Raw genomic sequence first — 144179 nt, 5'->3', positions numbered from 1 at the left:
TATAATCACTGTATTAAGGAGTTGCACTATAAGGGCAAGAATGGGCCTAGCGATCTGGCTCAGCTCGGCCTTAAAAAACTAGGGCTTAAATTACAAAATATAGCCCGTGAACCAGGGCCACAACAAAGCTGAGCACGCCTTAGCCTTTTTTTTTATTACTTTTTTTTATCTTTTCATTTAGTCTATTACTGAGCTCACACCAAGCATCTTCGGTGCGGTTCAAGTAAAACAGGGCTCGAACTAGGCTAGCGGCATGGCAGGCCTGGCCTATTTCTAAACATGCACTAACTTGTATACTTAAAAATGAGTTGCTTTAGCATGGGGAATGAAAGCTCTCATTGTTTGAGACAAAGTACTGAAGGTTGTCCATATATATATATATATATATATATATATATAGGGAAAAAGTCTTTTTAATGCCTATAGGTGAAAATGAATAGTGATTTCGGCTACCTTCATCACCGTCCAAATTTCATCGCGTGGTCACGATTATATGTTAATGTTTTATTTTTTATTTTATTTTCTACAAATTAGAATGACTTGAAATTTGAAAGATCTGTACATCTTACTGAGGAGCATATAATAAAAATATAAAACAAAATTATCCGTAAAAATAAATTGACCAAAATACCCTTGAAACTTTTCAGGGGTATTTTGATCAATTGTTTTCATGTAAAATATTTTTTTTATAATTTTCAAAGATTCTCCTATTTTTTATGAATACACATTCCAAATTTCAGGTCATACTGATTCGTAAAAATAAAATAAAAAATAAAACACTACCTGACAATTGTGATCACGCAATGAACATTGGACGGTGATGAGAGTAGGCGAAATTACTATTCATTTTCGCCTATAGGCATTGCGTAGTGTTTTTCATATATATATATATATATATATATATATATATATATATATATATATATATATATATATATATATAATTCCCATAAAATAAGATGGCCGCCCATTAGAAAATGGGTGCGGTTTGTATAGAGCCTAGGTTCTAGACAATCAAATTAGAGCCTACCTTCAAATAGTGATGAGAAATGTGGTTTTAATATTGGAAATCTTTGTGATAGCCTTAAAATATATTTTTATATTTATTTATAAAGTTTAAAGGTTTTTAAATAGTGTAGATCGACAGATCTATGAAAACTTGAAAATCTTGAAAATTGACGGTTCAAAAATATGTTTCAAAATACACTATGTCCAGAACTTGAAATCCATTTTTTTCTCATGTCCATGCTTCTTGATGCCAAGACGATCAATTTGAAGATATTTTGGCATCAAAACAACTTCTAATAAAAATTTTGAGGTAAGCTCAAATTTAATTGTTTAGAGCCTCGGTTCTATAAAAGGCCAAACAAGTACATTGACATTTAAGGGATGCTTGCTTTTGTTAGGCTTATGTTTGACCACAGATTTTTCCAACCTTGTTTTTCTTTTGGGTTCTTTTACCTCATTTTTAACATTTCCAATGCTTTTGGTATGATTAACCGATGTCCAAACCTTTGAAACCTCAACGGGTCAAATGTCCTTGAATTTGCCGACTGCTGATGTTGAATATTTGAAAAAGCATTAGTGGTTGAGTCCTTGTATATTTACTAGCATGTTAAAGTAAGCATTCCTGATGGAATTCCATTATTCAGAATTCTAGCTTTCACATTTAAGGGCGTCATTAAAACCTAACAAATGGTTGCTTTCAACTTAGTCTACAGCATAGTTAGCAAGTCTTCCATTAAAACATGATTTTTTTCAAACAATCTCTAATTTTTTGAAATCCATGATTTTTTTTCAAACAATCTCTAATTTTTTTAAATTCGTTAAGAATTTTGAGTTTTTTAAAAAAATCTTTAAAAAAATCACTTTTTTTTATAGAACCGACATAAATTTGTCTTTTATCTTTTAAAAAAAAAAAATTAAAAAAAATTATTCCTTATAACTTTATTTCTTCATTTACTTAATATTATTAAATTTTGGTTTAAAGATAAGCACATTAATAGTGTGGTGGAGGGCAAAATTTTTAAGGAAAAATTACAAATAAGCCCGAATAATAGACTTCTTATGCAACTTACCCCCAACCAAACTTTTTTCTCACGTTTTACCCTCAATTTAATTTTCCTATCAAAATACCCTCCAAGTAATAAAAAAGGTAAAATGAAGACCAAAATACCCTTTGAAAAGCACATGGTCCAGCACAAAATGGGGGCGGTCCGGTACTCCGCTTCTGAAAAGCATGCAGCCTGGCACAAAATGGGGGCAGTCCGGTACTTTGTTTCTGGAAAGCATGCGATCCGACACAAAATAGGGGCGGTCCGGCACTTTGGGCATGCAGTCCAATACAAAATGGGGGCCATGCGGCACTATGGCCATTTTCGTCCAAAAACATATGCCTTTTTGGACTGGTATTTGCTAGAAAAATTCAATTTGGGATACAAGTTGCTAAAAAAAACTTTATTGAAGGTAGGTCGTCTATAAAGTCTCCTGTCGGGTTTTTTTTTTTATATAAATTTCCCTATTTTTAATTTCTATTCAGTTTTAAATGATGAAGATTTGATTTTATTTTTATGATTTATTTTTTGGATTTTTATGTTTTTATTTTTTATTCTACGGTTTTCTTATATTTTTTTATTTGCTATTCACGAATATTATTCATGGTTTTGTTCACATGTACCGTTCACGAGTAACTGTTCACAGGGGTATTTTTGGAATTGAAGTATTATTTTTAAAATTTTACTTGGATCTTAAGTTAACTTAGGGTTTCATAGGCTATAAAAGGTTAGATGTCATATTTTAGAGGCATATGTTTTAGGAATGAATTTTGTTTTATGAAAGAAGAAAGAAGTAATTTTCGTAAGTTGTTTTATAGTCATGTTCTTTCTCCATTGTTGCTAAGTTTACTTTTTTTAAGTTCAGAAAAAGAGTGGATTCAATTTCCCATATTTCCTTCCTGCATCAAGTGGTATCAGAGCTTGGTTCGAGGATTGCAATGGCTTGTCGTGGAGGTGTTAGTCGTTGGGATGCCGATTAGATCCATTCGCACAAGGAAATCAACAACTTGACAAAGAGGATTACAAAGCTATTGCTGCGCAAGCGGAACTAGCAGCAATGTGCCATAAAAGAATAGGAATCCATGGGGATAAATCCAAATCATGAGGGTTTTTATAGAGAATGGTGCAAATCAGAGTATGATTCAAAGTTAGAGTGGATTATAAAGTTGCTTTTGACCACCTGTTCTATGCACATGCTCCATGTTGGGAGCCTCATGTTTGGAAGAATAAATCATGGAATTTAGTTGATCTACATGATTTGAAAGAGAACGGGATTATTTTTGGTATAATTCGTATTGAAAATCAACAGGTTGTAGATTGAGATTTGCCACCAATTTTCGATATATACTTAAATGATAAACGAGAATTTGTAAGAGATCTAGCCTATGATAATGATCAAGATTTTGTGGATGAACTGATCTTTGACGAAAAAAAAGATGAAGGTCTTAAGGATATCAAAGAGGTGGAACATTTAGGAGATTTAGAGCTTTGGAATCAGAGTAGTGCAATAGAAGTATGGTCGATTCAAAATTTGTAAATTGTAGCGTTGGTTTCAAAGATTAATGAGATAGATGTCGAGGAAGTCTTTGAAGTATAGAAAATTGGATTTGAAGTTTCTTACATGTTTTTCAATGGGAGCTCAAGAATAGTCAAATTTAATAAATTTGCATCGATTCCTAGTGTAGATATACCAATCTCGACTTGAGAAATTATGGAAAGGTTGAAATGTCTCAGGTAGACCACCTGGATATTGTAAACCATTAACCCCACCAGAGCCCCTTTCCGTAAACCTAGCCTCCACCAAACTTTCATTGCCCCAATAGGATCAAAGGCATCAAGAGCCAAGACAAGGAAAGACAGACTCAGAGCGACCTGACTTCGAAGCAACTTAGAAGGGAAGACTCTAATGTTGCCCCAACTTCCACTAAATCCCTACCAAAAGTCCGAAGGCAGAACATTGAAGGCACCTCAGTCATTGAGAAGCCGGCCTAGAAGACCTGAAGTCTTGCGCCATTTCCAATGGCACCAACGCCATTGCAACAAGCGCCTAACTTCAGGCCTCCCCTTTGAGCCTAAAAAGTGACCAAAAGTCTGGCACCAGCTCCATTCCAACTAGCACCATGCCCGAAGACATCCACCAGGCGAGAAACAGCCTGGCTGATATGACTAAGATCACATGCTGACATGTCAATCTGGACCTACCGACATGGCAGGCCCGTACTGATACGTTAGAAGCAATACGGTCTAAGGTTGTTGAGTTTCTATTGATCAAGGAACTGACGAATGTACAACCAAGGCAGTGTGTCAGCTGGTATCTGTCGCCATTCCAAATGCCGTCAGCAGCAGTCATAATAGCTTCAAGCTGTGATTGGTCCATCAGATCCAGACAAGAGTCACTAGAACATGACACATATCTGAAATGAGATTTGAACCAACACGATTGTCAATGGCGTCAGACACTTACAAAGCCGTATCGGTCGCATTAATGAGTAGTTAATGTTTGTTGACTGTCATTATTACTACATTAATAATATGGCGCCATTCCCACTAGCGCTAGCACCATTTCGAATGTCACCATAGTTCTGATGGTCTAAAAAACACACAAAACTGACCTACAGAATGTCATGGGTCCATTTTGCCAATAATGGCCACCCTTGAATCTATTGTAATACCCGGATCTTCATGGTTTTGAGCTAAAAATTATGCATATGACCCTTGAGCCTAGGATCCCTTGACCTTGAGTTTAACCTTGAGATTGAGAGAAAAGCCCCAAGGTGAGCCAATTTGAGCAATCTCCAGTCCATCCAAACCCTTCAATCCAAAACTAAACTATCAACTCTGTCAAACTACACTATCAAACCAAAGATGGTCCAGATAATCAGACCTTCCGAACCTTCTTTCTCTTATTTCTACTTGCCTTGTTAAAAATAAAAAAGTTCGGGATTGAATGTGCAACAAATCAATCTGAATTAGCAGAGACTCTGGGCTAAACATGTTTTCTGACTTCACTCATTTATTTTCTAGCATTTAGTTCACTTGTTAGTAATAATCTTCTTATTTCTTATTTATTTGGTGATTTAGTTTTCTTTCTTCCCTTCTTGCATCCCTTATATTTATTCCTTTTTTAACTATTTTATCATATTTTCCCTCATTTTTCCTATTTATGATCCTTCTTATATTCCCTTGCTTTTCCATTTAATGTAGTATTTATTATCCTTAGTTGGTTATATTTAATCACTTCTTTCTTCTTTTATTTTCTTTTTGTATGATCATTTTTTTTTGTTAGTTTGTATTTATTCTTGTTCCTTTTGTTTTGTTACATTTATTCTTCTTGCTCATTTCTTTATTTAGTAATGTAGATCTTCTTCTCTCATTTTGTTCATTAAATAGTTATCCTTGTTTTCCTGGTGACATTAATTTCTTATTAGGTCTTGTTCTTTTATAATGTAGATTTCTTCCCCTTTCTCATCTCTTTCATTAAAAACTTGTCTTCTCCTCTTTCTTATGCTTCTTACCTTTAATTAATGGTATCTACTCTTCTTTTATTCTTTCCTCTATCTTGAAAGTTAGATCTTATCTCTTTATGTATTTCCTTCTCATCACCTTCTCTCTCTCATAGCTATTTAGTTCATTTCTTGTATATTTTGTTGAATAGTTTAGTCTATCTTATTCTCTATTGTTTTTTGTATTTTTCTTGTCAGTTTATCATCTTTTATTATTGATTCATGTCTATCTATTCATTTTTCCCCCATTTTCAATGCATCATTCTCTATTTCTCTCTATCTCATCTATTTTAGTACTCTCATTAACACTCTTTCCTTACATCTCTCTTTTATATATATCGATATTACTCTCATTGCATGTTATTTAATAGTATTAGTTCTATTTCCTTTTTCTCTCATTTTGTTCTCTTCCATGTTGTACCATCATTTCTATTCCTACCATATGCTCATATCTTTGTCTCGTTGATAGAGATTTTTTTCTCCTTTCTCCATCATATTCACTCTCTCTTTTCTTTAATATTCTCCCTCTCTTTCATTTTACATTATGCATGTTTAGTTTAGATAGTAGCTTAGTATTTGTGATCTCCATGCTTTTTACTTTCTTATTCTTCTTGCATTTTATAGTTAGATTATTTACTCTTGTATATTTCTATTTCCCTAGTTTAGTCGTTTATTTGTGATTCTCCTCCCTTGTTCTCTTTCCAAATCTATTTTCCTAAAATCTTCTTTTAATCTCACTCCCTTTTCGAAAGCTTTCTTTGTTGAATTCGAAGGTTGAAATATGAGGGAAGCCGACTGTGCCGGTAATCCAAGAGGGACAAGGTCGTAGGACATGATTCTCCTCAGAACATAATTTGATGGGACACATACTCTTCCAACTCTTCGATTTGTTTGCACCCAAAACCAAAGTGGGAGCGAAGTCCCTTACTAGCATTTTCGAGTATAAACACCTCGATATCCATATCAGGATCCATTTTTTGAGGAGTTGTTTTTACCACGAATAATGTTTAAGCCAACAAAGAAAGAGAATGTTAAAGAGTGCAATTTTGATGCTGAATTCATCTTAGCATATTTCAAAACTCGAGGAAGAATTTTTTCCAACCAAGGGAGAATGATAGAGGGAAAATTTATGGTTATTTTTAATTTCTATTTAATTCTAAATAATGTATATTTTGATTTTAGTTTTAATATTTATCTTTAGGATTTTAAGTTTTTTGGGATTCAAGGTTTTCTTATATATTCTTTATTTATTATTCATGAGTACTATCCATGGTATTTTTCACATGCAAGATTTAAAAAATCAGATCGGTGACTCGAATCGACCTCACTCATATCAAAGAATCAGTAGATCGGATCCGAGAATCGACATAATCGGCAATTTTTGTCTCAAAAAATTATCAAAATATCACTATAAATCTCTAAAAAATAGTATTCTTTGAATTTCTAAATGTAATTAGGAGTGATGCATTTTGTAAAAATAGATGAATACTGAGACGTTGTTTTTCTGTCTAGATGTTTGTATAATTATTTACTATAATATAGTATTATAATATTACTTCAAAATAATTTAAAAATATTGGAAAACACTTATATATTATAACATTAAAAAAAATAATTCCCCATATAAAGTGAAATTAGTATCACTTCAAAGTATCAAATATTTAATAATTCACTTTACTCATCCAAAATTATCACAACCTAACTAACTATATAACATTATATATTAAAAATGAAATATGTTGGTTTATATTTTATAATCATTTTACTATACAAATGAGAACAAATCTAAAATTCGCTATAATATCATCTAATTTAAAAATATTATTTACAACTATAAAAATAAATAAATACATTATGTAAACTACAATGTCTTATAAATTAAGTCATAATATTAATTTTCATAAATTTATTTTATGTAATTCATTTTCTTGTAATTGTAGACTTAATTATATGTACTATACTTTTCTATAAATCATAAAAAAAATTAATGTGATTAATTTAAAAATAAATAAATTTTATGTTGTAGACCATTTCATTTTATAGAATATAATTTATATCCTTGTATAAGAGAGAGATTATTGGCAATGGTAGTTATGTGATTTACGTACTTATATATATATATATATATATATATATATATATATATATATATATATATATATATATATATATATATATATATATATATATATATATATATATATATATATATATATATATATGTATATATATATATATATATATGTATATATCTATATATATATATATATATATATATATATATATATATATATATATATATATACATATATATATATATACATATACATATATATATATATATATATATATATATATATATATATATATACATATATATATGTATATATATATATATATATATATACACATATATATATGTATCTATATATATATATATATGCATGTATATATATATACATATATATATATATATACATATATATATATATACATATATATATATATATATATACATGTATATATATATATATACATGTATATATATATATATACATATATATATATACATGTATATATATATATATACATATATATATATACATGTATATATATATATATACATATATATATATATATATATATATATATATACATATATATATATATATATATATATATATATATATATATATATATATATATAGGGAAAACACTACGCAACGCTTATAGGCGAAAATGAACAGTGATTTCGTCTACCCCCATTACCGTCCAAAGTTCATCGCGTGGTCACGATTGTCCGATAGTGTTTCATTTTTCATTTTTTTTTCTACAAACTGGAATGACTTGAAATTTGGAGCGTATATTCATTAAAAACAGAGGAATCTTTAAAAAATATAAAAAAAAAAATTTACATAAAAATAATTGACCAAAATACCTCCAAAAATTTTTGGGGGTATTTAGTCGAGTTTTTTTCACGGATAATTTTTTTTATATTTTTATTAGATGCACCTCAGTAAGATGTATATACCCTCCAAATTTCAGGTCATTCTAATTTTTTTAAAAAATAAAACACTACCTAACAATCGTGACCACACGATAAAACTTAGACGATGATGAGGGTAGGCGAAATCACTATTTATTTTCGCCTCTAAGCGTTAGGAAAACTTTTCCTATATATATATATTCATGGCGATGGTGTTTAGGTGGCGCGGCGTTTTTTAAGAGAGTGAGTGAGAGAGAAAGAGGATACATATATTAATGGCAGGTTGGGGAGAAGATCTAAAAGAGGGATTAAATGGCAGGTCGAGGAGAAGGTCAAAAAGATATAATCCCACCTCGTTGTGTTGTGGGAGGACATGAGCGCTTATAAAGTATTAGAATCCACTATTAAGCACGTACAGACGTGATGGGGTTGATGAGCGTAGCACGCGTCAGGTGGGCGGTTATGGATCCCACACTAGGTAAGTTGCGTCCTTTTCTTCGAACTCTAAAGTGCTCTTCCAAAACACTGAATTTGAATTAAAAACAATTGCATCACGCTTTTAAAACAGAGATTCAAGGTTCGGATTTGTAACAACGATTCAAGGTTCAATGACAAATCCGACATGTGATTCTCGCCGATTCTAAGGTTTGATGACATCATAAACAAAGATTCAAGGTTCGATGATGAATCGGACGTGCGATGTTTGATGACATCATAATCAGTGACGTGTCGTCGCTAAGGTTCGATGATGTCATAATCGGTGACATGTCCCAATTAGTGATGTCATCAATCTGATTCTCTCCTACTCTAAGTCACATATCCCGTTTTATCGTCGAATTCGAAACGGTCTAATCGATATCCAATCTGGATCGTCTGATTCCAGATCGGATCAACAATTTTTTACACTGTTCATAAAGGTGTTTTTGAAATTTTAATATTATTTTTAGCAGTATTTTAGAGTCATAAATATTTATTTGGATATGAAGTTAAATTAGGGTTTCATAGGCTTATGAAAATTAAATTAGGGTTTCATAGAGGTATATGTTATTAGAATGAATTTTGTTTTATGAAATAGGAAAGAAACTCTTCTCGACTTGATTTTCAACCATGTTCTTTCTCCGTTATTGTTGATTTTACTTGTTTAAGGTTTGGGAAACAGGTGGATTGAATTTCCTACCTTTCCTTTCTACATCACAATGGGAGTAAATTAAGAATATTGATTTAACAAAAAACTTCCATCAAAAATTTCACCAATAAGTTCCCCTTTAAAAAAGTGTACAAACAAATACAAGCAATATGTTCTCCAAAAAGAAGACATCAAAATAATCCTATGTCGAAATAATAGGTAAAGTTAGAAGAAGAATAACCCAATGAAAAATCATTGTTTTCTTTAAACCTAGAACATCCTTATAAGGAGCAAGGGAGAGATTTAATGATACTAAAGATTTAGGGAGATAGAAATTTTGTGTATGATTTGATTTTGCTTAAGCATTTTGTCGCATTTAAAAACCAGGGAATAAGATTTAGGGAGATAGAAATTTAGTATGAGATTTGATTTTGCTTAAGCATTTTGTCGCATTTAAAAATCAGGGAGGGTGACCCCATTGGGTATCACTCAGTCCATCCCAAAAAAACAAGATTCGACTGTTTTCATGGATCCAGTGAATTCAACCGTTTTCATGTAGAAAATCGCTAGATTCATAAATCGAACATGAAACCGAATTGCATGGAGGATGAAGCACATCTGAAATTTTTTATTAAACAAGGGGCACGTTGTACTCCCAAAACCAATGGTTTAAAAGCAGATCGGTGACCCGGATTAGGCACCTCAAAAACCGATCCGGATCCGTGAATCGGCGATCCGGATCGGGAATCGGCTGAATCGATCAAATTGAAGCTTAAAAAAAATCCGAAAAAATTATTAAAATTCATTATAAATGTTGTTTTTTAGGAATCCAATAAGAAATGAGGGTACTACACTATTAACTTCCATTTTTTTCATCAATTTGTGAATATTGAGATGTTATTTTCCTGTATAAACTTAAGTATTAAATTTTCATCACATAAACGAAAAATCATAGAATTATCATGGATAAAATATATAATTATACATTGACTAAAATAAAGAGTAGACTAAATCAATGAAAGAATGGCCATTAAAATCTCGTTTTGGCGAAAAACTGTAATCTGCTAAAAAAACCCAAATTATTACAGCCTAACTAACTGTAATCCAAAATTATTACAACCTAACTAATATAATATTATATACTGAAATTATAATTATTAGTTCACATTTTATAATTATTTTAATAGATAAATAATAATAAATTAAAAATATTTTATAATATTATCTAATTTAAAATGTATTATTGACAACCGTAAGAAAAATAGTACATTATATGATTTATAATATAAAAATTAATAAATAAAATAAAAGATTTAGTTATCAATGTAAAAATTAATAAAATACGTACAAATTTTAGAAATAACACTTTAATTTATTATATGCCCAAGGGGGAACAAAAATTAGCTCAAGAAGGGATAAACTATTATATGGCCAAAGGGGGGATTCGAACTTTAGAAGTCAAAACACATAACATTAGGGATAACCATCGTGCCTCCTTAGCATATATGTTTAAAATTGCCTATTAATATCATATATTTACATTCTGTTTTCATTTAATGATATTTGGGAATTATCCCACATCGAAAGATAAGTATTTAAATATGCTATATAAATAACTATGTAATTGGAAGATAAACACAAGTGTAAAAACACTTGGGCATCCGTGCACATGCACGTGTGCATGTGTGTATTGCAAGTGCGGCACATGTGGGAGTGGTGTGTGCCGCACATGTGACACGTACACACGTGTGAAGGTGTTTTTGAGATTAGAACTGGTGCACATGTGCACGCGTGCATGTGCGTGTCGCACGTATGGCACGTGTGGGAGTGTGTGTGGCACGTATGGGAGTGTATACTACTCTTGGGGAGTGTATATTGCTCGTGTCACACATACACACGTGTAAAGGAGCTTTTGAGGCTAGAACCGGGAGGGAACCGAACAGAACCGGGTAGGAACCAGCTGTTCTACTCTAGAACCGAACGGTTCTCGGTTTTGTGCTGAAATCGGCACGGGCTGTGCTGATTCCCGAGTCGAACCGAACGAGTCTTGTTCGACTTGTCGATTTTTAAATCATTGCTCAAAACGAAGTGGGGATCATGTGGGGTCACACCACCCATAGCTCAACACCAACCCCTGTGCATTTCATAAGAGCCTTTCATAGACATTGAACTTACACTACCTCTTCAATGTGGGACAATTGTCCCATTCCTCCCATTCAAATAACGTAATAATATATATATATATATATATATATATATATATATATATATATATATATATATATATATATATATATTTATATATGAAAAAGTCTTTTCAATAGACGAAAATGAATAGTTATTTTGTCTACCTTCAGAATCGGGTGGGCTCTGACAGTTCTGCTCTAGGACCGGACGGTTCCCGGTTTTGTGCTGAAATCGGCACGGACTGTACCGATTCTCGAGTCGAACCGGGCAAGTCCTGTTCGACTTGTCGATTTTTAAATCATTACCCAAAACGAAGTGGGGATCATGTGGGGTCACACCACCCACAGCTCAACACCATCCCCTGTACATTTCATGTTAAGAGCCTTTCATAGACATTGAACTTACACTACCTCTATAATGCGGGACAATTGTCCCATTCCTCCCATTCAAATAACGTAATAATATATACATATATATATATATATATATATATATATATATATATATATATATATATATATATATATATATATATATGGAAAAGTCTTTCCAATAGACGAAAATGAATAGTTATTTTGTCTACCCTCATTATCGTCTAAATTTCAACGCGTGGTCACGATTGTCTGGTAGTATTTTATTTTTCATTTTTTTTCTACAAATCAGAATTACTTGAAATTTAGAGAGTATATACATCTTACTGCGACGCATCTAATAAAAATATAGAAAAAATTATCCATAATAAATTGACCAAAATACCCTCAAAAATTTTCGAGGGTATTTTGATCAACTTTTTTCATGTAAAAATATTTTTGTTATAATTTTTGAAGATTCTCCTATTTTTGATGAATATACGCTCCAAATTTTAGGTCATTCCGATTTGTAGAAAAAAAAATGAAAAATAAAACACTACCGGACAATCGTGACTGTGCGATGAACTTTGGACGGTGATGGGGGTAGGCAAAATCACTCTTCATTTTTGCTAATAGGCGTTGTGTAGTGTTTTCCTATATATATATATATATATATATATCTCTCTCTCTCTCTCTCTCTCTCTCTCTCTCTCTACCCCCCATATATATAAAAATTTTAATTATATGAACATGGTCACATTAAAATTAAATTAATATTATTGTGTTGAATAAATATAATTATGTAAAAATTATTGACTTATTTAGTATAATTATGTTAAAGTTATTATTGCTATATTAAAAATTTTATTGTTATAAATACATTTAAAACATCACATAATTTAATATATTAAATTGTTATATTATTTAAATTATTATTATATAGATTATGTTATTTTCATATTTAGTATATAGTGTATTTTTAAGTAATATATTTTAACTTTTACAAATATTAACAAATAATTTATTTTTAAAGTGTTATTCTTATAATAATTTATTTTATAATAAAATTAAATTTTGATATAACTTTGAATTGTCTCAAGTTGTAATATAGAAATTCTTGAATCATATATATTATAATTAATAATTATATATTGATAACCAAATTTTGTATTTTGCTTAGTAATTATACATCCAAATAGAAAAACTACGCCTCAATATTCACTTATTTTTACGTAGTAACGAAAGTACATAATACACCACTCCCAATTTCTTTTAGAAATTAAAAGAACACTATTTTTAGAGAATTATAGTGATTTTTTTAGAAAAAACATGGGACAAAAATTCCCGAATCGGCCGATTCTCCAAACCGATCCAAGGTATGGATGTGACCGATTCATAGCAACGATTCGCTTTTTTAAACACTGCCTTATACATAGAGAAAATTGATTTCATTTTTTTTTTATTCTTTTATTTATTTGGTGCATATAACATAGCATTTTGAATGGACTATTGTTTTACATATTTGATATGTTTTGTGTTATGACAATAGAATAATCATTTTTGTTGGATTTATTGAAAATTTAAGCAATAAATTATCAAGTATTACTCAAATGACACTAGGTAAGGCCACAAAATTAATTTTCAATGGCTTTAATGTATATATGCAATCACTGCAAATCATAATCCTAGATAATGACATCTTTATATATTTTGATTTTTTCACTTTTTTGAGCCAAATCTGAAATATTCACGATTCTATAGCTTACATTATTTTTTGGCGATCTGTATTTTTACCTAATTTTTTCCTCCTACTATTTGAAATAAAACCGATTTATTATTGATGTTTTGGTTCACGAATATATTATTATTCCCTGATTTGCTAACTATGGTCCACACAAACAAACAACTCGTGAGATGCATTTTGAGAGAGAGAGAGAGAGAGATCTAATGTGATTTCTAAGATTATGTATTTTAGAAGTAGAAGTTATAGTTTTTTAGGAAATTATCTAGTATTTCCCCCTATAGTTCCTTTTATTTCAAAGTTACTTTTATTTTTGTTTAATACATCCCTACCCATTTTCTAACGATTTTTGCATAAAAGATACTTTTACCCTCGCCACAACTCTATTAGATCTGTGGCGGCTCAAAGGGTTCCTGGAACCCTATGGCTAAGCTTCCTGGTGCTCTATAAACCATCACGGACACAGTAAGTTTGTGATAGTCACATCATGGCTCTAATAGATCAGTGACTGCTTGAAGGGTCCTTAGAACCATTCGGCGGGCTTCCTAGTGATCCAAGAAGCCTATAAACCGTCATGGACATAACAAGTCGGTGACAGTCTCATCACGACTCTAATAAGTCTATGGTGACTTGAAGGGTTCCTGGAACCCTCCAGCCAGGACACCTGATGCTCAAGAAGTCTATAAATCTCGTCACAGCTCTAATAATTCCGTAGCGGTTTATTAGAATAAGAGGGCGAGGGTATGTTTAAACAGCACCATGGATGTAATAGATTGGTGGCGAGGGGTAAAAGTAGTTTTTATTAAAAAATCATTAGAAAACGGGTTGGGATGTATTAAACGAAAAAAATGGACAGCCTAAATAATGTGTTGCAAAAACGCACTATTTTTGGGACTCAAAATCTAGTTTTTTTCACATATTCATACGTCTTGATGTTTAGATGATCAATTAGTAGGTTTTCCAACATCAAAATAACCTTATCCAATGGACTTATAAAGTCGCACCTTAATTCTACAATTTAAGGTTGCGACCTTATATAAACTTTTTCCATGATTAAAAGGTATAATTTATATCAGATGTCAACTTTAAATATTAAAGTTGTAGACAAGCATCTTGGCTAAGGAATTCCTAAGGGCTTAAAACCTGAAACTTTGGTCCTAAAACCCTAGAATTGCCCAAGTGGAACCCAACATCACCTAACATTTTAGAATTCAAAACCAGGACGCCCTGTGACATACCTGTTAAGCCTAAAACCCTTTGAAGCCAAATACCTACTATGCCTTTTATATAGAGTTGTTCTCTCTCGTCTCTATAGCACATGCCCAAATTACACAACCTAATTATATTTTTAAATTAGGTAGTATTTTAAAATTGGGAAAATTTGCATGGAATCCTAATCATACCTAATTTGATTTGTTTATATAGGAATGACATATTTCACCAACCAAATGCATTTTATCCTTAAAATTGACTAGCATGAGGCTAGGAATCCTAATTGAAACCTAGGAGTGACAAAACCAGTTTTGAGCAATATTTTGAGAAATGACCTTCAAGTCCTAAAATTAGGGGTTCTCACCTCCAATACATTTTTGCACTTTTATCCTATGCTATATTAATCAAAGTTAGACATGGGTAAGGGCAAAATTTTTTGCTGACTTAAATGCTGCTCTAGGTAAAAGTACATCTATTTCTTCTTTGAACAGAGGACCAAGATCAGTCTAGCTTTGAATGGAGGACAGGTTAGGCCTAGGTAAATCTATGAATACCCTCATTTAGCCCAAAGACTGGATCCTTTTGTGTTCTCTTAGACCTTCAGCTCCTTCTCCACCTTTGCCCCCCAACCTTAAACCATAACTCTGATATTCCAACAACCTTAGGTTGACCTAGATCAGAAAACTTCCATTTACCAGCATCTCGATCCCTAACCAGATCTTAAGGACTCTAGTCATAGTTAGTCTTTAGGTCATCTTTAGCCACCTGGATTAAAAACCTTAACACCTTTCAATCAGCAAACCAAACCTCCAATTCTAGGTCAATTTCCTCCACTCCAGCAGTGTTTCTTTCAAGTCTAAGGGATGATCAATCAACTACATCGTCTGATTAGAGGCCCAACTCTTGGTGCCGGGCCTGTGGGCTTGGCTCAAGTAAGGAATCTCTCTTATTTTTCTTTATTTTAGTCATTTTCTTAGTATTTTAGATTTTATATAGATGTTCCTCGCATTTTCATTGATTTCAAAAGTCTTTTGAGGGAGATTAAGCCAACAATGTCTGATAATCTATAAGAAGAGGACTGTGAGTTTGCTGTCTAGAAGTAGCACATTGTTGAGGCCCATTTACCTGCTGTTATTATAGGCTTTACAAGTTTAAGACTAGAGCTTGTTCACATATAATCTGATTCAGGTTTGTTTATAGAAAAGATTCTCATCAAGCGAACCAGCCTATCCTATGTAGAAGGAATTTACATGGTTGTTGTGAAGTGGTAAATATCTCCATGACCCAATCGATAGTTCAAGTCACACACTCCCTTAATCGATGTTTACTTTTGAGGGTCTACTAGGATCACGATAGGGAGAACCCGAGTTTTCCCTTGCTTATGTATAAACAATGAGCATCTTCAAACCTTGTCGGAAGATGCAATTCTAGTACTGGAAATCCTAAGATGGTCTAAAATCTTTCCACCACTATTATGAAATTTAAAGATCTCTAGGTGCAGATTGAGCATATATGGATACTTGAAAATCTTGAAAACGGATGAACTACATAATATATTATAAGATGCTCTATTCTTAAGACTTCAATATTTTTTTTTTTTTTTCATATCCATATTTCTTGAGGTCAATATGATCCATCATAGGGTTTTCTAGTGCTGGAACAGCCTTTTCTAGTGGGTTTTCAAGTTTAATGCCTTATATAAATATTTTTCTTTACAAAAATATAAATTATCATACAAATCCTACCCTCGGTTAATCTAGAAATTCCCCCCCGTTTCCATTATAAGTTGCCCTATTTCTTGGTATTTAACCTTCCGTAACCCGCCTCCTCACAACTCTCCCACCTGTCCATCTTTTCTCTCCAAATAAGACCTTTACCAATGCCTTATTCCCTCCAAGTCTTAAGCTCCAATTACCCGAGGATCTTGCCGATATGATCCGAGACAATTTGGCGAGAATTTTTGAGCTAAGCAAACGCAAGAAATGAGAGGGTGGCCTTTACACCTACATACATAGATATGGGCAAGCTTTTTATGCTTCCCCTAGACATAAAACTTATATACTTCCCTTTATCCAACCGTCCATTCTGAATGGAGGCTAAAATTGCCCTACTCACAATATCACGTTTCTATACTATTTTATTTTTAATGTTTTTTCTATAAACTATTTGGACATCAAATTGTATACCTCCAATCCTCTATTAAACTCGTACTAGTGAAAAATATAAAAAAAAATATTTTCAATGAAATAAAATGACCAAAATACCCCTAAAATTTTCAAGGGGTATTTTGGTCATTATATTTTATCAGAAAATAATTTTTACTACTGTTTATAGATTCGCCCTGAGAAGATAGCACGTACCAAATTCATATTCATACAATTTGTATAAAAAATATATATATATATACTTTGAGACGTCGGATCTAAGATCAAACTGTGAGTGGCTCTCTTGATCAAAATTGGACAGCTGAATGGTAGGAAAGCATAGATCTTCTATGTTGTAGGGGAAGTATAGAAACCTTCCCCATAGATATACCATGGTTGCATTGTTGGTTCTTTGGTTTATTTAACTCAAATTGATTGTTTTTTCTTGTTTTGATTAAGTTCTTGTCACAAAGAAATTTTTTGAGACTCTAGATATTTTTGAAGTCTCGTCAATTCATTTAGACGAGTTTCTTCTAGTTTTTGTCAAGCTTCTTAAGTCCCTTTAAAATTGAGAAATCAATTATCAAGAAATAAGTTACAATTATTTATAACTATAGACAATGAAACCATTTACAATTTATAGAAGAGGTCACAATTATTTATAATCATTTGATGTAAAATCTGATAACTTGGGTAGGCCACAAAATTCGAAAAAAATTCTTTTGAAGTTTTAGCTTGGTTAATGGAACAAATACAATCATATAATTCCATATCCAATGGTCAAGATTAATTGTGACTACCTCGTACTAAATACAATTGGTCTCATTGTACACTTTTCCTTTTAAAACAGGCAAAATATCTCTGTAGATCCCATTTTCAACTTTCATTTCTCCATTGACCTGAGGTTGCAAAACCTATCTTACTACATAGAGATTCACTCTATAATATCTCCCAACCCCCTGAATATATTTTATTCATTTTTTACTAATTCTTTTTACCCAAACAAATTTAAAAAAGACATTATTTTTTAAACCCCTCTCTCTCATCACAGGATTCCTTTCTCTTTGCCCCGATCAACCTCCCAAACCCCTCTCTCTCTCTATCTCCCCCCTCACCAACTCACCGGAAACTATACTGCCCCAATCACCTGCTCGTTGGAAAACTACAAGAGGCGATGATGGGCTCCAAGAAATGCCGTTGGTTTCCATCTCTTGAGCCATTGTCTTGACCAACTTAGTGAGAGAAAGAATTGCCTCTAATTCGTTCCAAAAACCGATGTCTCCAATTATATCTGCAACTTCTCTGACAAGATGATCCTGTGAGCAAAGAAGCTTAAAGGAGTCGTCCATTATAGCAAATTGTAGAGCTCGAGCAGTGATGATGTCCTCTAAAGTGGGGCAAATCAGAGGGAAGTTTTTGCCAAAAAAACCCATTGGAAAAATGGTTTTTAGGCAAGACTCTGATCAGCCCCACCTGATCAAGCTCTTGCAACTACAACTTCTCAAACCCAGCTCTCAATTGGACTATCAAGTTAAAGAAATTTGTGACTTTTAGGTAATTCTCAGCTACTTTTCGAAACAAAGGTAGTTGTTTGCTGAAATCCTTGATAAGCAATTGAACCCTTGGAATTGGGAAGAAAGGTTCACCATCCAATGGTTTTCAAACTCCAAATTCCTCAAAGCCTTGGCTTTGAACCTATCGGCGACTATACCAACACATCTCTGAACAACTTCACCATTGCAAATTGCATTTACACTGTCCCAAAGTGTTTCCTCTGCAAAATTTGAAGGAACAGAGCTAGTAGTGAAAACTGTCGTTCTAAAACGACTGGTTCCATTAGGGAGGTTAACTGGTGAACCTAGTTTCTCTTTCTAGAGTGGTGAGAAGAGGTAGCACTTGGAGCAGAGAGAGAAGATGGTGAGATGGGGCGAATGGTGGGGAAGCTAAGGAGAGGTTTTAGGAGATTTGCAGTGAAATTGGGGCAAGTTCCTTGCTTTAGGTGCTCAGAAGCTGTTCTCAAAGGGTTGGAAGCAGAGAAGAGAGAGTTGCAAAGAGAGCATTGAACCTTTACAGCATTGGGCACACCAATGTCTTGGTTTTGAACTAGGATGGGCTCGAGATGAGCCCAATACAAGTTCCATTGCCTTTAATGGCCTTCGAATACACAGTTGTCAAGCCTTCATAGCGCTTGAGCATTCCTTCCGCAGAGACATCCTCTTCGAAACCAGGGGTGCTTGCCATAAGAGAGAAAGCTCGTTTCTCACTCCTCCATGGCACTCTCTCTCACATCAGGGGACACAACTGGAGCCCCAAGGTCCCCAGTAGCATTGTTCAACATGAGGGGAGAGAGAGTTAGAAAAAAGAGTCTTTCTTAATTTGTTTGGATTAAAAGTTGGAATAAAAATAGATAAAGTTATTTGGGGGATTAGAAGACAGGTTTTGAAATTTTGAGTTTAAGAAGAGTTGAAAATGGGGTCTATGGAGATATTTTCCCTTAAAAAAAACTAAACAGATTTTTCAGAATGTACACATCAATTTATAAGAAATCCATAGTCTCTTTTCTTTAGTGATGGCGGAGGACGATTTACACGGGTGATCTCCCACAGTTTCTACCTAGTGAAGCGTGCCTCCCACCCACCTCCTTTGTAATTCCTTCATTGTTTCTGGTCATACGCTTGTATCAATAGAATATTTGTATTCTCTGAATGAAAGATAGCAAAACCATTTGAAAAAGAAGAGGCAAATGGAACCCAAAGAAGCTCTCATGGGTAGGAGAGAAAGTAATTAAAGAGAGAGAAGCAACAACAATAAGAAGGAAATGAAGAGATATTGGGAAAGAGCAAAGAGGGAGCCCCCTTTCAAGGTTGGGTTCAAGATGAGACAGTATCTCAACTTCAATGGGTAGTACTGCTTCCATACCATACACCAATGAGTATGGGGTCATACCAGTAAAAGTATTCTCGGTTATCCGGTAGGCCCATGGCACGTCATTTAGCTTGTCGTGTCAATCCTTGCCGCCTTCTATTATTCTGTTGATAATTATGAGAAGTCCTTTGTTTGTGGCATCTGCTTGTCTGTTTCCTTGAGGGTAGTCAGGTATGGAGAATTTTTGCGTTATCTCGAACATTTTACACACCATAGTGACCTTTTAATTTTTGATATTGGATCCATTGTCAGTAATGATTGACTAAGGAACACCGAATCTGAATACAATGTCGTTCTTTATGAAACGGGCAACATGTTGTCCTTCAATTTTGACAAACAATGCAGCCACTACCCATTTTGTGAAGTATTCTGTAGCCGTTAATATAAAATGGTGGTCGTTTGAGGCTTTTTGTGAGATCATTCCGATGATATCAAGACGACACATGAAAAAGGGCCATATGGGCGGTGTTGAGTTGAGTGGTATGGACGGTGCATGAATGAGGTCTCCATAAAGTTGACATTTGAGACACCTCTTAACGAACTTCCAACAATCTTCGGCCATGGTGGTCCACTAGTAGCCTTGGCGCCTGATTTTTTGAGCTAAGGCGGCTGCCCCAGAATGACCTCCTTCATTGTGTAACTTTGTTAGTACTTGGTTGACTTCTAGCTGATCGAGACACCGTAGAATGATGCCGTTGAATGATTTCTTGAACATAAGATCACCTCTTACTAAGAATCCCATAGAAAACCTTCAAATGGCTTCTTTATCCTTTTTGGTGGCTCCTTCGAGGTATAACCCATCTTTCATCAGGGACAGAACATCGTGGAACCATGGTTTTGCCTTAATTAGCACATCTGAAGCCACGAGAGACACTTCCCCATCGTTCGCATTTTCTTGCTTTATTTCTTCTTCGATCTTTGGTGGGGAAGAGTCATGTTTGTTCCTGATGTAGAATGGCAACGTGGTGATTTCTGGAGGAATATCAACCATTGAAGCAAGGGTCGCAAGGGTGTCAGTGAACCGATTAGTTGTCCTAGTTACGTGCTGAAAGGTGCTTTTTTTTAAATGTGGAATCATCTTTTCATCCTTTTCTTGATAGGGTTTGAACTTTTCTTCTTTCACCTTCCAAATCCCTTGAACTTGATTTATGATGAGTAAGGAGTCACCTATCACTCATATTTGCTGGATTAACATTCCCATAACGTTCTGAGCACTAGTGGGGCTCAATGAAGCAATCGTGGGAAGGGTCGGGAATAGAAGTGACTTGGGAGAACTTTCTGGATGTGTTTAATGATAAGTACTTCTTGGACTCTGTATGGGAAGGAAAGGAAGTGGAGTTCATTGAGCTGCAACAAGGGAACCTGTCAGTAGAGCAGTATGCAGCGAAGTTTGCTAAGCTTTCACGATATGCGCCACATATCATCAACACGAAGGTGCAAAAGGTGAATACGTTTGAGAGAGGCCTCAGGCCCGATATAAGGGGAAGGGTGATATCGGCGAACCTCAAGACCTTCTTCCCTTTGGTAGATTTGGCTATGAAGATTGAGAGGGAAGAATGGAGCCGGCCCAGTTTGGGAACCTTGGAAGGAAGACTCGACCACCCCCAAAGGGAAGCTTCAGGGGAAGAGATAACCAAAGGAATAAGAAGATTCAGAAGACCTTTTCGAGCGACATAAGGGAGAACCAGCGCCCGACGTGCCCATACTATGAGAAGGACAATCATTATGCGGCTGAGTGCTGAAGAAGGGCAGAAGCGTGTTTTCGTTGTGGCAAGCCTGGCCACCTGATCAAAGACTATCCGGTGAAGGGACCAAAAAACTAAAGGTCAGGTATTTGCTCTTATAGAACGAGAAGCAAAGGCCTATGCCTCTGTAATCAGAGGTACGCTCTTTGTTTGTGGCATGGAAGCTAAAATTCTTATTGACTCTGGATCTTCTCACTCTTTTGTTGCACCTCACTATGCATGCCACATGAACGTTAGACCTGCACTTCTTGACTGGACTTTGGCAGTATGCACACCTATGGAGGAATCTATAGAAACTGATATCATTTATAAACAATGTGGAGTCTTGCTTGAAGGGTGTGTTCTACCTGTAGACTTGATACTGTTAGACATCCTAGATTTTGATGTTATTTTGGACAGAGATTGGTTGTCCACACATTATGCTATAGTAAATTACTATGATAAAATTGTAACCTTTAGACGCTCAAATCAGTCTGAGTTGAACTTTGTGGGCATTAAGGATGGTTCCCGTCTACACCTTATTTCGGCCCTTCGGGCTTCTCACATGTTGGCCAAAAGATGTGTTGGGTATTTGGCCTATGTAGTACATAATCGGGATGTCCGGTCCAAGTTAGAAGAGATACCAGTGGTGAGGGAATATCCTTGAGTTTGTCCTGAAGAGTTGACCTCTTTAACTTCAGTTAGGGAGGTAGAATTTGAGATAGATGTGATTCCATGTACTGTTCTCATCTCTAAAGCCCCTTATAGGATGGCCCCATCCGAATTAAAGGAGTTGAAGGAACAACTGTAGGAATTGTTGAAAAGGGGTCTATTCGACCTAGTGTGTCACCTTGGGGTGTACTGGTCCTATTTGTGAAAAAGAAAGATGGATCTTTAAGGCTTTGTATACACTATAAGCATTTGAATCAAGTCACTGTAAAGAATAAATATCCCTTGCCTAGAATTGATGACCTTTTTTACCACCTTCACGGGGCCTAAGTAATTTCTTAGATTGATCTTCTGTCAGGCTATCATCAACTGTCGGTCAAGGAAGAAGATGTCCCTAAGACTGCATTCAAGACCCGATATGGCCACTATGAGTTCTTGGTAGGGCCATTCGAGTTGACCAATGCCCCAACTGTCTTTATGGATTTGATGAATAGAGTTTTTAAATTCTTCCTGGATAATTTTGTGGTGGTCTTTATAGATGATATTTTGGTGTATTCAAAGAACCTAGAAGAGCATGAGCAGCACCTAAGAATAGTCCTCCAGACTCTAAAGTCAAGAAAGTTGTATGCTAAGTTTGGAAAGAGCGAGTTTTGGCTTCCTAACGTGGCCTTCTTGGGCACATTGTATCTAAGGATGGGGTCGCAGTTGACCCATGTAAAATTGAAGCCGTACTTAAGTGGGGAAGACCGACAAATGTGACTAAGGTCCGCAGTTTTCTGGGACTGGTAGGATATTATAGGCGCTTCGTATAAGGGTTCTCAAAGATAGCACTCCCCTTGACTCGCCTAACCTAGAAGGCAGTGAAATTTGTGTGGTCAGATAAGTGTGAGAAAAGTTTTCAAGAACTGAAGAAGATACTGACCACGGCCCCAATACTGGCCTTACCCGAAGGGAACGAGGATTTTGTGGTTTATATTGATGCCTCTCATAAAGGGCTTGGACGCGTGCTGGTGCAGTGAGAGAAAGTCATAGCTTATGCCTCCAGACAATTAAAGCCATATGAACAAAACTACCCAACTCATGACTTGGAACTTGCGGCTGTAGTGTTCGCCCTAAAAATATGGAGACATTACCTCTATAGGGCCCAATTTAAGGTATTTACATATCATAAGAGCCCCAAGTATCTATTTTCTCATAAGGATTTAAACATGAGGCAGAGAAGATGGATGGATTTATTAAATGACGATGACTGCACCTTCAACTACCAACTGAGCAAGACCAATGTAGTACCAGATGCTTTGAGCCAGAAGCCCATGGTATCGATGGCACAGCTGATAGTTCGAGAGATAAAACTATTAGAAGATGCAGTGGAGTGGCACCCAACCCTGCCCCTTAGTGATGGGGTAGGAATGACTGCTTGTATGAGGATGGAGCCCCAGCTCTTTCAACAAACCCGAATGGCACAAAAGGAAGATCCCCAACTCATGAAAATTCTATAAGAAATAAAGCTGGGAAGGAAGATGATTTCTTTGTTAACAGTGATGATCTGTTAAGATTTAAGGATCGACTATGCATTCTGAATGATGAAAGTGTGAAGCGGGCTATTTTGGAGGAAGCATACCACTCCTGTTATACTATACACCCAGGAAGTACTAAAATGTATCAGAATCTGAAGAAGACTTTATGGTGGAATGATATGAAAAAGGAAGTGGCACAATTTGTTTCTAAGTGCTTGACATGCCAGCAAGTGAAGGCTAAGCATCAAAAACCACCCGGACTGTTGCAACCCTTGCCCGTGTCAGAATGGAAGTGGGAACACATAACTATGGACTTTGTCTCTTGCTTACCTAGGACAGGTACTGGGCATGATAGCATTTGGGTTATTGTGCACCGACCGACTAAAGCTGCTCACTTCTTACCGGTCTACACAACTTATACTTTGAATAAATTGGCCCAATTATACATTAAAGAAATTGTAAGGTTGCATATAATATTTGTCAGTATCGTGTCCGACAGGGACATTAGATTTACTTCAAAATGTTGGAATAGTCTGCAATCAACTTTGGGGACAAGACTTTTTTAGAACTGCTTTCCACCCCCATACTGGTGAACAGTTAGAAAGGACTATTCAGACCCTGGAGGATATGTTAAGGACTTGTGTTACTGATTTCAAATGAAACTGGGACAACCATCTGCCTCTAATAGAGTTTGCTTATAACAATAACTTCTAAGTCAATATTCAAATGACACCTTTTGAAGCCTTGTATGGGAGGATGTGTATATCACCTATATATTGGGAAGAGGTCGGTGAAAGGAGGTTGTTAGGGCTAGAAATTATTCAAGTGACCTCAGAAAAGATTGCATTGATTAGGAGGAGGCTCAAGACTGCTCAGAGTCAGCAGAAGAGTTACGCTGATAATCAAATGAGAGACCTCGAGTTTGAGGTGGGTAATCGAGTTTTCTTGAAGATATCGCCAACTAAGGGTATTATGAAATTTGGCAAGAAAAGAAAATTGAGTCCACGATTCATTGGACCTTTTGAAATTCTGGAAAGAGTTAGAAGTATGGCTTATCGACTTGCCCTACCACCTGAGTTGACAAATAATCATAACGTATTTCATGTATCACTGTTAAGGAAATAACAGCCATACCCGTCCCATGTTTTGAGATATAAACCAATTCCGATAAGAGAAGACTTAACTTATATTGAACGACTAATTGAAATACTAGACAAGAGGGTACATGTGTTACGCAATAAAGAAATTCCTCTAGTCCGTGTGTTATGGAAGTATCACTCAAACGAAGAATCGACATGGGAACGGGAAGATGAAATCCAGGATAAGTACCCCCAGTTGTTTGACTAACTGAGGCATGATTTTGATGACAAAATCTTATTTAAGTGGGTATGATGTAACGACCCAGACTTTGCGGCCAGATAGAGTACGCAGTGGGATAAGGAGGAAACAGAAGGCACGTGCGGTAGTGAAGAGAGAGCAGAAAGAGAAGTGCGCAGCTGTGGAGCACATGGCAGTAGAAGGCACGTGTCAGTGGAAGGCACGCGGCAATGGGTGTGCACGGCAGTGGGTGTGCACGGCAGTAAGAGAGAAGAAGAAGAGGAGAGGCTCGCGGCAGTGGGCGTGCACGACAGTAAGAGCGAAGAAGAAGAGGAGACGTGCGCGGCAGTGAGCGTGTGCTGCAGTGGGCGTGCACGGCAATAAGAGAGAAGAGAGAGAGAGACGTGCCTGGCAGTGAGAGAAGCAAAAAGAGTGCCGCTGTGCATGAGGTCGCCAAGCTTGTGCATGGCCCATGGTAGCCATCTGTCTGCTGCATGCTGTCACCCTGCCACTTGTCAAGCTGCACAGCACTAAGGTTGCCACATGGAAAGCCCAGGATGCCACCTCCCATGTGGGGGAGTACAAAATCCCCTTCTCTCCCTTTTGTCTCACATTTTGGAACCCATTCCTCTCTCATGGAACACCAAACTCCAGCTCACTTTGAGCCTTGTAGGAAGATTGGAGTGAGAGTGAAGGGTTGGGAAAACACCATTGCACACACACAGTAAGTGGATCAAACCTTGCATTTCTTTAGTTGTGGAAGTATAAAAATTAAGCATGAACTTTTGGGGAACAATGGTTGCATGTGTACCTTATTGTGCCTTGTTTCCCATAAATTTTGGGGAACAATGGTTGCATGTGTACCTTATTGTGCCTTGTTTCCCATAAATTTTGGGGAACAATGGTTGCATGTGTACCTTATTGTGCCGGCTGAAATTACTATTGTTGATCATGAAAATATGTGAATTGGTATTCATGTAAGTTTAATTCAAGATAAAAAAAGGTTTCCTATTAATGTCTAACCAAATTGGGAGTAATTGATTTTTAGTTGAGAGATGCCATGCTGACACTATGAAATTCAAGGAAAGTTCCATGTTCTTGTAGCACTCTGTTGACCTACCAAATGACATCCAAATGATACCAAATTACATCCATTGGAAAGATGCATGTGTCTAATATGATTTTCATGTTTAAACTTTGCACAAATTCTTTATATATAATGAGTTATACTTCAAATTGTACAAGCATATCACTGTTAGCAGATTTCACTGAATTTCAAAATTGTTGCTTATATTGTCTTGAGCTTTTGAATAACCAAATGGAGCCCAATTGCTTTCAAACTACTGCCATTTGAAAGATCTATATGTTTACTTAAAGTTTCATGTTGAAATCATTTTGAAACGATCCCAGGATTCCCTCAAATTTGGGAGGTATGCTTTTGTTGGTGTAAGAAGTCACTGACATAGATTTCTGCAAATTCCAGAAATTGTTGCTCTTGTTATGTTGGGCTTTTAACTAACGAAATGATGCACAAACAACTTCAAATTATTTTTGAACAAAAGATATACATGTTTATTTCAAGTGAAGATTGAAATTACCTGTCATGAGATACTGTGAATGCCTCTGAATTCTTGAGAACAACAAAGCATGAGCCCATAAACGCTTGCGCATACATGTACACAGTGCAGTTAAATGTGATTATATTATATTGAGACTGATTATGTGATACTGACCACTACGCAATGGGTCCTCCATTGGTAGTTGGATATCATTACTCTGTTATATTGAAGCTGATATATGTAACATGACCACTACGCAATGGGTCCTCCATTGGCAGTTGGATATTGTGATTCTGTTATATTGAGACTGATATATGTGATACAGACCACTACGCAATGGGTCCTCCATGGGTAGTTAAATATCGTGATTCTGTTATATTGAAACTGAGAAATGTGACATGACCACTAAACAATGGGTCCTCCATTGGTAGTTGATAGACTGTGCCTCCACTCCAATGATAGGAATGGAGTCAGAAGGTGACTGTAAATTACAATGAGCGTCATGCCCCCCACATTGTTATAGGCACTACTCATTGGGTCCTCCAATAGTAGTGTAACGCCCTCTCGCCTGAAGGCAAAAGGAGAGGGTCGTGTCTTACAAAACCACCGCTTATTGAAAACCCCAAAGCCCGATGGAACTTGTGTGTGACTAATGAAACGAAATGGGGCATCCAATTGTCATTGTCTGTAACAATCCTAAACTTTAAAAAAAAAAGAAAAAAAAAGAAAGAAACTTTTAATAAGTGATGGTCCATATGAGCATGATGGTCCTTAGGGACCATCACTACTTTCAAAAGCTTTTGGTTTAAGTTTTTTTGCTGCCCTGCCACCTCCTTCAGTGGACGTGGGCTTTAAACGTTTAGGTGTAATATAATTGTTACACCTCATGTATGAGATGTAACTTAACAAAATAAAATAATAAGGTGTCTTAAGAATTTAAATAGGAGAGGCGAGGACTCCCACACTAGAAATTTTTGAGATCTTTCTCTGTCTAGTCGAAACGCAGTGAGCTCTTTCTCTCTTTAGCCGAATTTTTACCGGAAGCTCCCTCTCAAATATTTTAGGTAAGTGACTTCATTATCTTGAAAAATAATCTGTTCTTTTTAAAAATGAAATGAAATAATTATTTCTACTTATTATCATGAATTTTAGGCGCGATAAATTTTATGCGCAAGGGACCTCATTATTTTGAAAAATAATATTTTTAATAAAATTATGATATTAGAAATTTTAAATGTTGTAAATTCTTAGAAATAAATTTATTTATTTACTTTTCTTGTCTATTGTTAGAAAATTTTAGAAATAAATGCGATAGTTCTTCTTTTACTAAAATTGTGAGATTTCTTTCTACTGTTTTTTAATATTTAGAGATTGTAAAATTCATGTGCAAATGACTGCCTTATTATCAAAAAACTAATATTTTTGCATTTGATTATAGCATCGTCTGTGAAATTTTTATTTACGAATTGACATCCCATAAATTGTGATAATTCCGTATTCGTGAATTTTTATAAGAGCTTTTCTATACATATTAGATTGGCAATTATGCTAGAATGTCTTTACGAAGTGCTACCTTTCTAAATTTGAGCCCAAAATATTTGACTGGTTATTTTTGAAATGTTATTGAAAGTGACTGTTATTAATGGTTTCAGTGAAATTCATATTAATAATTTCAGTGATATGTTGAGTACATGATATTGCTGCTTTCAAATGTTCAAAGAGATTTAAAAATACTTTAAATATGCAAGTGGACTTATCCGGTTCGCCGGTGAGGTATAAGTGGACCTATCCGGTACGTCGGTAGGGATTAAGTGGACTCATCCAATACGCTGGTGAGGTATAAGTGGACCTACAGGGATTAAGTGGACCTATCGGGGATGCCGATAGGGATTAAGTGGATCCATCAGGATGCTGATGGGATATATACGTGACCTACTTGGGACGCCAGTAGCGTATTTTTTGAAATCCTTTGAATTATGCACTGCCGTTAAAATGTTATATGCATTTCAATTATTCGGATTATACTTAATTATGCATTTTTTAAAGTAAAACTCTTAATGCATTTTTGTTAATAGATCTCCTTTTTTAAAATATTGATATCTTTCAACCATGATTATTTTTAGGATTATGATGATCACTTACTGAGTAGCCAAACTCATCAAATTATGGTAAACATTTTTTTCAGGATAACTGCGATTTCATTTTGAGTGCTCGTCAGGATCAACTTTGGAAGATATTGTAGTTGTGCTTAAACTTTCTTTTGCTACTTTGTAAGAATTCACCTCTGTAAATTCTCAAGAGAAGTATATAGGTTTTGACTGTCACATCTCAAGAATATCAGTATTGTAAATTCTTGGGGCGTGACATTGCCCTCCCCCCTGAATGAGGGTAGTAGTTTCAAGGTCAGGATTAGCTTGGCCTAATCAATGTGATTTCTATTTTGAGAGTAAACAACTCTAGACTTTGCTCATGTGATTTGTGCGTTCTTTCTGGGACTGACATGTTATTGTGATAAGAGGTGAAATAATTATTAGCTCATACAATATGTACTGCCTTGATGTCTGAATCATACTACATTATACACTGCTAATGAATTGTGATGCATGACTTTACTCTGTGACTCGCATTAATTGTGATATTCTGCGAACCACATTATCTTATATGTGTGCATATAGGTGGGAATGCAAGGGCACTGATCTTCTTACTGGGCCTTTAGCTCATTCCTTTTATTTTCTTCCCTGTGTCAAGTGATAGCCTTTAGCTCTTGGGAGTGGGCAGCTGGACAATTGTGGTAGGCGGCTGAAGCTCGGGACTGACAAGGAACTTTTTGAAAGTAGGTGTCAGGTGGTGATGCCACAGTGTTGTTTTGATGTAATGTTGACATTTTTTTATCAGCCCAGTAGTGCCTTGGACAGAATTGTAAAGAACCTTTGGAGATTGCATATCTACATAATGGTTTTAATTTGTTCCGTTTTATGATGCTTGATAATTGAGTTTTATTTTTTTTTCGTGGTTTGCTTTGATTCTGAATTTCTAAACGCATTGATTCACTTCCACCAGAGTGATATTCGCAACCTCTAGTCGCGATCCCGCACTCTATCGCCCTCCAGCAAGCACGGTAGGGATCAGGGGGAGGGGTCGTGACACATAGTTTCATCATGTATGTTTGCATGTTGATTTGGTGTATTTACAATTATTAAATGATTCATGATTGGTTAAATTGAGTATGTTATGTGAATATTGAAATTGTTCTTTAATCTTGCGATATGAACTTTAATGCTATGCATTATCGTTTATGTGAATTGAAACTTATTGGATTATTATGATCAAGTGTATGATGTGTATGAAACATTGTGATATATGATGAGGATGAAGAATGAAGATGAAATTATCATATAATTTTGATATAACGAGGAATTGCGAGTGCAAGTCATGTAATATGTTGTAAAGATGCATATTGTGAATATTTGAATATTGTATTGAGTTTAATTGTATTTTTTAGTAAGGGATTTATAAGGGACATATTAGGGTTGAATTTATAATTCAAAATGTGTATAAACCATGTTTATAGGTTGGAATATATGTATTATGGTTGTTTATTGAGATATTCATGTATTTAAACCCTTGAGTTTTAATGCAACGGATTTTTTTTAAAAGATTACATTTCTAGCCCATTGGTTTTATACCACCAACAGTTCTTACTGATATTTTGATAAATTTCCCTAAAATATCAAACACAAATTCTCCTATTAATATATTTAAATATTTCATAATAATGTGTCATGCTTTAAAAATCAAATTGGTGGGTCCAAGGTATAAATCAAATTGAAAGGCAATATTTGACTACATATACAAGAAATATAAATCAAAATCAAATCAAAAAATTAAAACTAAAAGAGAAAAAAAAAACACCTAATCGATCTTAGGGATTTTTTGTTTTGATTTAGGGATTTTGTAGATTAGTAAATATGAATAAATTTGATAAACAAATGAGAAAAAAAAGAAGAAGATTTTCGGTTTTGGCTTTTAAAAAAACCCAAAAATTTGAACTATGGATTCTTCTATTTCACCTTTAATCCAATAAATTGTTATGCTGTTTTGTTAAAGGGCTCCAATACCAACATTTTAAACCCAATTTAGGTGATTTGGTGAAAAATAAGAGAGAAAATACAAGAAAAGCATATTAGTTTTTAGGCCTAAAATTTGGCGAGATTTTTATGAAAAACTCACCTAAATGCAAATACCCCAATGCAAATTTTGATCAAATTAATACTTTTTGTTGGCTAAGAGGGATTGATTTGTATCGAAATGGATCAAAATCTGGGTTAAATTTGGAGTACTAGTTGAAAAACAAAAACTCCAAAAAAGAAAAAGCTTTTCTTTTTCTTAGCAGTTTTTCACATAAAAAAGGGTACTGGGCAGCTCGTGCAAGTCTTGGCGAAAACCAGCCCAGTACCCAACAGGCGCAAGTCGACTCGGCGATTTCAAGTTGAGTTAGCGATTTTTAAAACATTGGTCATTCCAAAATACCGAATGAAGCATTGCGTTTTAAAGCTTGCCCATCAACCACTTTTGAACTTAGACTAAAATAGCTTCCTAAAATACTTTCAAAACATTTTCGAAGTATTGCACATTAGTTATTAATGTTTCAAAAATAGCTTAGAAAGGTAAAGCTCATTAGCCCAAAATAGCTTGGAGTGACATGCTTCTTTTTCTTTTCCCCTCTTTCTCTCTCTCCCTCTCTCTTTTACGTATGGGAACTGAAGAGAATTACTTGATTGAAAGGGGAGAAGGCAAATGACATTAAATTCTGCTTCGTTTTTTGCAATACTAGCAAGATACACATGCGTTTCATGTGTACTATAGAAGTAAAATGCATAATAAAAAAATATGATTTATATGGCCGGTTGTAAATTTTCCTAAATAAGAACATGCGATGATTTTCTGTAGAGAATGATTCAATAGACTCTCTGAAACATTAGAAAATCACTAAATCTCACATAATGGTAATGCTATCATAAAAGAAATAGTATATTACATTTTGAAAATGTAAGTTGATGAAGTTGCTTGTTTGTAATTCATTTAGAACCATCAAAACCAAACCAAAAAGTGCACTAAAGAATGCTGAAAAGTATGATAGCAAGCAATAGTAGTGTCAATATTGTAAGTGTTTTTCATGACTTGCCCATGACAAAATCTCTGTGCAATAACAAAGTATGACTACAAAAGGAGTGGACAACATCTTGATGTGGTACGAACTTTCCATTTGCCTTTGTAGTACATAACCCTAGAGGTGAGAGATGAAGCGCTATAACCAGTTTTGAGTAATAAAACCTAGGAAAAATATCTCCATACCTTTTATTTTTAGGTTTCATTTCATAATAGACCCAATGTTTTAAAAGATATCTAGAGGCATAAAAAGTATATATTTTATTTTTTCTAATCCATTGAGCCACTTTAAACCTGTTTTTTTAGGCCAAACAAATCTAAAAAGACATGTCTTTTCCAAAAGCCATCCTCCCAAACTTCTATCTCTTTCTCTCTCCCCTTACCCCTTCTCTCTCATTCTTTCCTATTTTTAACCCCTCACTCTCTCTCCTCTCACTCCCTCTTCACAATCTCCATCTCTCTCCCCACTCTCTCTCCTCCCAAATACATTCTCTTCCCACACCGTTCTCTCTATGTCTTTCCTATCTCTAACCCCTTACTCTCTCTCTTCATGTTTCCCATCTCTCCCTTCACTCTCTCTCCTCCCAAATACATAGCAAATATACAGAAAGAGAAAGAGAACAACAGACAGAGAATAAAACAAGCTTGAATCTATCTTTCTGCCCTCACTCTCTCTTCGATGGGTTGGCCAAAAGCTTGAATCCATTGAGCTCTACCTTGAAAGCATCGGCTTCGAGCTTTTCGGTCATAATAGGAAGTAAATCTTTGTACTCCATTGCCTAGTTTTGACCCATTTTTGTCATTTTTGGCTATTTTTTGCCATTATTTTGCTGCAGATAGAATGGGGCTCTTGATGGTGTTGCTTTCTCATCTGATTACAAAGAACTATAAGAAATAGAAGAACTAGACCAAGAAGATGAAGTTTGGATTCCATTGAATTTCCCAATGTTGATGTCAGATCAAAAGCAAGATCTTAGCATCTCATGCTCTTTGCAGTTGTTTTGATTGGGCTTATCGGTGGCCTATTCACGGCATTGGCTTTACTGTGTTCTTCTATTTGCTCTTGAAATTTGCTAGAACATTATATCATTGGAATCTTCATTTTGTCAAAATGGATTGAGTTTCCTTAGATGAATTTATTCCAACTTATCAATAAGCAAGAGAGAATTTGGAAAGGAAAAGTCATCAATGGACCTGATTGCACAGAGTCAAAGTTAAGCATGCTTATGAATGAACATAACAATGGTGGCTTACCTACTCATAAGCCCTTGCCCGTTGAGATGGGCAAATAAAAGCTTTAGTTGTTGTGATATGGGGTGAGCAAGAGACTGTGATTTAGAAAGAGAAGATGGGGAAAATAGAGAGAGACATATTTGGGAAAACATATGAGAGAGAGATTTGAAGAAGCACAAGGGAGAGAGAGATGGATTTAGGGAATCACAGGAGAGAGAGAGAGAAAGAGAGAGAGAGAGAGAGATTTGGAGAAGCACAAGGACAGAGAAAGGATGGGAAAAATGAAGAGATAGAAGGACTTGGGGAAGCACGGGAGAGAGAGGATGAAGAAAAACAGAGAGAGAGAGTGGGGTTTGGGGAAGTAGAGAGAGAGGGGTTTGGGAGATTCACAAGGAGAGAGAAAGTGAAACACATGAGAGAGTGACAGTTAGAAAACAATGTCTTTGTAAATTTGTTTGGCTTAAAATGTTCAAGTAAAAATAGATAAAGTTATCTGGGGGTTAGAAAATAGGTTTCGAAACTTTGGAGTTAGAAGAAACGAAACAAAAAATAGAGTCTGTAGAGATATTTTTCCTAAACCTATGTTTATTCCAATAATGTAAATTGAAGTAACATGTATCCAGTAATTTTTTATAACCAAAAGTAAAAATGTAAGAAGTTTGTCTAGATATACTCTTATAGTAGATCTCTAAACTTTCCATCGAAAAACTAGGGCTTCGTTGTCCTTATATAAAGGGATTAATCATATAATTTTCTTCTATGGGAGCATGTATACCACCTTTGCCACTACACCGAGGAAGTGTTTATGGCATTTATTGTAGTATTGTGTCATGTGTCATGTGTCATGCAATCAACTATTGGGTTTTTCTAAAAATCCCAGTATCTTATAATCAAATGGTTGTTGGGTGTGTGTGGCCATTAAAGACCTTATAAGTGCATGTAAATAAATTTATATAGTGGAAAATAAACTTAGTAGGAGTGTGGTCCCGTGCGGACAATACTAAGCAAACGATGTTTGTTAATACCAGACTGTACTTAACGTGCTAGGCCAATCTGGTTGAGAAAAACCCATGTTATATGGGCATAGAAAAACAAAACCGATGTGGGTTATGATGGGTCATCCTTTGAAGAGCGGATGAATGTGCCAAAGGACTGCGTGACTTTTGTGTATGATGGAGGCTTTGTGTGTGATGGAGGCTTTATGTGTGATGGAGGCTTTTAGAGATGGGGCCAAAGCCTCATCCACGTACCATCACAAGACATGCACATTAATAGCCGTTTTCGGCAACGTGAACCACCTTTCAAGGTGAATCATGCGTATGTGCGAGAGATAACCCCTATGAACTATTGAGCAATGGATTGCATCAAGGTGTGGTTCTTCTCTAGGGAAGAATATAAAATCTATAGACTAGGATTACGATCCCTTGCCCATGACTAGACTTTGGTGACCCATTAATGATCCCCTACATGAACTGTGGGTTATGGGCAGCGATGGGTCGGTTTGATAAAGCATGTGTAGTCTATAGTCCACTGTTGAAGGTAGAGTACCCTAGTGCACATTTATTCTTAGACCATATGGACCGTTTTCCCAATAAAGTATTTAATTATGTTTATTTTAATAATATACAATTTTTATTATTGTTATTTGAATTTTTTCTAAATATTTAGATATTTTATTTATCAAATTTGGATTTATAAAAACAGATATATTGATTTAAATATTCAAATATGATTTTATGAATTTCTAAAAAAATAATATTATTTTAAATATTGCGTGGAAGGCCCAATAGGATTTATGGGCCCACCATGACAATTAGGTGGAGCCCATTATGTGCCACAAAGGGTGCCACGTCCCACCTAGGCGGCTTTCTATTTTGAAGAGCTCAAACTCTAAAGCTTGAGGGAAAAGAAAGTGTTGTTTTAGAAAACTTAAACCTTGAGGAAATTTTGAAATAAATTTTGGTATGTATGAGAAGGCTTATGCATAAAATAAGAAAGGATAATATTATCATATATTAATTTATTATTTAATTAATTGATGATAAAATAGTTTAGGAAGTCGAAGGATAATAGTTCTAATACCTTCCATATGATATTTATGGCATATCTATGAAATGGACGGCTCATATCTCTCACCCCATAAGTCACACGCAATCAATGGTGCATATTCAATTTCACATGACGAGACAAGCTATGGAAAACCCTAAAACCATTGAAGCAATAAAATAGGGATGGACCCCTACCCAAATTCTCTACACTATATATCTTTCACCTAAAATCTCTTTTATCTCTTCCCATATAAAATGGAGGGGCACACCCCTAGTAGAGGAATTTTCTCTCTTTCTCTCTCTCTGTTATGAAAATTAGGGGCCACGTCTCACCTAGAAGGAAACTTCTCTCTCTCTCTCTCTCTCTCTCTCTCTCTCTCTCTTTCTCACTCTCTCATAAACCTTCTCTCTCGCACCCTATGGTAAACTAAGGGGCATGCCCCTCTCATTGCTCTTGAGATCTCTATCTCCCATCTCTCAACTTGGTTCCTTTTGGCTAAGGGGTTTAGGGTGTAGTTAAAAAGTTCTCATCTCTTTGAAATTAGATTATCAAAGGGGGTTCATCTAACTTTTGAGTTGTGATTGAAAGGGGTTTATGTTCCATTGGTTTGGCCTGTCCTAAACTTTCTTTCTCGATTGAGATTGAAGGCTAATCATAGATCTCAACCATCAGAAGGGGGTACTCAGTGTATAAGAAGCCCGATTAAGGTAATCTTTGACACCCTCTTTTGTTTTTTACATATCGATATATTGTGTCTTTTATTCCTAAGCAAAGGTTGTGTCTTTTCTTTGTTATTGAAAGAAAGGTTTTTAATGGCTTCAAGTTCTTGAGATCCTAATTGTATTCTTTCTTTATTTTATTTAAAGTTGTTTTATTGTAAAAAAACTACTTGTAAGTGATCTATGCCAAGAAGAAAAGGAAAACGAATTGTAAAAGAAGAAGAAAAAAGGAATATATACTCTGGCTAGATCACATGAGTAATTCTTTCATTAGTATCAGACCAAGATTAACTCGATGCCATACTTTTTCAATTCACTATTTTTGTGATATAAGAAAACTAATAATCTTTGTAGTCAAGTGATACACCTTCGAAAGAATTATTTGAATGTTCAAACATCGAAAAGATACTATGCAGAATGAGTATTTTGTGTTATTTTGGAGCAATGATATAAAGAAGATAAAGAGGTATTTTTCTGTTGCATACTAATGATATTATGTGTTTTTTATAGCAGAATCTACCTACAAAATTTTAGTAGGAGATCCCAAGGGAATTGAGAGTTATGGACTCATCAATGAAGGGTGTCAGTTCTGACCCTCCAAAATCCAGTAATTATCTATCAAGTTCCATGAATTTTTTCACCAATCATATAATTTTATTTTTAACTAAATTTTGACTGTAACTATCAAATTGAGTCTACTTTCAAACAAAAATAATTTCATAAAAAAGCCCTTTATGGTTTGAAAGATATGATCATTTTATTAAAGAGTATACGTGTGTGCAACGAAAATTGTTTCAATGACTTGGAAGTCATGATTTTATTTTCATTCTTAACATAATGTTTTATAGCATATACTAAGTTTTTAAACTTTTGTTTTGAGTCTAGTTTCTAATAAATTTATTTAAGAGAGAAAATATCTATGGGAAGTAAGGAATACAAATTTTGGATCAAAGAGATGTCATCCTAAATTTTCTGCAGTTTTTTGTGTGTTTTAATTGAGATGTAAATGCCTATATTTATCAAGCTTACTTTATAGCGCAATATGAGGCCTATAAAAATATATTTATTGTCATTTTGTGTCTACTTTCAAACAAAATTAGTTTGAAAAGGAAACTCCTTGTGGGTGGAGAGAAAAGACAATTTTGCTAGACAATGTACATCTTGAAATTCTGTAGTATGATTTATTTTGTGACGTAAATACCACTTATTTATTTCTCTAAAGAAAAGTATTATTTGAGATTCTCACCATAATATTATATTTTGTTTAAAGTCTAGTTTTTAACAAAAAATATTTTAGGAAGAAATCCTTTGTGAATTGAGAGAAATACTTATTTTATTGAGGTGTGCGCAACTTAATTTTCTGCTGAAAAAATTGTATTATGATGAGAATGTCACTGAATAATAGACCCACTAAATGATGTGATTTAGAGATGGGACTAAGTACTATTTTATATTTTTTTAGTCTATTTCAATACTCCAAAGGTTTCAGAGATAAACTCTTTATGAGTTAAGAGATATCATATTTTTATCATAGGTTGCTCATGTTCTATTTTGCAGTAATTAAAAGATGTGGCATGTTAAGATACATCTTTGGATTCTTCATAATAGAGATCTTTTTAGGTTGCATTTAAAATTTTTATAGTATGTCATGAGTATGGTTTATAATAGTAAAATTTTAGATAGAGATAATACAGAGTTGGCGAGATATGACACTCTATATGAAGAATGTTCGATTTGGGAATAACAGAAGAAAAAGAAACACAATACCTATAAACGCATATTGGTTTCTTCGAAATGAAGGGATATATAGAGAGACTTGATGGAATCATACAAATTCTAAAGATCAGTGGGAGAATCGAATTTGAAACTCTAAAGATCAGTGGGAGAATCGGATTTGTGATAGTTAGAATGATGGAGAAGATATTTGAGAAAGGGAAAATCCAAGTGCCGAAGAGATGGATACTTTGTGACATGTGAAATCGATGACCAATAAATTCTCCATCAGTTGCGTCCTCTTCCAATATCACAAAAACTTGTCAACAAGTAAAAGCAAATAATCAAGAAAGCTCAAGTACCACACTTCATGATTTTAAGGTATGAAATCTATTCCACATTACATGATAAATGTCATATAGGGAAAGAGGATTCGATAACCTTTTATTTTATGTTTCACATACATTTTTTTTGTTATATTTTGGTTATTTGTTTTATAAATATGAATGGAATGTGTGGACATTAGGTGATAGGTGCTAACAAATTTGAAAGAGTCGGTTTATGAATACCCTGTATTTTTTGTGCCTCCCTGAGCATGAGTATGAACTACTTAAGGAAATAATACACATGAAGATGTGGTTTGATCAAATATTATGATCCTAAATATAAAACACGATAGATGGGTTTGAATCATTCAAATATGTAAGTACAAGGGAGTATTCTGATGGAACTCGATCTTAGTGACTAACCTCCCAATAATGCCCAGTAATATGATGTGTTGCATGTGATAATGATCCCTTGATAATCTCCATATTTGCTAAAAAGAAGTATTTTGTCAGATTTTGATAAGCATTTTTTAGCAATGTTTTATTTTGGATAGAATTATAAGATGGTCTTTATGATTTGTTTTTTTTGTGGCCATGAACTTGACTTGGTAGGAAATTAAATGTGAATGCAATAAAATGATTTATGAAGCTAAACATGTATTAAATTGGATCATTTGAGAAAAGCCTAAGTTTATGAATATGGTTTTGAGAAAACCCTATAATCTTGCAAGGTCTACTAAAGTCTTTATGGAAAATCATTCTAAACCGTCATACTATTATCTAACTATTGTTTGTTAATGAATTTACACTAAGTCAATATCTTTTCATTAAATAGAAAAACATTGAGTCTTGAAGGCATTTATAAACTTGGGAGGAAACTGTCATTTATTCATGCACTAGTTTTAAAATAGCATGTGTCTTAACCTATGTTTTTAGTTATTTAGAATCTCCGATTACCTTAGACCTTAATCCACCGGGAATGTTGTAGGAATGTCATCTTGCTAGGCATCCTTAACACATGTTGTGTTGATTAGATAACTTGGTTTGTATGGATTTATCGCCAAGAAGGCTACTGTGGTTAACATTTGTGGTTCAAGAGCGTTTTTGCATATTGTGAAATCAACAGGCATTGAATTACTCATTGCACAAGGCTTGTTATACTACCTCATGATATAGGCACAAGAATGCTGAGAATATATATGTTATATGTGCAATAATTGAGTTGGAGCTATCACAGTCCCACGATTCTTTTTTAGCTGCATGGATATTCAGATATATAAGTGCTCTATCATAAAAGATCCAGATAAACTAAAAATTCCAGTGGGAGTACCTGCTAGTGTTTGACAGGTCAATGTTGTTCACCCAGGGAACCTGGATATGTGACGCTGGTTGTATGATTACAAGATGGAGCCGCTTGATTGAAGAACTCTTTTAAGCTCATGCAGATACGACTCCATGATTCGCGATGCGATATGAAAGATGGACTATGACCACATTTGAGATGAGATTTGAGCTGCAAAGAGAAAAAGGTGCTGCCTCCATAAATCTTTTTGTGAAAGGATTGATAGCGAAACCTATGATTAATATATTGAGAGAATAAGTAAAAAATGCTTGAGAGAGGGATTGTAATTGAGAGAAATCGAGATTAGTTATAGACCTACAGAGGTAATGATAGCAGACCCTCTTGCAAAGGGGAATGTACCTAATGATTTTGTGAGACATGAGAGAAAGATAGGGATGAGAAAAAGTGAGGAATAGATAATGTAAGGCATTTAAAAGCCAAGTGGGAGATGTTGGGTGTGTGTGTCCATTAAAAGCCTTATGAGTTCTTCTAAATAGATTTATGTAGTGAAACATGAACTCAGTATGAGTGTGGTCATGTGTGGACAATACTAAGTAAACGATGTTTGTTAGTACCAAATTGTACTTAAGGTGCTAGGTCAGTCTGGTTGGCAAAAACCCATGTTATATGGGCATAGAAAAACAAAACCGATATGGGTTATGATGAGTCATCCTTTGATGAGCGGATGAGTGAGCCAAGGGACTGTATGATCCTTGTGTGTGATGGAGGTCTCTGTAGATGGGGTCAAAGTCTCATCTGTATACCATCACATGGCATACACACTGATAGTCGTTTTTATGAAAGCAAACCATATTTCAAGGTTAAACGTGTGCATGTACGAGAGATAATTGCGATGCACCATTGAGCAATGGATTGCATTAATGTTTGGGTGATCTTTATTCGTCTATATAGGAAAACCTGAAATCCATAGACTAAGACTACGACTCCTTGCCCATTGGCTAGATTTTGGTGACCCATTAATGATCCCCTACATGAACTGTGGGTCATGGGCAACGTTGAGTCTGTTTGAGAAAACATGTGTGGTATGTAGGTCAAAGTTGAAGGTAGAGTGCCCCAATGCACATTTATTCCTAGAACATATGGATTTTTTTAAAAAATATAATTTATTATTAACAAAAGTTATAATTCCACCTTAAGTAAAAAAATGAGCTCGAATTTATGAATGTAATCAAATTATACTTAAGGCCAATTTTAGTGATGATCGAGTTAATTAACATTTTTAAACTCAACTATGGAGGGCTTTAATTTATAATTATTTTTAATCAAAGTAAAATACATAGAATATGCACGTTTTTAATTATCTATGCATCACTTTAGGTAATCAAATTACGAGGTATGCCCAAAATTATAAATAAAAAATATTTTGCGTTAAACTATATGATTCGTGAAATGATTTGAGCATAAAGACTTGATATATTATACTCGCAGAATGTAAGAAATCTCATAATTCTTTTAATTATTATATGACTTAGAGTCCTCATATCATCATAGACTTCATATATTTGATTGTATTAATTTTCTTTCTCTTAATAAAATAAAGTTTTCTTTACGTGTAAACTTGATATAATTTAGTTTTATACGAACTAATATTTTTATTAATTAATTTTCAACTAGATAGGCAGATGCGTGCATATGGCACACGTGCTTGTGTGTGGAGAGAGAGAAATTTTTAAGATAAGTAATAAATCCTCTTCAGAGTATACCAGTTTTTGTCGAAAAAGTAATTTCATTTACGGGGATGCTCAGAGAGAGAGAGAGAGAGAGAGAGAGAGAGGATATATTTGTTTAAGGAGGGAAAACAAAGAGAGAAGGGGTTTCAAGAAAGCATTAAAGTGTGTTCCTTTTATAAAGAGAGAGAGAGTCTAAGATAGATATCATCATCGTCATCATTTTAGCCTTTTCTCAATTAATTGGGGTCGGCTACATGAGTCTTGGTTATCCATTTTGCTCTATTAAAGGTCATAGCCTCAGTGAGGTCATAAGTCTCCATATCTTTTCGGATTACTTTCAACCATGTCTTTTTGGGCCTACCCCTTGCCCTTTTCAATTCTTCTACTTGAACTAACTCGCACCTCCTAACCGGTACTGTACTTGAATGGCTTCACATATGGCCAGCCTACCTAAGTCTACTCTCCCACATTTTATTGTCTATTGGTGCTACGCCTAATTCTTTCAAATAGATTAATTTCAAATTTTATCCCTTCTTATCTTACCACTCATTTCATCTCAACATCCTCATATCCGCTATACTAATTCTATGGGTATATTGATTTTTATCTGCCCAACATTTTGCCCCATAGAGTAAAGCTGATATCACTGTTGTCTTATAGAACTTGCCCTTCAGCCTCATTGGTATACGTCGATCACATAAAATTCCAGTTGCACATCTCCACTTTGCCCACTCAAAGTCTAAGATAAACATATAAGTGAGAAATTGAATAATGACTTTTCCAACTGATTCTATTTTCTTAGTATCATAAATTACTTGTCTTTAACACTGTACAACCATATTTGGAGTAGGTTATTGTGTTATATACAAGTGGGACAAGCCAAAAATATTGTTTTTTCTTAGCTATATAGCTATATGTAATATCAACTTGCATGTACATTTATATAGTTATTTATTTAAATCACGTTTTCTCAAGAAATTGTGCAACTTTAAGCTATACGATGAAACAATGTATTCAGTTTAAACAAATCCTACACTTACATTAATTTCTTTAAAATATATTTGAAACAAGTTGAGTGGCAGTAAAGTAAAATGTCAACGCGATACATTACACTCCTCTAAGATTGATTATAAACAAACCTACAATGTAGTCTAAAATGACCACAATAAAGAATTTATGTTTTTCAACTTTTAACCAATGAAAACCACATGCCCTTTTAAACACCAAAATCAAACAACATGTGCAATTTAAATAAATTCTATATTCATGTTAACATCTTTAAAATAAATTTCACGAAAGTTGACTGAGTAACACAACATAATGCTACCACAAAAATGTTGCATTTGCACTGCTTAAAGTTGTAGTTTACTTAAGATCAATATTTTAGCAATAAATTTGACATAAATTGAGCGGAAACATAACATAGTACTATCATAATTGTTCTAAGATGGGTTTCAAAAATCGCCAAGCCATCCGGACTCACCCTGTTCGACTCCAGAATCGCCACAGAACGAGTCAGTTCCACGCATAAAACGGGAATCGCCCGTGTCCAGAGAGAACCGGGCGATTCCCAATAGTGACTCGTGATTTAGTCTGAGTTAGACCGAGTCACCTGGAAGAACAAGGGCTGCACAGTGTTCTTCACGGGATTTCGATTTTTTTTGTCATTTTGTGATCGATTTTCAACTTTTTCAGCCTAATGAACGAATCTTACAGGCTTTAATTCAAATTTCGCATCATTTTTACTCAATAAAACGAATTAAAAACCACCGTTTTTTATCAACAAATTTGGATCGAAGAATAAGTTTTAGGGTTTCCGCCATTTCAATGATTTCAATCGAAAGAACGCTTCATTTTTTGTAAAATTTCAGGTTGAGTGATTGTAAGAGTGTTGGTCAGAATTTTGTGTTAATAATTTGTGATTATCTGGGAGGAATGTATATCAATTTTGAGTTTGAAGGCACAGGTGCACGAAGAACAGATAAGAACTATGTTTTTTTTTTTTTTTCCGCCATGCGATCAAATTCAGTCAATATTTTACAAATCATGTATTAAATTTATAGGGTTTTGATTCGTTGTAGTGTTGTTTATCATTACATATATTCAATTTGATTATATTTATTCAATTTGAGTTGGATTTTATAGAAAATAAGAGTGATGTCTGTTAAAAAAAAATGGATTGTTTTTTTTTTTTTTTTTCTCCATTTTCTCAATTTCAGTAAATATTTCGCAAAGAATGTGTTGAATTTATAGGATTTTGATTTGTTATAGTGTTGTTTATCATCTCATGTATTCAATTTTATCTGATTTATTCAATTTGAGATTGATTTTTGCGATTGAATGACTGATGTCTGTGAAAAACTGCGTTTTTTTCTTTTCCTCAATTTAATCGATTTTATTTAATATTTTGATAATAATGTGTTAATATTATAGGGCTTTGATTCCTTTTAGTGTTATTTATCAAAACATGTATTCAATTTGGTGTAATTTATTCGATTTGAGGCGGATTTTTGAGTTGGAATGACTGATGTTAGGTTGGTCTGTGAAGAATTGGGTTTTTTTTTTTTTTATTCATGATCAATTTTTTTGAGAAATCATGATTTTCCGAAAATTTGTTTTTGATTATCATGAGGAATTAAACAATATTTTTAATTTTTATTGCTAAATTTCTAGTTCAAAAAATTACATGTTGATAGATTATTTATGCAAAAAAATACATGTTATTATATTTTTAATGCAAAATTATATTTTTAAATTTATTGTTAATGCAAAAAAATACATTAACAAATACATGTTGTTAAACTGTATTATATTTTTAATGCAATTTTGCATTAAAAAAGTATTTTGAAATTTTTAATAGAAAAAATACATGTTGTGAAACTGTATTATCATGATGAATTAAAGTGAATATCATTGTAAAAGAATCGTGGCATGTTATTATATTTTTAATGCAAAACTGTATTTTTTAATTTGTTGTTAATACAAAAAAATACATTAACAAATACATGTTGTTAAACTGTATTGTATTTTTAATGCAGTTTTGCATTAAAAAAGTATTTTTAAATTTTGAATTTTTTAATGCAAAACATACATGTTATTAAACTGTATTATCATGAGGAATTAAAGTGAATATCATTGTAAAAAAATTGTGGCTTGTTATTATATTTTTAATGCAAAACTGTATTTTTTTAATTTGTTGTTAATGCAAAAAAATACATTAACAAATACGTACTGTTAAACTGTATTATATTTTTAATGCAATTTTACATTAAAAAATTATTTTAAATTTTTTAAAATTTTAATGCAAAAAATACATGTTGTTAAACTGTATTATCATGAGGAATTAAAGTGAATGCACCTCACCTAAAGAGGATAGCAATCAAGGTGCTATCCTAGACATGTTCTGCTACTGGCTGTGAACGAAACTGTAGTACGTTCCAAATGGTTACACACTACTAGAAATAATTGACTCGCATCGGAGAAGCTTAATTAACTAGTCTACATTCATTACAACTTAAACCTCCGAGAGTGACAAATCAGAATGAAGCTTGAAGACTATGGGCCAATAGACTTGGACACAATATTTGTCACTGACACATCAGAACAATGGGTAGTAGAAGAAGAGAAGCCAGTGTTATACAAGAGAGCGTTCCTTGAGGCTATCGGTGAGGAAGATCTTGAAGAAGGTGATGAGCAGTATGAAAGAGGAAGCAGCCCGCCAACGTATCCACAATTCATCGGAGATGTCGCTGATATTGCACCAAATGAGGCAGAGTGGGAAAGGGGTCTAAGGGAAAATGAGAGAGATGATGATTCTGAGACTACCCAATCCCAACCAAATTATTCACATATCGAGTTCCAACAACAACAAGGTAGGGATGAGCATGATAGTGTAAGTGAGCATGAAGGATAGACAAGCTTCGGGGATTTGGATTAGGACCACAACAAAACACTAACACTCAAGGATTTGGGTATAGTCATGTGCCCACTAATTTGGATGATTCGTTTTTAGATCTAGTCAATGAATTGTCACGCGAATTCAATCAATGGCATCAGTGTGACTAAGATGAAGAATGACGTCGTCTGTCATTTTATTTTTAAATCGTATGTTACGAATTGTATGTTTTATTGTAGTTCATGTATGATGATATACTTAATCCATGATAATTCTATATTTATCTTTTTATGTGATGTAAATTAAATGGTAAATAGTAGTTCATGCAGGGAACAAACATATCAATATTCTCATATTCATGCAAAGAAATGAAAATTCTTAATGGAGTACCCTCATTTTTTTTATTGAATTCCTAAAAAACAATATTTATAATGAATTTTAATAATTTTTTTGAATTTTTTTTAAGGTTAAATCCGACCGATTCAGTCGATTCCCGATCCGGATCGCCGATTCGCTGATCTGGGTGGGTTTTTGAGATGCTCAATCTGGGTCACCGATCCGCTTTTTAAACCAAGCAATAATTTAGTTAAAATTAATATAAAAACCCACATTTTAAAAAAACCATTGCAACTAGATTATCTTTAAATGATTGGTGACTATTTCATGTATGTAGAATGACCACAAGTAACTCTAAAATATTTCAGATTATCATATGCATTTTCATGCATAGAAAAGGATTTTTTAATAACATGACTTGTCCACAAAACATACAACCTGGTTAGAGATTGAAAAAACATGTTTAAAGAGAGAAAATAAGATGGAATAATGCACTTGGAAAGAGAAGATGTAATTATAGAGAGAGAAGTTAGTGAGAGGGAAAAGGTTTTTATAATTTCCCTATACTTCCCTTCCATCCAGCTGTCCAATATAGATTAAGTGAGCCACTCACTGTTTGATCTAGATTCGACGCTTTAGAGTAAATTATTTTTACTTTTTTTATAAATCGTATGAATATGAAATTGAGTATCGGTCATCTTCTCAATAAGGCGCATCTAAAAAACTATAATTTATTTTCGTTAAAATATAATAATTAATATACTTCTTAAATATTTCGAGGGTATTTTAATTAATTTATTTGATTAAAATTTTGTTTTATATATTCTTGTGTGAGTTTAAGAGAGGAGTGGACCCTCAACATTCTGTATCAAAATATTTTGTGTAAAACAAATTAAAAAAATAATAATGTTGAGATATCACATTTTGATCGGGACCATCTATTCGGAATGGATGGTTGGATAAAGGGAAGCAGGAGGAAGCTTACCCGAGCGAGAGAGAGCAGGGTTAAATATAAAAAAGTGTCATTAATAAGACGGGGAACCGATACCATCCAAAGGGCAGAACACAGTCACAGGACCCAGACTGAGGGGGGAGAGAGAGGATGGCTGGAAGGTTAGAGAGAGAAACGGTGGTGGCCCTGCCGGAAGAGTTGTGGGATAACATATTGGGGAGGCTTCCTGCCAAGACATTTGCGAGGGCCTGCATTACATGTCGTCCATGGAACCGCATTTGCAATCGAGTACTCTCACGCCCTAAGTTCCTCTCTACTCTCTCTCTCCGCCCCACTTTCGAGGTATCCCTCATAAACCCTATCTTTCTTCCTTTACCGTTCAGGACTGATTAACCCTAATTTCATGGTTCATTGTGTTTTATCTTTCTCTGTTTTCTTGAATTATAAACTGACCTCTGCAGTTTTTGTATTAAATTTTTGTTAGTTATTTTCTTTTTGATCAGTTAACGTATGTTGGTTATTTAGTTTCTGTGATTTGATCTTCCATTGCCCGTCTTGTGGGCTGCCTTTACTCACTTCTCGTGAGTTTTTGCAATTAATTATAAATATATTAGTGTAATGTCACCTTCTTAAAAATACAAAAAAAAAAAGATGAAAGAGATTCCTTTTCCATTGAATATATCCTTTTGGATGGACTTGTTTCTCTGTCACTGATTAATATTGGGTTCCCCAATTTGTATATTTTGATGATGCGATTAAGTTTTGATTTAGGAGAGAGGTGTAACCATATTTCTGAATCCTGCTAGGGCTGGGGTCTACTAGTGCCTATCTGTAATCTATATTTCCGTTTAATATCGGGTTCCGCAATTTGTATATGTTGATGATGCGATTAAGTTTTGTTTTAGGGAAAGAGGTGTAACCGTATTTCTAAATCCTGCTAGGGCTGGGTCTACTAGTTAGGGCTGGGTCTACTAGTGCCTATCTGTAATCTATAGCTCGCTTCTATTTTTTTTTTCTTTTTTGCATTTTGATCATCTGATGAATTTCTTAATTGCATTTGATACTTTCTGCTTGTTACCGATTGAATCTTTGATCACCAAATTATTGGCTTTGATTTCGCTAGTTTAAAGTTTGCTTGTATTAAGAGAATAAGCAGCCCATTTCTGATCTCGCGGGTGGTTTCGTCGCAGGAATGCATGGATGAGGCCTTAACCAAGGTTCTCTCTGAACCAATACGACCACACTTTGTGATGGCTTTCACTGGCTTTCCTTCTTCGTTAGAGAAGACACACAATCTCGTATGTCTGATTCTTTTCCATTTAGTAGTTATAACTGCGTAGAATTATCGTGGATGTGATATGCACTTGTATAATGAATGAACATATTTCATTACTAAATGAAGAATGAAACATATCCCTTTATTCTTCTCTTATATTGATTTGTTTTAATTGGAACATGTTCTGCAGTTAAGGTCTCAATTTGGTGGCACAGTTCCGCTGGTTACATGTTTTTCTTTGGGTCTTCTTGGCACAAATGCTACCGGTGATGAAGTTGAGGAGGTTCTCTCTCCCTCTTCCCGGCTCTGCTTTTCACTATTGTTGTTATCCAATACTTTTTATTGATCCATGGAGGTGATTCAGATTAAAAGTTTAAGTGGATTGATGCTATTGAATTTTTCTTCAGGTTCTATGGGATCATGATAGTGTGGATACAAATGAACTTGTAAACCGTGGTCTACTGATTACCGTTGGTTTTGTTCCTGGCCTTAAAGTTGGAACTGTTCCTTTGTTTGGCTCTCCTAAGGTATTTATAAAATTCGTGATCATTTGGGTTGTGTTTGATTTCTGGAAGTACTGTAGCCCTTCCTTGGTTGATAACTGGGAATTTTATGGTAAAGTGGATACAGCGGTATCCACTTGCCTTATATTTAATGCTAAAAAGTGGATACCACCATTTCCATGATCATGGAACTTGGGTTATCCACTTCCCTGGAAGATGCGGTTTCTAAAGCCGCGTCGTCTAGAAATCAAACACGTCTAGGGAGTTTTGGATTCATGTATTTTCTCTCTCTTTTTGGATGACTAGTAATATGCATGTGATACTAAATATTTGACAATGAAATGTAAGCAGTTTTAAAATTATGATTATAGTAATTCTTATACAAATAAGTATTTGATTGTATATTCATAGCATTTAATTATAACTAGCAGAGGCACGTGCTTTGCATATTATTGTGATTGGCCATACATATTCATATAGATTAAATATGACTTAAAATAATCTATGCACAGAACTTAAAATATTAGCATAAATTGTTAATATATAACTTACTATGATCATTTGATTAAATTGCTCATAGTATGCTCATATACGCAATTTAATCAGAGGTATATCTATTTTTATGAATATGATGATCTACCATTACTTAAATTATAATATTTCGGATGAAATTTTCCTTAATTTATTCATATACACGTTAGGGCTTGACTATGAAGTTTTGATGTACAATATTGAAAGGCTACTGAAATTCAGTGAAATTTTGGTAGATAAAATTAAAATTTCGGTGTTTAGCTCATGAGGTGGTGTATCTTGCAAAAGACGATGCAATGGTAGGTCATATTGCGCCTATTAATTTTTTAGGCTGTTTGGGGCAGCGGTTGTAATGGAAGTTCAAAAAAAAGTTAACAACTTTAAAAATTATATTTATTTTTAAAAAAGCTCTTGCTGAATGTATTAGGTGCTTTTCATAGTAATTTTTAAATAGAATTTACAAATATAGTAAAATTTTATTATTTACAAGAGGGTTTAAATTTAATACGTCGCATGTGCAATATGTACCCACAGGAGTAGAAAATCCGAAAAATGGTTTATATGAATAGAGCACCAAAGTTATAGATAACATAATATACTATCTTCTACATGTATTATAGTTTTAATATTACTTTTTGTAATTTTTAAATTAGTTTGGATTTTTTTATTTTTTTCATTTCATTACATTATATAATATAATATAATATTATATATTATATATGTAATTATTATTTGGACTAAATTTCCTTAATTTATCCATATACATGTTATGGCTTGACTACGAAGTTTTGAGACGTATAATATTGAAAGGCTACTGAAATTGAGTGAAATTTTGGTATATATGATTGAAATGTCTGTGTTTAGCGCATGAGGTGGTGCCATGCAAAAGACAATGTAATGGTAGATTATATAGCGCCTATTGTTTTGTTAGGCCATCAGGGACAACGGTCATAATGGACGTTTAGAAAATTTTTTTTTACATCAAAATGTATTTAAGTAAAATAACATAATAATTAGATATTTGAAATATATATTTATTTTTAAAGTAGCTCCTTTTAAATGTAGTAAGAGCATTTTAAAATCACATGTACAGTATGTACCTACAGGAGTAGAAAATCCGAAAAATGATCATATGAATAGAGCACCAAATAAATAACATAATATAAGTTCTTATGTATGTATTATAATTTTTCATTTTACCTTTTTAAATTTTTTTAGGATTTTTGATTTTTTTTTAAATTTTAATTTCATTACATTATATAATATAAGATAAGATGATCTTATGATTTTTATCTTCTTTTTTTATTAATATAAGGAAATATATTATATAATATATATACTATATATTATGTAATATATAACATATAATATATAATAAATAATATATAACGTGTAACATACTATATAATATATACTATGTAATATATAATATATAATATTATGTAATATATAGCATATAATATATAATAAATAATATATAACATATAATATATAGTATATAATATGTAATATATGATATACGATATATAATATATAATATATAATATATGTAATTGTTATTCGGCTTAAATTTTCCTTAATTTATCCATATACGCGTTAGGGCTCTTGACTATGAAGTTTTGAAACGTATAGTATTGATTATAATATTGAAAGGCTACTGAAATTTTGGAAATTTCGGTACATATGATTGACGTTTCGGTGTTTAGTGCATGTCAACCTAACCCTATTTTTTGTAAAATCATTGTGTATCTTGTATCATCTAGGGCGGGTTGTACTCTTATTTTTTGAATAGAGTAGGCTGACAACAGATTCCGAGGTGTCCCACTGCTTAGGCACCCTCGGTTTAAAAATCAATGTATTGACTCTTCTTACTGAAATACAGTTAACTTCTATCTGGTTAGGTGCCTCGATTTCGCCCTCCAGATCTGGATGATCGGACGGCATGCGTCTCGGGTTTCGAGGAATCCAGCACTTTGAGATCGCTCTATCGGGAACCTCGCTCAGGAGCGAGGGCAGGTAGACCAACCGTTGAGAGAGGAATTTAAGGTGGGCTCGGGACTTACTCGGGCTGGCTCGTAGAACTGGCTCAGAATCGCTTTCCTTGGCATGTATTCTTCTGTTGCTGCAATCACACATGCATGGTTAATTTACAAGACAAGTGGGCCGAAGGAAACCCCACCTTATCTTTGAGCGAATGTACACGGATGTGCACATCCAAAAGAAGAAAAGGGTAAGAGGGGACGTAAAAGAAGAAGAGGTAGATCAAAAGAAGTTTGACTAGGTGACGAGACTAATGCAACAGCTAGATCAGCCAGTGATTGTCCCGGTGTGGTAGCAAGACGGGCACGATAACAAGACTGGCACAACAAAAATACTACTAGATGCTCGAACCATCATCGGCTAGCCTGGCACAATGGCTAGCCTATCGTGGCAGTAAGGCGGGCACAGTAATTAAGATCGGTTCAGGGACAATACTGCTAGACGACAAGACGACCATGACAATATTTGTCTCAGCCTCTCTTGGTCAAAGGAGAGAGAGAAGAAAGGAGAGAGAGAAGAAAGGAGAGAAAGAGAAACATGCACAGTACTATCGATGTCGTGCATGCGAAAAGACAATGAGATGAGCAATGAGGAAGAAAGGAAAAAGGGAAAGAGGAAAGGGAGAAGGAAAGAAATGAAGAAGAAAGAGAGAAGAGAGCAAGGAAACATGAGCGACGATGAGAGAAAAGATAAGAACGAACATGGATGGCGGTGAGCTCCTACTGGCCATGACAAAAGGGTATGAAGAGAGAGAAAACACAGGCGGCAATGTGCTTCTGCCATCCGTGACAAAAGAATGAGAGAAGAGAGAGAAGACATGGACGACGATATGCTTATGCCGTCCATGACAGAAGAATGAGAGAAGAGAGAGAAGACATGGGCGACGATGTGCTTTCGCCGTCCATGACAAAGAATGAGAGAAGAGAGAGAAGATATGGGCGGCGATGTGCTTCTGCTATCCATGACAAAAGAATGAGAGAAGCGAGAGAAGACATGGGCGGCGATGTGCTTCCGCCATCCATGACAAAAGAATGAGAGAAGAGAGAGATGAGAGGAGAGAGAAAGAGAGAGATGAGAGGAGAGAGAAAATTACCTTCACCAAAGGGTATCAGACCTTTTTTTTTCTCTTCAAGACATGCTCACAATTTTAACGTGAAAACTCTCAAATTTTATTGATGAGTATTGAATAACCAAGGGTTCTATAACAATTGTGTTTAGCATGTACTTATAGAATTGGGCCTAAACATGGGTGGATGCTAAAAAACTATTTAAATTGATGATAATTACAATTTAATTAAATTAAAAGAAATTCTAGAATCGGGTGCAAAAGGACTATTTTGTCCCTGCCCAACAATGTGTGAAATTCTAAAACAGTCTCTACTGCTCCCCTGGAACTTGCGTGATCTTCCGTAGAAGCTTCGGGGTTGCTCTGGTGCCTGTTTGACTGAAAGATGATTGTTTTCTTGTAGGGCTTGTCATGGCGATCGATTTGATATCAACTTCGCCATGGATGGTGTTTTTAAGGCACGATCATGCGATTAAAAATTTGGATGAATCTTGAAAACTTGATATCGAAGTGGGCTTATTTCTTGATTTTTTTTTTTTAGTTTCTTCGTTGTATCACACTAAGCATGCCGTCAGGATCGCGTGACAACAAACACAGCTTGATTTCGTGTCTGGACGAAGATTTTGTCGATTTGGGTTTTTGGCCGGAATTTTGAAATCCGGTGGCCGGAATTTACAACAGCTTTGATGCCTCCGTGTGTGAAATCCAACCGTTCATTGTACGTGGGGTTTGGGCTAGAGATAGCCTTGAACCTTACGCATATAATGCAACTGGTTTCGCGTCGATCTGGTATGCGAGCGTCGTGATATGGTCGCTCGTGCGAGGCATGCTGCTATTTATTTTTTTGCAACTTTCTTCATGGATCGACAACTTTTCTCTAGTTTTTCTCCCTGTTCGGACATTTATCACGGGTCGTGCCACATATCAAAACGCTCGTCTTGATGAGACGAACATGCTCACCAAATTTGAGAGCGATTCGACTCAGAGCGAGTGAGATATGGGCCTTTGAAGTTGCTGACCGGGACTGTGCACATCAACCTCCTTTAATGGAGATTGGTGCAGGGAGGTCACACGGGAATAGCGTGCGACCTACCCCTTTTAAATGTTTCACCCATAACTTTGTCCTGGAAAGTCCGTTTAAGCCGAAATTTGACCCATAGGGGTTTTTGACCGTTCTGGATTCAACGACGGTGGTACCACAACTGTTTGATGCATTGAGAATAGAGTTCTAGTTACATGGTCTGTTTCGGGATGGTTGAGGTCGATTTTTTCGAAATTGTTTCTTTGTCTGCACTGCCTTAAACATGTTGGATCGCGACGAAACTTGGCATATGGCATTTTAAAGTACTTGGAAAATTTTTACCCAATCTGGGGCAATTCTGAGACTGTCGAGAATTTCACTGTATGTTGAGGCTTTATTGATCGGCTTTCTCTTTATTTCGCATCAGTGACTAAGGTGCTAAAAAATGTCTTTAAACAGCTTGCCCCGCTGAATGTTGCGTTTTGAGAGAAGCGAGAAGGACAACATTCAAAAAATTTGCTTCGGCTTTATTATTTTTTTCTTCCTAGGCACAGGACCACGTGAACGCCGAGGAGATCCACGCAATGCTACAACTAGGATGCTTAGACATTTGGATGCAATGTACAGGTCTATCCGTGGAGACTTTAGGGGGAGAAGGGACTTTTTTGAGGGATCCTGTCGAAGTCCTCACCCTCAAGGGACTAATTGTGATTCTGATAGCTGAGGATTTTGTACGGACCTCTTTGGTCAGAATCAAGCCCATCTAGCAGTCGAGTGCCATGTTTTAGGGCACTGTTCCCATTTGCTCTGGGTTTCTTTGTTTTTGGATTGACAGCCAAAGAGCCTTTGGTCAACCTTATTTGCTGCTACACCAGGTTTGCTTTTGACAAGCAGGGTACCTCTGTGGTCCCTCCTGTCGGGTCCAGTTGGGGGCTTTTTGTTGGCTTGTCCCGAAAGTCTGGGCCTGTCGGCTAGGGAGGGATTTTGGCGAGGCGGCCTCATAGCAAGGCGTCACCCTGAAGTCTAGCAGGTTTCCCCCTGGCTTTGTCAGTTTCTTGCCTTCGTGGGTGTCTTTGGTTTGTTGAAATGACTTTCTTGTTTTTGTTGTTTGTTCTGGATGGTCTGCTAAAGGGCCTTTGGTTGGTGTCCGTTTGCGTTTTCCACCGGATTTTGAGGTGACCGAATTTGGGTATAACCCCTGTTTACTGCCAGCAGTTTCAACAATCAGGATACCTCTCCGAGGCGGCCCCATAGGACTCAATCCTCGTGCTGCATAACAGGTCTAAGGTATGGTTGACTTGGCTTTCTTGGGGGGTCTTCAACATCTTGGAGTGCGTTAGCGACCTCGTGGGAATAGTGGTCTTCTTCATGAGACTTGTCTTGCCTTCTTGGCGAGTTTTTTGTTCTTCGAGTCCTTTTTGCGAATGGACTCAGGCTGTCAGAATCTTTTTCTTGAAGCTCGTATTTTTGGATCTTGGTATTGTGACATCAGGGATTTTTCTCTTTGAGTGTGGGTTGAAGTCGCCTGCTGAGGCAAACGCTGCATCAACCTGTTTATTGGTCCAAGTGTCCTTTGCAGATTTTCACATGAACTTGGGAAGCGACGCCATAGAGACGGTTTTCACCAACTTCCTTTTACTTGGGGTTCTTTTACCCATGACCTTTCGCCCGTGTCCACTATTTTTTATCCATTTTTCCTTACGGTGCCCTTTCGGGGTTTTTACCGTGCTCGGGTTTTTATTCACGGAACTCTTTTGCTCATGGTTTCGTGATCATGCCTGTCCATCATTTTTAGTCATGGTGTTCCCTTGTCTAGGTGTACACCATGCCCGTTATTATTATTATTTTTTTGTGAAGGCGTGTTTAAGGTCGTGCCTCCGGGACCTGTGAAAAGCCTTTTAATGTCATACGGCCAGGACGTGTACTATAGATTAAGGTCATACAACTGGACCATGATGGAGATGGATGGCAGTAGGTAGAGGTTATAGAGTGAGTATGATGGTGATTTGACTCACTTTGGGGAGATGGTACGAGGCTACCTGCGAAAGATTGATGATATATGTGGGGGGTGAAAAGTGGTGACCCACTAACTTACAGCGAGTATGGAAGGCAGGATGGTTCATCGTTATGTGAGCATGGGTGAGACTCACTGGGGAATGATGGATGGTAGTGAAGGGATTCACTGGGGAATGATGGATGGTAGTGAAGGGACTCACTGGGAGGTAATGAAGGTGGTGCGCGCACGAACGAGTTGGTGGGGAAAGATGTGCATGAAGATGCCCGTGCGCATATTTTTGGGGCAAGTTTAAGGTCATGCCTCCGGGACCTGTGCAAAGTAGTTTAACGTCATGCGACCAGGACGTGCACTATGGTTTAAGGTCATATAACTTGGACCATAGTTATGCAGTTTAGAGTCATGCAATTCGGACCATGCAGCTTAAGGTCGTGCAACTTGACCTCCGCTATAGTTTAAAGTCATATAGTTTGGACCATGGTGCTAAGCTTTTTAATATCATGCAGCTAGGACGTAGACTATGGTTTAAGGTCATATAGTTTGGACTGCGGTTATGCAGTTTAAAGTCATGCAATTAGGACTATGCCGTTTAAGGTCGTGCAACTAGACCTCTGCTACAGTTTAAGGTCATATAGTTTGGACCATGCAATTTAGGGTCGTGCACTTAAACCACGGATGTGCAGTTGACCATGGTGTGGGTCGCCATGTAGGTGAAGCTTCATAGGCCTATAGATAGTAATTTGACTCCCTGAGGGTAAAATGATAGTAGGGGTTTTTAGATGGGAGGCAGACTTCACTAGGGATTAGGGGACAAGTACCACTTCCCTAGTGATGAAAGATAGAACTCCATGGGGAATAGGCTTGTGAAAGATAACCCAACTCTTGGGGGTAGGATAGCTAGGTGTGAGACGGACCCACAGGAGATTAAAGGGGAAGCACGACCCTAACTCTATTGGGGATCAATGGATTGCAGTACGGGTGTAGCTCCTGTTGGGGATGAGGGGAGTGGCCTGCTCCTAACTCCATTGGGTATGGTGGCAATGGCGTGCTCATAACTCCACTGGGGAAGTGGGGATAGTGATGAGACATGCATAGTCGTGACCAGGGTTTAGCAGGCGCGACGCTAGAACAAGCGTGGCGCTAGCATGGAAAGTGTAACACACACAACAATAAACTTGGGAAAATAGGCGGCGTTGGTCATAGAAGAACATAGCTGGTGCTGGGTCATTGAGGGCACAGTCGGCGTAGATCCTTTAAAACACAGCCGGCACTGATTCTTTAAGAATACAGTTGGCGTTGGTATTTGAGAACACGACCGACGCTAGATCATTTAAAATACAGCCGGTGTTGGTTTTTTAAGAACCTAGTCGGCGTTGGTATTTGAGAACACAGCCAGCGTTAGGTCATTTAAAACACAGCTAGCGCTGGTTCTTTAAGAACCTAGTCGGCGTTGGGTACGGGCTAGTGTTTGGGTCTTCAGCCCAAGCCCGACCCGATCTTTGTCTTGAGTTTTCATGGTTGTTAGTAGTCTTTCATTCAGGCCTCGGGTCTGAGCCCGACCTGATCCAGCCCATTGTCGTTTGGCCTTCTAGGACATGACTGGCATTCTTGGTTTGTGGGGGACACTTTAGGGAAACTTTGCCTATATAAGGGGGTAAAACCCCATTCTCACCGTTTCACTTAAGGTAAAACGACTAAGGTTTTTGAGCGGTAAGAGTGAGAGAACTGCCAGCGAGATTTTTCGATGGCACACAGGGTACTCCGAGTAGGATCCGTCCGAAGTTTGCCGGCAAACAGGAGAGAGCATCACAGAGAACACCGGGCCTTCGTGAAGTTGCAGGATTTTGCCGACCGGTATAGCAGGACAAGCAGAGAGTTTGCTGGAGGTTTCAGAGATTGCGGCTGTAGTTTAGGGGGCTCTGAAGAAGGGAAAAGGGGCGGAAGTTGCAGCGGAGGGCTGTTTTGAGATTTCCGTCGTGTTTTTGGTGGTTTTCCGATGAAACGCAGGAAGGGGAAAGTCTCGCAGTGATTTTTTTGGTGGAAGAGGGGAGTTTTTGGCGAGAACCCGAGAGGTCGCGGGAGGCCAACGGTTACCGGGAGACAGACGGTTGTCAGTCGATATGTGCGACGACGTGCGTCAGGCCACGTCGTGGCGGCAGTTTTCAGGCGACGCAGCGGGGGTCAAGGTGGTACGCACAGGATCTGTGGCACGTGCAGGAGATTTGAAAACGAGCGCGGTAGTCCTTTGAAAACACAACTGGCGCTAAGTATTGGCGAACACAGTCGGCGCCGGTATTTGGAGAACACAGCCGGCACTGGTATTTGCGAACCCAGCCGGCGTTGGTATCGGCGAACACAGTTAGCGCTAGGCGTTAACGAACACAGCCGGCGGCAGGCATTTGAGAACAGAGCCGACACCATCCCGTGCCTTAATAATTTCTGTACACGAGTACGTCCTTAACCTAGATAAGATGGCCGGGTCCTCTCACAGTATCCCTAATCGAAAGAACCTTCCGAGAGGAGGAGAGGTTGGCACCAGTGAATTTACTGGTGAGAGTCTAGCGAGGGGCGAGCCTATTTGGCTCATTAATGCATTGTGCAAGCCAGAGTGGCCTCTCAGCGTCACGTTTGTTACCGACCCTGTTCGCTTTGAAGTCCGGGGGGAAGGTGACGGTAATGTCAGTATTGAAGAAGGGGTGGCGCTCCTTCATTGCATGCATAGGAATGTGGCGTGCAATGTCAATTTACCCACCTTGGGGGAGAGAATGGCATTCAGAGACATTCCTGAACGTGCTTCTTTGCTAGCAGCAGTTCAGTGCTCAGCTAGCTATTATGATCGGTGCTCCAATACCATCAAGGTGCTGCTGGAAACATGGAGTCATGTTAGCAACACTTGGCTGCTTGGGCATGGGGGAGCAGGGGAGCAGGGATCTCTTTACTGGACCTTCATTTTATTGGCGGCCTTTCGCTGATCACGGTTATGTATGACGAATTCGTGCCCCAGAACTCGGTCATCTTTGGTGGTGCTCGCTTAGGAAGCGAGGAGCCGCTTGCCAGTCTTAAGAAAGTTTTCGAGATATACCAGTTGCTTCATTCCAAATCTAGCAACGGTCGGGTGACCTTCACCGAATGGGTGAAGTTCTTTTTTCGGGGATTTCCCTGAGGATGGTCGAGGCTCTTCAAGAAAGAAGGGGAAGACAATTGCTAAGGAGACACCTCCCATCTATCAACCTGAGACTAGTGACAACTCTGTCGTCTTGGCCGCTTACCTGGCTTTATTCTTATGCAAATTTATTATTCCTGGAGGGGCAGATGACATCTGACCAGGCATTCTCTATGTGGCCTGTGATATGAGTCGGAGTAAGATCTTCAAAACCTAATCCCAATCGAGTGAGGATTCTCCTCGGGATGAGGTTGACTGCTGACCCTCCATCCAACATAATTCGGTTGTTGGGTTATGTATGTAATTCACCGATCACAAAGAGAGGGCGATTGTGAAGTTTTTCTCCCAATTGCAGATCATCCTCTAAGAAGGTGATTGCCATACATCCACTCAAGATCGATGGGTCCACCTCAATGGGTTCCACTTCAGCCTCATACTCCTCTGGATCGGAAAGGGTCTGGATTAGAGCCATACGATAGTCCCTTGAGAGCATGAGAGCATCATAGATGCTGAGAAGGGCTGGAACATTCCTTAAGTGCCCCATCACATTGTATTTCACCTTTTCATCATTAGCTTTTTGTGTTCCTGGCCCTGCCACTGATTTGCGTTGAGGAGCAGGTTTAGGTGGAGAAGGTTTGCTTTGGCCTGCTGGCTGACTTGATTGCACAACCGGCTTGGTTTGGGTGATGGAGGTTTGAGGTTGGGGCTTAAGAGGTGGCTGGGTATATGGGACGAGCGGCCTCGCAGGGAATTGGAGGATGGGTGGATTGTCCTGGGTACTTGGGCGAGAAAGAAGCCCAGGAAGCTGTAGGATGGGTGGATTACTTGAAGTATTCGGGTGAGGGAGAAGTGATGTACAAGGAAACTTCAAGATGCCTTACTTCTGAGGTAGAGGCTGCAGCATTTTCCCCGATCTCAAGCTTATTTGCCCCGTGCTGAGCGATGCTCTTGAGATTTGTCCCATATGGCAAGCCTCTTGAAAATAAAAGCTTTGCCCCCTTGATTCTCTAAAGTCTCTGCTCAAAGTTAGGCTCAGGGGGTCATTAGGATTTCTTTGATTTTGACTTCTTGTACTTTTTTGAAGAATATTGCTCTGCTTTGGCTCGAGCCGCCAAGGCGTCAGCAACTGTTAAGAACCCAGCTGCTTGAGCTGGCGTCTTTTTCAACCGCCTACGTTGCGTCCTGCTTATTGGTTCCTTCAAATTTTCTGTCAAGGGCCTCGAAGTCTGGACACTTCAAGGTTGTACTTGTAGGAGACATAAAAGAGAAAGGATGAGAAGTAGAAGAAGAAGAAGAAGGAGAAGGATCAGTAGATGAGGGACTTTTAAGGTCGTTTCCGTCATTAGACCGATCTGGGCAGCTTTTTGCATCATCACCAGAATTAGAAGTGTGTAGGGAGTCTTTTAGGTTTTTCGCTGCTTAGACCGTTGGGGAGTGCTTTTAACGTCGTCACCCTCATTGGACGTATTCCGAGTAGAAGATGGCTCGGGTAGGGGTGAGGAAGCAAGGAAGATCGTGCCAGGGATGAAGTCTTGCAAAGTCGGCAATGGGAGAAGAGGCCTGAGAAATTCCTGCTCAATTGGTGGTTGAGCAGCCTTGTTTCTCTGGCAAGAAGCCCTTGGTGCTCGTCTTCTCTTGGTTTTTATTGGCACGGTTGATCCATCTCGCAAGGTTTATGAACTGCCCTAGCTTGACGAACTGATTCTCTCCTTAAGGACTTGAGTCTGCTCCCCCTGTGATGGACTATCCATGGCTGGGAAGTTGAGGGTTCCGCAAGATCTAAATCGTTTTTACGCGGGTCTTGAGTTGGGAGGCCCTCTCGTACCGGTGGAGCAGTGGCTTGGGGATCACTTACTGGAACGTTGTAAGATTATTGACATTCTTGTATTTTCTTTACGATTTTATCATGGAAACTTGAGCATTCGCACAAGTCGTGGCCCCATATCTGATGGTATGGGCACTAATGGAGAAGTGATGAACAAGGAAACCTCAAGATGCCTGACTTCTGAGGTGGAGGCTGCAGCATTTTCCCCAATCTCAAGCTTATTTGCCCTGTGCTGGGCGATGCTCTTGAGATTTGTACCATATGGCAAGCCTCCTGAAAATAGAAGCTCTGCCCCCTTGATTCTCTCAATCTCTGCTCAAAGTTAGGCTCAGGGGGCCGTTGGGATTTATTTGATTTTGACTTCTTGTGCTTCTTTGAAGAAGATGACTCTGCTTTGGCTCGAGCCGCCAAGGCTTCAACAACTGTTAAGAATCCAGCTGCATGAGCTAGCGTCTTTTTCAACCGCCTCCGTTGCGTCTTGCTTATATTGGTTCCTTCAAATTTTCTGTCAAGGGCCTCGAAGTCTAGACACTTCAAGGTTGTACCTGTAGGAGACATAAAAGAGAAAGGATGAGAAGTAGAAGAAGAAGAAGAAGGAGAAGGGTCAGTAGTTGAGGGACTTTTAAGGTCGTTCAATTCATCAGACCGATCTGGGCAGCTTTTTACACCATCACTAGAATTGGACATGTGCAGGGAGTCTTTTAGGTCTTTCCCCTGCTTAGATCGTTATGGAGTGCTTTTAATGTACTCCGAGTAGAAGATGGCTCGGGTACATCCTCTTGATGGGGTGAGGAAGCGAGGAAGATCGTGCCAGGGATGAAGTCCTGCAAAGTCGGCAATGGGGGAAGAGGCCTGAGAAATTCATGCTCAATTGATGGTTGAGCAGTCTTGTTTCTCTGGCGAGCAGCCTTGGTGCTCGTCTTCTCCGGGTTTTTATTGGCAGCGGTTGATTCATCTTGCTAGGTTTATGAACTACCCTAGCTTGACGTACTGCTTCTCGCCTGAAGGACTTGAGTCTGCTCTGCCCGTGATGGACTGACTATCCATGGCTGGGAAGTTGAGGGTTCTGCAAGATCTGAATCGTTTTTTACGCAGATCTTGAGTTGAGAGGCCCTCTCTTACCGGTGGAGCAGTGGTTTGGGGATTACTTACTGGAACGTTGTAAGATTCTTGGCATCCTTGTATTTTCTTTGCGATTATATCATGGAAACTGGAGCATTCGCACAGGTCGTGGCCCCATATCTGATGGTATGGGCACCAATGGTTCTTAGTTCCCTGAGAAGGCATCGGCGCTGCCTTGCCGGCTTTGGTGTGATGAGGCCTTCTTTTAGCATCATGACAAACAGGGCGCGAAGGAGGTCAGGTGCTTCCTCTTCCACTTGGACTGTTACTGCATGGGCGGCTTCTACTGCCCCGAATGCCTTCGTTAGCTCTTCAAGCTTTATCTGGCCCTTCTGAATCTGAGCCTCGATAATGTCTTTCAACGTGTAGCAATCATTTGTAGGGTGGTTAATCCTTCGATGGTAAGCACAATAGTTTGCTTGGGTATCGAGTCCGACTTGAACAGGGAACTTGGTCTCTGGGAGCTCGATCATGTTTTGTTCCAGCAATAATCGGAATAGTGCAAGGACCCATTCCTTTTCAAAGGACACCTTGTTCCTATGCCTGGTCCAATAATCATCTTGATTAAGGTTCGCAAGTGGGTACCCGGTTGTACGACTATTGTTGCTTGCCTGTTTGAGGCGCTTTCGCCGTGTTTACCCCTTTGGAGAGGTCCAAAGTTTGGGAGGGAGCCTTCTTTGAATTGCTTACAGTGATGGTCGCGCTGTTCACTCATTTTGGTTGGTTGCCCCGGGTATTAGTCCTAGAGGGCTACCATTGCCTTGAATGTTTCCTGAGCTTGCAGACTGTTGTCGTGACCCTCCATGGTGGCTTGATAGACTTTCTATACGGATCGACTTGGAGATCAGCTCTAACATGGAAGTCGGGTTGGAGGCCTCAACATGTAGAGTAATCTCAGGTCGCATGTTTCGCACACAGGTTTGACCCGCTTCTTTCTCAGTCATGGGATTGGGATGGCGAGCGGTCAAATTTCTCCACAATTGATATAAATTGATCCACAGGCTCATCGGGATCTTGGGTCAAGGTGAGCAGCTTGATGGTGTTTGAACCTCTCTCTCGACCTCATAGAAACGCTGGTGGAACAATTTCTCCATTTTCTCCCAAGTATGTACTGAGTTTGGGGGAAGCCGAGCATCCCACTGGAAAGCTGGGCCATCAAGGGTTTCAACAAACTAACGGAGAAGGAGTCTACCATCAGCCGCCGTCTCTCGACATGCTGCTTGGAAGTGGGTGATATGTTGGTTCGGGGAGGTGGTTCCATTGAATAGGGGAAACTTCCCTTTCTTGTATTCTGAAGGAAACGTTACTTGGTCAATGTATGAAGGGTACGACTTTTGATAAGGCGTTGCACCTTGTATTCCTGAGATTTATCTGTTCTTTAAGCTATGGGTCACCATAGAATCGATGTCTGACTGTGCGATGGAGTGAGGGACAGAATTGTCCTGTGAGGCAGAGGGAAGGGGCTGCCTTGGAGGTGCATCATCTGAGTGATGGGATTCGACCTCATGATTAGCCGATTGTCGTGCGGCATCTATGCGATCAATCTTCTCCATCATTGTGCGCACCATGTCTTCAAGTCTATTCATGCGCTCTTCCTGAGAGTTGCTAGCTCATTTATAACCATTACGCTGACTGTTTCTCCAGGGAGGTCAATGTTAGCTGCAGTTGAGAGCTTTCGGGCTTGACGGGTTGCACGTGGCAGATTGGTCAGCAAGGGATCAGCATGCCCCGACTGGACTCGAGTCCTGTATGCCGATCGCGTGAGGACCGGTTCTCGACGGTCTTGGGACCGTGGCTGCTGAGTGCCTGGGTCATCTTCTTCAACACTAACCACAGTGCAGGGTTCATGGACTTCTTCTTCAGGCTTGTCATCTGAATAGGGTAGAAGGGGTTCAGGTGAAGAGGGTCATCAGAGCTAATTTCCCCGATCGTCTTGGTTGCTTCCCTAGTCAGAATTTGCAGACCCCTATCGTGTTTAGCTTTGAGGTTTTGATAGACCTCATGCCAAAATTGCGATTGAGACTGTGGCTGGTCGGGCCTTGCGCAAGAAAGGGCTGTCTCCATCAGGTCTGGCAAAGGATGAGGGCCAGGGATTGGAGTCAACCTGGGCCGGGGAAGAAGAAGGACTTGGTCTCCCATCAGGTCATTGCCCCGAGCTCTCTTATAGCCTCTAGAGACACGGACGAGATGATGGGGCTGGTTCAAGATGGTACTCTTGGGGAAGGTCTTTGATTACCAAGGTTGGAGGTGCTTGCTCAAAGAAGGAGGAGCAGGCAAAAGCAGGGTTGACTCATGAGGACGCCTGAGTCGGGGGCGAGGGGCTGTCTGTGACGGCGACACGTGTGCGTCCCTTGAAAAAGGATCACGGGTGACTTGGGGGTCAGCTCGGGCTCGAGCAAGTGGTTTGGCCCTAGGGGGCCGAGAACCGCGAGCAGGTGTTTGTAAGAGAACAGATAGAAGCTTGCCCCTTACGGTGTGCGCTAGTGTGTGCTGAGTAGGAGGACGAGGGGGTCGTCTTCTGTGTACTCGGGTTGACGCAGCGATGGCATTGTCCCGAGTGGTGGGATGCAAATGCACAACGTGTGCAGGACTTGGCCTTAGGAGGCCTGATCCTAGATGTTGACTTGAGGTAACATAAAAGTTGCTATGAGGTGTGTGTCCAGTGGATGACCCACGAGCCTTATAGTTTGTGCAAGAGGTGGAGGCCCCAGGGTCTCTGCCTCGATGTGCCGAGCCTCTAAGGGTAGAGACTCGTGGTGGTGCAGGAATGTGGGGGGTAGCCTTGCGGCGATCCACTGAGGCAACGACAACTTCTTTGCCTTTTGTAGAAAGGGATTGGGCAGCCTTCCGGCGTGCCTCGGCAATACGACCGACAAGTGACTTGCCGGTGACAGCGTGCATGCTGTGAGTGGCGGCGTATGTGCCACCGATGCATGGCACCTCAGTGGAAGTTCCACTAGGGCAAGGAGAAGGGGAGTTAGGGACCTTCAAGTCCCTCCTTACGCCTATCCAGGTTAAGACTTGGGAGCTAGACACTGGGTCTTTGCTCAAAAGGAAGGTTGGGAACGAAGTTCAAGGAACTTGTTTTGGGGGGATGCTCGCGAATGTGGGGATCAGAAAATCTCCGATTCGGATAAATGGGTTAAGAAACCCAGCAGCCATGTGGTGTGTGAAAACATAAAAAGAAGGAAAAACTAGCCAAACAAGAACGACCCGACGAAGGGGTAGTAAGTCCTCGGTGGAGTCGCCAAGTTGGTTAGGTGCTCCTCATCTGGATGATAGGGCGACACACGTCTCGGGTTTTAGGAGAACTAGGGACTTTGAGATCGCTCTCTGGAAGTTCGCTCAGGAGCGAGGGCAGGTAGACCAACCGATGAGAGAAATTTAAGGTGGGTTCGGGACTTTCTTGGGCAGGCTCACGTGGGCGTCCTCTTAGATCACGTTAAAAGCCCCCCAATCGTAGAACTGGTTCGGAATCGCCTCCCTTGGCTTGTACTCTCTTGTTTCTACAATCACACACCCATGGTTAATTTTACAACACAAGTGGGCCGAAAGAGACCCCACCTTGTCTTTGAGCGAATGTACATGGACGTGTACATCCAAAAGAAGAAAAGGGTAAGAGGGTAAGTAAAAGAAGAAGAAAGAGGTAGATCAGAGGAATTTTGACTAGGTGGCGAGACTATTGCAGCAGCTAGATCAGCAAGTGATTGTCTCGGTGTGGTAGAAAGACGGGCACGGTAACAAGACCGGCACAACATAAATACTATTAGACGCCCGAACCATCATCGGCCAGCCTAGCACAATGGCTAGCCTATCGTGGCAGTAAGGCGGGCACAGTAACTAACATCGGCTCAATGACAATACTGCTAGATGACAAGACTACCATGGCAATATTTGTCTCAGCCTCTCTTGGTCAAATGAGAGAGAAGAAAGAAGAGAGAGAAAGGGAAACATGCACAGTACTACCGATGTCGTGCATGTGAGAAGACGACGAGATGAGCAATGAGGGAGAAAGGAAAAAGGGAAAGAGGAAAGACAGAAGGAAAAGAATGAAGAAGAAAGAGAGAGAAGAGAGCCAGGGAACATGAGCGGCGATGAGAGAAAAGAAAGGAAAGAACATGGACTGCGATGAGCTCCCGCCATCCATGACAGAAGGGTATGAAGAGAGAGAAAACACGGGTGGCAATAAGCCTTCGCCGTCTGTGACAAAGAATGAGAGAAGAGAGAGAAGACATGGACGGCGATTTGCTTCTGCCGTCCATAATAAAAGAATGAGAGAAGAGAGAGAGGACATGAGCGGCGATGTGCTTTCGCCGTCCATGACAATAGAATGAGAGAAGAGAGAGAAGACTTGGGCGGCGATGTGCTTCCGCCGTCCATGGCAAAAGAATGAGAGAAGAGAGAGAAGACATGGGTGGCGATGTGCCTTCACCGTCCCTGACAGAGAATAGGAGAGAGAGAAGACATGGGCGGCGATGTGCTTCCGCCATCCATGACAAAAGAATAAGAGAAGAGAGAGAAGACATGGGTGTCGATGTGCTTTCGTCGTCCATGACAAAGAATGAGAGAAGGGAAAGAAGACATAGGTGGCGATGTGCTTCTGCCGTCCATGACAGAGAATATGAGAGAGAAAACATGGACAACGATGTGCTTCTGCCGTCCATAATAGACAATTAAGAAGAAAGAGAACATTGACGGCGATGTGCTTCCACTGTCCATGACAGAAAGGAAGACAGGGAGACTTTGACAGAGGCCCGGCCCGCCACTCGGGTTGAGGCCCGGCTCGCTGTTCGTGTCTCTGAAGTAAGAAGACATCATGCTCCGCGATAGACTCCACCATGCATGAACAGAGAAGGAGAGAGTACAAAGAGAAAGTAGGAAAGACAAGAGAGAGAAACGAAAGAAAAAGAAAAAGAAGGAAAGTGGATAAAGAAGATCAAAGGAGAAATAGGAAAGAAAGATGGACAAGAGGAGAGAGAAAGAGAGAGGTAGAGATGACGAGATAGAAAGACAGAAAGAAGAGGAGAGAGATGAGAGGAGAGAGATGAGAGGAGAGAGATGAGAGGAGAGAGAAAGAGAGAGATGAGAGGAGAGAAAGGGAGAGATGTGAGGAGAGAGAAAGAGATGAAAAAGAGAGAAAATTATCTTCACCAAAGGGTATCAGACCTTTTCTTCTCTCTCCAAGACTTGCTCACAATTTGAACATGAAAACTCTCAAATTTTATTGATGAGTATTGAATAATCAAGGGTTCTATAACAATTGTGTTTAGCACGTACTTATAGAATTGGGCCCAAACATGGTTGGATGCCCAAAAACTACCTAAATTGATGATAATTACAATTTAATTGAATTAAAAGAAATTCTAAAATTGGGTGCAAAAGGACTGTTTTGTCCCTGCCCAACAATGTGTGAAATTCTAAAACAGTCCCTGCTGCTCCCTTAGAACTTGCGTGATCTTCCGTGGAAGATCCGGGGTTGCTCTGGTGCTCGTTTGACCGAAGATGATTGTTTTCTTGTAGGGCTCGGCATGACGATCGATTTGATACCAACTTTGAGCCATGGATAGTGTTTTTAAGGCACGATCATGCGACTTGAAATTTGGATGAATCTTGAAAACTTCGGATCAATAGTGTGCTTATTTCTTTATGTTTTTCTTTAGTTTCTTCGCTGTATCACACTAAGCATGCCGTCAGGATCGCGTGACAACAAACGCAGCTCGATTTCGTGTCCTGACGAAGATTTTGTCGATTTGGGTTTTTGACTGGAATTTTGAAATCCGGTAGCTGAAATTTACAGCAGCTTCGATGCCTCCTTGTGTGAAATCCAACCGTTCATTGTACGCGGGGTTCGGGCCAGAGATAGCCTTGAACCTTACGCACATAATGCGACTGGCTTTGCGTCGATCGGGTATGCGAGTGTCGTGATACAGTTGCTCGAGCGAGGCGTGCTGCTACTGATTTTTCTGCAACTTTCTTCATAGATCGGTAACTTCTCTCTGGTTTTTGTCCCTGTTCGGACATTCGTCACAGGTCGTGCCACATATCAAAACGCTCGTCTTGATGAGACGAACATGCTCACCAAATTTGATAGCGATCCGACTCAGAGCGAGTGAGATACGGGCCTTTGAAGTTGCTGCTCGGGACTGTGCACATCAACCTCCTTTAATGGAGATTGGTGCAGGGAGGTCACATGGGAATAGCGTGCGGCCTACCCCTTTTAAATGTTTCACACATAACTTTGTCCTGGAAAGTCCGTTTAAGCCGAAATTTGACCCATAGGGGTTTTCGACCGTGCCGTATGCAATGACGGTGATACCACAACTGTTTAATGCGTTGAGAATAGAGTTCTAGTTACATGGTCCGTTTCGGGATGCTTAAGGCCGATTTTTTCGAAATGGTTTCTTTTTCTGCACTGCCTTAGACATGTTGGATCGCGACAAAACTTGGCAGATGGCATTTTGAAGTACTTGGAAAATTCTGACCCAATCTGGGGCAATTATGAGACTGTTGGGACATTCACTATATGTTGAGGCTTTATTGACTTGGTACCTCTTTATTCCTGATCAGGGACTAAGGTGCTGAAAAATGTCTTCAAACACTACTTAAAAAAAAAAAAAAAGGCCGTCAAGGGCACCGGTCATAACGGAAGTTTAAAAGAAAAATTTATCAATGTTAAGAATTATGCATCAATTTTTTTTAAAGTAAGTATACTACTATATTAATTGGAAATTTGAAATATATATTTATTTGTAATGAAGCTCCTTCTGAATGTAGTAGGTGATTTTCATTGTAATTTTTAAATAAAATTTACAGTGCAATTCAAAATTACGAAAGAACTTACTTTTAAGAGAAAAATTAAAATTTTATTATTTACATGGAGTTTTAATTTAATAAATCACATGTGCAGTATGTATCCACGGGAGTAGAAAATTCGAAAAATGTTTATATGAATAAGAACCAAAGTTACAAATAATTGAATATAATGTAGTATAATATAATATTGACCTATAAATTTAAGATTTCATCTTGATATATTATAAGTTTTTATTTTTCATTTTTTAATTTGAGTATTTGATTTATGATAAAAAATAATGTGAAATATTTAACATTATTGGTAATTATTATAGATAATCACCATTACCTAATATTGTCAATATATGTTATATTAACATTATTATCTTATAGTAATTATATCTTATAATATATGCATAGTTGGTAATTAAATAAGGTAAATGTTTCTATGTGACCCCACCTACATATAAGTTATATGTAACCCCACTTCTTGGCCATTCGATCTGAATCGGACGGCTATGATTGTTCATACCACAATGTCATGCCAAACACTTTTTTTTTTTTTTTCATTTTTTACTACAAAACATTTTGGGATGAAATTTTGGGCGTTCCATCATAAAATTAGGGCGAACTTAAAATAAAAAACAAATATTTTCTTCAAAAATAAATGACCAAAATGCCCCTGAAAATTTTAAGGGTATTTTGGTCCTTTTTTATCATTGAAAATGATATTTTATTATTTTTATCATGTGTGCCCTTGCCAGATCTATGCATGTCTCAAATTTTGCTTCAAAATTATTTGTAGAATAAAAATATAAAATAAAAAACTATAAGCCGTCTGATCAAAATCTGACGGTTAAAAGCTGGCTTGTGACCTTGTGACTCAAGCCATCTCAGCCATCTACTCTGATCTGACGGCTAAGACGAAGGGTCGCATATACTATATATGGGTGGGGTCACCTAGAAAGCTTTCCCATTAAATAAACCCATTAAGCATTGATCAAATGAGTTATTATTATTAATTTTATTATTGGTGATTTAGAATATAATAAGATATATTTAATTAAAATATTAATTACAATTTGAGTATATAAAAGGAAATTTATGATTCGTATCCAATAATTGATTTTTTGTTGTGATCTTTAATGTAAATTATTGTTTTCATCTCCAAATATTAATAATTAATATCAAATATCTACTACCAGTTTATAGATTTTATATAAATTTGTGATTTAATGTAATACAATATGGACTATATAATGTAATTAACAGTATATTATAGTAAGTTAAGTGTTTACATGGACTCCATTTTTAATAGAGGGTAATATATTATTTATATAGTAATATATAATATAATTCATTACATATTATATTCATATATTAAATATTAAAGGTTATATTATATGAAGAAGAAGACAAAGTATTTTATAAACTATGATTGACTACCTCAATTCTTTCACTTGATTTAAAATCTAGTATAGTATGTCATATATTATATTATAATAACACATATGATAGATTATAATATTATGAAAAACTTAACTTACATTGAAATTTCAGACTTTTCGGTGGAGAGGCAGCGGGGTCATAAAACTTAGGTGAACCTTGAGGCATACATTATGCTTTCAAGATCTCATATCATAAACGTCTTGAAAGATATTTATGAATATAATTTTTTTTCTCTATATTATGTAAAATATGGGATTGTATACAATGAGGCCATTTACCTTTGATACAAGGTGGTGATAATTACTAACAATTATCCGATGTGAAATTTGAAGGCTTGGGCATTTCACAAAGTTCGAGAAAATTTCTTTTGAAGTTTGAGCAGTGTTTCAAAAAGCGGACCGCTTAGCGCCTGGGTGGCCGCCGAGGCAGTCCAGATGCGCCCAGGCCTAGGCGGCCAAATTAGGCGGGGCATCCTCGGGCACCTGGGAACCCACCTGGGCGGCCGCCCAGGGCCTGCGCCCTGCCTAAGGGCAGAAATGCTGCTCGTTGAGGACATTTTTGAGTCATTTTGGGTCTTTTTTTTAATACTAAAGGTACAAAATTGTGGATTTTAGGTTTCCAATTAACCTAAAACCCATTAGAGGCTATTTTTGAGAGAGAAAAACCAAAAAAAAAGAAGTTTTTTACTGGGCCGCCCAGGTTCTAGGCGTCTGGCTAGGCGTTGGGGGGCCTAGACCCCCCCCCCCCCCTCGCCTAAGTGCCGCCTAGCGCTTTTTGAAACACTGAGCTTGGTCAATGGAATAAATGTTGCCACCCAATTTCACATCCAATGGTCAAAATTTATTGTGACCACCTTGTATCAAAAGTAAATGGTCTCATTCTATACTTCTCCATAAAATATTATGAAATTTATGTTTTAACCAAACAAAATTTTAGCATAAAAAAATCTTCTTGAAATGGAAAAAGCTTAAAACATTATACCGTACTAAATGCCATGGGTTAAAACCTTGGAAGGGCAAGTACTCCCACGGGTTAGACATTTAAGAATCATATTCATATTTATTCATATTTTTTTAGATGAAACATTTAAAAAATCTGCTCCAAGAATATATTTAAAAATCTGCTCTAAGAATATAGCAACTTTTATGTCATAAAGAATAAATGTATAATACAGTCCCACAGGACCACAAAAAAATTCATCCCACACATTCCTATGTTTACTATAATATATATAATTAAATAATATTACTTAGTACGTAATATATGCCATGGAGTTAAAACTCTAGAAGGAGAAAAAGTACCGTACATGATCCCATAGGAGCACATTATAGGAGTACTCCCTCGCGTTAGACACTTGAGAAACCATATTTTTTTAGATAAAAAATTTCAAAATCTGCTTTAGGAATATATATTTAAAAAATATGCTCTAAGAATATTGTAACTTTTTTGTGATAAGGAATAAATGTATAAATACACTCCCGCAAGACCACAAAACATTTCCTCCCACCCTTTATTATGCTAACTGTAAGATATATTGAAATAATATACTGCAATAAATGCTCACGTGAAGCAATATGCAAAGCTCGATAAATATTCTCATTATATAATAAAATACACATATCATAGATGCCATAGTACATGGATATCATAGATATCAAGCATCATAGATATCATATGCATCATAAATGGAAATAGTAAATATCGATATATGCATTATACTATAATGACATATCCATATCATACAATAAAATATAATATACTACCATTATATAATATACCTAGTGATGTGTACTAGATCTACTAATGTCTAACATGCCATGTCATGGCATAAGACATAATACACCATAAGATCAACTTCGCAATATCTTAGAGAACTATTGAATATATTATATTTCGCTCAGACATGGCGGCTGAACCTGCGAAACTGCGGACTAAGCGGGGGATTACAAATACATATGATGGCAAACACTAGCACGCAATTTCTATTGTTTCGGCACGTACTCTCTAAAAGCGAACTCGCGCTTTATATATAGAAGATAGGTAACTATTATTCATTACTAAAATAATTTATACACCAAGATTTCAAAGTCAAGTTTTGTCGTACATGCTATTAGGGAAACTGTTCATGGATTGACTGCACCCGGTTACATGATGTTTCCAGTTGCTAGTTGTGAAGTGCAAAGGTGAACATATAATCCATATGTAGAAAAAGGTATTTCATGCAGTACTCCAAATGAGCATTAACCATTCACTCCCTTGGTGGATGGTGGTTGTTAAAATTTTAGTTGAGTGAATCTCCTGGTGGACCCCACTAAGTTTCATCTTCACTCTTTGTATCCAAGAACGACCAGTAATAAATACTCTCCCAGATTGGTGCTAAGTGTTGATTTGCCGGGTTGGACAGTTTGACTACAAGAATATCTATATAACAAATTTGATTAAGTTGAGACTAGTTAGGATCCAAAAGGGATGAATGTTACCCTCAATGGAGTGAAACTCATCTTTGCAATGTTCATTTCTATTGAGGCAGTGGAGAGCACATTATACTCTTGATGTTTAGTACACTTGTGCAATAACTTCTGTGCAGTGTTTATCACTGCTGCGGTTGTCGAGATGTTTCTTTGCTTGGTTTTCCTTACTGTATTTTATTTTTTCCATTTGTAGTTAAGGTGTTCTTTAATGGCTTTCTTTCTAAATTTCTCACTTTGTACTTATCATGCACTTGATATTGATTCATGGGGCTTCATATGATGATATGCTCAGATCTCTACTAGAAAAACTTTGGTGGATTCCTTTTTGACTGATATTAACAACTTCACATCAGATTGTGCCACCCCTGCTGGGATTGTGATGTTTACTGTAAGCTATCATTGGCTATTATGTTTTACTCCATTCTCTCTCGATGAAGCTTGAGATTCAGTTTGGTTATAGAGCAGAGTGAAATTTGTGTATGGATTAGGGAGATTTACATAAATATTTCCCTTTTTTTTGGAATTTAGAAAATAACCCCATGTTTTATATTTTACGTTCATGTCTCAATTTTTAAAAGCACATCTAGATGTTCAATTTTATTTTATTTCTCTATGCATTGGATTGAGTTCAAATTTTGGTGACCATAATTTTCACTACAACTCGTCTTTAAACAATATAAAAAATAACAATTTTAAATAAGGAAAATGACAAAACAACCCCTAAAATTTGTACAGATATTTGGTTATTTATTTTTATTTAATTATTCTTCATGTATTTTCTACATATGCATGATGGTGATAAGTATAAACACAAAAAAATTGTGCTCAATCTGGTGTATAATACGTATTTTGAATCACCAAATGAAGATCTGACGACTGAGATTTCACCTATATTACTATTCGTTATAGCTGTCAAGCGTTCGGTAGCTTCACTCACTCATATATATATATATATATATATAGGAAAACACTGGCGTAGGCCCACTAGCCTACAACTACATATGTGCCCAACGGCCCAGATTCAGTCTGGGCCGATCCAATGATCACGATTGTATTTTGTATTTGAATTTTAATTTTTTTCCATGAATCCAAATTACTTGAAATTTTGGTCGTGTGTTCTATAAAAATAGGAGAATCCAGTAAAAATATCAAAAAACTAGTTTGTGAAAAATAAATTGACCAAAATACCTCTCAAACTTTTTAGGGCTATTTTAATCAATTTATATATTGTGAATTATTTATTTAATATTTTTATTAGGTGCGTATTGGTGACAAGAATAGACGCTTAAAATTTCACGTGATTTGGATTTGTAGAAAAAACATTAAAATTCAAATACGAAATGAGGTCGTATCCGTCATATCAGCCCATATTGAATCTGAGCCGTTGGGCTCATATGTAGCTGTAGGCTAGTGGGCCTACGCCAGCATTTTTCATATATATATATATATATATATATATATATATATATATATATATATATGCACACACACACACACATGCACATATATGGGTGCGGTTTGTCTAGCTTAGGCTCTAAACAATCAAATTAGATCCTGGATTCAAATAGTGTGAAGAAATGTTGTTTCCATATTGGAAATCTTTGTGATAGTCTTAAAATATATTTTCATCTTTATTTATAAAGTTCAATGCGTCAAAAATAGTTTAGATCGACAAATCTATGAAAACTTAAAAATCTTGAAAATTGATGATACAAAAACGCATTACAAAATACACTATTTCCAAAACTTGAAATCCATTTTTTTTTCTCATGTCCATATGTCTTGATGTCGAGATGATCAATTTGAGGATATTTGGGCATCAAAACAACCTCTTCTAGTAAAATTTTTGTGGTAGGCTCCGATTTGATTGATTAGAGCCTTGTCTCTATATTAACTTTTCCCTATATATATATTTATGTATATGTATAGCGGTTGTACAGAGCCGAGGCTCTAAACTGTTTAAGTAAAGCGCTCCCTTCAAGTAGTGTCGAGAAATGTGGTTTCAATATTTGAAATCTCTGTGAATCAATCTGGTGTATAATAAAAAATATAAAATTGAAATACTAGATGTGATCTTAAAAAATGGGAAAAGAATGTAAAATGTAAAATATTGGGTATATTTTTTAAATTTTAAAGAATGTGGGGGATATTTATGTGAATTTTTCTATGGATTATTGAAAGATACTGATATGGATTGTAGAACTGATAGTATCACATAAACTTCTTTCAGGAATTTAAGCCTGACTTGAGTTATGTTCTTCAGATGATGGGTGAGAATCAACTTTGAACTTGCGAAACTTTTCCTTTTCCTTCTTGATGTTGCTATATTTATATTCCACTGATTATTTTCTTGTATTATTACTCATTTTAACATCATGCTAAACTGGTTGCAATGACACAAGGAGTTACATGCCACCAATGCTTAAAATCCTAGGCTGGCATGATTTGGGTTAGCTAGTTTAGTCCAATCCAAAAATTAACAAAACAAAACCAGAAAAATATGGAAAAATAAAAAAAATTTAGTAGAATTTTTTAAAATTAGGAAAGACCTGAAAAATACAAGAAAACTTTAGAAAAAAATGTAAAATATAAATTGTTCATTGCCTTATTATTTTTCATGTTTGAACATTGATTCAAAAAGCGGTTTGCCCCGTGCTGCGGCGCCACCTTGGGAGGCTAGGGGGGGGTTAGGCAGACCAACCACCCTAGGGGGTGCCTAGGATCCATAATCCTAGGTGGGCTTTCCTTAGTGCCCCTTGCCCTTGGCAGCCACTTAGGTGCCTGCCTAAGCCCTGGGCAGCCTAGCTCCTCCATCTGCCTAGACGCCGGCCGATGTTTTTTGGAACACTGTGTTTGGCATACACTCGATGAAGTTCTAATTTGACATTCAATGATTTTATTGCATTTAGATGGCTCTCATCTTCCATGTTCCAACTTCACGGACGTGTTTGATAACAGGAAGTGTCTTCTTGGAAGTTTAGAACTTCTTAATACTGATCAAGTTTCGTGTTTGATAAAAATATTGAACTTCAAACAAAACTTCAAGGAACTGTTCAAGTTCCAATCTTGCTTTAAAAAAAAGTTCCAACCCAAGGGTTGGAACTTAAACTGGGAACTTTTTTTTTATGAACCCTCCCCCCCCTCCCCCCTATATAAAATGTATATATTTTATTGCATAATATACAATATAATTTATTGTATAATATGTAATATATTTTATTTATATAATAGATATTTATAATATTATATAATAAAAATATATACAATGTATAATATATTATATTATTTTATATAAATATATATATATATTATATAATAAAATAAATGAAAAGTACAATATTATGTTATGCATATATTATATAATATTATTTTCTGAATATTATATAATAAAAATAAAAATTAATAAAATAATTCACTATATAATATATCTTATATAATACAAATATATCTCAATAAAATAAATATAAAATACACTATATTATATTTTACATTACGTTATATATGATACATATACATCTTATATAATACAAATATATATCAATAAAATAAATATAAAATACACTATATCATATTTTACATTAAGTTATATATGATATATGTATATATTTTATTGTATAATATATAGTACACTTTTTTGTATAATATATAATATATTTTATTATATATCATATTTTATTTATATAATAGATATTTATAATATTATATAATAGATATTTATAATATTATATAATAAAAATATATATTAATAAAATAAATATAAAAGACAATGTATAATATATTATATTATTTTATATAAATATATTATATAACAAAATAAATAAAAAATACATTATTATGCTATATATATTATACATTTATGTAATATAATATATATATATTATATATTATTTAATAAAATAAATATAAATTACACTATATTATATATTATACTATGTTATATATATTATATAAAATATATATTTATATAATATAAGATACTAAAAAATAAATATAAAATACAATATATTATATATTATTGTATGTTATAAATATTATAAAATATAATCGGTATTTATAATATTATATAATAAAAATATATATTAATAGAATAAATATAAAATACAATGTACAATATACTATATTATTTTATGTAAATCTATAATAATAAAATAAATAAAAAGTACATTATTATGTTATATGTGTTATAAATTTATGTAATATAATATATATAATATATATTATATATATAAATTTATGTAATATAATATATTTTATTATATAATATATATTGTAAATTATATAATAAAATAAATATAAAATACACTATATTATATATTATACTATGTTATATATATTATATAAAATATATATTTATATGTTATATATTTGTGTAATATAAGATATTTTCATATATATATATATTAAAAATAAATATAAAATACAGTATATCATATATTATAGTGTGTTATAAATATTATATATTTATATTTAAATTATTATCAATGTAAATATAAATATAAGATATTTACCATATATCACAGGAAGTATCAAACACAGAAACTTTGAACTTCTGAACTTCCCAGGGTGGTTATCAAACATTGAAACCATAAACTTCTTAAGTAACTTCTAATTTACAGTTCTTCAGGAACTTCCAACTTACAGTTCATGAACTTGCTTCTAGTTATCGAACAAGCCCGTAATGAAGTTCAACATCCAACCAAATGCAAACAATATACATCCCGAATCATGAAGATAGACAAATATAGCCCATGAATGCTAGACAAATATATTCTATTAATGTTATATAGATGCAAGAAAATAAGACTCTAAAATCCTAAACTACCGTTTACAACAAAATTAGTGTCATCGAACTTCAAAACTTCCAATCTGGTTATCTGGTCAATGTTGTTAAGACTTGACCAGAGGTTGAATTGGTGAGGGCATCGTTCAGTCGGTCGAGTCAGAGGGCCCGGTTCACCAGTCTGGCGGTCATAAATAAAAAAGGGTTAGAAAAGATTCAAACAATTTGAAAAAAGAGAAAAATATGGAAAAATTCAGAAAACATAGAAAATAGGAAAAATTTCAGAAAAGAATATTAGGAAGAAATAAAATTGCAACACACGCTATGTCCATATTTCTAAATCTCATGATGCACTGCCCATCAAGCAAGACCAATGAAAATGAACTTAATGAAGTAAAGCAAGACCAATGAAAATAACCTTAATGAAGTAATGAACTGTTGAATTTGAAGGAACAGGTCTAACATAAGCATAAAGTCACAAGACCAGAACTCCACGTCCCATGGGCCACAGTTTGCTTATTACAAACTTACAATAGTCAATTACATGATCACATTTCACTTATTCATAAAAGCTAATAGAAATAAACACAAGTCATATGTATTATGTAATCACTAGACTTCCTCTTCATTGTCATCTCTTCCTTCCTCATTATTCTTCCTTCCTCATAATCGCATTCCTCGATTGACCTTTAAATCATCATCTTCTCCATCACTCTAATGAGAGAGACTACAGATTAATAAGTTTTAAAAGTATAGCATTGCAAAATAAGTCATTAATATAATGATAGTATTCTAAGAAATAAACCAATTCAAGTATTTAGAGGTTAAACATAAATAACAGTAAAAAACTTAAAATTACCTCTTGTGGTGGTTATGTCTCCATCCAATTATCCATTTGCTCCTCAATAGCTTCAAGAGCAGACCTCTCTGTCTTGATAACCCATTCTTCTACAACATTGATCATCTCCAAGTCAGTGGGATCCAAACATATTCATCTTTGCAAGGTCCTACATAATTCATATTATTTAAAGTTTCAACATAATTAGAACTTTACATTTATTGAATAATGATGGATAAATAGGAGTCTATTACCTCCTCCTCAAGCTATTGTTATAGTGCATAAACACCAAGTCATTCAGCCTCTTGCGCTCCATCATTTTTTGCATATCCATGTGTATGCGTTGGAAAACTCTCCCATTTCACTCGCCGCAACTTGCACCAAACTTTTGACTGAGGATCTTAATGGCGAATTTTTTAGGGTTCCGACTTCCTCACTAAATAGTTCCACCAATCTGCTGAAAATGGAAATTGGATGCTATAGATAGTCATTAACCACCATGAGACATTCTAGTATGTATTAAACTTTAAGAAGATAAAGAATAAATTAATAATAGGACCTACCTGGGAGGATTTGTACCACATAAGTTGATTGCCACATTTGCCAAATTCTCCTGTTGCCTTCTCATAAATAAACACATCTTCTTCCCAATCATGACTTCCATATGTCCATCTGAGTATAATTGTTGCATCATGCCAAGGGAGTCCCTCAAAATCTTAGAATGAGAAGAAAATGTAGCTTGGTTGTAGAAGAATTGCAGGTTGAGACCAGTGGTTTAAAAATGAGCGAGTCGCAATGGACTCATCCGAGTCAGCACGGGAATCGGTGACCCCGTGCCGATTTTTGTGTAAAACCGGGAATCACCCGGTTCTTGAGTAGAATCGTTGGTTCTGAGCAGTGAACTGCCCTCATGATGTCATAAACCGGCGGCTCTCGCCAGTATGACGTCACAAGATCTGTTGTGGCTGACGTCACCATGCTCAGCGCGTGTGAATACATCTCGCGTGCGTCGCGCATGTGCAAAAATCTTATGTGCACCGCACGTGGTTCCCATCCCAGCATTTTGTTTAGAAGAGCTGATAATTCAATTGTTTATATACCCAAGGTTTGTCCCACCTCTCTTCGATGTGGGATAATTCTCAATGCCCAATGCCCAACGTTGAGATGTTAAATCAATATATTGATTTATTATAGCGTAATATGCTAAATGTGGTGCAGCGGGGAGTTGGTTATCACGTTGGATTTCTATACGGGAGGTCTCAGATTTGAACTTCCATGGTGTTAACTTTTTTCCTTATGTCAAATGTCATAAAAAATAGTTTTACTTTTTGTCAAAATTATAAACCTTAATAGGTGAATCGACGATCCGGATCGAGAATCGGCAGAATTGGCCGGATTAAGCCTTAAAAAAAATCCGAAAAAATTATTAAAATTCATTATAAATGTTGTTTTTTAAGAATCCAATAAGAAATAGGGGTACTACATTATCATTTCATTTTTTTTCATCAATTTACGAATATTGAGATGTTCTTTCCCTGTTTGAACTTATGTTAACCATTAAATTTGCATTACATAAAAGAAAAATCATAAATCATCATTGATAAAATATATAATCATATATGGACTACAATAAAGAATGGATTAAATCGATGAAAAAATGGCCACTAAATTATCGAATTATTGTATTATCTTTTATTTTATTTTTTCCTTTTATTTTTTTGATGACATTAATTTATTCCTTTTATGTTTTTTAGAAGATAAATTGTTCTTTGACAAGAAATGCTTGTTATATTATCTTTTATTTCAATTTTTTCCTTTTATTTTTTTGATGATATTATTATTTTCTTTTTATTTTTTTTGGAAGATAAAAATAAAATGCTTTTTTTTTTTATGCCATTATTTTCTTCCTTGATATTATTTTTTATGATATTATTTAAGGCAAAAATAAAACACAAAATAATAATATCATCAAAAAAATAAAAGGAAAAAATTGAAATAAAAGATAATACAACAAGCATTTCTTGTCAAAAAACAATTTATCTTCTAAAAAAAATAAAAGGAAGAAAATAATATCATCAAAAAAATAAAAGGAAAAAATAAAATAAAAGATAATACAATAATTCGAGATTTTAGTGGCCATTTTTTCATCGATTTAATCAATTCTTTATTGTAGTTCATGTATGATTATATATTTTATCAATGATGATTTTACGATTTTTCTTTTATATAATGCAAATTTAATGGTTAACATAAGTTCAAACAGGGAAAGAACATCTCAATATTCCCAAATTGATGAAAAAAATGAAATGATAATATAGTACCCCTATTTCTTAAGGCTTAATCCGACCGATTCGGCCGATTCTCGATCCGGATCGTCGATTCACCGATCCCGATGGGTTTTTGAGGTGCCCGATCCGGGTCACCGATCCATTTTTTAAACCACTGGTTGAGACGATAACTAGCTGCATGTATAGGGCGATGCGACTACGTATCCATCTCTCATGATGCTTCTCATATTGGCTCCTACAGTGCGTAAATGTTGTAGCTATTGCATCTTGGCCTTGTCCATTGCCTCATATACATACCCTGTGGCCGGCCTAGAGTCGCTGCCAACAATCCTCAACATCTTCACCAAGGGCTCTGGTACTCAATGATGTTGGCACCTGAGATCCAAAACTGGCTATTGAGTATCAAATCTACCATTTCCTCTCCCACTAATCTTCTTGGCCCATACAAAACCACGCTAAGCAGCTGATGTAGCCATTTCTCAGCCCATCTTTCTGTTGCAACATGCTATGTAACATGAGGAAATTAACAACAAATCTAGTTATTGACAACATCTAACTCCCTCCCATTCGTGTGCTTCCTCATAAGATTGAGGAGAATTGAGTGGTTGCAATAAATTTTGTAATTTCTTTCGCCTCTTTTACTACTGACTAGACATGGGGCATCTTCCCTATATCCTCGAGCTTTAGATCAACGTAATGTGGTCCACGGTACATCCAGAAGATAGTGGGATAATGCTGCAGCGGCAACTGCTCCCCCAAGGGAGGAGTTGGCTTCATTGTCTGAAATATTTTGGGCCATATGCTGTGGCCCACTTCTTCAAAAACCTCCTTAAGCAAAGCAGCTAATGCCAAACCAGTTGTAATAATCTCAAGGGCATCCATAGGCGTTAAGAGAACTGTGCCCTTATGAAAATACACCAAAAATTAAGTTAATTGTCTATCGCTTGCATCTTTCCATCCATCAACCATAACGAAGCACCCATGGCTGGCCCATATCTTCCTATATGTCTTTGTGTATTGCTTGACCTTTTCACCATTATTCTTAAGCAACCAACCCTTGGCATCAAGATGGTTTGGGCCTTTATACCCTGGGCCTATGGATGTAAATGCATCCAACACAGGTTGAAAATATTGGAGCAAGTGTATTAAAAGGGCAGGTAGTGTGATACATCCACCTGGTGAAACTCATGTGTGCCCGCTTTATTGTAGTCTCCCCAACCAAGAGCCTGTTGTTGTTGTTAGGAAATAATACCCTATCCAACTTTGCCCCCTGGGCCTGCTAGTCAAAGTCACACTAGAAGGTGTGCTAGCGTGCTCTGTCCTACTCCTAGACCAAAGTCGCACTTGAAGGTGTGCTAGCATGCTCTTTCCCAATTTTAGACAACTGTGGCTCCTCTTCTTCCTCAACATCAATATTCTTTTCTGCTGGAGTTTGATAAGGATTCTTGATTTCATTAGTAATCATCTGCCTTCTTTGCCTCTCAGTATTGTGAATTTTGATGCTTTTTTGCATCTCGTGCATTACGAGGGGGAACTTTAGGTCATTAAGCTAGACTCCCTACCTTTTGTGGAATGCTTTTGACAATATATACATTTTCAATCCGAACTCCCTTTCATACCTTTTTGACATACCCCCATGTTGGGTCGTATTGTGCTTTATTAGACCCATTCAAAGCCATTTTTTGATTCCTATACCCTAATTCAATCACCAAAGTGCCAAACTCAAACCACCTACACCAAGCCTACAGCAGATCTCCTACACCAAACCTCCAATCTTAATTTAAATAGATAAATACCCAAATCACAAAGCAAACTTCATAAACAATTTTATTTTCTCAAAAAAAAAAAAAAACTTCATAAACAATTATAATTTACGAGTTCGCTTCATAACCTGACAACAAAAGAAAACACACAAACACAAAACATTAGCAAATATAAAATGAAAGCACACAATATGGCAATAAGAATAAATCACTAAACAAGCCTGGTCTCTGTGCCTTGGGGAGGAAAGGGTGGGTGTGTATGCGAATGCTAGTAGTGAGAATGAATCAGATCCCCCTCTTGTTGTGTCTGACGGCGAATCCAAACTTCCCCTGCCTTATGATAGGTGAGTTCGTTTCGACTTCTTGCGCCTTCTGTGCATGTAGCAAATTCAATTCTCGTTGACTGGGTGGAAGCATCATAAGAAGTTGACATCGGCTTTTTCTTTAACGATATTTCATTATTCACAATTTCATACTAATATCAATATAATTTTAGCCATAAATCATTGCTGAAGAAAAAGAAAAGAAAAAAAACGTGGTCACAAAATCATAATCATGGAAATAATTTTTCCATGGTTCACTATTTCCATGGGGACATTTAGTAATTAAACAACTAATAAAATAAATAATATAACAAATTTTCATATGAATTACGGCAAAAACCAAAATGCCTAGTCCATATATGAACAATCTCTATATGTGGAGATGCAAAAAATTGCACAAAAAAATTGTAAACAATAACCAAGTCTTCAAGGTTATAACTAGGGAATCTCCAAAAAAATTGCAAATAAAACAAAAGATGCACAAAATTTTATCTTGGGGACAATCACCATATATGAACACCATCCATATTTCAATTGAAGTATTGCGCAATCTAAAATACAAAGGGATAACTAAAACTAAAACACCAAAAAATGATCAGTTATATAAAAAATGCACAAAATCCACAAATAGCCAAATACCTACAACATTTAACTTTCTAAGCCGAAAACATCTTTAGACTGAATGCAAGAAACATTTTTTTGAGCCTAGAATAAATAAAAGAAGAAGTAAATCAAATGGGCTTACCTGTGGGTTGGGAACTTCAGATTGAGTATCCAAATCTAGGGTTGTTTTGCGTCAGAGAGAGAGTCAGTCCCCAAAGTGTTTCAAGAGAGAGAAAGAGAGAGAGAGAGAGACCCAAAGAGTTTCCCTTTAAAAAAGCGTTTTTCAAACCTTTAATTCTAGTCTAATGGTTTCATTTACCGAAATCCTCCGCATTATTTTCAAAATGACAAAAAACCTTTTTAAAAATGAAGGAAAAAAGTAAAAAGGAACAAGGCCCTTTTTCACCCTTTCACATGTTGGATCGGGATAGTCCTGCCTATACATTAGACCATCCAGTTGATTGGTTCGATGGACATTCTGAACCAGCAGTTTGGCCCAGAATGGACACTTAACTCGGACTTGGTTGATTCTTCTTGTGACCTTGTTACTCTTCTGCTCCATTGATTGACCTGATTGCTTCTTCAAACTTCCTCTTGTTGAGGACCAATTTTTCTTGCTCCACTAGCCATTCCACTGCCAGATTATTTACAAATTTGTAATTGAGATTTATGGGGCTTTAATCATGCACTTCCCTCCTCAGCTACTACTTCCTCAAGTGAAATAATGCAAGTACACCAATTTATGAAGCTTCAATGCAGTCAAATAACGTGGATCAACTGGATTGCAATGTATTATGTTTTCGCTCACACCTTGTTGCATAACATATTTAGCTATGAATCTTCATTGTGGAGCCTCTTTTCCATTCTCTCTCTCATTTAGCTGAAATTGGAGAAGATAGATTACTCACATGAGTTTAATGTAAAGTATAATAGAGTTGTGTAGTGCTTTGAGTTTATGGCTAAATGATATTTTGAAACTTGGTTCTAGCTATGTGGAAGTTCTTATTATGAGGCTTGACCCAAAATTTTTCTATTCATCCATGTATAAGGAAGCTTAAAAAATAAAGTGATAAACTAAACAAGGTTACAAAGGTGAATCAGTGCATTATGCAGTGGTAAGATCTTCACAAGTTTACATAAAAGCCAAACTGTACCACTTTCAAAGCCTTAATGTGTGTTAAAAGTCATGTCTCTAATTATTTCTCTTTTGTTTTAAGTTAATGGGACCTATATGTTCTATTGCCCTTTGTATGGGCATTTTTACTCTTTCACTATTTTTTATTAATATAACAGTGGTGGGAGAAGTGAAAGAAGCCTTGAAGAGCATGAAGATAAGAAAGGCTTTAGGGCCAGATGGTAACCTCTCGATAGAGGTTTGGAAGTGCATGGGGGAGATTGGCATTGACTAGCTGACCAAGCTATTCAACAAGGTGTTGCGAACAAAGAAGCTGCCAGACAAATGGAGGAAAAGTATTGTGGCACTTATTTATAAGAACAAAGGAGACATACAGAACTGTGAGAGTTCACGGGATCAAACTTATGAGCCACACTATGAAGCTCTGGGAGAGAGTGCTTGAGCAACGATTAAGGCATGAAACGAATATATTTTATGACAGGGAGGTCAACAACCAAGGCTATTTTCCTACGTAGGCAACTGATTGGAAAGTTCAGGGTGAAGAGAAAAGACCTCCACATGATCTTTATTGATCTAGAGAAACCTTATGATAGAGTACCTTGAGATTTGATTTGGTGGGTGCTGGAAAATAAAGGAGTCTCCAAACACTACATCAACTCGGTGAGAGATATATACAATGGAGCACGAACTAGTGTACGAACAACTAATAGAGAGACGAGGGAGTTTTCAGTGACAATAGATCTACATCAGGGGTCAGCACTGAGCGCATACCTCTTTGTCTTAATTATGGACGACTTAATTAGACACCTACAAGATGAGGTACCGTGGTGTATGCTGTTTGCAGACGATGCAATTTTGATCGATGAGACCTGAAGCGGCGTCAACACAAAGTTAGAACTTTGAAGGGATGCTCTAAAATCTAAAGATTTTAAAATAGCTGGATTGCGAAGTATATGGAATGTAAGTTTAGTAATAATAGGAGCAGAGACAAGGAAGTAGTTAAGATTGATGGTAAAAATATTATCAAAAAAAGCACACTTTCGATATCTTGGGTTAATAATCTAGAAAAATAGAGAGATTGAGGAGGATGTCGTATATAGAATTAGAGCTGGGTGGGCGAAGTGGTGATGTGCAACCAAAGTTTTATGTGATCGCTGCATACCAATGAAGGTGAAGGGAAAGTTTTATAGAACAGATGTAAGACCAACTTTGCTTTATGGGGCAGAATGCTGGGTGGTTAAGAAACGAAATATCGGCAGGATGAGTGTAGCTGAGATGAGGACAAGGTTTCAAAAAACGCTAGGCGGCTGGCCTGGCGCCCAACGCCCAGAACCTTGGGCGCCTTGTAGTACAAATTCTATAGATATATAATATATGTACATGTATTTGTGTCAATTTTGTAATTTATTGCATTTGAAAATATTTTAACATGTTTTATAATATACTACCATATGACATATCCCATGTTGAGAATAAACTTGTTCAAAATTTCAAAATTCGAACCCTACAAAATTTAAAAAGTCTAATAGGATATGTGTTAGTTATAGTCTCCAACTCTCTATAGTCCATAATAAGTGGAAAAGTGTAGGAAGTTTCTTCAAACCACAAAAAATACTTTTGATTCTGAGAAATAAGCATATTCCATAATAAGTGGAAACTTTTAGGAAGCTTCTCCAAACCACCAAAAATACTTTTGATTCTTAGAAATAGGTATAGCTAAGAGATTGAGGGTTTATGGAATTATTCTTTTGACTTTGGGGGTTGAAAATCACCCATGTAACCTATGTAAACCCTTTGCCTTTTTGGGTATTTTTAAAAATAAATAAAAAAACCCACATCCCTGGGCACCCACCTGCCCGCTCCGGCATCCTCCCAGGTACATCCTTCTAGAACGGGCCACCTAGGCCTAAGCGTGTGGTGCATAGGTTTTAGGTGCCTAGGCACCCGGGCGGACAGTTTTTTGAAACATTGGATAAGAATGTTGAGATGGATGAGTGGCAAGATAAGAAGGGATAGATTCGAAATGAATACGTTACGGAGAACTTGAGGGTGGCTCCAATTGGCAATAAGATGAGAGAAAGTAGATGTGCAGCGCAAAACCGGTACAGTACATGTTAGGAGGTGTATGTTGGTTCAAGTGGAAGGTCAAAAAAGGGCAAGGGGTAGGCCCAAATAGACATGGTTGGAAGTAGTGAAAAAAGATATGAGACTTATGGCCCCATTGAGGATACAATCCTTGATAGAGCAGAATGGCGGATTAGGATTCGTAGAGCCGAGCCTAAATAGTTAGGAAAAGGCTATGATGATTATGATAATAGTGGTGTGAGGGGTGTGTGTGACACAAATGGAGACTTTCACACTCTCCCTTCCTCTCCCTCTTTTCTTTAAAAATAAATAAAAAAACCCACATCCCTGGGCACCCACCTGCCCGCTCCGGCATCCTCCCAGGTACATCCTCCTAGAACGGGCCACCTAGGCCTAGGCGTGTGGTGCATAGGTTTTAGGTGCCTAGGCACCCGGGCGGACAGTTTTTTGAAACATTGGATAAGAATGTTGAGATGGATGAGTGGCAAGATAAGAAGGGATAGATTCGAAGTGAATACGTTACGGAGAACTTGAGGGTGGCTCCAATTGGCAATAAGATGAGAGAAAGTAGATGTGCAGCGCAAAACCGGTACAGTACATGTTAGGAGGTGTATGTTGGTCCAAGTGGAAGGTCAAAAAAGGGCAAGGGGTAGGCCCAAATAGACATGGTTGGAAGTAGTGAAAAAAGATATGAGACTTATAGCCCCATTGAGGATACAGTCCTTGATAGAGCAGAATGGCGGATTAGGATTCGTAGAGCCGAGTCTAAATAGTTAGGAAAAGGCTATGATGATTATGATAATAGTGGTGTGAGAGGTGTGTGTGACACAAATGGAGACTTTCACACTCTCCCTTCCTCTCCCTCTTTTCTTTCATCTCTCTCTCCCTTTTGACATGGTATCAGAGCAATGATTCTGTCCTTCCTTCTTGTTTTCTTTTCATCCTAAATTTTTTCTTCCCATTTAATTTTCGCCTCTTGATATTCATGTTGTGTAGCCCCCCCCAAAAAAATATATTTTACTTTTTTAATCTACTCTTTCTTGGTGTGTGTGTGTGTGTGCATACTTCCTAGGGTTGTTCGATTTTAAAATTGGGCGTAGAAAACCATGTGGGTTTGCGTTTAATGTGGTGCTGTTGTTTGTGTGATTCCTCTTTAAAAATGGGGATCAATAGAGGTATCGTTACCTATTTTTTGGGTTTGTTGGCAACCTCCAAAACTTTCTATCAAAAGTCCTAAGTTTTTTGTGGGGGTAGGTACTGCCCTAGTGTACGGAAAGATTGGTAGTGTGATGATGCTCATATTTGGATGTGGTGTTGCCCTAGTTTGCGTAAGTGTGAGAAAGTTGCTATGCTCAGATCTGAATTATAAGTATTTCTCTCCTCTGTTCTTTTTTTTTCTCTTTAGTAAAAAAAAAAAAGTTGTTCCTAGCATTCTAGTAGGTTTGGTGTGAGTGATTGTATTCGATTGGCCCTAGTTGGCCCCTTTTATCTTTTATTTCCTAGACTCATGGCTAATGAAATTAAATTCCAGGACCTTCAGTCTTCCTGAACATGTGGGGATACAAATTATTTCAATAAAATTAAATGAGTTCAGTGATATTATGTGAGTTCAATAGGTTAAAGTACCCCTTGGTGCTAGGGGGAAATTAAAATATTTGACTGAGGACAAGCCTAGTGAGTCTGATAGTAGATATGAAGAGTGGATTTGAGAGAATTACATATTCATGACTTGGTTGTCGAATAGCATGGAGCCTCAAATAAGTGCATTCTTGATATCGCTAAAGAAATGGGGATCACTTTGAAAGACACATTCATCAGATAAGAACATCTCTTGGGTTTATGAACTGTTTGATAAAATCTTTCAATTGTGAAAAGGTAATAAGAGTGTGATTGAATATTATAGTGCTCCTAGAGGTTTATGGGAAGAGCTGAATTTGTATCAATCTATATTTGGTCATTTTAGATTTACCAAGGAAGCAACATGAAGAATTCAGAGTTGCAAAATTTGATAGGGTCTTAATTGTGAGTACCATCTTGTTCGTCGACAGATTTTGGCAAGCAATGAGTTGCCATCCCTTAATGATGTGTATGCATGCATTCATTGTGTCAACATATCTGCCTTTCGTACACCTTTTGACTTGAGTGTGAGTGATGGATTAATATTGAATAAATTTTTGGGGAGAAATGGAGTCAGAGGTAGGGGACATTGTCGTGACTTAGGTAGGGGCCATGGTAGACGTGATTGAGGCAGGGGTCGTGGAACTCGAAGTGTACACATTATAGGTGTAGAAATCATGCAATTGACAAGCGTTAGGATAATTGGTAAGCCTACTTGGGCAAACTTGGTTACATATCTGAGGGCGTTGATGTTTATCTTAATGGGCCTAGTGATCATCACCTACAATCAAATTCAGTTGGTGACTCTATTGTGCTTACACAGAAGAATATAATAAACATGTTAAATAAGTACAACAACATAGTGTCCATCCTTCTACTTTCACTGCCACCCTTGCCTAAGTGGTGTACTGTGCTTCTTGCATCTCAGAAACCTAGTCCTTGGGTTATTGACTCAGGAGCTTCTAACCACATGACTGGTGAGTCCTCTATTTTTGTATCTCTAGATTGGTGCATTTCTAATTCCTCCATCACTTTGGCTGATGGATCATTGTTCTAGTGTGTCTGGATAGGGTATAGTTCTACCCATTTCTTCTTGTTTTTGTCCTCTATTCTTTAGTTTGTTGTCTGTGAGCAAATTAACTAAATCTCTTCACTGCTCTTTAATTTTTCTCCTCTTCTTGTGTCTTTTAGGATCTAAGGATGAGGAGGACTATTGGTGGCGAGTTTGAGTTAGGTGGCCTTTGCTATTTGAGTGATAATCTGATTAGTGTTGCTCTTCACTCTGTTGTTTCTCCCTTCTTACAGCTAGTTTTCCAAAAAACATCGAGCAGTGCCTAGGCGGCTGGGGGTTCGGGCCACCCAGCGCTTAGACGGGCACCCAAGTTCCCAGTTGAGTAAAAGGCATAGGATATCGAACTGTCTAACTGTTTTAGGGTCACATTTAGTGTAAACGTTTTAAAAATACATATTGAGACATATAACACATTAATAATACATAATATATAATCCATCCATACTTCATTAGTCCATAATTTCGTACATTTCAAATTCAAAAATCAAAGTTCAAACTTCAAGGTTCAAACTTCAAACGTTTAGACCATACTCCATATTCCATACCTTAATCCAAACTCCATGCACTCCATAGTCCATCCACACAGGAAAGGAAAATATTCTAAAAGTCCCCCTAATAATCCTAAAAAAACTCCAAAATTAAATCTAATCTCAATGAGTGATGCTTGGATCGATTTTTTGTAACTTTGAGAAACCCTTCGATCTAATGATACATCAGATCCACGAGCTATCAAGTGTGTTTTTTCTGGGGTAATCAGGCTTTCAGAATGTTTAATTGATGTTATCATCTTGGTTTACGTAAAAGATTTGTTTGTGCTGATGCTATCTTTTCTGAAAATACTCCTTACTTTTCAGAAGAGGGTCGTATGCTTGATGCGAATGTCTTTTATCCTACTCCAGAATCTTCCTATTCCTGTTGATACTTCTTCTTTACCTCAATTACCTGAACCAGCTAAACCTATTGCCTCTACACATCATGATGTCCCTCAAGAGCAGCCCATAAAGGTTTACACGAGAAGAGAAGTGCAACATGGACGACCTCCACCGACTCAGCCAACCATTCAATTGTCATCTTCACTTACTGATCTACTTCTTGCTTCTGGCTCACATTCTATATCTAGTGATGATAAAGCACTTATTGCAATACATTAAGGTATAGGGTCTTGTACTTAACATCCCATTGCTCATTTTATTATTTTTGCAAATTTGTCCCCATCATATCAAAGTTTTGCTTTAGCTCTTTCATCTATTTCTATCCCTAAGTCTTATCCGGACGCGTTCTCATATTGAATGGAAGGAAGCAATGAAAGTGGAAATGAATGCACTCAACTTGAATGATACATGGGAGCTCATGGAGTTACCAACTGGAAAATGAATTGTTGGGTGTTGTTGGGTTTATGCAGTAGAATATCCAACTTGATGGCACCATCGAGAGATTAAAAGCCAGGTTGGTTGACAAAGGATACATCCAAATCTTTTGCATTGATTACTCTTAAACCTTTGCACCTATTGCCAAACTTAATTCAGTTCGATTAGTTATATCTGTAGCAGCAAACAAGGATTGGACATTGTGGTAGCTTGATGTGTAGAGTGCCTTCGTCCATTGTGATGTATGGAGCAACCACCTGGGTTTCTTGCTCAGGGGGTGTCAGATAAGGTATGTAAGTTGAAGAAAGCCATTTACGTTCTAAAGCAGTCCTCATGTGCTTGGTTTGAGAAATTTAGTGAAGTTGTTGTGGCATATGGATTTTGACACAGCCATGCAAATCATTATGTATTTATTTAGAAAAGGGATTTCAAGATAATTGTTTTAATTGTATATGTTGATGATATTGTCATTACATGCCATAATCAGAAGCAATCAATCATTTGAAGAGACACCTGAAAAAATATGTTAAGACAGGATTTGGGCCAGCCAAGGTATTTTCTATGAATTAAAGTAGCCAGATCAAAGCATGATATTAGCTTGTCACAAAGAAAGTATGTGATTGATTTGTTGTTAGAGACTGAATATTAAGGCTAAACCAGTTGATACTCCTATGGCTTTGAATACATAATTATTCTCTGGTAAGGGGAGTTGTTTGAGGATCTATAAAAGTACACAAGACTGGTAGGCAGTTTGATTTATCTGACCATTAATAGGCCTGATATTGCTTTTGTACTAAGTGTAGTGAGTCAGTTTATGCACTATCCAAGGATTCCCCACTGGGATGTTATTAGAAAAATTTTCAGGTACCCCGAATGGAGCTCTAGGTAGAGGTCTGATTACAAATCAAATAATCATTTGACCATTTGATGCTTACTTAGATGCTGATTGGGCAGGTTCTCCATCTGACAGGCGGTTTACATGTTATTGTATATTTGTTGGTGGCTATCTGATTACATGGAGAAGTAAGAAACAAAATAATGTGGCTAGATCAAGTGCCAGGGCCAAATATAGAGCAATGGCACATACTATATATGAATTGATGTGGCTGAAGACACTGATGCGGGGGATGGGGTATTGTTGAGCCTAAGAAGATTTATTGTGATAATAAAGCTGCAACTTATATAGCCAACAATCCATTGTTTCGTGGGAGAACCAAACATATTGAAGTAGACTGTCATTTTATTATAGAGAAAGTCACTAGTAAGCAGGTGTCTACCCCGTATATGACATCTTAGCAATAGTTGGCAGACATCTTCACAAGCTCTTGATCGAAGTCTGTTTCAAACAATACGCTCCAAGCTGGGCATGGGTGACATCTATTCTTCGGCTTGAGGGGGAGTGCTAAAAGTCCTTTTTCTAATTCTTAGTTGTCTTTTAATTTAAGTTAATAAGAACTACATGTCCTATTTCAGTTTGTATGGGTATTTTTACACTTTCGCTGTTTTTTATTAATATAAAAGTGGCGTGAGAGGTGCGTGAGAGCCAATTGGGGACTCTCACATCAATCTCCCTTCCTTACCCTCTTTCCTTTCATCTCTCTCCCTTTTCCGACAATATGCAATAGCCCATCTCGCTCCAATCTTTGAATGCAATAATCCATGTCATCCATTGTTGCTTTGATCCGGGCATAAATGAAACATAATTAAATATTACTTGTAAGATGAAAAAGAACCCCAACAAGGCTAAAGGCATAAACATTACAGCTTATCGTATATTGAAGGTTACTTGCATGAATGGCTAGTAAAGATGAGCAGTCCACTTTTCATCTGTTATGTCCCATATTTTTTATGTGGTATTTGCAATGGACTTGGCAGCCTGCTTTGGACAATCCATTGCTTCATATAAAAATTCGATGGTTGGCTTGTAAGAGCCAACCATCTCCAGATCTAAGGCTGGCAATGAGTGGGTAGCATGGCCTAGCTCTAAATAGTCAGGCCCAACCCACTAAATTTGGCCTGAGGGCCAGGGCCAGGCCCACGCCCTACTTGGGCTAGGGGTCATGACCCTGCCTGACCTTTTTTTTTGCTATTCACGAGTGCTTTTTTTTTCCCCCAATCTAATCAACACTAGCCAAGGGGTGCCCTGCCTGATCCCATCATTAGGGCCTGGACGGGCCTCCTAGCCCAATAGTAGAGCTGTGCCTAGGCTTGGTCCCCCTTGGCCCAGTCAGGGGCGGGCTCGGGGTTTGGCCTTGTCAAGGTTGGGACAGGGCAAGGGCCAACCCAAAAGAAGGATATTTGCTTTACTTTTAAAATTGTAGAAACCCAAAAAACAAGTTTCATAGAGGATTTTGGAGCAAGGAAAAGTTGTATGGATTTCCTCAAATGAAACCTAGAATTCAATGATTCAAAGAATGTGATGTATGCCCAACAGAAAAAAAAAATTTCATGGATTTTTTGGAAATCGAAGGAGAAATCTTGCCCAAACAGCCCCTATATAAACAACAGAAGAGATATTTATATTTCTTTTTTCTTGATACTTAATATTCTGGTTGATTAGATTTTTGCAACTTGTACCTTTAACCTTCATGCAATTTATTTATCTACTTTCTGCTTCCTAAGTTATTTTGTTTTACTGCTAATTCCTTAAATTTCTCCCAAAACATACAACACCAATCACCGATGATTCTCTAAACACAAATAATATGCACCAATAAATAAATGTGCAAAGTTTTTATATAGCTTGTTTCCTTTCTAATTGCAACCAAAATATCATGCAACTTTGGAGGTCTTTTACCTCGTAACTTGTCCTCGAAGTGTCTACCCCTGCTACAGTACGTGTAGTCATGTGACATGGAATGCCACATATATTCATAGCATTTTAGTTTTTTGTATATTTGGATGGTTGCTTATTTATTGATACACTTGTTATTTTACTTTCCTTTATAATATCATATTTTTTCTTATGAAGTGATGAAACACTACATCTTCCTTTCACCTGTCCTCGCATCCATTCAACCCCCCGCACTTTAAGATTCACTTTTCTGATTGAATGCTTGGATTCGTGCATGTGTCTGTGCTTTGCTTGTGGTTTTGATTGGTTATGAACTTCGGTAGATGATACGGTATTTTACTGAACTAGTGTTTGACTAATGCCTTATGTTGTGCACAATGTACCAATGCTGTTGTAGTTCAATTTCAATTTTTCTTAATGATTATTGAGAATGGGCTGATGCATAGTTATCGGGATCTCCTAAGAAGGTAGTCGCTTTAGCTTTGGAAGCTTGATCCTGTGATATGGGACAAGGGATCTCGATTCCATACATTTTTTGAATTTGGGGATCTTGATCCCCAAAATTGGGGATCTAGATCCCTGGTTGACTGCTTAATAGGATCCAGATCCCTCTCATCCAAGTCATGGGTCCTTGAGTAAATAGAATCGAGCTTTCACCAACATGGAGTCGAGTTTCTTTTACATTGGTATCGAAGTTCATCACCCCCTCTTCCCCCACCCATCCTCTCTCAAAATTCCTAGCCCATAATCGCTTATCTCTCCCTTTCTCTATACGTGTAAAGAGCATATATCTCTAAAAATTCTGAAATTTGAATTGGCTTTCAGTATAGAGATTGACCAATTGATAAACAGTCTCAATGCCCACAATAGCAACTAGGGTCTGCTGCCTTATCACATTATGGAAACCATAGATGAAGGAGAGCAGCTAAAGTTGCGCCGTGTTATACCGTAAATTCTTTTCAATTTCACTTATGGGAAGTTCTATACGTTTTATACAAGTGATCTTTGGTCTCTAATGCCCTCTTATTAGCCATGTCCACCATTTTAGAACCCTTTGCAGGTTGACCTTTCTCTTGCGTCTGGACCCTTTTTGTTTGTCTGAATCTAGAAAGAATTTGACCAGTTGCATGCCCAATTGCATGTAAGTAAAAGGACCCAAGCGAGGGAAAACAAGGACACCAGATTTCCATCAAACGCTTGAGCTTTTTTCATGACTGAAATTTGAATCGGCATATTGGGTTTTGAATTTCACTTCTCACTTATGAAGCACAGTTTTATGATTAACAAAAAAATTAAAAAATTTAAAACATGAGTCTTTGTATTTGATGTTCCTTTGGTTTTTGAATTCAGAAAAACATTCATCATGTCATTCAACAGACTTCGTTCCCAAGCTAGAGTACCTATTTGGAGAACCTCGATTTTAAGCTGGATAGATGTCAACCTATACACTTTATCATTTGATCCTGGATGAATTTGGATTGCACTACCTTCCTATTCGGATGATGATCCCTTGAACTAATGATCTACAGATCTCGATCCCTACCCATGCATCTTGGTGCATCTCTCAATCCCACGGTCCTGATTCCGACCCGGGATCTGACCTCGCTCCTGATCCCAATAACGATGGCTTAGTGCTTCTTTGAGGGCAAAAATTTATAAGGTTTGATTTCATTGCTTTGTCTTAATTGCATATTAATTTTTTTAAATTTTTTATCAATGTGTACTGGTCCTATACTGTTATTATTGTCCTTAACTCTTTTACATGGCATTTATTACTGCTGGAATGATGATTTTTTCCATTAAGAGACTCACATAGTCAATTGTTTTGCAAGTCTATTGTTTGTAACTGTCTCCTATTTTTGACTATCGGTTTCACAGATGATGCTTTGCTCGGGCAAACTCCTATAGTAGGTTGTGTTGCTGCTTTAGATAATCAGAGATGTTTCCTATATAGTGCTGGAGATCCCTCAGGAATAAAGGCACTGCAGATTGGTCCAAGCAATGAATGTGATGCTGTTGCTCTTGTATTTGCCAAGGACAAAGATAATGATCAAGGTACTTTTATTTCTTAAGAAAAATTAACTAAATTTTCTTGTAGTAAGTTGATAGAAAATTGTTGGCACTCACAAGAAGTGGTTGCCTCTCTTGAACTATTGTAGAAAATTCGGTCAATTGATTTTATGAATCAAGAGGGGTAGGAAGAAGGAGAGGGAGGGTAGAGGTGGGGAGGAATAGGAGGAGAAAAGAAAAGAGGGGGCTGGGGGGGGCTTGGACCCAAGCGGAGTCACCGTTACAGTGCTTTACAGACCAGTAGCATGGACTCTGTGCACTCTGTCTTGTTCTTTCTTATGGGTTGAGCTGGGAGGTGTCAAGTGTTGTGTAATCAGTCCCTACTTCATGAGAATGTCTGCTAAAGCATGGGCTTCTTTCCATGTGTCAAAAAAAGATGCTGGAGGTGTGCAGAGTTGATATCTTCAAAGGCATGTTCCAAAGTTCTGGGGCCTTTTTATATATGTTAGTGGGTAGCTTGATATATGTTTCACTCACACGCCCAGATATTGGATGTGTTGTGAGTGTGATTAGTCAATTCGTGCATGCTCCTAGAACTACTCATCTTGAAGCGTCGTACAGAATTTTTAGATATTTATAAGCATCACCACGTAGAGGACTGTTGTTTGCTGATCATGCACTTCTGAGTTAAAATTTGTACAGACCCAGATTTCGGCTGGTTTTATCAGGCTGGAGGTCTATATCAGGTTATTGTACATTGGTAGGAGGCAACTTAGTGACCTGGAGGAGTAAAAGATTGTTGGTTGTAGACTGTTCGAGTGTAGAAGCAAAGTATCGATCTATGGCTTGTGGAGAATGTGATTTGTTGTGGTTAAAATTCCTATTACGAGAGCCTGGTTTTCTGTAAAGGGATCACTGCCCTAATATTGTGATAAGAAAGCAACCATTAGTCGCAACCCAATCCAGCATGATCTAACCCAGCATATAGAGATAGACAAACATTTATTAGAGAAAAAGTTTCTACTGAAGAAATTTGTCTTCCTTATGTGAAGATAGAAGATCAGCTAGCAGATATTCTACCGAAGCCTGGTCGAAAGCCTTAGGTATGATTTGATTGAGCAAGTTGGGCATGATTGATATCTATGCACAATTTGAGGGGGAGTATTGTGAAAGTGAATATTGAAAGCTCCTAGTACTCTTTTAATTGCATTTAAGTTCTTAGGGACTTATTTATCCTTGTTTTCACTTAAAGGGCACTTTTGTGCATATGGAAAAATTTATAGGTAATGTAATACAATCTAGAGGTGCGTGGAGGTTAATTTAGGGGATTGCGAGCAGGTCCAGTAGCTAGATTGGAATTGCGAGTGGGGGATTGTGAAATGCTAGGAGATTCCTATTGTTAGGAGTGTCGTCCGTATAATGCATGTGTTAGTGATCTAGGTCCCTAATATTAATGTCCGATATCCCAACCTTTTAGGGATCTTACTTCCAACCTTAAAGAGTATTTATAGTCTAGGACTATATCATCATTATCATCTTCATCCAAGCCTTCTATATATTACTTAAAATAAAGATCACTTTATTTATAGCGAACGAGCAATTCAACTATATTAAAAGTATAGTTGTATTTCTAGCTGGCTACAAATTAAAAAAATCATCAGTTTGATTATTATCTTGGTCTTTAGAGTTGGGATCGAGATCCTAAACAGTAGGAATTGGGATCCCTAATAGTTGGGACAAAGACCCGAAATTTAAAAATCAAGATCCGTAGATCATTGGAGCAAAATTCCAGAGTAGGATCGCCACCTATGTTGGGAGATCCCGGTAACTATGGTTTAGAATCCACATGACTCTCTTTCTCTTTTTTCAAAGTGTTTCTCCTCTTTTTTTCTAACCAAGCTTTTGATATCTCTATTTTCTTCCTTTCCCTTCTTTCTCTGGCTGCTGTTGTATTTTTAACTTATACTTGGATCCTTTATGGCATACAATCACTATTAGTCTATGTCTTATGTCTATAATATCATATGAAACTATTCAAAATTTCATGTTGGAACTTGAAAGAAAATTATAATCTGGATCCAGTTTGGTCCTTTGTCTTGCTGCCATATCCTTCCTAAATGATTTTTAGTGGAAATTTATATGACCGCAATAGATATCTATCCTGGTTATCCTTACCAGGAACTAGCTTCTCAAGACACTCATTAAAGCCCTCCATAATTGCATCCTTCCTCTCAATACCCATGTCACCATAAAAATACTTGGTTCAAATAATACTCTATTGCATGTAATGATCAGTGAAACTCCATATGCCATGTTTATCTATAATCTTCCATATTGGGCTATAATTGTTTTATCATGGCTCAATGCTTCAACTCTCTCTCTTATAGCTCCATCTAGTACACCATATATAAAGCCTATGGTGGGCTTCATCTTGCCATTCGCCAACCGCATTTTTGGCCGAGGTTAGAAGTACTTGAAATGAGTATTTTATCCCACCCTAAAAATCTGTAGAGAAAACTATATCACGTGCGTTCTTCCCTTTAGCATACTTGGCCAACTTACAACTAGACCACTCCTTTATGGAGAACATCTTTCTCAGTTGGTTTCTATTGTCATATATGCTCTGTAGACTTCAGAAAGAGGTGGCATATCTTGTGACACTTGGCCTCACTACATCCCTCTTCTCATTGAACTTGCGCATTATGCTAAGGGTAATGGTGTGGCTATAGATAAACATTGTCATGGTTGTATCCTTAATAAGTGCCTCCTTTGCCCTAGGCATTTCACCAATGGCCTCAAGCATGAGGTCTATGCAGTGTGCTACGCATTGTTCTACACATGGTGTACATGCTCCTTCCCAACCTACTCACCAACCTTGTCAATCAAAGATTATACATTTTGTGCATTATGGACATAATCAGATGCATCAATAAAACAAAAAGATATTGTCCCTACCATCAATTTCTTGACAGTTTTCCTCTTGTCATTGCATGTATCTGTGATGATGGAGGCCCAAATTGTGCTCATGCATCCTTATGAGACTTGAGGTTCTCGTTGGTGAGTGGTACCTCTCTTTGTAGCAATGGCACCTTAACCTAATATGGGGTTGGGGCCCTTCAACCCCGGCCCAAATTAGCCAATTGCCTCGACCACTATATGGAAGGTACTTAGATGAGTAGCATTGAAAGCCATGCGTGCCTGATACATGTATTGAGCTATATACTGAATTACTCGGGCTTACCACATGGATTATCACTAAGGTCTGCCAAGTGCCGAGGAAAGGGAACTTCCTTGAGGTCGACTAATCTCATTATGGCATTAAGTAATTCGTCCTCAACAATCGTGGCACAGAGGACGAAATCACATGGAGTCTCAATCCTGTCAGGTGAGTGTTGGCTGCAGCCATGGATGACTACGAATCCTAGCAAGGCCCAAGGTGAAACACGAGTATGTGGTCCATTATATAAGTGAGGTTGATCAATTGCATTGGAGGACTAACCCACTTGCATCTTTCATTGATTAAGGATAGGAGGAAACACTGATTTATTCGGGACACTTAGTCTAGAGAGGATTTGATCCTTATCAAGTTGTTCATCACATCTTGGGCTTTAATTCTTGAAGTATTACATTTTAGTGTTTGGCCCAAAGTATTGGGGAGTAGTTGTTTATGGAGCCTCCATGCCTAGGTGGACTGCCCATCTGTTTAAGCTGCTTGATGTTGTATTCTTGGTAGATATGTTGCGGACTTTGGCCTTGTGGAGATAGGTTGATTGGTTTGCTAGCCTTTTGTTCCATAGTGATTCAATGGAAGTGATGTAAAAAACGAATGTGGTATCAGAAGCGAGGGCATGCAGGTTTTGGCATATCTTATGTTGATATACGTGTTGACACTTGGAAGTGTCACTAAGCTTGTCTTGAACTTTTTTTGTGCCAGACATGAGGACATGGCATGTTGGCCATCAATATGTGTGTCCATAATGTTAGACGTGTGTCTAGAAGTTGGAGATGCATATCATATTTTTTACAATTCATCATCAACATCATCATCTAAACTTTATACATTTGTGTTCAAAATTTTTGACACAGCATGCCTGAAATTTGTACTTGTATTTCAACTTTTGGCTTGGTTCCACCTTCAAAAAGAGCTTCTGGCTTGCTATCTTAGTTACTGGAATTTATTAATTGAACTTATCTAGTATCTGGCTTAATAAGTGTCCTGATTGTAGTGTCTGTATATTATGGATTTGTAGTGTCCAACATGGCATTTTTCAACTAGCCGTTGTAGACACAACATGTCAGTCTATATCCTTGGTAAATGGCTTAGTTGGTCCTTTAGTAATTTGTCCAAAGTTTGCTGGACTTCTTTTTTTTTTCCCTTTGATACATTATTATTTTGGATTAATTTTTAAATTTGTTGGAACCGCCATATTAGTTCTCTGGTTTCCTTATTGTATATGTATTCTGGTTTGTTGGTGGGCTTTGTTTAAAACTTGTGGTTGGTTATGAGTTTCTTTTTGGACCAAGGATTTCAAGAAGGTTACACTTGGAGCTGTGGGATTCCACACACTTTCACCAACCATTTGAATTTGCATAATGTGCAGACATTGACACCTTCAACTTATTCTCTGTTATATCTTTCGATCTTTCTCTGATTATAATATTTTTATTGTTACACTTGCAAGGATTGGTTCTGTATTTTTTCACATGCTTTTAATGTCCATTTACTTCTCAAATGAAAAGAAAATTCGATGGGTGTGTTCTTTACTCATACTTGGTTACTTCTCCTTAGAAAGAAAACCTAGTTTGGTCCCTAATTTTTATGCCTATTTTGTTTTACATTATGGTTACTATTAACTATCGAATTAATTATGCAGGACTGAATGAAATCCACTTCACTTCTGCCTTATCAACTGGTTTAAGACCTAGGGGTCCTCTATACAAGGCTGCTGCTGTTAAAATACGTCAAAACGCAACATGGCTTACTGCTAGAAGAGAAGGCATTCCAATGGAGCTTGATGGTGAAAGGATTTGGGAAGATCTTCGTAATGAGGTAGTATTTATCATGCATTTGAGCATTATGTGTTTTCTTGTTGATCTGTCTAATTTGAGCATTATGTGTTGTCTTGTTGACCCTGTAGACAGATGTAATGCATGAGGGCGCATCTCTCCTTCGTATAGTCTTTCTAAAGTCTTTATGTTATAGTTATATAAGTCCCACTTAAGGACTTAATTGTACAGTGTAGATAGTTTCGGGGTGGTTTGTAAGCTTTACCAATATAAACTATACACTTTCTCATAAGTGACATGTTCTCCTCTCTTTCTGTGTGGACTGGCTTTTGTTCGCACCTTTTTTGTTCAATATTTAATATTAGCAACCTGCTTAGACAATTTTTGAGCAACATCTCTCACCATCGACAACCATTATCATGAATTCAACATCTTCAACTACCATGTGTTTTGTTTGTTTTTCTTCAACTACCATGTGTTCAGCCTTTTATTCTGCAAGTTCACCAAATGAATTCTCTCTCAAATGTACTTCTGTGTGTGTAAATCTTAGTGATATCTATCATAAAGATGGAATGGAATACTGCAAACCAATTCAGCCCCTGATGCCAAAGCTTGCAAGTAATATTCATTACACCATCGTTATCATGCATACGTTTTGGGGAAACTATTTTGGTTTATGAAGGTCTCAATGAGGCTATGGAAGGAGGTGCTTGTTTAAGTAACACATGGGGTCCCAAAAGCTTTCCTGTTGTCTTGTGGTTACTCAACTGGATGGGGGCTAAATTACTCACTATAGTGGGACTTAATATGGTTGTTTTTTTTGATAAAAAGCCTGTAGTAATGAAGAAGAGAAAATAACTGCTTGTTTGCTTGGCTGTTTTCATTTGTTGTCAGAATATCTAGTTCCTTAGTTTAATGCCTTTTGGACTGTAATTCTGGTATACGTTGTATTCCCTTGGTTGGGGGGCATTTTTTTGTCCATAGTGGTGATGAGGTAGATTGGAAGGAGAATGGGATTGTCTATCGGTGTCCTTTTTTTCCCGAAAAAAGGAATCAAAAGAAAAGGAGGGATCCATAGTTTTAAAAAGCGGACCGCTCAGTGCCTAGGTGGTCCAAACTAGGCGGCCAAACTAGGCGGATATCCCTGGGCGCCCGCTTAGGCGCCTATCTAGGGCCTGCACCCTGCCCCGGGGCGGAAATGCTGCTCATTGAGAGTATTTTTTGGTTATTTTTTTAATACTAAAGGGGCAAAATTGTGGGTTTTAGGTTCATTTGGAACCTAAAACCCATTAGCGGCTATTTTAGAGAGAACTCAAAAAAAATAAAATTTTTACTAGGCCGCCTAGGTTCTAGGCGCCCTCCTAGGCTCGATGGCCGTGATCCCCTCGACCGCCTAGGTGCCGCCTAGCGCTTTTTGAAACATTGGAGGGATCCTTGTCCCACCACCTTTGATATGGAGATCTACTAGTTGAGAAACAGTCCTAATGAAAGTAGGGCTTTTTGTGGTACCCTTCAACAACATTTTAAGGGGACTAGTGAGGCTTGTGGTTTAGACTAAACAACAATAAGTGGTTGGCTGATTATCGATCGTCAGTTGTATTCTGCTTCCAACCTGAGTACTGGAAGGTTCCAGGTAGTATCACCTTGTTCGTTGAAGGATTATTTTTTTCAGTTGCGCTTGTTAAAGATAACAGCTTTGGGGCACTATGTATTGTCTGAACTCACCGTCATACACGTGTATGAGATTATGAGCTAGGCAGTTGGAGAGAGGATGGGGGGTCCCGATCCCGATATCGATCAGGGATCTCACCTTGCTTGTCTTCCTGTTTACTATATTTTACCCTTATGTTAAACAATATATGCAACTGTCATAAATGCATTTATGAAGTGTTACCCTTATGTTACAATATATTACACAAATGGCATACATGAACAATGAACAAAACATGATGCAGGCAACTAGTTGACCACCCTTCTAACCTCTTTTACACTCCCCTCAAGGTGTAAATTAATTGCTGCCGATACTGATGTCTTTCTTTGGTTAGAGCCTTTGTATAGATATTTGCAACTTGTCCCTTGGTGCCTATATATCTTCTGCATATCTCCTATTTTCTTCTACTAACAAAATAACGATGCACTTTAATATGTTTCATTCTTCCCTGAAGAACCGAATTCATCAATATGACAATTTTTCTGTCCCAATGTAGATGCTATACTTCTTATCCATGTGACCTCTGCATTTACTACTGACATAGCTTTCTATACTTCAGCCTCTTGGCTTGGCCTTGCAACTGTCTTCAGTTTTCTGCTACACTATGAAATTAGATTTTTTCCAGTGAATACACACTATCCAGGGCTAGATCACATGGTGATTGGATCTCTAGACCAATCGGCATCTGAGAAGGCAAGTGTGGTGAAGGGATGATCTTCCTTGGGTCATTTTTCCTGCATCTGATCATTTAAGTTCCATTCTTTTAATGTATCGCAGTATCGTTTTCATGGCCCCACTCTTGGATTATGCACAAACTGACTGACTTCGTTCACTCCATACATGATATCTAGTCTAGTGAAGGTTAGATACAGCAAGGCTGCTACAATGTCATGATATTCACATCCATCAGAAAGCTGCTGATATCGCTGTTGGCTTGGCATCAATCATATTCACGTTCTTCAAACTATCCATTGCATATTTGTGTTGCCTGAGGTGTGCAGCAATTTCCACTTCAATGCCTAGAAAATAATGCAGCTTTCCTAGGTCTTACGCTTGAAAAGCACTAGATAGAATCTGTTTGAGAATTTTCACGCTTTTTGGACAGCTACTTGTCAGGACTTTGTCATTGATGTAAAGAAGTAGTATAGTGGTGTGTTTACCCTCATGCTTAAGAAAAGCAAATGATCTGCAACACTACAAGTGAACCCATGTTTCCTCACAACTAGGTAGAAACTTCAAACCGTTGCCTCGATACCTGCTTCACTCTTATTTAGGACTTGTTCAATTTACATATCGTTATGCCAAGATCTCCTTCCTCAAGACCAGGAAGCTGCTCGATGAGCACCTCTTCCTCAATGTTCCATGCAGGAATGCATTTTCATTTTTACATCCATTTGTGACTACTCCAATCCATATGCAAGAGCCAATGATAACAATACATGAATTTGTCTCCATCTTGAGTTCTAAAGTTTTCATCATAATCTAGCCCATGCTTCTAATTGAATCCTTTTTTTATGGAGATCAGAGCACAAGTAGCCATGAGTATCTTCTATGGGAGCAACAAATTCTTCCTAATTTTCACTTATATTTGGAGGATAAAAACCCTAGGAGGGATTCCAAGAAGAACAAGAAGAGCAAGAAATAGTTTTGGTTTTTTTCTTTAGTTTTTAAGGCTATTTTAGATGTTATTTATTTATTTATTTCATTGCTGGACCAGTTAGGGACTTTTTAGTTATTTTAATTAAAGTTAGGGAGTTTAATTTCTAGTTATATTTAAGTTAGGACCTTTTGGTCAACAGTTAAATTGTATGGACAAATATTGTCCAAAACAATTATTTTTCAATATAAATAACGGCATGGATGGGCGGGACAGTCATTCATGTATTTCTCTTTAAGAAAAGAAAGACTTTGTCTTGTAAAAGAAGCCTAAGGATTGAGCCCTAGGTGGGAGTAAACCCTAGAGTTTCTCCAAAATTGTGTGCTTCTTGCAAATTTTTCTTGGTTTCTTCAAGTTCTCCTGTATCAAGTGGTATTAAAGCCCGCGATCTACACGGAAGTTACTGTAGCAAGTGCGAAAGTTACTGTATCATGTACGGAGTTATATTGTAGTACCATTTTTTTTGGTGCCCTAGGTCAACAACAAAGAGAAGTTATAGTGGGGGTTTGCTGATTTTGGCCAAAGTTTTGCCAAAACCTAGATTTTGCTAATTTCAGCAATTTTTGTTGATTATTTGCCTAGGGTTTGTGATTTCGGTGAATTCATGGCAGAGAGAAGGGGCCTTAAAAGGGGCATTTTCGTAGATCCACTCCGTGATCCCATAGATGACATGATTGAGGAACTTGAAAGGCAAGTACAACAGCTGGCACAACAGTTCGCAAGCCTCAATAATGGGCAAGACGGTAATCTTTCAGCTCAAGAGGATCTTCAGTACAAGCCTTTTCACTTTTGAACTCCGCATGGGGAGTCGAGTGATGAGGATAGTGATAGAAGCCCTAAATATGGGGAATATCACTCTAGGATTTTTGATTTGGAGTATGAGATTCTTGATTTTCATACAGATCGTATAAAAAATCAGCAGGATGTAGATTGGGAATTGCCACCAATCTTTGACACATACTTAGATGAAGAACAAGGTTTCTTAAGAGATTCGGTCTATAATAAGGATGAAGATGATGATAAAGAGATTTCAGAAGAGGGTGAAGAATATGTAGAGAAGGCAATAGGAAAACTGATCCAAATCATGGCCATTGAAGATCTCATTAATGAAGAGGTGGAGCATTCAAGAGATTTAGGGCATTGGAATTAGAATAGTGCAGTGAAAGCATGGTCGACTCAGAATCTACAGATGATGGCCCTGATTCCTCAATATGCATATCATGATCCCTTTCTTGAAGAATTTTTTATCTAGAGTAATATTTGAGCCAACAAAGAAGAAGGTTGAAGAAGGTGGTTTTGACCTTGAATTCATCTCAACACACTTCAAAACTTGAGGACAAGTTTTCTCCAACAAGGGGAGAATGATGGAGGGAAAAAACTATACTTATTTTTATCATCCGTTCAATTTTAAAGGATGTATACTTTGATTTTAGTTTTAAGATTTATTTTTAGAATTTTTAGTTTTTTTAGGAATTCTAGGGTTTCTATAGTTTTTTTATTTATTTCATATGTACTATTCACGGATACTATTTATAGGGGCAAAACTGTTAGTATGAATTTTAGGTTTAAGTTAGGATATATGGGTCAATACATTATTTCTTTGGACACTTTATGCACTTGAAACAATATATAAGGTGTGTGAGGGCCTTGAGAGGATCAATTCCACATGGTTTTTAGAAATTGGAAAACGAGAAAAGCTTAGGCTTTTGGAACCCTAGTTTGGGGTTTAAAGAAGAAACTCTAGGTTTCTTCGATTTCTATGTTTCTTCAAGTTCTCCTACATCACTTTTGCACCAACTTTGCTTTAACCTGTCTATGCTTCCATCATCATCATCATCTTTTAAGCCTTATCCCAATTATTTAGGATCGGCTACAAGAATCATGTTCCTCTATTCTTATAGGTTTAGGATTCTTGATAAGATCTGACAAAGTTTTACTCTGGCTGCCTACCTAACGCAATGCACTTCCTTTAGACTGGTTAAGGAAAAGTTTGAGGTCCTCGCCCTTATTAGACTTGTTTATGCTTCCATCTGGTTTAAATTTCATATCGGGTTTATATTTCACCTTATATAGATTTGCAGCCCTCTACATATTTGTCCTTTGGTCAAGGTTCTATTCTCATGTTTGGCAGTAATAGAGGGCACACATTTCTTGATTCATAGCTTCTATGCACCACCTTTGTTCTTTATAGCTTCTTCATAACTAAAGGGTTCTTGCACTTTCATCTTTTAGTTAGAAAAAATTGATGATCTATAGAAATGTTTTGGGAATCACACCCAACAATCAATGGCATGAAGGGTTCTACTTGATCTTCTAACCATAATTTCACCTTCACTAGGTATGAGTGAGAAGGTCAAAAGTGCCCAAAATGAACTAGTCGCTGGTGCCACAAATCGTAATATCTAACTTTATAAAAGTTGAAATCGGCAACAAGATTGTGCAAACTATCGAACGAGACGTGAAACGAGTGTATCAAAAAACCAATTCGATTTTATACCATGGAGGTCAACAATTGAGGGTATTTTTCTACTTAGGCAACTGATTGAGAAGTTTAGGGTGGAGCAAAAAGACATCCACATGACCTTTATTGATCTAGAGGAAACTTATGATAGAGTACCTTGAGATTTGATTTGGTGGGTATTGAAAAAGTAAGGAGTTTCCAGTCACTACATCAACTTGGTGAGAGATATGTACGAGAGAGCGCTAACTAGTGTACGAACAATTAGTGGAGAGACGAGTGAGTTTTCAGTTACAATAGGTCTACATCAAGAGTCAGCATTGAGCCCATTCCTCTTTATCTTAGTTATAGACGACTTAACTAGACACTTACAAGATGAGGTATCATGGTGCATGTTATTCGTGGACGACATAGTTTTGATTGATGAGAAGCGAAATGGCATCAACACAAATTTTAAAACTTTGAAGGGATGCTCTAGAATCTAAAGGTTTGAAAATTGGCCGGACTTAAGATAGAGTATATGGAATGGAAGTTTAGTAATAATAGTAGTAGAGATGAGGAAGTAGTTAAGATTGATAGCCAAGAAATACCAAAAAGGCACACTTTCGATATCTTAGGTCAATAATCCAGGAAGATGGAGAGATTGAGGAAGATGTCGCACGTAGGATTAGAGCTGGGTGGGCGAAGTGGAGATGTGCGACAGGAGTTTTATGTGATCGTCGTATACCAATGAAGTTGAAGGGCAAGTTTTATAAGACGATTGTGAGACCAGTTTTGCTTTATAAGACGGAATGTTTGGCGTTCAAGAAACAACATACTCATAAAATGAGTTTAGTTGAGATGAGGATGTTGACATGGATGAGTGGCAAGACAAGATGAGATAAAGCTCAGAATGAATACATCCGGTAGTATTTACAAGTGGCACCAATAGACAATAAGATGAGAGAAAGTAGACTTAGGTAGGCTGGCCATGTGCTGCGCAGACCTAGTACATTATATGTTAGGAGGTGTGAGTTAGTTCAAGTGGAAGGCTAAAAAAGAACAAGGGGTAAGCCCAAGAGGATATGATTGGAAGTAGTGAGAAAAGATATGGGACTTGTGGCCTCACTGAGGGTATGACCCTTAATAGATCAAAGTGATGGACCAGGATTCATGTAGCCGACCCCAATTAGTTGGGAGAAGGCTTTGATGACGATAATGATGACGATGATGAAATCGACAACAGGATTGAATGGAGCAGGAATGCTAGACAATGACCTTGGCGTGGACTCGAGATAAAGTAAAGGTTCCCCCTTCTTGTCCCTCGGCAAGAGTTTCTTCATGCAGAGATCCTTTAGGAGCGCAATATGGGCAATTGAAATTGCCGTCAAGTTGGGAAATGGAAATTCGACTTCTTTTGTTTTGTGGTTAAAGGACTTTGTTTGGAAGAGAGAGAACTAGATGGGAAAGACACATTTGCCATCCCTATATAGGTGATGCGGTGTTCAGTACCCATCACTTTTCCTCTCCAAACTATGGAATCAATGAAGAAAATTTACTTGCTTCCAACATAACGTAGTTTGCAGATCCAGTGTCCATCCATGTTGAATTTGGAAAACCCAAGTCAAATGGCGGTGCTCCTACATTTATGACAGTGAGACGGGGAAGCAGCTGCTATATGCTTTATGGTGCAAACTGCGAGTTTAAACGATGTTAGAATTGTGCTACAATGTGATTTCTTTTCCCATATAACTGACATATGACGACATTTGTCTGTTTTTTGCCTTTGAAAATCTCAATACGGCTGCTCTCAAGAGCATTCATGGCCTCGAAAATTTATCTATTCCATGATTTCTTTTGCCCCTTCCACGTCTACAAAATTAACTTGTATTGGGAGAGGATACGTTGAGTATTTCAGCATCACATTCTTATTTCTTGTTTCTTTTCCTTTTAAAGATGTTTAAGCTCATAAAACGAAGGGGTATGCGGCTTTGTCATGACAGATGAAACAAATGTATCATATTCTTCCCCTAGACCCTCAACAAGTACATGGCTTTATCTCATCCGTGAGCTCATCACAAATGTTCTTAACCTTGGTGAGACATTCACTGTGCATTTAATGAAGTAAGTTGATGCGAGGAAGACAACATTGTATTAGAGATGAGAAGAGATTTAGAAAAAAGTAAAAGGGAAATGAAGTTCTTTTCCGTTTTACTCTTCACATATCTAATACAATGTCAAAGGAAGTGGTATTAGGGTTTAGGGAGAGGAGTAATCAGTATTTGGGGAAGTTTCTTGAGATTGAGAGAGAGATTTTGGCTTTGAATTTTCTAGAAGAAAAGGGTGATGAAGATAGGTTTTTATTTGAGAACTTTTTTATTTTAAATCAATTTCTAAGAGAATGAGAAAAAAGGGAAATGGCGGCAAATAGGACTTAGAGAGTGACAATAAATTTGCATAACAAATGTTAACTCAAGGGAAGAAGAAAATAAGTCCACAAATAGATTATACCTCTTGTCCGGAACAACCTTGATCAATCTCCAATTTGGCAGTGATACCATGTGAGAAATGAGAGAAGAAAGAAATTTTGTGAATGGTGAATAAGAGGACAGGAGGGAGAGTGAAAGACAACCTGAATTTAGGGTTTTTTCTCCAATTTCATCCTTTTACACTCAACACCTAAAAACATATTTACACTATCACACAAATACCATAAAAAAACATATTTATTAAGTGTTACCCTTATGTTACACAATATTACACAAATGTCATAACTGAAAGATAAAATATAATGCAGACAACTGGTTGACCATCCTTCTGACCTCTTCCTTTACGGCTATGAGAGTTGGCATATGGTTGTCTGTGCTGCCTTGGTGTTTATGACATGGTTATGAGTGTATCGACTCCCCAAGTGGTAGGATTTTGCCTCGCCTGGGCCCACCATGTTCACGTAGACAAAGGGATGGGGCACTATGAATGCAAGTTTTCATTGCTTTGGATTCTACACTTTGTTTAGTTACGTTGATGAAGGGACCCCAATATCTTTTTTATATATAGATGAGTATGTGATTTATTTCATGATTTTCTCGGGTTTGTTACTAAATAAGGGAATATGTAATTTATGCCACCCTTGTTTTTCTTATTGTCAGAATTGTTACCCCATATAGATGTATTGCAAAAGTGCCACCCAAATATATTGATTCTCTCATTATCCTTTTTAAAAAACTTCTACCAGTCTTCCAAACATACCCTTAAAAATAGGTTCAAATTCTCACTCAGATATCTTGCCTCCCCCAAACTATCATATCTCTGGTCAAGGGGGTCCATACCCCCCTGTGCGCGGGGATGACGGTGGCTATCTATCAGGTGCTCCTTCACCAATCCCTAAATTTCATGATGGTTTTAACTCCAGTAGAATGAAACCCCTGAAATACTCACATTTAAATTGTTATGCATGAATGAGAAGGCTGGAGGTGTGATAGGAAAAGGGGGTTCCATAATTAGAGCACTCCAAAATGAGACTCAGGCTGAGATCAAAATTCTTGACACTGTACCTGACTTGGAGGATCGTGTAATAGTCATTTCAGCACCAACACATCCAGACGATAGAATTTCTGCTGCACAGGCTGCTGTTCTTTGTGTGCAGAGCAGGATTTTTAAAGCAGCACCTGACAGTAAAGATAAAAGCTTGGTCTGTAAGGTTCTGGTACATTCCAATGAGATAGGTTACTTGCTTGGGAAGGGTGGTGCCATAATAGCAGAACTGCGCAAGTCATCTAGGGCACCCATTCATATATTGGCTAAGGACCAGATCCCAAAATGTGCTTCGGATAATGAAGAAGTCGTTCAGGTAACTGAAGAATTTGAGGCTGTTCAAGAAGCTCTATTACAGATCACATCCAGATTGCGCCAACATCTTTTCCACGACCAATTCCAATCGATTATCAACCATCCACATCATCCTGCTTTCATAGAACAAGTACCTCCTCCAGTACCTCCATATATGGGAAGGAGACCTCCTTCACCTCCTGGGATGTATTCCCATATGGGTCCTTCAATCCACAAGTTTGATCTTCCTCCCAACATGGATCTTCCTGGGTTTCCACGTGGAATTCAGAAGCCAGGATTCTCTCACAATTCTGAAAGAATGCCACCTCCAGCACCATGGGCACATCAGGGTATTGGTGGGAGTGGGAGTGGGAGTGGCAGTGGGCTTGAGACTCGCCTACCTGATTATGATAGGGGGTTTACTCAACGGAGACTAGATGGCTTTGGAAGTCAATTAGCGATTATCACTAGCACAACTGTAGAATTTGTTGTTCCTCGAGCTGTTGTTCCCACAATTTATGGAGAGAATGGAGAATGCCTGAAAAAAATACGTCACATTTCAGGTGCTAATATTACCATCACAGAACCCAGACATGGGGCCAAGGAGACTGGTCATAATTTCTGGAACACCTGAGCAAACAAATGCAGCACAGAGTCTTCTTCAGGCATTTGTCTTGAGTGAGCAGGGATCTCCTTGAACTGAGAGCAGAGGACCAAGAAGCTGAAGAACGAGAAGAAAAACAGTTTTGCAGATTTGAGGAATATCATGTACACGATTATCAGGGGAGTTTTACTAGGGAAAGTTTTAAAACTTTGAATTTATATTTGCTATTCAATGGAAGTGTCACACTTTCAATTGCACCTTAGTTTTGGACCTCCCAAACTGTACCCATGAGATTTGCAGCCCATGAAAAACAGATGGGTGATGAAACTGCACATGCTTAGAATTAATGAGGAAAGTAATGATCTGGAACTTTTGTCAAAAAAAAAAAAAGATTTTTATTAAACTTAACTTCTTGACTTCTTCTTTTTTTTTTCTCATTGTATCATTCCACAGTCAAGCTGCTCCTCCCATTTTAACAAGAAGCATCAACTCTTCACCGCTACGAGTGTAATTTCAGGCATTGTATTGACTGATCTGCTTTCAGCTTCACAAGACCCCAAATCAATAATCCGTTGAGAGCAATATATTCTGCAGGCTAGAAAATAAGATATAGTGTTTCCTTTTTGTTGTTAGAATTGTGAATAGACCATCATTATGAAGAAGAAGAAGAAGAAGAGTCAGCTATCCGGGCTGGACCTATTAGCCCTAGAGCTAAGATTTGTGCCAGCACATGAGGGTAGCCTGATGGAAAGATGGATACATGGCAAATATTAAGTTAAAAAATTAACCAACTATTTTCTGGGGTATTTTTGGAAGAAATGTAGAAGTTTTAAAAACGTTGCATAAATGAGACAATCATCATATTTGGGTAGCTATTTTGTAATATGTCAAAATAAGGTGACAATTTTGACTTTAAGAAAACATGTATGGCATAAGTGAGGTTATCCCAAAGATGATGTGTTTGAAAAGTATCGTGTATATTTATTTGAGTGATGTGTCGCTGCACTTTGGCTTTCTTTTCATCTTGTTCTGTGTGCCCTTACCCATTTTTTGAATTTCCTTTGAGGGGAGTTGTGTGAATAAATGCTTCTTACTCTCGTTTGATCTTATCCTGTGCGCCTTACCCAGTTTTTGAATTTCCTTCATGGGGAGTTGTGTGAATAAATCCTTTTACGTTCCTCCACCTCTTTAAGTACCCCTTACCTTTGATGTGTATTTGCTTTTCTTTCTTTTTTTTTTGAAATTAAAACTTTGTGAATGTGGACACTAATGATGTGTATTTTCTTTTTTTCTTTATTAAGCGTTGGAAAATTTTATGGAACCACTTACAAAATTTATAGTGAGATCCCAAATCTTTGTTTGATACATAATACTAGGTTTCCTGAGCACATGCATAAAAGCCATCACCACTAGTTGGATCTTTATTCTGGTTATCCTTTGTTTTATACAAAAACATATTAATGGTAATGTGTAAAGTTGCTTTTGGATTTGCATACAAGCCTTCTGTTTTTACCTTTAAATAAGTCTGTTTTGCACATTAGTAATTTGACATGTGATCGATATATTTTTCTTGTGTGCATGCTAGTAGTTCTATTTTGTTAAAAACTCACATAACCCGTAACCTAATTTATTTCATATTGTGAATTTCTGAATTTGTAGGTTTTGCATTTGCATCTTGTAATTCACTTTCTTCATTGCTAAAATGCTATGGCAGGTTGGAAATGAAATTTACGGGGATGTTTATGTCGGAGTTTTAAAGAAAAGGAAGCGCTCCATTGCAGCAGGGAAAAGACAATTTGGAAAACCTATTTCCTTGTTCGCATTTCATGGATTTCATAAGTGAGTCTAAGACTTTACCTTCTGTTGTCTTTTTTATGTTGATGGATCATCACCTTCATTTGTTCTTACTGATCCATTCTGTTCTTTCAATGTTCTGGTCACGTTTGATGGCCACAATGATGTTTCTCTAATTAAACATTATCTAGAGTTGCATGAAAATTGAACAAAATGAGATAGAGTTGCACCTTAGCATTCATATCAGTAGTAGTAGATTTGGTGCATTGAAAATTGAGTTGGTTAACTTGGCTAAAAGAGGTTTGGTTGATTGAGAATTGGCTCTTATTTCATTCAAACTGAAAAGTGTGGAGCTTGACATGATAGTTTCCTTTCTTTTTTTTCTTTTCACACAGCTTGGATGAAGAGTACCTTTACGTTGAAGGTTAGGGGTTTAGAACTGGAGATCCCTTTAGCTTTTATGTGTCTGATAGAGAGACCGCATTGGCATCACGTGATGCTGTTTATGAGCAACTTAAGGTTTTGAAGCAAACTGAGGTACAAAATTGCTCAAAAAGTTCATCAGATGGCACGCAGATGCATGTATTTGGAGGGCTTATCTTTTCTTGCACAGGCCGTGATGCTACATTTTTCAGCAAGAAAAATGTTGATAGCTCTGCATTTTCTGATAATTTTCCTAGTGTTCCATTAGCAGGAGCTTTCTGTGGAGGTGAGATTGGACCTCCAGCTCTAGGAGAGATGGAGAAAAGGGAACTGAACTTGAGTGGGTCTTGTTTGAATTTCTTTAGCACTGTCTATCTTGTTATGTCATACACTACAACTTCTAAACCATAGACCTCATTCTTGGGCATTTTTCCTCCTTTGTTGATGGTATACAGAGCATATAACTCGTCAAATGGTTATATATTCAAGTTTAATGACTATAAATTGAGGCCACCGTTTGAGAGCATCATCTGCTTCTCCATCATAAATCCACATTTGATTGGATCTGTTGGTTCTTCATAAGCAGGAAAGTGCAAAACTTTGCCTTTGTAATCACAAATTTACTTTTCAGCACATATTAAACAAGCCATTAAGATAATTATGAGAGAGGCAGCTATCAATCCATTCATCAAAAAGATTCATGCGACGGCATACTAGACTCATGGTAAATGCATTTTTTACAATAGCACTCAATGCAATGTTATGCTAACTTTTACACAAAGAATGATTCCAATCCGGCTAATGAAATTGGGCATGCCTCAATATCGCGTACATTTTTTGCACCAAGGACAGCTGCCTCAATTGAGAGGAGAAATCTCCTTGTTTTGAATTTATTAAATTTTATGTTTATGATGACCATTGTTTCAAATAAACGCTGGATGGAAGCCAAATTGCCTGGTTTAACACGAGATCGTTGGGTAGGTGATCCAATTTTACGAGGATCTAAAATTATTTTATTCAGACTTACCCAATTTTGGGACACTCAATTTTGGAAAAGTATACCGTTGACATGGTTGGAAGCCATATTTGATGGCAAAATTTAATTTTCGTATTTTATTTTTAAAATTTTTTATTTGAATATTTTATGTATCTAAAACTTGGGATATAAATTCACTTTTGTAAATAGAATAAAAATTAGTTAGAACGTTTTAAATAAAAATGACCAAAATATTCTTAAATATGTTTTGGTCAATATTTTTTTATTCAATAAACTTTTTATTATTTTTAATTAATTCTTCTTATAAAAAAATAGTTAAGACTCAAATTTAAAATAAATATATTTTTAAATTAAAAGTAAAAATAAAAATAAAATTAATTTTTGGTACTTAGATGAGGCCAGGTTCAATTGGACCAATACGTACCATTCATTAGGATGACCGATCAGCCCCAAGTAAGAAATTGAAAACATGAACACGGAAGTTTCCTATAGTGGTTTTCACATCAGCCCAATTCCAACATTGGGACTTTTAGCGGTTTTATTAAGTGGACTTTTAAGCATGGAACAGCACCCCCCTTGGTCCGGATTCGACGGTTGACTTGCCGCAGTTGAAGTTTTGTAGAAAACTTCAATGACTCGTTGAAATCGATTTGCAAGAAGACATTTGTAGAAAACTTCATTGACTCATTGAAATCAATTTGCAAGAAGAGAGATACGGATCTGTTTTCCTCCAAAAATTTTCAGAGAGAGAAAGATGGTTCTGTTCAAATTTCAAAGAAAGGTTCCTTGATTTTCTCTAAGCTTATCATAGTCGTGAATGGGAGAAGAGCCCATTTCTGTAACACCAGAGCTATCGACCAAGAGAGAGAATACTCACTCAGAATAAGAAAAAGAGAGTGTGTCAGTTGGAAGTACTGTTAGAAAACTTCATCATGACTCATTGAAATCAATTACCAAGGAGAGAGAGAGAGTTCTGTTTTCCAACAAAATTTTTCCAGCAGAAGAGAGGGAGATGGTTCAATGTTCAAACTTCAAAGAAAGATGAGAAGGTTACTTGATTTCTCTAAGCTTATCATAGTCTTGAATGGGAGAAGAGCCCATTTCTGTAATACCAGAGTTATCATTCAAGAGAGAGAATAACTCAATCAGAAAAAGAAAGAGAGTGTGTCAGTTGAAGTACTGTTAGAAAACTTCATTGACTCATTGAAATCAATTTCCAAGGAGAGAGGGGGATGGTTTTGTTATCCTCCAAAATTTTCCACACACAGAGAAAGAGAGAGAGACATGGTCCAATGTTCAAATTTCAAAGAAAGATCAGAAGGTTCCTTGATTTTCTCTGAACTTATTATACTCTTGAATGGGAGAAGATCCCATTTGTGTAATACCAGAGCTATCAACCAAGATAGAGAACACTCACTAAGAATAAGAAAGAGTGTGTGACAGCTGAAGCACTGATAGAAAACTTTTATGACTCATTGAAATCAATTTCCAAGGAGAGAGAGATGGTTCTGTTTCCCTCCAAAATTTTCCAGAGAGAGAGAGAAGGTTCAATGTTCAAACTTCAAAGAAAGATGAGAAGGATCCTTGGTTTTCTCTATACTTATCAAAGACTTGAATGGGAAAAGAACTCATTTCTGTAATTCCAGAGCTATCATTCAAGAGAGAGAATACTCACTCAGAATAAGAAAGCGAGAGAGTGTAGTTACTCAGAGTCCATAGAAAGAGAGACTGACATGAACCAAGAGGAGAGAGACAGTGCACATTTAAAGAGAGTATATAGAGAGATAGAGAGGCTCTCTGTGGTTACTCAGAGAGACAGATTGTGGAGTTACTAACAAGAGAGAGAGAGAGAGACGATGGCTGGAGAGTTAGAGAGAGAAAGGGTGGCGTCCCTCCCAGAAGAGTTGTGGGAGAACATTTTGGGGAGGCTTCCTGCCAAGGCATTTGCAAAGGCCTGCGTTACCTGCCATTCATGGAACCGCATCTGCAATCGGATACTTTCACGCCCTAAGCTTCTCTGTGCTCTCTCTGTGCACCACACTTTAGAGGTATATATCATACTCCCTACTTTTCTTTCCTTGCAGTCCATGATATTTGGCCTTGATTTATCCTAATTATCTAGTATTGTTAACTGTATTGTTAACTTTTTCTAACTTTTTCTGTTTTTGTGAATTCTATTGCGGATTTGTTTTGTTATTGCATGTAATTTATTAATGGTTTGTTAAATTTTGTGATTTCATCCCTTAAGTATCTCCAAATGGACACATATGTTTATTTCTCGCCGATTGATGACTGGTTCATCGGATATATAGTTTGAATTTGGCAATTGGGATTTGATTTTGCATAAAGAAGGGAGTCCACAGTTATTCTCCTGTAACCTCACACTGGTTAGTTAGTTTGTGTAGTTTGATCTTCCATTGTACTTACATTTCTAGTTTAAATTATTGGCTTTGTCACTCTTTGCTTTGTTTCTATATTATTCTGGTTTGATTCTGCAGAAATAGGGTTTTTCTTGTTTAGAGGGGACATGAACCATTTATTAATTCTTTCTTCTCATTTTAGGAGTGCATGGATGAGGCTTTGGCCAAGGTTCTCTCTGAACCAATCTGGCCACACTTTGTGATGGCTTTCACGGGCTTCATGTCTTCTTTAGAGAAGGCCCATGTTCTTGTACGTTCAATTATCTTCCATTATGATACATACTTCACATACCTACAGTGGCTCTGGTTTACAATTGCAAAATGAATAACCATCTTTCTTTCTTATCGATCAAAGGAAAACATTTTCTCATTAGAGCACATTTTGCTGCTAAGTTCTGAGTTTGGTGGAACAGTTCCTCTTGTCACATATTTTCTCAGGGTCTAATTGGTAAGGGATACTGTCAGTGATGAAGTTGAGGAGGTACTCTCTTGCTGTCTCTATGTCTTTCTGTTTTCTGCTATTGTTATACAAAAGGTGCTATTTCTGACAAAATTGTTTGTACTGTTATGGACTTATGGCGTTTCTTTCAATTGAGAATTTCATAAATTGATCCTTCTGATTTTTTCTTTGGATTCTTTGGAATCCATACAATGATCTGCTTACTGATCGTGGGGTACTGATAACCATTGGCTTCGTCCCTGGCCTTAAAGTTGAAGCAGTACCTTTATTTGGCCCTCCTGACGTATGTGCTACATTTTAAATCTATTTGTTAAGGATTTGAACTTGTGATGTAGTATTGCAGTAATCAAAACCTTAGTCAATTAAACACAATCCCAAATCTTACATTTTAAGTTTAGGATCGTCCAAATCTTGAATTCCAATCTTGTCATGGAAGGAACAAGAAAACTGAGGATAATTGGTTGAACTTGATAATACTGCTTGTGCTACTTGTTATATGATGTGCAGTTTCATACCTTAGGTTAGCTTATATCCAGCATCATATGTTGCCTACTCCACAAGAAAAAGAGCTATTTCTTATCACAAATGAGGTTTTTTTTTTCTTTCTCTATAGAAAAAACTGCAAATTCACACACATGCAGCGGTTTTTTCATGGTTAACATTGAGAGAGAGAGAGAGAGAGAGAGAGAGAGAGAGAGAGAGAGAGAGAGAGAGAGAGAGAGAGAGAGAGAGAGAGAGAGAGAGCTTACATTATACTCCCACTAGAGCGCAAACTAGACACATATTTCTTTGGGCAAAAGACCTTTATAGGTGGATTTTTTTAAAAAAAAATTTTTGGGGTCCACTTTAAAATTTTTTTAGTCCCAAAAATTGGACAGATACTATCCATTCTTATGACATTATTCTTTTTCAGGCACATAGAGTGTGAATTTTTCTCCTTTTTTTTTTCCCATTATGTTTTGATTGTTAAGATTGGTCACTTTGTTGAGAAGGTTACATCCTTGAAGACTGAGGGTCCTAAAAACACTCCTAGATAAGGCTGTACAGAATTAATGTAGGGTATGCTTTTTAGTATAAGGCCTGATATTTATATTTTTTGGATTAGCCATAGAGTTGATGCTGCTGGTATTTCTATTTTTTGGATTAGCCTAGATAACTGTGACTTCCTATTTTCATGTGGTAGTGCCCGTCCTTGCATTGGCCAACATCTATTAGAATTTTGAAAATCAATAATGCATATTGGGTGCCTTCCAGCTTTGAATATTAGTCTTGTATATATATATATATACATGCTAATTACAACAAAAACTGGAAGATTTCATTGTTTGGGGTGAGTGTCATTGTCATGCAACAAATTGAATAATTGGATTATGCTCGGAAACAAACCTTTGTACAATTTTCCTGCTTAGTTGTCTTGTTTTTGCACTATATTATGTTGGCCTGTGGTGGTTTATTTCTTCCTTACCACTGATTTGTTATCATACAACTGATACTGATTAATGGAGCTTTATATAATGATATTATCAGGTATCTACTCAAAGTTGGGTGGATTCCTTTTTGACTGATGTTAACAACTTCACCAGAGAAGCTTCAGATTTTGCGATCCCTATGGGGATTGTGATGATTGCTGTAAGCTACAGTATTTGAAATATTCCATTGTACCTTGTGGAAACCTGAATTTCTATAAGCCTATTGTGGTAAGAGAAATATATGTGTGGTGATATGGTTCTAGAAGTGATAGTATTGCATACAAATCTTTCAGGAATATAGGCCCAACTTGAGATATATTCTTCAAATGATGGGTAAGAATCAACTATTCTTGCACAAATTATCCTTTTTCTTCTTATTCTCAGATCTCAAATATTCACGGGTTGCTTGTATTGTTACTTATTGATAACAAGTACCACATGAGGCAATTCCTTAGTCCATGCTAAAATCATCGGGATCACAGAGGAATTTACTTGCAAAAATATCTGGAAATAGTAGCATTAGCCATATCTGCATTTACAGCTAGTGCGTAGTTGTTTATGATTTTGTGCTTCTAATTCTTGTGACAGTATGTGTGTTATCTGTTAGTTCCATTGCCTATGATGCTGACTTCACATGCGATCATTAAGGTAACCTGTTATGCTTAAACTTTCACTATGAACTTTGAAAGTATACAGGGTTTTTCATAGCAAAAGGACTTGACTTTTGAACTTTGATTGTGTATTCTAAAGCTTCAATCAGTTGTGTGAATTAAAGACAAGATGGTAATGAAATACAAGACAATTGGAGTTACATAGGTTCATTATACCTAATTGATTAGACATAGATCCACTAAACATCCACGTCTAACATGTTTTAACTTTAAGCAAGTGTTGGGCCTCCAATTTAGTTACTTTAAGAAGCGATGACTTCCACATCGAACCACCTAGGCTCTGTTCCTGGGCATTTTTTATATGAAATATTTGTTTTATTATTTTAGATATTTCATTTCTTGAGAGCTTCAGGTAGCCATTTGGAGTACATGTGCTACATGTTACCTAGCACTTCTGATGAAACTGCCAAGGTTAACCAACAAAGAAGCTTTGAAAAGGCCATGTAGAAACTTATCTAATTTAACATACATCTGTATGAAACTTTGCAAAGAAAGTTTTTGTTAACCCTAATGAGAAAAAAAACGAAATTGAAGGGTACCCAAGATGGTTGTCAGTTGGAAATTTTGTTTGGAATTTAGTTATGTGATTAATGTTTCACACATCATCAATAAAGCCGAATTTGAACTTCATGAGTAGTCTCATGAAATATCGTCAAACTAGTTTCATTGTCTTTTCTTGAAGACAAATTTTTTTGTGTCTTTTCTATTTGCTAATTAAACTTAATGGATTATCATAAATAGATTATTTTGATAAACAAGAAAGTATTTCTCTTTTCAGTTTTTTTTTTTCTGGTTGTTCTTTTTGCCTTGTAGTGCGCATATTTTGATTTATTTTTTGTGCCTTTGGTGTTATTTCTTCTTGCTGCCCATGTTTTCCTTTGTTTTCCTTTCGTTTTTTTTTAACATAAACAAGATCTTACAATCTCTATCAAAAACTCAAGGGAAATTAATAAAAAATCACATAAGAGATGAACTATTTAATATTTAACCCAATTTCAAAAAGCCCATCAAGGGACATATGATCATGAGTTGGAACAGTTAAAAAAGGGTAGAATATTAGCTGATATTATAGGTGTATTTTAATAATTTCCCAAAATTTAGACTCGGATATGTGTGCCAATAAAAATATTTGTCAGGTGATAGTTGAGTATGATCCTTTCTGAAACACAAACATATGCCAGTATCTTGGGGGGGCCTTTTGTTTCCCTAATCCATAAAATACCCTGCCCCTGCTAGAATGTAAGTAATCCTATGTTTTGGAGTCTGTCATATATTTGTAGAATTTTTGTTTTCTATATTTTTGGATATTTTCTTATTTATTCTGAAATAAATGAAATATTATTTCATTCTTCTTAGTCTCCTTTCATGTGGGATTTAGATACAAACACACCCTCACCTTGCATGTTTTTCTTTCATGATATAAGGCGTGTTTGTGTATGGGCCATTTGTAATTGTGATTGATTGTGACCTTTGATGAATGAAGGTATTAGCCAAAATGAACTTAACTGTCACTCTTCATAACATGTGTTCGTTGTTTTCTTTTTCTTTCCATGGGGTTGCTTTGTTTTGACCTTTCATTAGGATTGTTGGGCATGCGGGTCTGTCTCTCTTAAGTGAAAAACTTGTGGTACTTAATCTGGTTTTTCAGCTCTACCTTAATGCTTCATCTTTGATGTTCCTTTTTCATTCCCATGATACAATTCTTCTACTTACTATTTTTTAATGCATATTTTTCTTCTTAAATGATGTTGTTTTTCTTTAAGATACTAAAAAATATATGATCATTTGGCAAGTCCATGATTTTAAACTTTTCGGTTGTACTTTATTTTCTGTTTCCAGATGATGCTTTTCATGGACAAACTTCTATAGTTGGTGGCATTGCTGCTGAAGAAAAAGCAAGTAGCTTCCTATATAGTGCTGGCAATTGCTCAAGAACCATGAGGAAAAATCAAGATTTGTGTTTGGCCCCTCAATCAAGGCTGCACCCCAAACTGCTGATGGATGATAATCATAGACTTGATGCAGTTGCTCTTGTATTTGTGAAGGACAGATATAGTACTCGGGGTACTTTTTCAAAAGCTTCAGGTTTATGAAATAACTAACTTATCCGATGATAATGAAATCCTACATTAGAAATGAGAAATATATCATTTGTTTTTTGAGAATTGAAAATGGTTTTAGATTGGAGTTGTTGAAGTGACTAGCAAGAAAGACAAGATATTTCATACTTATCAAATACAACTGGAGTTAGAATACTTGTTACTGTGTGAATTGTTTACTGTGTGAATTGTACTTTGATAGAGGAGTCTAAGACTCCAAGTTTTACCCGCTTCTACCTATTTATTTTGAATGAAGGGTTTATGGAAATTCATCAAAGGTCGCTTCTGGTTGGATGTGTGACAAAGAGAAGAATGTGATGAAGGGTTATCATGTCAAAGAAGGGCCTTGAGGCACTTGAGCTGAGCTCCTTGAAAAGGAATTATATGCGCAATAATTGTTGGAGAAAACATGTTTGGGAGTGAATCTGATTTACCTTGTTGTTTCTCAATAAAGTTTCATATGAAACTTTGAGATATACCGTTTTGCGTTGATTAGTTCTTGCATGAGTTCATTTCATGGGTTCTTGTTGTAGCTTTGTTTTTCTACGTAATAGTAATTTTGATATAATATTGGAACTTACAAAGATACTTCTATGAGTCTTCCTTATGAAGGAATAATTATTGTTATTCAAATCAGTTCATTTTTTGTTGTCTTTTAGAAGCATATGATTAGTGTTCAGTTTCTCTTTGTGCTAATATTGTTTAAGAAAGGACACCTGGAGCTAGGGGGTCCACAGTCTTTCAAAAAAGCATGTGAATGAATAAATGTGGAGTAAAATTTATAACAAATTGAACTTTTTTTCCTTCTCATTCCTTCTTTTTATCATTATCGTTGTCTGTTATAATCTGAAAGCAGCAGTTCAGAAATTTACAGGAAATTATCTGGTTATCCATTTGAATTATAGTTTCTTTGTGTGGTGCATTTGTTCTTGGCAATCAAGAAGACAAATAAGTGGGTGTATTTACCTTGTCATTAGAAAGGGTAAACTAGGCTGCCTCACAATTGTCAGAGTGTTGACCTATTTTAAACTATCTATTACACTAGGCAGATGTCCATGAAATCCACTTTACTTCAGCTGCATCAACTGGCTTAAAACCTAGGGGTCCTTCGTACAAGGTAGCTTCTGTTAGATCAAGTCTGCAAGAAACATGGCTCACTGCTAGAAGAGAAGGGCTCCCCAATGCACTTGATGGTCCAAGGATTTGGGAAGATATTGAGAATGAGGTTCGATCTATCATATACCTCTAATATTTATAGTTCTTTCTATGTTGATTTGCATACGTAAGTTTTGAACATCACTTAGCAGCCACAAAAATTATCTTACATAAATTTGATAAGTTCCTCAATTAAGAGCTCTCTAAATGTATTATTAAATGTCGCAAATCTTTTTAACAATGTTTATACTAAAACAAAAATATGGAACATTTGGATTCATGCTTGTCCTTGATATGTAGGTTAGAAATTTCTAAATTTCAACCAAAAAAGTCTAAATTTCTAAATTGTGACAAATGGGTTTGTGTCCCTAATGGGTCAAGATGCACCACGACCCATAGACACGAGTTTCCTTGATACATGGGTTAGAAATCATACATTTTACTTATGTCAGCGAGAACCACTAACAAATTTCTTACCTGGATCATACTTTAGATCCATAAATGTCAACATTAGTTGGATCCGGTTTTCGTTTAGATAGAAGTCATCATTAATGGTGATGCATTGAATTGCTTTTGGTTCGGCATACTAGGCTGTCTTTTCTTTTGATTTGTTGAGTATTAACAGTTCAACTTGAAATCAAGACTACCCATTAACAATATTTTTTATTTGTGGCTTTCTCTTTCAAGGAGTTATATATAGAGTTAAAATACCAAGTGACCATAATCCTGATTCATCTCATTGTGTAGTTTCTCTTTATGTATGCATGTCTTTCCTTTTTGCCCACTGAATCATTTTCTTCTCTTACTGTTATAATACTCTGGCAGGTTGGCAATGAAATCCATGGGGATCTTTATATTGGAGTTTTAAAGCGAAGAAAGCATTTCATTGCAGCTGGGAAAAGAAAATATGTTTCATCCTTTGCGTATCATGGATTTTATAAGATTCAAGATAATTACTCAATTGTCCTTTAAGATCGAACACAGTGTTTCGATTTTCTTCCATTCATTGGATCCTTGTCCCCTCGAATTGCATGGATATGGAAATGAAGAGTGTTGCACTTTTAACACATTTGAAGAATTTGGAGCCCAACACTCTGGTTTCCGTCTCATTTACAGCACGGACGAGATGTACCTCAATGTCGAAGGTGAAGGAATCGAAACTAAAGATAAGTTTTGCTTTTATGTTCCCAATGTAGAGGTCGCACAGGCATCACACAATGCCGTTCGTGAGCAACTTAGGGTTTTGAGACAGAAAGGAAGCGAAGATTGCTGCCCAATAAACATGCGAAATGGTTCGGAGACACTTGTGTTTGGAGGCTTGGTCTTTGCATGTACAGCTCGCAGGGCACCATTTTTTGGTGAAAAAAATGTTGATAGCTCAGAATTTTCTGATTTTTTTCCTGGTGTACCATTAGCAAGAACTTTTAGTGAAGGAAAGATTGGACCAGCTGCCTAGGAGAGATGGAGAGAAGCCAGATGAACTTGGCTTGCAGTTGTTTGAATTACTATAGCTCAGTCTTTCTTATGATGTCTTACACTATAAAACATAGGCCATAGTCTTAGGCATGTGAATAAACTGATCTTTCATGAAGAATTGAGTTGCAAATTCCAGCCACTTTTTTGGTTTTTACAGGATATTTCATGTGAAGAATTGAGTTGCAAATTCAGGCCACTTTTTTGGTTTTTGCAGGATATATCATATGAAAGTATGTAATTTAATGGACTATGGATAAGCCACAGTTGGATCATCACCATCCAATGAAGTCATTCATTCAAACAGACATATTCTGTTTCAAATCCAATGAAGAAAGGATGAAGAGTATTATAAATAATATCTTTTTTGCATCTCTTCTCCATCAAAATCTATTCTCTACAGTGAAGAAAAGATGAAGAGTATTTTAAATAATATCTTTTTTTGTATCTCCTCCATTGAAATCAATTCTCAACTTAGTTAACAGTTCTCAAAGAGTATTATGAATAATATCTTTTTTGTATCTATTCTCCATTGAAATCAATTTTCTACTTAGATAACAGTTCTCAAAAAAGAAATCAATTCTCTATCTACGTCTAGTTGCACTTTTTCTTGTTTTTTGACAATACATGTAGAGATCAGAGATCCATAGTCCACTTTTTCTTGTTTTTTTGACAATACATGGTTACGAATAGTTTCACGTCATACTAAGCTTCTAGTTGATCAGAGAGAGCAAACAACTCATTGTGAATGTTGATGCTTTCTTATTACTCCTTGTGATTTTTAATGCTCTTTCTCTCAAGAACGTAAATATGAGTTCTTCAGAATGAAAAATTTGAAGTGAGGTGCGGACGAAAATCGTAACAATCCATCGAGATGGCAGAGAAAGAACGTGCCCTTCTCACTGCTTGCCACCAAGCCTAGGGCTTTGGCAACTGAAACGGGGTTGCCGTTACTTAAAAGAGAAGAAGCAGCTCTGTGGGTTTTATATAAAGAGAGGGGATGTAAAAAGGCAGGTGCTCAATGTGGGTGTGGCAGAAGGATTTCAGGGGAACTCAGAATCTAAAGAAGAGAGTGGTGGATAGAATATTCATGGGAACTCAGAGTCTAGAGAGAGGGGCTTAGGATGTGAGCTGGGGCCTCTCTCCCTGCTGGTTGGAAATGACCATGAAGTAAGCAGATTTGAGATTTAAAGAATTTGCAGAAAATGAACGTTGAGGACTCACGACTTCGATGACCCGGATAGCCCATCTTGATGGATGTCTATTGGCCCTGAACCGGTTCTGGGATGGCACGTCTATCGTGGCCGTTTCCCCTTAATCCCTTCCCCCCCCCCCCCTTTACTGTTTCTTTCTTTCTATTTTTTTTTTTAATTTTGTTTAATATTTTTCTTACAGTTCCCTTAAATCCCCACCCAAAAACTTATTTATTTTTAAATTTTTTGGATCACCGATCTAGACCCAATCTAGATCGCTGAGCCAATAATTTGACTCATATTTGTTCGTAAATAACTTGCCCCATCAATCGAGAGTTAAAACATATATATGTATATTTGGCCTTTTTACTTTAACTATGGAAAATTGTTTCATGCGGGCTGGACCGCATTTCTATAATATGCGGTCCCAAGGTATAAAACATCCATTTTAAAGATGGATACAAATAGGTGGTCCATTTAAAAACAAATGAAACTAACGGTCCAATGTTTTCTTAATAGAGTTATTATTTTAAAATTTTAAAATCTATTAATTTTTTCATATTTATGATCTCCATGTTAGCGATTTCAAAAATAGATTTTTAAGAAGTGACTCATTTCTACATGGGCTCATAAAAACTGTGTACCTCTATTATTTCTAGAGCAATGATCCATTGCAACGGTTGTATCATAGAATAACGCAACGACACTTCTAGAAAACCATGTTTGTGGTATTTGTATGACCTCAAATTCTACACATACGTTCTCTTCATCTCAATAATCAATCCTAAAAAAAAGTTCAATTTGAATCCTAGATATGGTCAAAATGAGTCCCCCTCCAAAAATGAATCTAGACTATTCATTTTGTGAATTTCAAGATCTTAGCCTTTATTAACTCAAAATCATTTTTTATTTTTTAACGTTGTTCATCTAATGATAATAAAGCAATCCAAGAAAATTGGAAATGAAAATATCCTTCTAAGGCTTAGATCTAAGCATCTCACCAAAATGAACGGCCTATGTTAATTGGGCTAAAAAAATACTTTCTAGATTGTGTTTTCAATTTTTCTTTTTTTGTAATTGTTCATTAGAATGAAAAGAGTGTATGCTTCAAAATTTGGATCAAACAAATGGCCATAAAATGGTTTTTTAATGTTGTTGCATCATAATACTATGCAACGGTTGCATGTACTCATTGCTCTTCTTTCTAATATTGTATAAAAGCTTCTTAACAACATTTAAAGAAAACATATCGATAACCCAGATTGGCCACCCTGAATATTGACATTAATTTTGATACATTACTTTTACAGAAGTTTTGATACATTACTTTTTGACATTAATTTTGATGCATTACTTTTCCAAAAGTTTTGATACTTAATTTGTGAGTTTTAGTAAAGAAACAAGGGAGAAAGTGATTTTTGTACTTTGATACTAATTTTGTGGTACCATTTATAATTTTTGTGCTTGGTTCTTCTCTCAAACACACGATACACCTTCCATCTCTAACGTGCACACAAAAACACATTGGACAACTCTCTCATACATACATATACACATACAACTATACAAATAATCCCACACATAATATTTTTTAATTTAGAACGGTTTTCCAAAAATGTTTTGGGTAATTCAATGGGGATGACGAGCCCCTGCCTATGGTAAATCAGTAGGGATTTGGCCATTACCCTTTGGTGAGAATAGAGTCAAAGACCTTACCATGGAGCTCGATGATGCCACCACCAAATAACAGTTTTCCAAATCGCCATCCAAGTCACCGATTTGAAAGAGGAAATATTTGTCAAAGTTAGGGGAACATGCCTAAATCCCATGCCCCTACTTAATGATAATAATCATCCCTTGAATCTTACTAGTTGATTTTCCATATATAAGAGCCGAATTTTATTGTTTCCCTTGTAGTCCCCAAATCCTCGGCGAAATAACGAAAACTTGGCTCAATTTTATAGATATTTCATGAGGAAAAAGTTTATATAGAGCCAAGGCTCTGAACAGTCAAATTAGAGACCACCTCAAAATTTTCATTAGAAGATGTTTTGATGCTCAAATATCCTCAAATTTATCATCTTGACATCAAGATGCACGGACATGAGAGAAAATGGATTTCAAGTTTTAGAAATAGTGCATCCTGTAACTTATTTTTGAATTGTCAGTTTTCAAGATTTTCAAGTTTTCATAGATATGCTCGATCTACACTATTTTTAACCTTTTAATTTTATAATTAAAGATAAAAGATCAATGATCTAATGCAACGGTTGTATCATATTAAAGATGAAAGAGCAATATAATTTAGGGAAAAGTTTATATAGAGCCTAGGCTCTAAACAATCAAATTAGTGCCTACCTCAAAAATTTCACTAGAAGAGGTTGTTTTGATGCCCAAATATCCTCAAGTTGATCATCTCGACATAAAAATGGATGGACTTGAGGAAAAAAAAGATTTCAAGTTTGGAAATAGTGCATTTTGTAACGCATTTTGGACCATCAATTTTTAAGTTATACAAGTTTTCATAGATTTCCTCATTTTTGAAGTTTTAAATTTTATAATTAAATATGAGTTTTGGAAATAGTGCATTTTGTAACGCATTTTTGGACCATCAATTTTTAAGTTATACAAGTTTTCATAGATTTCCTCATTTTTGAAGATTTAAATTTTATAATTAAAGATGAGTTTTGGACATAGTGCATTTTGTAATGCATTTTTGGACCATCAATTTTTAAGTTATATAAGTTTTCATAGATTTCTTCATTTTTGAAGTTTTAAATTTTATAATTAAAGATGAAATTATGTTTTAAGGCTAGTCAAAGATTTCCAGTATTGAAACCACATTTCTCGACACTATTTGAAAGTGGGCTCTAATTTGATTGTTTAGAGCCTCGGTTCTATACAAACCGCACCCTATATTTTAAGGCTATCACAAAATATTTTCAGTATTGGAATAACATTTCTCAACACTATCTGAAGGTGTGCTTTACTTTGATTGTTTAGAGCCTCGACTCTGTAAAACCTTGATTGTTTAGAGCCTCGGCTCTGTACAAACCGCACCCATTTCATAATAGAAACCCACTTGCATACATTGTTGGGTGCAAAAACATAAATTAAGAAAAAAAAAAAATCTCGCATCGAGGGAGAAGAAAACTTACAGTAGAGTAAGGCCCTATATAAAATAAGGGCTATGAGCATTATGGAATGGCGTGGTCTGCTTATTGTGGTTGTGGTGGGCTCTGTAAATATTCAAATAAAATTTGGAAGAATGGTAAAAAAGAAAAAAAAATAAAATAAAGAGGTGGGGTGGGCCAAATAATACTCGTTTTAAGAAGTCGGTCTAGACAATTTGTTACAAAATGCATTATTTTGAAACAAACAACTTGTTATAAAATGATATTATTTTGCAACTTTGTAACATTATTTTTAAACTACTTATTACAAAATATATTATTTTGTAACTTAAAATTCTTTTTTTCAAAACACTTTTTTCTATTGGATTTTTGAGGTGCATCTTAGTTCTATGAAGGTTGCAGCCTTGTATAAACATGGGTTATTTGAATGAAGATTAGTCAAGATTTTAAAAATGGGGCGGATTCAACCCAAGAGTTATCAAGACCGTCCCACTTCCTTTAAAATACTAAAAACTGGGCATTTCCTGACAAAACCAGTTCCTTTAAAATACTAAGAACTAGGCGGTTCCCAAAAAAACCCACTGATTCTATCAGGAAAAAAAACCATCATAACTTCCGAACTGTTTGGTTCCTATGAATTTTTTTTTATGGGTGCGGTTTCTATAAGGCTGCAACCTTAAACAATCCAATTAAGACGCACCTCCAAATCTTATCATGACATATAATTTTGGGGTAAATTTTTTTAGGATTATCTGAAAATCTATTTTCATATCTAATTATAAAATTTTAAACTCCAAAAATGGTTAAAACCAAGTAGATCTCTAAACATATGAAAATCTAAAATGGACGGTTCAGATAATGTGTTGCAAGATGTACTATTTTTGGGACTCAAAATCTCTTTTTTTTTCGTATTCATACATCTCGATGTCAAGATGATTAGGTAGAGGGTTTTTCAACATTAAAACAACGTTTTCCGATGGATTTTTGAGGTGCATCTTTAATTCTACATTTTAAGGTTGCAACCTTATATAAACGTTTTCTTTTTTTATTTTCTATATTTTTTTAATTCTTTAGAGTTTTTTGCCCCACATGTTTATGTGGATGGCCCCACACCCAACCCATAAAAAGGAGCAACCGCCAACTAAGTTGAGAAAACTGGCCCTTGCCCTTCTTTTGTAATTATTGGCCTCCCAAAACTTAAGCAGGATTAAGAAAGATTTTTGCTATCAAATGGGTGGAGGAATAATTGGCTCTATTCTTCTGTCCAAACGGGACCATAATTTTCTTTTCCACAATAAAAGGTGGTGTGCGATGATCAAGTTAAAGAAGCATTTCAAGTGAGATTTCGTGGTCTCAAGTTTGAATGAATTTGTTATAATGAATTCGCTACTACTACGGTTGCCCAAAATAGTGGATGTTGCACAATGGATCCTTCCCCTTTAAAGAAACGTGTGTTTTTTCAAGTTTAGTGATGGCTTCTTTCCAATCTTTTAAAATCCGAATTGGTCTGGCGAACATGTCATCTGAAAACTAGTTCGGATCAGCGACCCACCCTATTTTTTGAGTGACCATAGGTTCATAAAGAAAAAAAAAATTGAAAAAAAAAACTAAAAATAAAATAATAATGAAAATATAAAGTGTGGGAACTGGATGATGTAGTGGGTCTGGATCACCCAGTGCCTAATAGGATAACTTATTCTTTGACATAAAATGATAAGCCAGCTTATATTGGACCAGTTACCAGTAGTTGCTGGGAGCTGGTTCGTCCTATGCTGATTCCCAAACCAGATCCCCAATCCAGATCGGCGGGTTTTCAAACCATGTAGTTCTTTTTGTGCTCCCTCTGTGCAGGTGATAATTGAGAATGAAATTGGCATGCATGTTGCCTAAAATCCTCATTTTGAGTATATAAAACATAGGGATATATGTCAAAATACTTTTCAACCATTTAACATATTTACCCTTTTTCCACCATTCGAACTCATAATTATGTGCATCTTGACAGGCATTTTGAAATTAAATCAAAACATATGGTTAAAATATTAAATAATCAATACATTATGTATATTTAAATGTATTTCCCTAAAATATATTTAAATAGGTTCTAGGAAACCTTCAATAGAATGATAGAATGAGAAGAAAAACAAGGTGTTTCCATAATCACCATTCTCCTTCAACCTTATGTTGTCTAGAGTAGTGAATTTCTTCTTGAGAACTCTCATTACCTCCATTATGTATAGTGAATAGTCCTTTCATGGGCAAAGAGGCAGGCACCCAGCAGATGATAAAACAAACGAAATTCCTATCCCCAAGAGGAAACACATAGAGGAGGAGAGAGATTGGGGAAGTAGGAAAGAAGGCATAAGATTTAGGGCTACCAGATGGGTGATTTCCTAGAGACCCAAGTAGAAAACAAATTTTTCTGATAATCTTTTTAAACCTAACACATGGTAAAATAATTTCAACGGTAATTTCCTTTTGTTAGGGAAATGATATTATGTTTTGTTATTATAATATAATGCACTTCTAGAAAACCATATGCAGAGCCCACTTACCTAAATTTGCAATTGTACCTATAAATATAGCTATTGTTTGCCATGTATTGCACAAAGCATGTTATGTTTTATTTTTATTTTTTTTTGGAGAGAAAAGCATGTTGTGCTTTATATTTTAGAAGATTTCATGACTGAAATTCTGCACAAGTATGGCCATCACGACTAAATTGTTGGCCCAAAAATATTGGATCTTTAAGATTTTCGAAAGTAAATAGAGTTATATTAACATGCAAATTGAATTTTGAACTCAATCAGAAATATCCACAAACATATGACATGTAACTCTTATATATATACCCATAAAAAGTTGTTGTAAATTATATGGAACTCAAGAGGATGTACAAATATCATTAACTTTGTTAGCCACTTAAGAATCTCAACCAAAAATCAATTGCAACAATTGCGAAAATCTTCTAAGCAATCCCAATAGAATTTTCAACAAGCATGTATCATAAAAAACTATCATAAATCATTCTAACAATTAAGAATCTCAACCAAAAATCAATTGCAACAATTGATAAAATCTTCTAAGCAATACCAATAAAATTTCCAATAAGCATGTATCATAAAAAACCTATTATAAATCGTCACAACAATATAAGATAATGCTCAATACCTTTTCCCTCACTCATACAATATTTTTCAACCTTCTTGTAGTATTTCTAGATGCAAAAGATGAAAAAAAAAGTTAGAACAAACTTACCAAATTCATATGAATTTGCAGACATAGTTTGATAGCTTTTCTAAAGAATGTGGTTGAAAATGAGATTTCCAGCAAATCTATCCACACATATGATCCTTCCACTCAATGGCATCAACCACACACATTCCCATGCTCATCAATTGTCGTAACATATTGCATGATCATCAACCATATCATGAACTTCACCTCCATGCTTCTAGATTCGTGGACTTTCTTTATCTCGCTAGTGTCCTCCGAAAAGCATCGGACACTCACACAGTGATACATACATCACCAAAAGAAATCTCTATCACATGAAAAGGTGAATAACCATCAATACATCGAATCATGCTATGATCCCATAAGGATCCTCAAACTGTCCAAACTAGCCATCGCAAAGTGGAAAACGATGTCTATACGACATGCCAACTAGAGGTCATGATCAGTGAGTCATGCCAAATACAACTGCATAATTTGACCATCATAATGCGGATAACATAATCAAAAGACAACTAGTCGGAGGTCATGTCCAACTGTCCAGATATCCAAGCTAGCCATCATAGTGAGGAAACACAGAGTTAAAAGACTACTAGCTAGAAGTCATACTCAATGAGTCATGCCAAGTATAATTGTCCAGTCTAGTCTCACAATGTGGAAAACATAGTTAAAAGACTGTTAGTTGGCGGTGATTCGTGATACTTATCCCTTCGAGATAATTTGCCACATACGAACCATTAAATATCTGAAGATATAACCTAACTACCCTCAGAGGGCGCTTACACATGCCACACAGGCGTCATCGCCACAAATGCGGATATGTCATATAGACGTCATTGCCACAAAGGTGGATATGCCACACAGGCATCATAGCCACAAAGGCGAATATGCCACACAGGCATCATCGCCACAAAGGCGAATATGCCACAAAGGCAAAGGATAATCACATAACATTCTACATGCTCAACAGTTACGCCATTAAAACTATCATAGAAAGTAGAGATGCTTATTTCTTTTAGGATGAATAAATGCGAAAGAGAAAACAACATAAAATTATAGAATTAGAAGAAGAAGAAATGAGACAACCTAGTGATTCCTGTGAGAACCCTAACAATGTTAACCGTATTCCTATTATGGTAGAGCCTAGGAAAAGTACTAACGAAAATAAAAGACCTACTTACTTGGATGACTAAGTATAATTTAGAACTAGATGATGAATCCATAAGCTTTAAAGAGGCCATAAGTTCATCTGATGCATCCAATTGGATGGAGGCAATGCAAGATGAATATAACTCATTAATGAAGATTGGGACATGGACCTTAGTAGACCTATCAGAAGGCCGTAGAGCCATTAGTTGTAAATGGATCTATACTAAGAAACTGAATTCAGATGAAACAATTGATAGGTATAAAGCTTGACGGCTTGCTAGGGGTTTTACCCAAGTAGAAGGGGCAGATTATAAGAAATTTTCTCCCCTGTTCCTAGAAAGTCATCCATTAGGATTATACTAGCAATAGCAAACTCTTATAACTTGGACATACATCAAATAGATGTAAAGACAACATTCTTCAATAGTAAATTAGAGGAAGAGATTTTTATGAGGCAACCCGAGGGATTCGAGTCTAAAGAACAAGAAGGCAAAGTGTACAAGTTAAAGAAATCTCTTTATGGACTTAAAGGATCCTCACGACCATGGTATTTAAAGTTTGATGAGGCACTAAAGAACTCTGGCTTTAGTGCTGACTATTGTGTATACATCTGAAATAGTGGGGGTAGTCATCTCATTTTAGTGTTATATGCAGATGACATTATCATTACAGGTGGTGATCCTAAGGTTATTAAAGATACCAAAGAGTAGTTTATCTTCACAATTTGTATGAAATACTTAAGAGAACTAGAGCAGGCTCTTGACATGCAAATTACAAGAGATAATAAGAGAAGATTACTTTACTTAAGCCAAGAATTATATATTGTAAAAATACTGAAAAAGTTTAGAATAGATGAATCTAAACCAATAGGAACCATATATGAGAAATAATGTAAACTATTCAAGGACATGTGTCCTAAGACTAATAAGGAAAACGCGATTATGGAAAAGATCCCTTATGCACAAGCAGTAGGATCATTAAACTATTTGATGAGCTACACATGCCTTGACATAGTATATGCAGTGGGGGTTGCTAGCCATTATATGAGTAACCCATAAACACTTCTTGAGCTCATGTGGATTACAATGTTCTTAGTGCACCTAGCTTGATTGACCAAATTTTTTGTTTGTAGTCTTTTCATGAAAGTGCATTATTTAATGCTATGTTTTCAAGCATTGAATTATGTATTGGCTTTCATATTTTGGATCACTACTAGCCCGTGGTTCATGCTTTACCCCTCTTATCGTGTTGAAAACTATTAGCAATTAGCTATATTTGAGTACAAAAACTAGGAACAGGAAGTACACCCAAGATACATGAAGAGTGTTATTGGTCCATACTAAACAATGGACAATAGAGATGAACCACTCTTCTACTTCGGTCTGTCAGTGTTTGCTAGGGTAACAAAATGACTTGTCCCACTCTACATTCTTAGGTATGGATAGTGGAGATACCATATAGCATACTGCTAATATGATACAAGCACCACAATACCCAATCTCATAATAAACAGATCTTACTCATCCGATCCCATAATAAAAAGATCTCACTCGTCCATAAAATGAAGTGTCGATATACTGCTAACAAAAGCTTCGTAAAAATGAGGGAAATTACATACGGACCGAATAAAAATTATAGGATTACACCTTGGTTTATATTTTATAAATTTTATGGTGAGGTCTTCTTTTTTTTTGTATTTTTTATTTTTCTGTTTACCCTTGTTTTTATGCTTCAACTACCGAACCACTTTGTTTTTTAATTTTTTTACCACTTATGGAACTGAGGGATAAAATATTGAACTGCCCTATTTTTTGGGGTGGTTAAATAATGGCAACTCAGACCACCCAACAGTCTAATATATTCTTCCTATGGAGCGTTATGATATTCCAATAATTAGACTAGTACACTTAAATCAAATAAAGAAAAGAGCCGAAGTATGAGCCATCTCATGTTTCAATTACTAGACGACCCCAAAATTGGGGTTCTAATATGTTATCCATCGGACCATCCCACAAATGCCAAAAGAGAGAGAGAGATTTGTATAAGATGCCCTTATACATTACAAGTAAGACGTGCATCTAAATTTTGCTAGTAGCTTCAGTGTCAAAAACCTTACGTTGTCTTGACAATCCATGATCAACCCTAATCATGAAATAAAATATAAAAAATGGTGCAGATCGAGCACATCTATAAATATTTGAAAATTTTGAAAATAGACGGTCCAGATAATTTGTTATAAAATATATTTTTCTTAGGACTTGAAATTCTTTTTTTTTTCATTATATTCCTACATCTTAAAGTTCGGATGATCGATTAGAACGTTTTGGAACTTCGAAATACTCTTGGATTTTTTAGGTACATGAGGTTGCGACCTTGTATAATCTTTTTCCATGTATTATATATCATTAGCTATGATAATTGAATATCTTATTTGAATGAAGATTAGTTGTAAACCATCTTTTGTATTTTGGGAAGGTATACTATGATACATTTGTTAATGTAATAGTCATGATTTGAAAATCGCCAAGTCGGGGTTGAATTTGCCGAATCCGACCTGGGAATCATTTGGACCATCCTGGTTCCCTTAAAATATTGAGAACTGAATGGTTCTCGACAGTTGTTGCAAAGTCCTGGGCATCAAGACCATCACCATGACTGAGCGAGAAGTAGGGTTAGGAGGATGACATCTTATACTAACATGACTCAAACGAAGTGGTAGGCACCCGCCATTAGTAGCAAGATGGTGAAGAAAGGCCATAGGGAGAAGCCTATATAAATAAGGTAAGTGTCAAGAAAAAGAGAGTAGAAAGCCATTGATGGGGTAGATAAAGAAAGGTGGTTGAGAGAGATTTTGGTACAAAGGGAGAGTATAGAGGATAATTGGCGTAGAGAGATTATTTGGGATATGCTAGAGAGAGATTATTTGGGATAAAGCTAGGGAGAGAGAATGTATGGGGTCTTGGCTAAAAGAGAAGGCGATACTTGATACTCAAACATGGTCGAGAGAACTAAATGACGCAATATTTTCCTAATGGAGAGATTGCATCCTACAATATCCAACCCATAGCTAAATTTTCTAATTTACTGACTTTGGGCCTTTATTTAAATATTTACACATACAGTTTTGAATTACCAAACAAGGTTTGTGTCTTTCAGTATTCAAAATTTTCTAAATTTGTTTACAATGCAATTTCCAAATAAAATTATCCCCAATCTAACACTACAAACTAATTAATTTAAAAGAGTAAAGGAATCGTGGGAGATCAGTCAAATTATGATCTACGGGTTGATCTACCCAGGTGAGCAGATCTTCCCTTGGACCATAGGTAGAGCCGGTGTAGCCAATGTGCAAAAATAACAACAATGCAAATAAATGTAAACTAAATGATAAAAAAAAATACAAAGGAAAAGTAGACACTTACCTATCCAACTAGTTGGCACTAATAGAAAGAAAATATTACTATTGAGGAATGTAACAAGATAGGAAAATGTATATTGAAATATTGCCATTGTAGGAGGTAAAAAGAGAGGAAAATGTATATTGCGTGTAACAAGATAGAAAATTGCACATTATATAATTGTATTACTATTATATATACAATGAAAGAGCCACCATAAAAAATAAATGTGGGGCACAATTATCTTCTCAAAAGTTCTGTTCTCTCTCTAGAATTCTTTATGGTATCAAAGCAATATCAATCCTCTCAACCCTCCACCTTGAGGCCATTCCTCTCGAAAGTAAGTCTCTCTCTAGTTTCAGCCTTGGTCGTCTTGAGTATTTCCAGTCTTCCATATTTATTAATTTCTAGCTTCTTGCTTGCATACAGTCTTTCGTATTTATCATCTCTACCTAACATCTTCTTTATCACCATTTCATATGAGATAGGCATTGAATCACCTCTTTCGTATTTTCACATTTCCATCTTTATTATCTCTACCTATCTCCTAAACTTCGTCTTTCCTCAAACCTTCCTCACGGTCCATCTTAATACCCTTCACTTATATTCATTGTTATCAAAGACTTGCAAAGCAAGTCTTGATTACAAGACTTTCAATCTCTTACAAAGCCTATCACCTTTTTTCTTACTCTACCTCTCTCTTTCGAGCAATATTTTGTTTTAATCTTTAGTTTTTTTTTTTTTTTTTTTTTCAAAACCCTATGACCTTGCATCTAACGTCCAAGTATCTCCCTTAGCGTCCTCATCTCACGTCTCTTAACCTTCACATACAACCTAAATTCACTCTCTCATACCCTCTATCATCAACGACCTCTTATCCTAATGGATGGCCCATCCTCATCAAATAAGTATCTTTATACCTCCACCCTTAATATAGGAAATTTTGTGTCCATTAAATTGACACAAAATAATTATCTATTATGGAAAACTCAAATGCTCTCCCTACACAAAGTCAAAAGATTTCATCTCCAGATGGTAAGAATGAAATCGAAAACCCAGACTACAAATCATGGCTAAAGTCCGACTGGCTTCTTAAAGCTTGGATCATAACGACGTTATCAGAAGAGTATCTTCGCCTTATTGTTGGCCTCAGACTTTTGCAAAAGTTTGTAAATGCCTGAAGAATGTCTATGTAGGTAATTCTCAAGCTAGGGAGTTCCAACTTACCGAGCAACTCCAACTCCGCAAGAGAGGGAATTCATCCTTATTAGAATACATATGCAAATTTAGGAGTATTTGTGATGATTTGACTGCTATTGAAAAACCTGTACAAGATGAAAATAATGTATTTTGGCTCTTTAATGGACTTGGTCCAAAATATGAGAGTTTTGCTACTGTTATGCTTAAGCCTCTAATTCTTTCTTATTCTAATATTATACATCTTCTTTTAAGCCATGAGAGTAGAAATTGACCCCATGTATTTGATGAATACTCATATCCAAATCAAATTATAACATTTATTGGATAACAAAAATTCTTTGGACCCAACAGAGGAAACCAGAATTATAGAGGTAGAGGGAGAAACAACTTTGGTAGTCAACAGTTCTTCAACTCTCAAGTATGTGGTTTTGTTCAAACTAGTTAGATCAGTAATGGGAGTTGCAAGATGACCCAGAAAAATCAAGAAAGTGGTGGTAAACTTTCGAGGCGACCCATCGGTCAATCAACAATCTACTCAGACACCTCGAGAAAAGTATCAAATTTGTGGGAAAAACAACTTTGGTGGTCAACAGTTTTTTAACTCTTAAAGATGTGGTTTTGTTCAAACTGGTCAGATCAGTAATGGGAGTTGCGGGATGACACAAAAAAATCAAGAAAGTGATGGTACACTTCGGATGCGACCGATCGGTCAAGCGACAATCTACTCAGACACCTCGGGAAAAGTATCAAATTTATGGGAAACTTGGACATGCTGCATTCAAGTGTTTGCATCAATTCAACAACACGTACCAATCAGAAGATATTCCTCAGGCCCTTGCGGTAATAACTAATGTTGATTCATAAGACTCAGAATGGTTCCTGGACACAAGTGCCTCCACTCATATGACATGCAATCCAGTTAAGTTTTGCAAAATCTTCGTCCCTTTAGAGGCAAAGATACAGTCATGGTTGGAAATGGTAAACAATTAACTAATTCACATGTTGGTGAGGCAAATATTGATGTTGGATTTAGAAAATTCAATGTTTTTAATATTCTTTTGGTGCCTGAAATGAAGAATAACTTGTTGTCTATTAATCAATTTACAACGGATTTCTCTTGTATTTTTGAGCTCTCATCAAGTGGTTTTCTGATTAAGGAAATGAGCATAGGGAGAGCTTTGGCTAGCGGGAGAAGAAAGAGAGGAATGTATGTACTTGAAAAAGTGAAACAAGCTTTATTCTCTAATTGAAATAAAAGAACATCAGAAGATGGGTGGCAACAATGTCTTAGACATCCTCAAAATAAAGTTGTCTGTTACTTAAAACCTAAACAGTTGATGAATTTTGATGCATGGAATAAATCACATTCTGTTTGTGCTAGTTATCATATGGGAAATAGTTGTATGCTTCCTTTTAGTGGTGTTGATAAAACCTCTATTGACCCTCTCTTTAAGATTCATTCAGACTTATGGGGCCTTGCTCTAAGTTTATCTAATCAGGGTTATCAATTTTATGTAGTGTTTGTTGTTGATTACACTCGTTTTACTTGGATTTATCCTTCAAAACGAAAATCCGAATTTTTCGTTGTATTTATGAAATTTCATCGTATGGTTGAAATGAGGTTTGATAAAAGAATTAGAGTTTTTCAATGTGATAGAGTGGTGAATTTGTTAAGAAGGAAGTTATTGATCATCTTAATGGCAATGGTATCATGCGACAATTATCATGTCCGAGAACCCTCAAGCAAAATGGAATAGCTGAAAGGAAACATCGAAATATTATAGAATTGAGTCTTACAATAATGTTTCAAGCAGGAAGTCCTAAAAGATTTTGGGTTGAAGTCTTTCAAACTGCAATATTTGTTATCAACAGAATTCCCTCTACCAGTTTAAAATGGATTCACCATACTCGTTATCGTTTGGACACTTACCGAACTACTTCTCACTTCAAGTATTTGGTTGTCGATGTTTTCCATATCTTCGAGACTATGCTACAAAAAAATTTACTCCTCGTTCTCTTTCATGTCTATTCTTGGGCTATAATGTCCAGCATAAGGGCTACAGATGTCTACATTCACCCACATGACACGTCTATATCTCTAAACATGTTGTATTTTATGAAAATGTACTTTCTTATGCTAACCCGAATTCTTTGTTTGATAGTGCTCAGGTCCCGGTGGAGCATCCACATATGCAGAATGGTCAAAGTGTTATGAGCTTGACATACAGGCTCCTTCATCTTTTGATTCATCAATCCCACATAAACCACTCTTACGAGACGCCTTTGATGTATCTAATCCCTCAAGTCCTTCTTTGCTCATCACCAATGATAGCTCTCCAACTTCTCTTGTAGAGGGAGATGTCACCACTGCAACACCGATCCAAGATGTCCAGGATGATGCAACACACAACCATGGTGATGAAAATGTTGCTACTCAAGAAACCAATCAATCAATTTTTTTAGCAGTCTCTAAGCATCATTGTTATAACATGGTTAGAAGATCTCAAGATGGTACTCAAAGACCTCGAATTCTCCCATCCATGGCAATAATATCTAGTGCTCCTACTTTTGAAATTATCCCTTATGAACCGAAAACTATTAAGTCTATTTTAGTTCATTCGGGTTGGCTTCGTGCTATGTAAGAGGAAATTGAAGCACTACATGTCAATTCAACTTGGGAGCTAGCCGTCTTCCAGGTATGAAGGTTGTTGATCGTCGTTGGGTCTATAAGTTTAAATTAAAGTCTGATGGAAGTCTAGAAAGACTTAAAGCTAGATTAGTTCTTAAAAGATACAATCAAGTTGATTTCTCTGAAACATTAAGTCATGTTATTCAGCCTATTAGTATTCGGATTATGCTCACCATGCTATTGTGCACTACTGGCTTATCAAACAACTTGATAAGAAAAATGTTTTCCTGCATGACTTTCTTGAAGAACTTGTATTTATGGAACAACCTCCTGGATTTGTGAACTCAAAATATTCAAATCATGTCTGTAAATTAGAAAGTGCTGTATATGGTCTCAAGCAAGCACCTCGAACCTGGTTTGATCGATTTAGTGCATATTTATTATCATTGGGGTTTTATTGCAGCATTGTCGATTCATCTCACTACTAAAGGCACTATTATCCGTCTCTTTTATGTTGGTATTGTTGTTACTAGTGATAACTCAAATCTTCTAAAATGGTTCATTTCTCAACTTGGAAGAGAATTTGCAATGAAAGATCTTAGACCTCTTTATTACTTTTTTGGTATAGAGGTATCTCATTTTTCAGGTGAGATTTTTTCCTCAATAAGTAAATATGCCCGGGATCTTCTTGATCGTGCTCAAATGCTTGGTGCCAAACCTATTTCAACGCCAATGGCAATGAAGAATATTATTCATAGGAATTCGAATCTATTTCCTGATCCATCTCTTTATCAGAGCATTGTTGGTGTACAATAACTCTAATCTATTTCTCTTTCATGTCTATTCTTGGGCTATAATGTCTAGCATAAGGGCTACATATGTCTACATTCACCCACATGACACATCTATATCTCTAGACATGTTGTATTTTATGAAAATGCATTTCTTATACTAACCCCAATTCTTTGTTTGATAGTGCTCAGGTCCCGGTGGAGCATCCACATAGGCAGAATGGTAAAAATGTTATGAGCCTGACATACAGGCTCCTTCATCTTATGATTCATCAATCCCACATAAACCACTCATATGAGACGCCTTTGATGTATCTACTCCCTCAGGTCTTTTTTTGCTCATCACCAATGATAGCTCTCCAACTTCTCTTGTAGAAGGGAGATGTCGCCACTACAACACCGATCCAAGATGTATTGGATGATGCAACACACAACCATGGTGATGAAAATGTTGCTACTCAAGAAACCAATCAATCAATTTTTACTAGTCTCTAAGCGTCATTGTTATCATATGGTTATAAGATATCATGATGGTACTCAAAGACCTCGAATTCTCCTATCCATGGCAACAATATCTGGTGCTCCTACTTTTGAAATTATCCCTTATGAATCGAAAACTATTAAGTCTATTTTAGGTCATTCGGGTTGGCATCGTGCTATGTAAGAGGAAATTGAAGCCCTATATGTTAATTCAACTTGGGAGCTAGCTCCACGTCTTCCAAGTATGAATGTTGTTGATAGTCGTTGGGTCTATAAGTCTAAATTAAAGTCTGATGGAAGTCTCTAGAGACTTAAAGCCAGATTAGTTGCTAAAAGATACAATCAGGTTGTTGGAATTGATTTATCTAAAACATTAAGCCATGTTATTGAGCCTACTAATACTCGGATTGTGCTCATCATAGCTATTGTGCACGACTGGCTTATCAAACAACTTGATAAGAAAGATGCTTTCCTGCATGGCTTTCTTGAGGAACTTGTATTTATAGAACAACCTCCTGGATTTGTGAACTCAAAATATTCAAATCATGTCTGCAAATTAAAAAGTTCTTTTTATGGTCTCAAGCAAGCACCTTGAACCTGATTTGATCGATTTAGTGCATATTTATTATCATTGGGGTTTAATTGCAACATTGTAGATTCATTTCACTACTAAAGGCACTATTATCCTTCTCCTTTATGTTAGTATTGTTGTTACTAGTGATAACTCAAATCTTCTAAAATGGTTCATTTCTCAACTTGGAAGGGAATTTGCAATGAAAGATCTTGGACCTCTTTATTACTTTTTTGGTATAGAGGTATCTCAGTTTTCAAGTGAGATTTTTTCCACGCAAAGTAAATATGCCCGGGATCTTCTTGATCGTGCTCAAATGCTTGGTGTCAAACCTATTTCAACACCAATGGCAATGAAGAATATTATTTATAGGAATTCTAATCTATTTCCTAATCCATCTCTTTATCAGAGCATTGTTGGTGTACTTCAATACATTACCACATGACCAGACATTTCCTATAGTATTAAGACATTATGTAAATTTATGCACGCCTCTATAATTGCACATTTTCGGGCAGTTAAGCGGATTCTTCGTTATTTCAATGGTACACAATGATGTAGTATTATAATCTTATCTGTTGTTCCCTTGAGTTATATGCCTTCTCTGATGCAGACTGGGCTGGATGTACAATCACTCGTCGTTCAACCCTTAGTTTTTGTACTTATCTTGGTTCCAACTTCATATCTTAGAGTGCTAAGAAATAATCGATTGTGGCTTGTTCCAGTGCTGAAGCGAAAAACCGATCTATGGCATCCACGGCTGCAAAATTGACATGTCATTCTTTTATTCTTCGGGATATTGGGTTGCCTCTTTTTAGGCCACCAAAACTTTTTTGTGACAATATTAGTGCTCTCCACATAACAGTTAATCATGTTTTTCATACACGGACAAAACACATTGAGTTAGAATATCTTTTTACACGTGAAAACGTTGATCTTGGATTACTTATCACTCGTTTTGTTTCCTCTCGTAATCAAGTAGCTAATATCTTCACTAAGCAATTTCCACGAGATATTTTTCAATATCTTTGCTTCAAACTTAGGCTTCAAATGCCTCCCCAACCGAGTTTGAGGGGGAGTAATAGAAAGAAAATATTAACATGGAGGAATGTAACAAGATAGGAAAGGATGTGGTTTTGTTCAAACTGATCAGATCGGTAATGGGAGTTGCGGGTGACCCAAAAAAATCAAGAAAGTGATGGTACACTTACGATGCGACCCATCGGTCAAGCGGCAATCTACTCAGACACCGCGGGAAAAGTATCAAATTTATGGGAAACTTGAACATGCTACATTCAAATATTGGCATCGATTCAACCACACGTACCAATCAGAAGATATTCCTCAGGCCTTTGCGGTAATAACTATAGCCGATTCATAAGACTCATAATGGTTCTTGGACACAAGTGCCTCCACTCATATGACATGAAATCCAGGCAAGTTTTGCAAAATCTTCATCCCTTTAGAGGCACAAATACAATCATGGTTGGAAATGGTAAACAATTACCTATTTCACATGTTGGTGATACAAATATTGATATCAGATCTAGAAAATTCAATGTTTCTAATATTCTTTTGGTGCCTGAAATGAAAAATAACTTGTTGTCTGTTCGTCAATTTACAATGGATTTCTCTTGTATTTTTGAGTTCTCATCAAGTGGTTTTCTTATTCATGAAATGAGCACAGGGAGAACTCTGGCTAGCAGGAGTAGAAAGCGAGGATTGTATATACTCCAAAAAGTGAAACAAGCTTTATTCTCTAATTGAAATAAAAGAACATCAGAAGATGTGTGGCAACAATGTCTTAGACATCCTCAAAATGAAGTTGTCTAATACTTAAAACCTAAGTAGTTCATGAATTTTGATGCGTGGAATAAATCTCATTCTGTTTGTGCTAGTTGTCATATGGGAAAAAGTTGCAAGCTTCCTTTTAGTGGTGTTAATAAAACCTCTATTGAACCTCTATTTAAGATTCATTCAGACTTATAGGGCCCTGCTCCAAGTTTATCTAATCAGAGTTATCGATTTTATGTGGTGTTTGTTGATGATTACACTCGTTTTACATGGATTTATCCTTCAAAACGAAAATCCGAGTTTTTCGTTGTATTTATGAAATTTCATCGTATGGCTGAAATGAGGTTTGATAAAAGAATTAGAGTTTTTCAATGTGATAGAGTGGCGAATTTGCTAAGAAAGAAGTTATTGATCATCATAATGACAATGGTATCATGCGACAATTATCATGTCCGAGAACCCTCAAGCAAAATGGAATAGCTGCAATGAAACATCGAAATATTATAGATTTGGGTCTTACAATAATGTTTCAAGCAGGAATTCCTAAAAGATTTTGGGTTGAAGTCTTTCAAACTGCAGTATTTGTTATCAACAGAATTCCCTCTACCAGTTTAAAATGGATTCACCGTACTCGTTATCGTTTGGACACTTACCAAACTACTTCTCACTTCAAGTATTTGGTTGTCGATGTTTTCCATATCTTCGAGACTATGCTACAAAAAAATTTAGTCCTCGTTCTCTTTCATGTCTATTCTTGGGCTATAATGTCCAGCATAAGGGCTACAAATGTCTACATTCACCCACATGACACGTCTATATCTCTAAACATGTTGTATTTTATGAAAATGTATTTTCTTATGCTAACCTCAATTCTTTGTTTGATAATGCTCAGGTCCCGGTGGAGCATCCACATATGCAGAATGGTCAAAGTGTTATGAGCCCGACATACAGGCTCCTTCATCTTCTGATTCATCAATCCCACATAAACCACTCTTACGAGACGCATTTGATGTATCTAATCCCTCAAGTCCTTCTTTGCTCATCACCAATGATACCTCTCAAACTTCTCTTGTAGAGGGAGATGTCACCACTGCAACACCGATCCAAGATGTCCAGGATGATGCAACACCAATGAAATTATCCCTTATGAACCGAAAACTATTAAGTCTATTTTAGTTCATTCGGGTTGGCATCGTGCTATGTAAGAGGAAATTGAAGCCCTACATGTCAATTCAACTTGGGAGCTAGCCGTCTTCCAGGTACGAATGTTGTTGATCGTCGTTGGGTCTATAAGTCTAAATTAAAGTATGATGGAAGTCTAGAGAGACTTAAAGCCAGATTAGTTGTTAAAAGATACAATCAAGTTGTTGGAATTGATTTCTCTGAAACATTAAGTCATGTTATTGTTCCTACTAGTATTCGGATTATGCTTACCATGCAATTGTGCACGACTGGCTTATCAAGCAACTTGATAAGGAAAATGTTTTCCTGCATGACTTTCTTGAGGAACTTGTATTTATGGAACAACATCCTGGATTTGTGAACTCAAAATATTCAAATCATGTCTGCAAATTAGAAAGTGCTTTATATGGTCTCAAGCAAGCACCTCGAACCTGGTTTGATCGATTTAGTGCATATTTATTATTATTGGGATTTTATTGTAGCATTATCGATTCATCTCACTACTAAAGGCACTATTATCCTTCTCTTTTATGTTGGTATTGTTGTTACTAGTGATAACTCAAATCTTCTAAAATGGTTCATTTCTCAACTTGGAAGGGAATTTGCAATGAAAGATCTTAGACCTCTTTATTACTTTTTTGGTATAGAGGTGTCTCAGTTTTCAGGTGAGATTTTTTCCTCGCAAAGTAAATATGCCCGGGATCTTCTTGATCGTGCTCAAATGCTTGGTGCCAAACCTATTTCAACACCAATGGCAATGAAGAATATTATTTATAGGAATTCTAATCTATTTCCTGATCCATCTCTTTATCAGAGCATTGTTGGTGTACTT

At 36.5% G+C, this 144179-nt stretch overlaps 4 protein-coding genes across 27 annotated transcripts; all 4 read left to right on the top strand.

Annotated features, from left to right (window-relative positions):
• The first annotated feature begins 21455 nt into the window (after positions 1-21455).
• LOC148781558 (uncharacterized) lies at positions 21456-22619 on the top strand. The gene is made up of 2 exons (XM_088870224.1): positions 21456-21798; positions 22075-22619. The coding sequence occupies exons 1-2, from the start codon at positions 21456-21458 to the stop codon at positions 22617-22619; spliced, it is 888 nt and encodes a 295-aa protein (XP_088726350.1).
• A 23924-nt stretch (positions 22620-46543) lies between these two features.
• LOC18438057 (F-box/LRR-repeat protein At5g63520) lies at positions 46544-112374 on the top strand. 7 transcript variants are annotated; one of them, XR_016057714.1, is made up of 11 exons: positions 46544-46781; positions 47630-47737; positions 47906-47998; positions 48123-48242; positions 72005-72100; positions 73943-73982; positions 93907-94037; positions 94256-94432; positions 99262-99437; positions 111346-111470; positions 111821-112374. XR_016057714.1 is itself a non-coding variant. In XM_006848249.4 (10 exons), the coding sequence occupies exons 1-10, from the start codon at positions 46590-46592 to the stop codon at positions 111852-111854; spliced, it is 1161 nt and encodes a 386-aa protein (XP_006848312.1). In that variant the 5' UTR covers positions 46544-46589; the 3' UTR covers positions 111855-112374. The 7 variants fall into 7 exon arrangements, 3 of the variants coding, with proteins under 3 accessions (XP_006848312.1, XP_011624870.1, XP_088725811.1); XR_016057713.1 differs by having other exon boundaries at positions 93728-94037; XR_016057716.1 differs by lacking the exon at positions 72005-72100.
• LOC110007622 (KH domain-containing protein HEN4) lies at positions 108517-109820 on the top strand. Its single transcript, XM_020669797.2, is given in 3 exon segments — positions 108517-108622; positions 108625-109636; positions 109638-109820. Coding segments are annotated over 3 exon segments (1107 nt in total). The 5' UTR covers positions 108517-108615; the 3' UTR covers positions 109726-109820.
• An 879-nt stretch (positions 112375-113253) lies between the features above and the next one.
• On the top strand, positions 113254-122900 carry LOC18438056 (F-box/LRR-repeat protein At5g63520). 18 transcript variants are annotated; one of them, XM_088869679.1, is made up of 8 exons: positions 113264-114893; positions 115158-115232; positions 115408-115746; positions 117253-117354; positions 117488-117527; positions 119705-119950; positions 121014-121189; positions 121945-122900. In XM_088869679.1, exons 4-8 carry the CDS (start codon positions 117334-117336, stop codon positions 122089-122091), a joined length of 630 nt encoding a protein of 209 aa, XP_088725805.1. In that variant the 5' UTR covers positions 113264-114893; positions 115158-115232; positions 115408-115746; positions 117253-117333; the 3' UTR covers positions 122092-122900. The 18 variants fall into 18 exon arrangements, 8 of the variants coding, with proteins under 8 accessions (XP_088725809.1, XP_088725810.1, XP_088725805.1 ...); XR_016057705.1 differs by having other exon boundaries at positions 113254-114893; positions 115408-115515; positions 115621-115746; positions 117253-119929; XR_016057704.1 differs by having other exon boundaries at positions 113254-114893; positions 115408-115515; positions 115621-115746; positions 117253-119950.
• Positions 122901-144179: the final 21279 nt, after the last annotated feature.

This window comes from Amborella trichopoda, chromosome 6, assembly GCF_054954075.1.
Source record: "Amborella trichopoda isolate Santa Cruz 75 chromosome 6, AtrichopodaSantaCruz75HAP2 v2.0, whole genome shotgun sequence".
Lineage (NCBI taxonomy): Eukaryota > Viridiplantae > Streptophyta > Magnoliopsida > Amborellales > Amborellaceae > Amborella > Amborella trichopoda.
The sequence above is the reverse complement of the archived record's forward strand: the minus strand, read 5'-3'. Positions and strand labels throughout refer to the sequence as shown.

Coding starts and splice junctions, on each gene's coding strand:
- LOC18438056 (XM_088869678.1), top strand. CDS start 117,334: ATGGGGATTGTGATGATTGCT. Junction 117,355..117,487: donor TGGGGATTGTGATGATTGCT/GTAAGCTACAGT, acceptor CAAATCTTTCAG/GAATATAGGCCCAACTTGAG. Junction 117,528..119,704: donor ATATATTCTTCAAATGATGG/GTAAGAATCAAC, acceptor TTCTGTTTCCAG/ATGATGCTTTTCATGGACAA.
- LOC18438057 (XM_006848249.4), top strand. CDS start 46,590: ATGGCTGGAAGGTTAGAGAGAGAAACGGTGGTGGCCCTGCCGGAAGAG. Junction 46,782..47,629: donor CTCTCCGCCCCACTTTCGAG/GTATCCCTCATA, acceptor GTTTCGTCGCAG/GAATGCATGGATGAGGCCTT. Junction 99,438..111,345: donor GGGAAGATCTTCGTAATGAG/GTAGTATTTATC, acceptor ATGCTATGGCAG/GTTGGAAATGAAATTTACGG.
- LOC148781558 (XM_088870224.1), top strand. CDS start 21,456: ATGAAGCAATCGTGGGAAGGGTCGGGAATAGAAGTGACTTGGGAGAAC. Junction 21,799..22,074: donor GGAAGAATGGAGCCGGCCCA/GTTTGGGAACCT, acceptor TTGCTCTTATAG/AACGAGAAGCAAAGGCCTAT.